Raw genomic sequence first — 144,179 nt, 5'->3', positions numbered from 1 at the left:
CTAGCTGCCCAGGAGCTCATCCAGGCCAAGAGAGGGCATTTTATCAAAGTCACAGGATTCAAACAAGTCGCTAATTCCCTGGTCGTCTCCCAAACCTAACAGGTAGTCATCTTCTTGGTCCAGAAGAGTAGGCCCAAGGTTTAAGAAAGGACCCAGGGATGAGGGGATCTGGTCTTCTGTCTGCTGCAGGAGACTGGTGTAAGGGGATGAGATGGGTGAAAGAGTTGTGACGGAGACAGCTGAGGAAGAGGAGGGAGGTGGAGCCAGAAAGGGGTTAGGGGAAGTGGTTGTGCAGCTGGGATCTGTGGAAGGAGAAAGAGACAATTTGTTATGACACCAACACAGCCAAGAGTACCACTGGTATTCAAAGAAGCTGTACGGCTGTTTTGTTGCACTGGAAGCAAATCTAGTGAGCTCTGGACGTCTCTTCTGGAACCACTTCTAGATCAGCACTGAACACTTAACTCCTGTCTTACCAATCCATTCATACTATTTAAGAACAATGAAACAAAGCATGTTGTTTTCATTCACTTCAGTACAGAAAACTGTTTAAATGATCATGCTATTTTTTCTTTTACTCAGTCTATGGATATATGTATACGCAAAATAAATGGATCAGCTTTTCATTATGAATGACAAAACAAAGTGCTGCGGTACACTACTATCCATCTGAAACCAACCTTGAAGGACTTTGAGGAAAGGAGAGTTCCCATTGATGTCTGTGTTCCCATTTTTTACGGGACTCCTGGGGTCGTTTTCCTCATCCGGGCACAGCAGAACTTCTATGGGACCCTTTGTGCTGGTCAGGTGTATGGATAAACTCTACAGAGAGAGAACAGGTACTCGAATCAGAACAACAATGCACATAAATGTACTACTGATTACCAACATGTGCACACACCAAATGTAGGAGTTTATGCATGTAGCAATGTATCTAAAATATGATCAATTCAGTGCAATGATTTCTCAGACTGACCGAGCCACTCAGAAATCATTATTAAAGGACAAATTAAAACTCTAAAAGGTACCAAATTAAATTAAATTTTTTTTTTTTTTTTTTTAAATTCAAAGTTTACACACCAATTTAAAGGGAAAAAATGTGTCTGTTACATAGGCCATCCCATTTTCCGTTTCTATTAAATGGTTCGAACATACAGTAGAGTATTGAGGTTCACGTGACTGCCAACCTTGTTGCATTAACCTGTGAGTCATTTTGGAGATATGACCATCATAGTGACAACGTAGGATCAAGTTAATAAGGCACCAGTCACATAGGCTTAGAAACCAGATAGGGACCATTTGGCAACCACCCACTGTGTGTGTGTGTGTGTGTGTGTGTGTGTGTGTGTGTGTGTGTGTGTGTGTGTGTGTGTGTGTGTGTATTTGGGCGGGGGTTATTCCCCGACCAGTTACGTGGATGCTGGAGGCTGATGGCAGTCGCTGGAAAATGACACCCATTTTCCCCCCACATGACAATACGGGAAAAAAGATGCATTTTCCCCAACCAGAAAACGGTTGCTAGCATATCCCTTCAGTTGCTTATAATTTCCATGAAAGTGACAGACTTGTCTGTAAACACTGCCCAGCTGCTCTGAGCTGTAATGAAACTGTGACAGTGTGAAACAAAGCGTATATGATGACCACTCGCCTTCAAACTAAAAGTTTACTACTTTTCCAAGATGCTCTACCGCTCAAGACAGTTAGCAAGAGTCTGCAGAGAACCATGGAAAAATACTGGCAGTGGTCAGTAGTACCCTTCAGCCTTCTAATAGGTGCACCTATGGGACGAATTTCAAAATCCTAGGTGACCATCTTCTAAAGTTATCGCATTGACAAAATATTCAGAAAACTTGACCTCCGACCCCTGATCTAGATTCAAACTCGTCTGAGATTTTTACTAGATACACCTATGGTACCAATTTGAAACTCCTACAACGCTTTGTTCTCCTGTTATCCATTTACAAACTTGGGGGTCCACATCACCTGCCTGCCCACCTGCGCTGCAGGGTGCTGACAATGCGCCATCAACCTTTTCCGGTTGAGGCGTAAAAAAAACAACTACTGGCAACCGGGAAATCTGCTACCAACTGGTGCAATATAGGAGGTTTTCATGCAGCACCTACTTTCCAACAGATTTCACCCAGCGAAAACCAGAAACCTCCATGAACCACTCCGAACCAATCAGGCAATACACACATTATTGCCTAGCAACCAGTGGTTGTATAAGGTCCAATATGGTGGACAAATCTTGAGCAAGATGTGCATGACATCACGTTAAAAAACTTCAATATAGTTACATTTAAAACTGACTGACTTATCCGACTAAGGTCAGAAGTGAACCTAACCAATATGAAGTCTTGTCTATAAAAGAACTCAAGTCATATGACAAGTGGTCGAAAAAAAATCAGGTGCGTGTGTTTGTGAGCATGTACACAAACCTCTTCAGGGTCCGGCACTTCTAGTTTGGTGTCTGTGGGCGCTTTGACGACAATAACCGTCTGGTCTCTGAGGCTCCCTTGTTTGATATCTTGGTATGTTACATAAGCATATGTGGAAACAGCTGGGTTAAAGAAATAAAACTGCGTCTGTGTTGATACAGAACATAGACTATATGATTATGTGCTGTTAGAAATGACCTGCATTCTGTGACATGTTAGAAAAGAGATGGTTTGTTCGAGGAGAAGTAAAACACAGCTAGTTGTTCCTGAAGGCAGAGCTCTTAAAGTACTGAAAGCATATTACAGCTTTTTGAAAAGAGACTTTTAGACTAAGAAACAGCCATGTCACCATTCTGTGCCCGTCTAAACCCCCTTTTGGCATTATAAAACAATTAGTGAGACTTAAAGAATTCATAATGACAATTTACAAATGAAAGGCACGAGCACAATTATTTTTGCAACTAGCTGTACTGCATGGTATTTGAAGGAGTTTGAGTGTGCAAAATCTGAGGACACGGGTCCATGAGGAAAAGATCTCAAGCCTCTGCGTCTTTACTGAGCAGTGCACACATGCAAACCATGACTATTAACTTGGATCACAAGGTAATCCATTTTTTCCCTGATGATTCTAATAATTGGCTGCAAGCTAATGTTATGCAGAAAATCTTTTTTATATATATGATCTACAGGAACATTAACTTCTGATGATTGTGTGATCTTTTACGCATCCTATGTGTGAACTTGCATTTGTGCCTCTGCGGTCAGTTCTGGATCTCCTCCAGTTTGTCAGAAGTGTTATCATTAAACTTGATTTTTAATTTTAGGGAAGTGGATAACGTTACAGGGAAGCAACTTTGGTGAGTGGGTTATTGGTGAGTTAACACTGTGCTGGTGTGAGGGGCAAAAAAAGAAGTCTGTTTTGAATACACTCGGAGATGAATCGCCACGATTGATGAAGTCACAGTGCACAGCGCTGAAAAAAACTGAAGAGCGTTTTCCATTAGTACCTACTCAGATCAGCAAGATGTGACTCGAGTCTTGTGGCGATACGACTCGTTTTCCATTACAACCTAGTACCAACTGGATGTGTGTGGGGTCGTTATGGCAATGCGGCTAAGCACTACAAAGGTGGACGTCAAGGCAACGTTACACCTGCTGCTCAGTGTGTAGAGTTTCAGACTCAAAGTTGTTTCTGTCCAGCTGTTTTCCTCATTTCTGGGTTTAATAAATGGCGGTTTTGATTTTCGTGAAGAGACACATGACTCACTGAGTGAACCCACTAACTAGCCAATCGGTAGTATGCATTCTGTTTACATTACATTTTTAGGTCACTTGGAACACCGGCCTGGTACCAGGTCTCATCACCTAATGGAAAATCCTGAAAACTGTGGCGAGCCGCCCTGAGTAGGTACTAATGGAAATGGTGCTCCAGTGCCACTCCTCACCTGACACGCTGCCCTCAGGCTTCCAAACTGAACTCCTACACCTGCTGAAAACTAATCAGCTGCAGCTCAGACTTATGAACAACAATCCTCCACATAAAATTTGAGTTAATTTGAAAATGACCTTGACTTTGTGCGCTCTGCGCAAGTTTAAATGAAATCGCAAATTACACAGTTAAAGGGTTATAGCACTATAGGACCTGCTGCCTGGACGTGACCAAGAAAATCAACTTTACTGAGGAATCTCCCAAACTCAAATCAGCAAAAGCTTCTGATGTTTGGCGTTTTTGATCAGATCGCCTGTGACAAACTTATTTGTAATAAAACAGCCACTCCCTACATGAGCTGCAGCATTTAAGAAGCGAATGGCTTCCCTAGTCAAGAGCGATTTCTAACAGACTTCAATCTCATGTCAGAACGTATCAATACTCCGTCAGCTTCCTCCCACTGATCTGAAGAAGCACACTGCTTACAGAGACATTTAAAAATCTATCATCAGGTTGTTTCTGATTCTCCAATTGTCACTGCTCTTAGTAAAACTGCAGTGGACACTCCTGAAATGAACTTGCTTGGTGTTTGCTCAGAAATCTGCAGTTTTAGTAGATTACAAACAAGACCTTGCAATCCTGTAGTGACTTGCTCTGCATCTTTACGAGATTTATGTTGAACTAAAACTTTAGCCGCAATCTCAACTAACAAAAGGATATTTCTGGTTGCCTGGCAACTCGCTCATGTGTCTCATATCCAGAGAGCATCTCTGGATGAGTTGTTCGAGCCTCTGCTCTTCATCAGCCAGCGCAGAAACTTCAGCTGTCAGTCTCTGTCTCTGGCTCAGCGCCCCCTCAACCTCCAACAGACTACAGCCCCTGTAAATGAAAGAAAAGCCAGTGGAGAGTGAAATACAGCGGTTTAGAGTCACCTCAGGTGCTCAATTGTAGCTATTTGGTGTTTAGTTTCAAATATTTGGCACATCAACTTCAACAGTGCAAAAAAGTTCTGATTTCTGTTCAAGTAAACACAGGATTTATGTTTCGGTACGTATGAGCTACCTCTCACTTAAGCACCTTTCCTTCATTACAAAGAAGGTGTGATTACCAGGCTCCACTGACCGCATATCCTGTAAAGAACAAGTGACTTCAAAACATAAAACTGGGGAAACTACCTTCAAAGTATTCTGACCCAATACATTTCTGTAGTCATTTCCAACTTTAGTGCCTGACAGGGACATGGCCTACATCTTAGGCCGTGAGAGGAAAATCAACAGAGCTTTAAAATAAAACCATAACAGTACATACAGCTCACAAACATGACTCAAAATCTGTTTAAATGAAAAGCCACGCTAAACTGCAAAGCACAGGTGTCTCGTGCCCAGTTATGAACTTATGAGCTCTGAGTGAGCGAACAACTAAAATGATTCAAGTAAAGTGAGTGTCAGCACTTTTGGGTATCCTCATACGACACATCAGCTGAGGTAAAGAAAGAAGCAAAGATGGAGGAGAAAGAAAAATGCAGAGTCCAAACCAAGCACCTGCATGGCAGAGTGAGGGAGAATAACCACTTACATCCACTGAATGTTGTTCTTGGATTTCTTCTTGATGAGGTGAATGCCTTCTAGTACATTGGTGATATCATACAACCGCCTTTTCTGTACCTGCAAGTGAGGAACACACGTACAGATTTAACGGCGTAACTCATCAGTCGCTAAAACGCTGACCGAAAACAAAGCATCTTCCTCAATTTACCTGTAAGGTTTCAGCAGCAAGGTTGAGGTCCAAAACACCATCGGAAGACTGAGCAAGAAGGTCCACGAACTTCTTTGTTAAGAGGCCCAAAGATGTGTCGTACCGCGTCTTCTCTGGTGGAGACTTAGGTGCTATGGTGGACAAAAAGCAGAAAGAAGGGGAAATTAAGTAATTTAAGCAATATGAAGGACAGTTTCTAGCCAAGACATGAAAACTCAGTCATTGCTAGATGCAGTTTTAACATGAGAGCATATGGCTGAGCGAAACGCAGCTTCATCGATATGTCCGAGAGTCAACAGGAGTCCAAGAGCAGCAGGGGTGTCAGAAGAAGCAGACTACCTGCTGGACGGATGGGTGATCATACTCGGTTTTGTGTTGTGACTCATTCACAAAGACGAAGAGCCAACTTTGAAGTCATTGTTGGAAACAAGCGAGGCATTTTCATACTGAACACATTTACAGTACGAATTGCTCATTAACACTCAATATTGGGAAAACCGAAGACAGTTTTTCCAGGGAAATGCTGAAAGGGAAATGACTCAGCGACAATCGCCGGGGTATTTTTGTGAAGACAAGCTACAGGCCAATTTGGGAAAAAAGGATCACTTTTTAATACCCCACAAGACCACGTATTACACTGCCACGATCACTAGATTCATGTAAAAGAACCAGATCTCTCTCCCCACCCCGTTCTTTTTTAAATTTTCTAAGAATACAGGCCAAATAAAACACCAAGCTAACAGGAAGTTACTTACTGTGCTTGAATATAGTCTGGAAGCAATAAGCTTCATAGGAAACACTTCCCTGTGTTTCTTTAATATGTTGAGAGAGTTCCCCATTTCAGCTCCATAGTTTATATACACAATACTACTGTTTATATATTGATGAAACAGATTAATCAACACTACTAATACAGTGATATAACACTGGAGAGATTTTTCTTCATGGAAAGCTGAGTGAACCACTCGGAGAGAACCAAGGACCTTACCTTCATGATGATGTTTAGCTCAGGGGAAAAAATAAAACTCATTTTATTGGAATAACCATTAAAAACAAAAACAGCTGTATCTACACTGTTCCCATCTGTGCTGCTCGGCAGGAGCGTGGACATGATGAAGTTGAAACAATCTGCAGTGAAATGAACAAACAAGATGACAGAGGGCTCTTAAGAGCCACCTTCTTACTTCTGGGTGTCTTCAGCCGTGCCCCATTTGATGCCGCGGCTCCTCCTCTACCTCTTGGAGTTTTGGCTGGTTCTGTCTGGTACTGGTGGTCCGAATCATCGAGCGCCAATCGCCTTTTTGCCTAGGAGAGAGCAGAAGGGATAGTTAAGGGTGGATGTGGTTATTTGGCAGTCACTTCCAAAGCCTTTCCATAAGCCTAGTCTCTCTAAAACACAGCATAGGACCAAAGAAGAGTTTACATAGAGTGACTGCTAGTTTCAGGCTGCTTTTAGTCACCAAATGTGATTGTTCTCCGTCGACTACTTCAGTATTCCTGAGGTTTAGGAATTGAATTGAAAGAAGTTTTGTCAGCCACAGAGATTCCATTTTTTCAAATTTATTGGAAAGGGCAAGCCCAAATAGCTCAAGAGTGAGTCACGTCGACGATTTGAATGTCCCACCACACACCAATCCCAATAAATAATCAACCGTATAACTCCACCCAGCCAAATAATTAATGGAAGCATCAAGTAGTTCTGCTCAGTCCAAAACTTAATTCCCAAATCCAGACAAAAATGTCTGATGTTCAATTACCCACCATGAGTCAGTTTAAGCGTATGATCCAGCAATTTATGGCTCCAACACAAGCTTTTATTTAGCTTCATATGCATCTACATTGTCCCCAGATTCATCTGTACCATTCACCATGTTTAAGCCCATTTATGGCACGTGTTGAACATTGGATTTGGTAATGCAGATGTTAAACTTCTTACCATAAACATACCCGATGTCTTGTTTCTTAAAGCACAAAAAATACAATAATAATTTTTTTTTAAACCAAATAACCCATCTCAATTATAGCCCAATGAACATGAATCTGTGCTTTTGCAAGAATCCATCCTGTTTTAGTGTCTTTGAGCAGGACAGAGTGCCACCAGCTTGCTGGTCTGCATTTCCCTCTAAAATTCATGCACAGCAGAAGCCACTTTCCCCTGAAATGGAAAACATATTATAATTTTTAAACCCATACTTACTACTTCATCTTTTGCATAACCCCAGACTGAGAAAGAAAGAAATATGTCCTCTGTTGACAGTCAAAGTGTCAGCCATTTTATATCAGCAAGCAGCTCCCCTCACCCCAAAGCCTTCTCGTGGCTCACAGCCTGATATGTGCAGACTGGTTGAGTTCATAAAAGATGAATAACCAGGAGGAGAAAGAAATGAAAACAACACCCTGAATGCAGCTTTAACTGTTTTGTGTGGTTTGTGCATGTTGAGAATACAGGAAACGTAGAATCAGCACTAAAGCAACAAACTCGGGTTTCACTTTACTTGACATGAAAGGCACCACAGCGTTACTTCAGTTACAAAAGAGTGGCATGAAACAGTTGTGCCGAATTAAAAGAATAAGGTCAAGCTCGACAACGACTAACGTTGCTCTCTAATAACCAATAGTGCTACTAGCTCTGATAGCTAACGCATATTTTCAAAGCTTTACCCAAGTTGGCTTGCATCTTCACAGACGACTGGGAGAAAATCTATCGAGCAGATCCCAGACTGAATTGTAGCGATATATGCGTATAACATCATGCCTTTATAAGTTCCACTAATCATGTAACGTTAAAACGCTAAAAACAAACATATAGCTTACCAAGAACAGGGCAGGGAAACCATCCCCCAACCCCCCAAATTAAGACACCAACAGCAGCCACTAGGCCAGCGCTAACGTTAGTCATCTCTTACCAATATTTCCATCTGGCTGCAAAGGTGAAGCGGACTCAAAAGCACCATGAAGTCTGCTAACACTCTCTTAGATGACAGGTCTGCATTCCAGTTAACGCTAAACTCACTTAAACTTGTCACTGGCGTCCCCACAGCAAACGAAAACACTTAACCAGCCTACTTGGGTAACTTAGCTAGCGGTAGTTAGTTAGCCACCTCGCTAGGTTGAGTCGTGGGAATGCCCTGGCTAAATAGCTAACATTAGCTGCCCTGAACAACAAGCTCGGCTAGGTTAGCAAGCTAACATTGTGTCGCTGAACGTAGCAAAGCTAAATGTATAAGCAAGCTGTGTGGATTATTACCGGCGGTCTTCCCAGAGCGGGTCGTTGTCCTGCTGCATTTGCTGCAGCTTGTTGTGGAGTTGTGTAAATGTTGTTAATCTGAGGCTCGGATAAACACACATTTGATGTCTGTGTAACGTTGCAAGGCGGTGGTGTGGTTATTATTTGGATATACGTAGCGTTTGATTGACCGGGGTTCAAACGATCCGAGAGAGCTGTTAAAATTATATTATTATCCAGAGAAGAGCCTCCAACCCCTGTTAAAATCACTTTTTCCTGAGCCGAGGAGGTCCCTCTTCTCATCTTGCGTATTCAGGGTAACCCCTTTCTTATCTCGGAACTTTCGAGCTCGTATAGCTGCTAATCCGCCGCAATGGTTACAAAAATAATCAGACCAAAGTAAAGACGAGTGTCTGAACTATCGATTTCTGAAAAGTATTTTTCCCTCAGAAAGTGCATTTAGGCAGATGCAACGGATTAAAAAGTAGCGCAACTCTCGTTTCCCCCGTCTAGAAATGGCTTCAGGAAACGGCCTGATGAATGAAGGGATACGGTTTACGCGCTCAAGAACCCTCCCGCGAAACTCAGATTTCCCGGGAAAATTTCAAACAGAATTTACATGCCAGACCCTATTGGCTCCTAACGGCAGAGTACCCACCCATATCGATGTCGTTTCGACCAATGACGGCTTCAGATTCAGTGCGCCACGTGTTCATTGGCAGTTGTAAACACGTGACGTCACTTGTCACGCCTTGCGAGCTCTCTGATAGGACGTAAGGTGGCGCCAGAGACCAATTTGCTGAAGAGAAAGCATGAAGAACCAAAACATATCTACGGACTTAAATATTCTATTAAATTATATTAAAAATGTAATTATTATCATTAGACCTATTTTTTTTAACATTTGCAAAGCCATGTGTTTGTGCTTCTTATCATTTCTGTATAAGTTTACATTAATCAAGTTTGGATCTTACCTATAACTTTAAAAAAGGCACATACATTGCAAAATGCAGGTCCCAATACACAGTCTTAATGATGCAAGTGAGCTCAACTCTATGTTGCAACAAATGTGATTAGCTTCTTTTTTTTTCCATTAGTTTCCAAAGCACCCAGTGATATCACAGATTTTGTTTTCTTTGTTTGTTATTTCAGTGATTGCTTAAATAGTGCATTGTGTGATGTTCACCTCTTTGGACCATGTTCAAGGAGAAAATTACTGCCCTCAAAACCACACAAAATAGAAATACTGTATTTGCGAAACCACTGTGACAAGAAGGATGATGAATGTAGCCAGCACATTGTTCGGTCAGATGAAAGCATAATAAATTTGTTTGGATTATGGGATCTCACATGTTTGCTATGGAAATGGCTGTTACGAACTGTGAGGCATAGAGGAGCGAGTGTGCTGATGTCATCTGCATAAGTGAAAGAATTATAGGGGAAGATATAGATGGCATGAAGTTGCAGCCAAGTGAAAAAGAACGTTTTCAGAAGTTAAAGTGGAAGTTTGCGCTTCCACTGTAATTGGAATTAGCACTCAGGTACTGCAAATGAAATGTACTTGATTAACTGATCACCAGCAGGTGTGAGCACCTTGATAAAAGCTGAAGTTTGAGCAGTTTGCTAATCTGGAGCATTTACTGTAGGTGTGTGTTGTCAGGACAATGCTGCTATCTTCCTGGGAGTGGACATTCCAGAAAATTCATTCCATCTGACCGTACGATGCCCAGAGAAATGACAAAATCTCACTCTCAGGCCTCAGTTTGTATGTTAAATTTTAACGTTTTTTGGCAGTACAATTAGAAAAAAAATGAACATCTATGGCTTGTTTGGAAAGGTTGCAAGGTGTAAGCCTGAAGAACATGGCAACACAGTTTGGGTTTGCATCTGAACAAACCACAAGAATTCTGGAACAATGTCCTGTGGACAGACCTAAGTAGAGATATTTGTCCATAATGTGCAGCACCATGTCTGGAGAATATCAAACACAACAAATCTGTACAATCACCTAATGCCAACTGTCAAGCACGGTGGTGGAGGGGTGATAATTTGTTTTTGTTTCTTTCCAGCCACAGAACCCGGGTGCCTTGTAGTTACTGAGATGACTGTGAACTCCCCTCTATACCAGAGTATTCCCAAAGTCAAAGTCAAAATCAGCTTTATTGTCCAAACCCATATGTACATATGAAATTCTAGAGAGAAATAAGAGGTCATCTGTTTGCCATCTAAAGCTTGGGTGAAACTGGGTCAGCAGCAAATCAACCACAACAGAATGCCTGAGAAAGAAAAGACCGAAGATGTTGTAATGGCTCAAGTCAAATCCAGATCTCCACCCGATTGAAAATAACCTGAAGAGAGTTGTGCCTAAACAAAGTCCCACAAACCTCAATGCAATGAAACATCACAGCAAAGAAGTCCAAGGCAAAGTTTCTCCACAATGACACGAGATACCGATAAAGTTATACAGAAAACAATTACTTCAATTTGTTGCTGCTAAAGGTGGCTCTACAAGCTACTGAATCATGGGGTGTACTTAGTTTTTCACAAGATTATGTAGAGTAGTGATGGGAATTCCGGCTCTTTTTAGAGAACCGGCTTTCGACTCCCAACCGGCTCTTCAGGTTGTTTTGTTGCTTTAATTAATTTATTACTAACAACAATATAAAATTATGCACAAAATTAATTACTAATGTAAAAAAACGTGGTTTTATTTATATATGTTTATATATAAATATATACGGTGGCCCCTAGAGACAAAGCACGTACAAACTCCAAAAAGCACATACAAATTCCAAAGCACGTACAAACTTCAAAACACATTTCTAGCATTAACTGAACTTCCAAAACAGAGCTACCTAGATCACATAAATTACACAATTGAAAGCATATGTGTTTTGGTTGTGTATTTATACACAAGCACTCATATATATTCAAATAATTAAAAATTATTTGACAATTTAAAAAAAAAAGTTCATTTACCTGTTACTACCACACACCAAATCCAGTCGTTGGTACTTCCTGGCTTGTGTAGCCACTTTGGAGTTTGTATGTGTTTTGGAGTTTGTACGTGCTTTGTCTCTAGGGGCCACCGTAAATAATTTTTTATTTATTCACTCCACATAAAATGTAATAAATAAATCATATAATACAAAAAACAACTATTTACATTTCAACTTTTAACTATTTAAATTTTCAGCTTTTTCCTTTTAAACAAATTTAAAGTGAAACAAAAACAGTCCAAAACACGTAAAAACTCCAAAACACGTAAAAACTCCAAAATGGCTACACAAGCCAGGAAGTACCAACGACCGGATTTGGTGTGTGGAAGCCACATTCAATAACTTGCACAGATTATTTTGAAAAGTGATGGTCAATGGGCATCCTTGAAAGGAGTGATTACGTCATATGCGTTTTTTTAATGGTAATCAATGTATTTATTTAGGCACAGGAGGCAATGATCAATTTTAAAATGTAACTTTTATTTAAATTTCATATTTTATGCTAACAATAATGCCAACAGTGTTCTCTTCACTTGTCCCACAACTCTGACAGTTTTACTCCTCTGCTTCCCTCACAATTGGCTGATTTCCATCTGAGCTGCTACTGTCAGCTGCATCAAACTGATTTTACATTGCCTTGTTATTCTAATCTTTATCTGTGTTTAGGACTTCAAACATTCACATCTGCTGTTAGTAACCAGAGCTCACAAGAGTGTAAGTGGTGTAGCTCAATAAAGTGATCGATGTGTTCACTAGTTGACTTCAATAAACCCGTAACTTGTGAAATCTATATTTTATAGTAAGTACATTACTGATAAAAGAGGTAATAAACTGTTAAATAATAATAGTTAAATAACAATAAGTCTGTTAAATTGATTTTGTGGCTGTTTTCCTACAGCCACATGGGGCCTATCCAGCATAGAATTGAGGCACTTGAAATAATTCCATCCCAACAACACCCACCTTGAAGTATCCCAAATACAGAAGTTTAAAATAAGATCGGGTTTCAAGCCATGGCGGAAGTCGTCCAGGATGCTCTTTATGCGCGTCACAAAGTAAAAGCGGACCAGGTGGTGGGTGGACTGAGGAGTCAACACACATATGTGTGGCCCAAATCGGCCCTCTTTGTAATCTGTGCCATTGTGCATTGGACCCAGACAGCCCCCTTTCATCAGGCAGTCCTGTTCGAAGCTTATCTCACCCTAAAGAAGTAGGTTACAAGTGTGAGAACAACACAAACAAGTAGGTGAACTCGTTTCTATTTGTGCAAAAATATTACACTGATTTTTTTTACATTACAATTTAAATGACACCAGTGGAATGATTATAACATTTCTATTAAATAAGTTAGCTGAGGTTTAATCTGGTAGTTTACACATGATTATACACCCCGCCCTCTTCTTTGTGTCAGTGTATAAAACTGGTAAATTTTAGCCCTTGCCTTGTTCCTTAGTTGATATTTCTCTTTCTGGATCAGCAGAACCAGATCCTTATATACAGAGCGCTGAACTGAGGAAAAAAATAAAACGATAGATTAGAAACAGTCCCCATAGAGTCATACATTACATTATGCAGATTCAACAGTAGTCACTTCATTAGGCACACTTTTCCACTTTCCACTTCCATCACTTGGCAGAAGATTGGAGGAAACTGGGCTGGTTTTAGCATTTTAGAAATTGCTGATAAACTGAACTTAATTGCTACCATCTAATTGAGCCAGAGAATGGTTCAGAAAACAAATAAAATATATACAAGACGTCTGGATAACAATGTCTTGATGACAGCAGTTGACACCAGGGCACATGACACATTGAATAGGGTAAGAATTTAGGGTGTAAGCTGTGTAATTTACTTTTCTTAAATTACTGCCCTCGGGATGAATAAAGTATTATAAATCAATCAATCATTCATGAATCTGCAGGGCATCTCTCCCCATGAATTGACCCAGTGGTGGGCTGGGTGGTAGTGATGGGATCTCCGGCTCTTTTTAGAGAACCAGCTCTTTCGGCTCCCAACCGGCTCTTCAGGTTGTTTTGTTGCTTTAATTAATTTATTATTAACAACAATATAAAATTATGCACAAAAGCACGTACAAATTCCAAAACACATTTCTAGCGTTAACTTCCAAAACAGAGCTACCTAGATCACTTAAATGACACTATTGAAAGCATATGTGTATTGTTTGTGCATTTATACACAAGCACTCATATATATTCAAATAATTAAAAAAAAAAAAAAGTTCATTTACTTGTTACTACCACACACCAAATCCAGTCGTTGGTACTTCCTGGCTTGTGTAGCCACTAGGTAACAAAAGCTCAACACTGCTGTGTTTTGGAGTTTGTAAGTGCTTCGGGGTTAGTACGTTCTTCAGAGTTTGTAAGTGCTTTGGAGTTTTCACGTGTTTTGGAGGTTTTACATGTTTTGGAGGTTTTACATGTTTTGGAGTTTTTACGTGTTTTGGAGTTTGTACGTGCTTTGTCTCTAGGGGCTACCGTAAATATACTTTTATTTATTCACTCCACATAAAATGTAATAAATAAATCATGTAATACAAAAAAACAACTATTTACATTTCAACTTTTAACTATTTAAATTTTCAGCTTTTTCCTTTTAAACAAATTTAAAGTGAAACAACACAAAACACTGCAAACCACAACACAATTAAATATAAATTAAATATGAAAACAAAAAGAAGATGCATATTCTCTGTCATATAGGTCTGCATGAATAAACTTTCTGAATCCTTTATCATTCGCAACTGAAAATAGTTGTGGATGATTACTATACCTTTCTAATGTGACCTTGTTGTCCCTGGCTCTCTTTCTCTCTCTCTTCCTCCCGCTCTGTTCCTGTGCTACTGCAAGTGTAACTACTGCCCCTCCCCCCTCTTCCCAGCACAAAGCACAAGGCTCACGTGAGGAGTGAAGCAGGAAAAAAAGTGTGAGAGAGAGGGTGAGATAAAGAAAAACAAACAAACCCCATGGCTCCCAATAATGAGCCGGCTCGCATTGTTCACTTCAAAGATTAGGCTCTAAGAGCCGTTTCGTTTGCGACCGACACATCACTAATGTAGAGGGTTGTGAAAATTCTCTTTTTTACATGACTCTATACCAGCGGTCCCCAACCTTTTTTGCGCCACGGACCGGTTTATGCCCGACAATATTTTCATGGACCGGCCTTTAAGGTGTCGCGGATAAATACAACAAAATAAAACTAATACCGGTACCGGTACCGAAAAAAATAAAATTTATTCATAACACACGTGAAAAGACCAAGGAAAACCGAGTAAACGATAAAAACGATAACAAAATAACGCTGAAAAACGATAAAAACCCTGAAAACTATACATTTCACACCTGAGCCTCAACTCTCGCGGCCCGGTACCAAATGACTCATGGACCGGTACCGGTCCGAGGCCCGGGAGTTGGGGACCGCTGCTCTATACAACTGAAATACTGTCTTGAAGTCTCAAGATCTACCGTATGGTGCCCTGAGGTGCAAAGCATAACAATACAACTAAAAACACAACAAAATTACCCTTTATTAGTATTATTATTAGAATGATCTACAGTGACAGCCTGATGTTTCTATACTACTGTGAGCAGTGTCCTTGCGCGGAATTTAGAGTTTTCAGAGAGTTAAAAAAATATGGAAAGGGATTTTGGAATAATGAGAGAACAAAGACATTCCTTCCATATTAGGACACTGGAAAGATTCAGACTGAGATCACTGGATAATGTTATGCAGAGTTATGCCTGCTTTTCTTATCCTGAGTTTTGTCTGTCATGTCACCACATGTAGCTAAGCAGAAACATTTTGTTTTTTGTTTTGCACATCAGGGCCACTATACAGGTGTTTGGATGGAGGGGAATTTTCTCACATGACAGTGAGGCCATGACAAAAAGTTATAAGTATAACTGACTTCAGTGATAACTGTCCCCTGACTACAATCCAATTTAGTTGGCCTGATTGCTGAGTGCGGTTCCTTAGACAAGATCCACATGACATTCTGTTTCCCCACATTTCGTTTTTATTTTTACTTTAACATATAATACAATAATAACTATAAAGCGGAAGGTAGAGCAGCTAAAACAGCTGAAAATAACCGTGTGTTGTGTCAGTCTGGAATATAAAAGGGAAAACCATCCATCATGACTTCAGTGATGTTTTACTGTATGACAAGTTAGTAGTTTGACTTAAAGGTCACATTACTCTGCTGTCTTTCTAGCCAACAGTATGTCAGTATGGTTTGTATACCCTGTAAATAGACGGTGAATTGTGGTGACAGGATGACATAAAGGCCAAAGAAACCGTCCTTCATATTAAGAAAGATTCAGAAAGAAACCACCTCAGACTAAAGCATGATGATATGTCCTAACTAACCTTATTCTGGTTTGATTTTGCAGTTGATCTTAACCTCTGTCTTCATCACTGAGGGGAACCAAAAGAAAGAATAATTCTGTTTTAGGGATCAATATCACATTCAGTGTCATATTGATTGTTTATCATTTAGAAAATATGATATTTTTAAGTCCTCCTGTTGCCATGGGGACCACTGTTGCCTTCACCTTCTGCATCCTCTAGCTCAGGGGTGTCCAATCCCAGTCCTCGAGAGCTACCGTCCTGCAGGTTTTAGATGCATCCTTGTTTTGACACACCTGAATCAAATGAATGGCTTGTTATCAGGCCTTTGCCAAACTTGATGGCATGCTGAAGAGGTAATCAAACCATTAGGGATGCATCTAAAAACTGCAGGACAGTAGCTCTCGAGGACTAGGATTGGGCACCCCTGCTCTAGCTCCTCTCTCAGCCCTTCGTATTTCCCCAGTTCTCTACTTTGTGATGCTGCTATAACTTGGTATAGCTAAATCTACTACTACAGCCATCTTCTGTGCTCGTCCACCACTGTGATGTCCGGTTGGTTAGCCACCACCAGTTTGTCCATCTTATCTCCACAGGATCTTAGTTTGGTCATTTGCAACAACCCTTGGGGGTGTATCCCATTTTGACCTTAGAACTCCTAGGCTATACTCAGCACAGATGTTCCCATAAAATCAATAACCTCTTCCAGCTACCATAGGGCTAGAGAAAGGGTACACCCTGGACACGTTGCCAGTCTGTTGCAGGGCTAGCACAGAGAGACTGTCAGGTTTCAGGGAAAACAAGATCCAGACGCAGGACTTCCTGATAGGTGACAGTGAATTTATTTATAATGAAAAAACAAGCAACGGTGTGCAAAAGCAATTCCAAAAACATGGTTTTCTTTGTGACAGTCTCCCAACTACCTCAGCAATATTTACAAAATTCAAGTGAAGAGGGGCAGGACTATGGCACAACAAACAAGTTCAAGTTCAAGTTCAAAGTTTATTCGCCACATGCAGTGGCAGGTTGCCCTGCAGTGGAATGAACCTGCCCCCCGACCTTACACATACAACACAGACATCACATGGGGATACAAGTCAGAGAACAGTTGCATTACAGAAAAAACACTGACATGTACACTACAGCGGGAAAGGTACAAGAGGAAAAAAAGAGACCTCTACTCATGCTGGGCTACAGGAGGACAGCATGAGAACAGGAAACCAAAAAAAACATATGACAGAAACATAATTTTACAAAACAGGGTAACAATCAAAATGCATTGTGGGAGATGTAGTTTATGCTCAACATGCACTTTTAAGCAACATACAGTAAACTTATTTTAATGCAGAAGTTCTCCAGCCACATTTGGCCCACAGGCCTTGATTTTTAGTCTAGTTCCAGGTTCTGGTTCTTCCTGCTGAGCCTCCTTTACCAGTGGCTTGATCTCCCATGTGAGAGATTCGATGATGCAAGCAGCGGGTAATATGTGCTCTTCTTTCTCTGAGGTCTCATTCAGAGTAGAGAATTGGTGTGATCGAGGGTCCGGTTTTATTAAGGGGTATAGGCCTGTAAGTGATAGTGAGATTGAAATGGGCGTAGGCTAAAGCCCACCTGGCCTGACGAGCATTCAGACACTTGGCTGCCTGCACATACGTTAGATACTTGTGGTCCATTCAGATGATCTGTGGATGTTCCATCCCCTCCAGCGATTTCCTCCATTTTTCTAATGCAAGCTTGATGGTTAGAAGCTCCCAGTCGCCCACAAATTGTTTCCTTGTTTGGGGTTGATACCACTCCACCACGGCTTTAATCTTAGCCGGGTCAGCTTGTAGCTTACCTTGTTCCACGATGAACCTGAGGAAGGAAACTGACTGGACGTGAAACTCACATTTTTCTCCTTTTACAAAGAGGTGGTTCTCCAGCAACTGCTGCAGGACTTGGAGGACATGTTTCTTTTTTTCCGACCTGGATTTGGAGAAGATGAGAATGTCATTAACGTAAACAAATACAAAATGATTGATGAAATCTCTTAGGGCATCATTCACTAAGGCCTGAAACACTGCAGGGGCGTTAGTGAGTCGAAATGGCATGACCAGATATTCAAAATGTCCAAGGTGAGTATTGAAGGCTAGTATTGTTTTCCATTCATCTCCCTCCCTTATTCTGATTAGGTGGTGTGCATTTTATAAATTGAGCTCCTTGCAGTAACTAATTAGGGATGGGTATCATTTAGGCTTTATCCGATACTGGTGCCAAACCGGTTCCTTTGAAACGGTGCCGGTGCTTAAACGGTGTACGAACCGGTGCTTAAAGAATGGCGAACACAAACTTTGTCCAAAAACCTCTCATGTTTAGCTGGGGTTTTTTTGTAAAAAGATAACAATGTTAGCCTTTTCTGCAGCTATAGGGCATATATGGTATCACTCTTGGCTGGAAGCAGTGCTTAAACAATGGAAAAAACACAAACTTTGTCCAAAAACCTCTCATGTTTAGCTGTTTTCCACCTTTTCTTTGGTCATTTTAGCCTTTTTGGCCAGGGTGAAGGGAGTATCTGCCATCAAACAAGAAGACAGCCGCATGTAACAACGACGGTGTTTGTTAGTTCACCTTACATGCATTAATGTAATAACGTGGTTAGCCCACTCAACGTAAATTACACACGAACAACATTAAGCTACTCACGCAGAGAAGAACGGCTGCTGCTGCCATCATCATCCGTCATCATTTCTGCTACACTGGCAGGGCTAGGGGCCAGGACTCTCCTCTTCCGGTTCTTGGGGAATGTTGCTAACTCCGGGTCCGATAACAGGCACCACACCCGCAGTAGATGTGCTCGGTGTGAGGTCTTGCAGCAAGCAACAGTTTTCACAGCAACAAAAGGCTCCACCTGGAAATACAGCCTTTAGACCAGTTGATCTGTGGGTTATGAATACTCAGCAATGGATAACCAAGGACTAAGGGAGTGCCATTTGCATGAAAAAGGAACAGATTTCTACATGGTTGATGGGCTGAGTTCGATAGGCGATGTCTGGTGCCATTTAAGGCAGAGACTTGCAACGGTTCAGTCAGAGGAATTAACAGGAGGTTGAGTTTCTTGGCTAAAGACTATTCAATAAAATTTTACTCTGCTCCTGAGTCGATTGAGGCATTATAAAGGTGAATATAAGGATTGAGAATAATTTTGCCAAGTACCTGAGTGGAGGTAGGGAAACACTGTACCCCTACGGTTACTGATGGGCGTGGGCGCGAAGGACAGGCATTGACATAATGCCCTTTCTGACCACAAGAGAAGTACTCACCAGCCAGCAGCCACTTCCTAATGTCTGATGGCGACAGCTGGACTCGGCTGAGCTGCATGGACCGCTCCTCCCCATGGTTCGCTTCCTCCTGGGCTCTGTTCTCCTAAGGAGGCTTCAATGGCCGGCGTGAATCCACCACTAGCTCGCCAAGAGCCAATGGACTGTTTGCCATACTCATGCGTGCAGTCATCCATTCTAATGCACAAGGAAATTAAAGCGTCTAAAGACTTGGGTAATTCCTTTGTAGTTAACTCACGTTTCTGGGCTGGTCCAGACTGGCTTCAGCTGGGAGAGATGAAAGGGGTTATGGATCTTCATATTGTGAGGTAAGTTTAAATGGAAGGTCACAGATTCAGAGATTAGATTCAGTTCATTAAGGTACATTTTTAGTGGATAACCATACTTTCTGACCTGCTTGATATGGTGAGGCAGAGACCCTGTGAAGGTCAGCCAGATGTTTGTTTTGTTCCTCTGACCTGAGGAGGGCTTCCCGGGTGGATGTCAAGAGACGGAGACTGTTGGACAGAGGGAACCTGGGATTTTGGGAAGAAACCGGAGTACTGGAGAGAACCCACACATGCATTGGATAAACTCTACACAAAGGCCCCAGCCAGATGGCTTCTTGCTGTGAGGCAGGAGTGCTGACCACTGTGCCACCACACTGCCCCAATATGTATATATGATGTACATAAGTATTCACAGCCTTTGCTCAATATTTTCTTTTTGTTTTGTTAAATTTGGCAAATTTAATTAAATTCTTTATATGTTATTTTTATAGCGGCAAATCACAACAAGACTTGCTTCAAGGCGCTTTATATTGTAAGGCAGCGGTCCCCAACCTTTTTTGCGCCACGGACCGGTTTATGCCCGACAATATTTTCACGGACCGGCCTTTAAGGTGTCGCGGAAAAATACAACAAAATAAAACTAGTACCGCTACTGAAAAATAGAAGAGTTATTCATAACACACATGGAAAGACCAAGGAAAACCGAGTTAACGATAAAAACGATAACAAAATAATGCTGAAAACCGATAAAAACCCTGAAAACCACACATTTCACACCTGAGCCTCAACTCTCGCAGCCCGGTATCAAACAACTCACGGACCGGTACCGGTCCGATGCCTGGGGGTTGGGGACCGCTGTTGTAAGGTAAAGATGCTAGAATGATACAAAATGTCAACAATTACAGCCTCAGCTCTTTTGAGTATGATGCTGCAAACTTGGCATCCCTATTTAAGGAGAGTTTCTCCCATTCATCTTTGCAAAACCTCTCAGGCTCCATCAGGTTGGATAGGGAGCGTCAGTGCACAGACATTTTCAGATCTCTGTAAAGATGTTTGTAGAGATTAGGTTCATGTTTAGGACAATCAAGGACTTTCACAGAATTTTCTGAAGACACTCCTTTGTTGTGTTGACTGGATGCTTAGGAACGTTATCCTATTGGAAGATGAACCTTCACCCCAGTCCACAGCACTCTGGAGCAGGTTATCATCAAGGATGCCTCTGTACCTTGCTGTATGCATCTTTCCCTTGACCCTAACTAGTTTCCTAGTTCCTGCTGCTGAAAAACATGATTTAGCCAACGGATGGTGACAGGTGCCTAGTTTCTTCCAGACAGGAAGCTTCACCAGATCATTTTGTTTCTCATGGTCTGAGAGTTCTTCGGGTGTCTTTTGGCAACTCCAGATGTCCTGTCATATGCCTTTTACTGGTGGAATGCTACATGCATTGTCAACAATGTGAACTAATGTAGAAAGGTTTCTGCATTTCCAAATAATTTTGGGCTTTGTCATTATGTATTTAAATGTATTGAATCCATTTTAAAATGAGGTAAAATAAGCTTTGTTACTAGCAGCCTGTTGCAAAAACAACATATTTCTTTTACATTTCTTTAGTTGAAACTCATGAAAGATGCCAAAGATAACAACTCGGCAGAAATAACTTTATATAGGTTTTGCACTAATAAAGTAATTACCAAAGAGCTGCTGACCAAAAAATGTGACATATTTCAGCACGCTGTGCAATGTGTTCTTACAAAACTTTGGGGAAACTGGACAAGTGGAGGAAAAGTGGCAGTCTTAAAAAAAACTGTTTACAGGAGATGAACAGTTCCTGAAAAACATTTTTTTTACTAATAGGAAAGAAATCCACCAAAGACTGGACACATTTAAGGCTCTTGTACAGTGAATACAGAAATTTACTGAGAGTTTTTGATCCACCAATACCATCTGGAAAGCACGAAAATGATCACAAACACACTCTCAATGCAGTAAAGGCATAACTGGATAGAAAAACACACAATTAAGCACTATTCATGGACTATTCTCTCCAGAGCCCGGACCTCAATATTATTGAAGCAATGTGAGCAGTTTCATTTTAGGAGAGAACAAAACAAAAGACAGCCAACATCCAAAGACGAGCTTTCATTGTAAAAAAGTCTGGAGAGCTATTCCTGAAGACTACCTGAATGATGAGAAGAAAGCTTGCCTTAGAGAATTCAGGCAAATTATTGACATTGAGATGAGTTTTCCCAAAAACTCTGTTTTTCCCTTATATACTGTATTTCCATGTATGTTTCAATAAAACACTACACCTATTACTCATTTTCCGTGCAAAATATAAATACATAAAGAGTTGCTTAAAGCTTTTGTACAGTACTGTGTTTATAATGGCTCATAAGTAACTTTTGTCCGTAAGTCTGAAAGAAAACGCACGTTCTGAGATGTTAAGTTCGAAAAAACACCGGAAGTTACGTGTAATAACATTGTTATGTTTTTAAAACTGCTTCAACATTATTGTTAAAACTTTTAACATCATAAGTAAAGGTTAAAGTTTAACTAGGATGTTGGCGCTAATGCACACGGGGTTATGGGTTAATTTCGTCTTTCGTGATAAAGCTGATGTTTTCAAAACAAAGGCACACAAGTCAACTTTGCGTTTGCCTGGACACAATACCAATCTGTGGTCTCCATTCATCAATAGTGGACTCTAGGACATTGTATGGTTAAAAGAAGACTTTAGTCTGGAAGAGATTTGTGCGGTTAGTTGAAGTCTGCCGTCTATTCGCGTTGAATTGGCTTTTATTTTGTAAGCCGCAACCGGAAGGGCTATTTATTTTTCGCCTGCCTTTGTCTAACTCGACTGGTACTGACGGGGAGGGAAAGAAGGAGGAGGGAGTGTTCCTGGTCTGTCGACTGGTTTGACTTGTCCCAGGCGCTCAAGGGAAAACGATGAATTTCAGTCACAGAAAATAGTTCGTAGTTAGCTACAAACAAACGTAAACATAACCTGGCAAACCGAGGTGCCGTGACAGAACAGCTGCGTAGGATGGGCGAGCCGGCACAGACTCCGTTTAAAACCACTGGATCCGAGTGGCTGCTGCCTGTCAGTGAATACTTGGGCTTTCCTCTTGATCAGGTAGGACAAGCGTGAGTCACAAGTCAGTGGGGCTATTTCGGAAGAATTAAAATCTTTTGATATATTACTGGGATTTTTTATTAAAAAAAATAAAAAATAATAATAATAATAATTTCATGTCATAAATGATGTTCCGTCAATTAACCTTGTGTCACTTGTGGGACACACGTGCCGTGACTCCTTAAAAGTCGTCCACGTCCACATTATTGTCCTTTTATTGGAGGAAAAAGAAAATTATTAATAATAAAAATAACGATAAAGTCCTGTAACGTGTCATACGCTGCTGTTTTACGTCCCTATAAATTTTTTACACTATCATAGTACACTATGATAATATACCTTAAAGCCCTTAATTGCCTATAAAAGTATAAAACGTGAAATGTTTGTTGATTATCTCTCTTAGCTGTTCACCCCAATCCTCATGTTTATCTCTTCCCACACAGGTGAATTTTCTGGCATGCCAGCTGTTTGCCTTAACTGCTGCCTTCTGCTTTCGTCTCTACCTCAGCCCGGCCCATGTCAGTCCCCTGGTCAGGCACTTTGTTGCCGCTCTCCTCGGTATTGGTTTTCTCGTCTTCTGCTTTGGATGGTAATGTATGGCACTGTCTCACACACCACTCCATTCATTTTTTTTCTCCAGCACGGGAGTCATAGATATTTTATGTGTCCATATTTCAAAAAGTATTTTCTGTCAATGAACAAAAACTTTATATTTTATAATTACAGAACAGTCTAGGCAATGAGCTACCGGAACTTTTTCTGTAATTTCACACACTTATGTTGAACAACTAAGATGTACTGAAACTGCACTTCTTTTTCTTCTACTAAGAAGTCTCAGGGGTTAAATATTCAAATGTCTTTACAATGACAGAAAGGGGAGTTTCACTAGCCTCACTTAATATCAAAGTGGGCTGTATGTGGGCCCACCTGTATAAGATTTAAATAAAATCAGAATGCAGTGATTAATGAATCATTTACATCACACGTTTAATTGGGAAAATACTACAAAGCAATGTGTTAAATGCTGAAAGAAAAAATGGTGTTGTCCTTGGAAAAATATGTGCTTAAAACATGGTAGCAGGTCAACATAAGAAGAAAAAGACCAGCCCACTGGATCAACAGTTCTTTAAGAATATGGTCTCAGGCCCTCAGGCAGTAAGCTGCAGCACTAAAAACAGACCTTCTGTAGGAAAAATTATTGCATGCGCTCAGGAACACTTCTGAAATAATCCATGTGAACCAGATCAAGAAAACACTTCTGCCTCCTGCCACTACAGTATCATCTGTGGTGTCTAGGTCCTTTAAAGCACAAAGCATTGGTATCATCCACCTGTTGTGAAGGCCACATTAATAATAATGTAAGTTTTAGAGCAAAAATAATATAGCCACTCTGACAACATGCATATTGTTTATTTCAGCAAGACAATGCTAAACTACAACATGGAAATAGCCATGGTACTAACTGGCCTGGGTGCACAGTTAGAACATGTTTTTAATGCCCCGGGCTTATAATTGTAGTAGAACACTGAGGGTACGCGGTCATGAGACAAATTGGAAACACATGTATTTGTATGGGAGTGTATTGTAGTGCTTTAGCAGCAGGTATCTGTGGGAAATGTGTTTAAGTTGTATTGGCACATGCTGCCTGTGTCATTGAAAAGACCTACAGAATGTTTTGTGTCACTTCTGCAGGTATTCATCTCACATCCTGGCTGTGGTTGTTGCAAACTACCTGATCATCATCAAAGCTGACCTCAACAGTGTGCACAGGTAAATTCAAGCCTCAAAGGCCAATCAACATAAAAGTCTAGGGAATGGCTATATAATGGATTCTGAAAGACAGAAACAAAAGTCTAAAACACCAGTGGATTCTTACATGGATTGTGCAACTGTTGCTCTTTTGCCCGTAATTCCTGTAACGATGAATTAAGCCTAGTCGGTCTGGTTGTAGTCGTTCTCATCGCACACACACCTTTCCGGTTGCATTGACTGACGTGCCTGCTTCATCAAGCCAGTATGTGATTGTCAGGACTGCATTTACCATGATAGGGCTGCAGAACTAGCTGTTGCTGTTTTCAGGTCAAACTTGCCAGACGAGATCAACCCGGCCCACAAGCCATTCACTTCATAGGTGGGCTAAGTTGCTCAGTTTAAGCAACTGCATTGCTTTTGATATCTGTTGGTAGCGTAGATAAGTTTGGAAACGCTAAACAAACAATTGTTGCCCACGCCCTTGAAGTTTACCACTCATTCACTCCCTGCCGCGCATTCCAAGAAAGACTTCATTCTACTTCACCTCGCCCCCTTTGTCTTCCTGTTCCAATGTGGCCTGAACGAAAGTACCTTTTTAAAGGCATGAAACCTTTGGAGAACACGTCAGGTGACAGGCAGCCAGGTATGCCAGCCTGACCAGTCTACTCATGAAGATAGCTAGCAGGTGTTTATGCGGATGTTGAAACTTTCATGTTTACAGGGTTTCAGTGGAACTCTTAAGAGCACATGCACATTTTTCATTACGTCTGGGTGGATATGGGTGTTGACTTCAGCAAAACACTGTAAACTCAACATGGGCTTCTGGACACACACCTCTGTGTCACTGGGAAACAAAGTAATTGAACATTTTAGGTTAAAGCCAGGACAATCTAGGAAACGATCAGAACAACAGGTGATCATTACTTTAAGATATGCCAATGTTTGTAACTGTTTAAAATTTTTTGACAATGTGAAATGTAAAGCAGAATATCAGGTTTTCAGTCCTGCAGAAATAACACAAGTTCTTACCTGTGCCTGTTCATTCTTTTGTTTTTTGTTTTTCATTTGAGAGTGATGAAATAGTTGCGTCTTGTCAAAGTTAAACTATGCTGGAAGTTTAAGAGGTAGTGTAAATGGCACAAATATTAAAAAAAAGAAACCTAATGCTCACTTTTTTAAAAAAAAATTTGTGAAGTAACCCAGAGAGGCAACAATCACTTCCAGTAATTTCTAATGACTCATAACTTAAGGAAACTTCTTAATCTCCTCAAATGCATTTACTGGTGACTCAACTGTTACCACACCAGCTTGTTCTTTTTCTTTTTTTCTAGGTATTGTATTAAACGAGTGATTGAACTGCCCTTTACTTTATTTACTTTGTGTCATTCTTTTCCACTCAGATATTCCATGGTGATATCTATGGGCTATCTGACTGTGTGCCAAGTGAGCCGAGTCTTCATCTTTAACTATGGAATACTTTCCACTGACTTCTCTGGGTGAGGAAAATCTGAAGCATTTATTTTTCTCTCCTCTTTGCCACACCTTCTTTGTGACAGCACATTATGGAGACATTTGAGGTTTAGATACGTTATCAGTTTCCACCCTTGGTGGTACCAGCTTACACACCGACTCCCCCAGCCTTGTGTACATATAAAACAACTGAAGAAAAAGAAATAGCAGCAGCATTGTTCACAGTTGACGCTGCCCAGCTTAGGCTGCTTTCTGCCTCCCATTTTATTGGAAATGTCTGTTTTTCTATGTGTGGTTATACTTTATAAAGCGACAGCTGACTTTGCTGGCCTCTGTATTCAGCAGCAGCTACTCTGCCTTGTTCCAGTGCGGATGAATTTGTTGGCAGCCTCATTTAGACTCCACGTGACTTTAGAGATGAGCAGCCAGGACTGTGAGTCAGCCTCTGGTGTGATCCCATATTGAATAAGGGATCCAGATTTTATTTTATTTTTTGATACACTTTCATGTTTCGGTATCAATTCAGTACAAAAAAACAAACTACATTCACTACTTAACTTTGTTTCTGAGCAAAAGTTGTGTGAGCAGACTGAACAGCAGTCATTCATGCTGATAGATTTCTGGTTTCCCTCTATATTTCTTGCTCTGTCTTTAGTAGGGTGTTATGCATCTAGCCATTATCTCTAAAGTCTGTTTGCATTTGTTCAAGAGCATTTCCATGAACTGAAATTGACACTTGACATGAAAATCATAGGTACTATGCCCGCTCTATAATGTACAAAATGGAAAATGGAGCCTGTATGCTATAGTAATGGAGTTTTGCACATACTGGCTGAAAACATTACTTCAGAGCCCCCTGCCAGCTCTCACTGAGCTGGCACTGCCAGCCGCATGGCCAGCCTCTCTCTGCCTCAGTTTTCCATGCTGTGCACACAATGCAGCCCTCACACCAACACAAACTAGTGTGTGTGTGCAAGAGAGACGTAGTTTATATGTGGACACACATTCACATGAGTTTTCTAAATGTGTGCTTGATAAGCTGAAAATCTAGCTGTGCTGGTTTAAAAGGGGCCCGATGATCCAATGAAGCTCTGGGGATAGGAAAGTATTGCATTGGATTAATAAGTGACCTGATTTGCCACAACTAGAGAAGAATGAAGTGATTCACAATGGTAAATAAATCCAAGAGTCTCTCAGAGGCTCGGTGAGCTTGGGAAGTGCTGTGCTTAAATTGGTAATGCTTTAAATGACTTAAGTTTTTACTTTCACTTAAAAAACAAAACAAAAACATATATTAGAATTGCTATGCTATCATACTTGCAACATTTATACAATTTAAAATGATTATTAAAGTGAAATCTTTTCAAATTTGCCCACCTACAATCAGGCACAGGTTGTGAGCATCAATTTCTAAACTTCTTAAGATAAATTAAAAACAATAATTTACCATCTTTCTCTGCCCAGACCTTTGATGATAGTAACACAGAAGCTCACCACGTTGGCTTTCCAGCTCCATGACGGTAAGTCAGACAAGTGGATGCACACATACATATGGAAGCTCAGCACATTGGCAAGCCTTTCACTGCATGCTGTCTGAGTAACTTAACAGGGATGACAGGCTTTTACACAGATTTTCACACCTGTTGTAAAACATTTAGCCTAGGCTTTTATTAAAACACGTACTTCTGATTCTCTTCTAATGTAATGTCGAAGTCATAATTGTGAGCCACAAAATGTGCAGTCATTGATGTTGTTAGTAACATTTGTGTTTTTTCCATTGTGAGTTGTTAGTGTTTCGGTGAAAAAGTCTCTTAGAGTCAGAATTAAACATCTGTTAAAGAAGGACAAGAGAAGGGGGGGAGGAGGGGAATTAAAGATATCAACAACTCCATATTTTTTTCAGGTATGTGTAAGAAGACTGAACAGTTGACACAGGAGCAGAAGCTCATGGCTATAAAGTAAGTTTACACAGCAAAGCAAGTTAGTAACTTACAGTGGTAACTGTGTGTGTGTGTGGTTTTTTTAATCAGAGTCTAATTTTAACAGACTAACAGAGTTCTTTGGGATTTTCCTATGTCTCTGATTTTAGCCTTCAAGTCTGCATAGATAAACTTACATATACCAGCCACTTTATTAGGTACACTTGCTAGTATTGGGTTGGCCCCGCTTTTGCATTTCGAACTCTTTTATTTTTCATGGCACTGATTCACCAAGGTGCTGGAAACATTCTTCAAATTTTAGTCTATATCAGGGGTGGGCAACTCCAGGCCTCGAGTGTCGGTGTCCTGCAGGTTTTAGATCTCACCCTGGGTCAACATACCTGAATCAAATAATTAGTTTGTTACCAGGCCTCTGGAGAACTTCAAGACATGCTAAGGAGGTAATTTGGCCATATAAATCAGCTGTGATTGGATCAGGGACACACCTGAAACATGCAGGACACTGGCACTCGAGGCCTGGAGTTGCCTACCCCTGGTCTTTGTCAACATGACTGCATCACAGAGCTGCTGCAGATTTGTCAGCTACACCTTCATTATGCAGAATGATTTCACATTCCTGTACCATCACAACTCAAAGGTGCTCTATTCAACTGTGACTGTGGAGGTCTTTTGAATCCACTACAGTTTGCGATGAGGTGAGCTGTGAGATATGATGCTGGAAGCAATCATTAGACGATGAGTACATTGTGGTCATAAAGAGATGGACATTGTCAGCAACAATACTCAAGTAGGCCGTGCCATTGGACAATGCGCATATGGTGCTAATTGGCCCAAAGTGTGGCACAAAAATAGCCCCCAGACCACTACACCACCACCACCAGTCTAAATTGTTCATACAAACCAGGATGGATCCATACTTTCATGGTGTTTGCACAAAATTCTGACCCCGACCCAAATGTTGCACCAGAAATTAAGACTTATCAGACCAGGTAACCTTTTCTAGTCTTGTGCTGTCCAGTTTTGGTGAGCTTGTGTGAGTTGTAGCCTCAGTGTGGTACCTAGTCCTGCAGCCCATCTGCTTCAAGGGTTGATAAATGTTCTATTCACAGATGCTCGTCTGTAGCTCTTAGTTGTAACAAGTGGTTATTTGAGCTACTATTGCCTTCTTATCAGCTTGAACCAATCTGGCGATTTTCCTCTGAGCTCTGGCATCAGCGATTCTTTTTTGCCTAGAGAAGATTTTCTCTTTTTCTGACCATCTCCAGAGATAATTGTGTGAGAAAATCCCAGTAAAATCAGCTTTTTCTGAACCACCAGTCTGGCAACAAGAACTATACCACATTCAAATCCACTTAATTCAACTTTATTCTATACTGCACTGCTCGGTGAACTTCAGCATTGACCGTGTCTACATGCCTAAATGCATTAAGTGGCTTCCATATCATTGACTGACTACACATTTGGATTAAGGAGCAGTTTAGCAGGTGTACCTAATAACGTAACTGGTGAGTGTAATCCTATAATGTAAAGTTTACATGTGCAGCAAAGATGTGCAGATACTTTAACAGTGCATCTGAACTTGGACCTTATTTAAAGAATAAATAACTGTTTCTTTTCCTTTAGCCACGAAGGACAATGACAAGGACATGAAATCATGGTGAATAGTTTATTTATGGAAAAAAGCATGCTGGGAACTTAGAAAAGAGACATCGTTTTGCATGGAAAAACATTTTTGTGCATGTGAATTCATGAAATCACATTATCAGTGGACTGTACCATGCATGCCGTTTTAAAATGAATTAAAATGTATTTTAAAAGCAGCCATAAAATATAGCCGCCTACCTGTGCAATAACCCAGTAGCTGTAAATCTGGTAATTGATGTGTTTGTCATAATACTTAAATATTCGATTAACTGGACTAATTTTGTTCTTATTTATCAGGGACCAGACATTGTCCTTATTCCAGTTTCGCATACAAGTTCTTCTGTACTGTAAATATTACACATAGTTTGTAACATGGATGGAAGCGCATTTGGTCATGAATTAGGTCAGGTTTTAATACCCATCCTGGTTCGTTTTATTGGTCGGCAGCTGGTATATGTACAGGGTCAGAGAAACCGAGTTAAAGGCGAGCAATGATGCTGACTGATCATGACCTGTTGGATGTTTAATTTAAAACTAGATGGCATGTATTTCTCAGATTACGACTCGCCTTGGAAGAAAATCTAAAGTAGCACCGTCACGTTTCACTCAAAGCGATCTCAGTTAGTGTTTCGAAAAGGTTTGTTTCTTTTCAGTGATTTCTGCCTTGTCTCTTTGTAGTGTGAGGCCTTCTCTCATCGAGTACCTGAGTTACAATCTGAACTTTCTGAGTGTCTTGGTGGGGCCATGCAGTAACTACAAAGAGTACATAGACTTCATAGAGGGCAGACACATCAGCACGAGGCTCAAGCAGCAGCATGCCTCAAGTAATCGGCAGAATGGCTACAATAAGACCCAGGACCCATCACCTCTGGTAAGTTCATGAATACTGGTTACTACTCTTGTAGTCTTTAACTATTTTCATTTTTATATTGATATGTTATTGTTTTATCAGGAGGGGGATTAAATGCTTATCCAGCAATATGTTTCTTCTTCCATTGGTTGGAATCTCTGTAACTTTACTACAGTGGCTTTACTTCTTGTTCTTGTTTTATTGAAAGAGCGTTTGAACCGTCCTTTACTTTACATCATTCACAGTTCAAAAACAATTCTTTTACTGGGATGTGGTGCATGCTTACAGTTGATTCAGTTTCTGAAGTAGGTCATTTTGACTCTCTTCCCCATCTTCTTAGCCAGTTGTCTTCTGATTGGCTGTTCCTTGGAAATAAGTTTACACAAGCTCACAGCAAGAGTTGCGTGTCTGAATTGACATGAGGATCTGGCCTTCTTGATATCCTACAGAAACAAGAGTAGATAAAACTTAGAACAGGTGTTTAGAGGAGTCTAAATTGAATAAAGATGTGCAAAATTTCACCTACGCACAATGAATATTTTTGGAATTACAGGCCCTTAAAGTTTACGTTAGCAGGCCAGGACTTTTAAGGACTAAAGAGCAAAACGACCTTGCTATGATGTAACTTCTTTTGACCTGTTATCTGTCCAACATTGTGAAAACACCCTTGAAGTTCTCTATTGAATTCTCAGAAAACAAATAAAACGTCTAAGCTATAAATGTTTCTTTCTGTTACTCTGTTATAGTAATTGAAATCTGTGCAAAGTTGCTATCAAAATTATGATGCATCCCGTGATGCTAGCGCTGAAAGTTGATTATAGAAAATTAGATTTTTCTTTACATTGTAAAACTTGCAGAGGGTGTAAAATTACATTGGTTGCAGTTTTTAATAGCTGAAATTTGTTTCATTAGATCGCTGTTGTACTTAAGGAGTTATGCTGGAAAAAACAATAAGGTTAACTAAAAAGCACCAAATTTCAACCCAACCTCTTTAACATAAATTACATGGGGGCCTATAACTCAGAAAATACCTTCGGTAGGGAGGTTAAAGTTTTGCGTGGCTTCATTTTCATAAAAAAACAATAGAAAGGTCTTGGCTGATGTGGACTAGATAAAAATCTGCTACAAACATATATTCGCAGAAAGGTCAGATATTACTGAGGTACCCAGGAGGACTTTTTCAGCTTCAAAGAAAATGTGTAACTTCTGTGGTGAACATTTTAAATGTATCCACTAGAGCAGAGCTACAAACTGATAGTTTGTTTCTGGTTTCTCTTGGGTTAAGTTAAGCCTAGGTGCTGATTTCTGCTAGTTTGAGAGTTGCTTAAGATTTAATGGTAATCATAATATTCTCCATTTGTAATGGGTGCTTCTATCAGTGCTCAGAAGTAATTTGCTTTCTCTGCAGAACGCCGTTTGTCATAAGCTGCTAGTCTGCGCCGGCTGTATGCTGTTCTTCCTTACTGTCACTCGGTCCTTGCCCATAAAGTACAACGTTGACCCCGACTTTGTGAGCCAAGCCTCCTTCCTCACCAGGCTCACTTATGCTTTCTTCTCCATACAAGCTGCAAGGCCCAAATTCTACTTTGCCTGGACATTAGGTGGGTATTTAGTGCGTCTGTGTGTTTTACTTGGCCAGTTTTTTGTTTTGTTTTTTATTGCTTCTGGGGACAAATGCCACGGACGTCATGTGATGATCTTCCTCTTCCTCTGTCAGCTGATGCAGTCAACAATGCTGCGGGATATGGTTTCCTTGGGATGGATGAACATGGAAAGCCATCCTGGGACCTCATCAGTAACCTCAACATCATCGGGATTGAGGTGCCGTGTTTCAGATGCTTAAAATCGAGAGCATGATCTTTCAGCACTGTGTCCAATTGTGAGTTAATTAGACACTGGAGCACACTCTTATTGTAGCTACTGATCTTTTTTCTTTTAGACAGCAACCAGCTTCAAGACCTTCATAGACAACTGGAATATTCGAACAGGAATTTGGCTTAAAACGTAAGTGTTGCGAGTGTGAAATCAAATTGTATGCACAGTCGGAAAGGGAAAAAAAAGTGAAATTCCCAACCCGTTCCTTTTTCAGGGTGTGCTATGACCGAGCACCAAAGCACCGTTTGGCGTTGACCTTTATCCTGTCTGCTTTGTGGCATGGTGTTTATCCAGGGTACTATTTTACCTTCCTCACCGCCATCCCCATCACCGTAGCAGCAAGAGCTGTAAGTTGTCTACATTCTCTGCAAAGTAATGCTCTAAAATACAAATGGAAGGTAATCGGACTGTATGGACACAAACTGACCATGAATAGATGGGACAGCTCTTGTTACATTTACAACGGTAGCTTTGTGAAGATTAAGGATATTTCAGTTTCCTCAGTACAACTACAAACAAAAACATATCTTATCAGTATGAAAGTGGCTCTAAAAATGTTTTTAGTGCCTGTTCAAACAAAACCTCTCTGGGAACAGCTTTAACTGACTTTTTATTGCACTTGGCACTTTCTGCTTCTCGCATGTTAATTAAATAGTTCAACAAAAGTTTTCCTTGAATACGCTAATCCTGTCATCTGTTAAACGATAATTGTTGTCCGTCTGCCTCTCCCCACCAGATACGGAGGTCAATTCGTCATTACTTCCTGGGCTCCAGAGTCATGAAGCTGGGTTATGACATCTTAACTTGGGCAGCCACACAGCTGGCCATCTGTTACACTGTCATGCCTTTTCTCCTTCTTGCAGTTAACTACACTATAGTTTATTACAGGTACGTCATACCCCGCTTTAATCAAATTATCCTTTTGCTTCACTCCGTAGCTGTGTGATTCTGCGTTCTGTTAATCTTTCTATGTACTCATACATGTGAAGCTGAGCAGGAACCCCTGTACATACATCCATAAACTTTCAAAGAGGCGTAATCACGCTGACTGTAACCACAGGCATGCCGAGTGGATTGTCAACAGTTCTTATATCATGCATCAATAAACCGTTCTTGGCCACATTTCCTCTCTTTGACAGTTGAGCGAGAGACAGGAAGTAGGCAAGTCCCCGAGACTGCTCTTTGCAGTGCTGTAGATTCTCCTTTAGCTCTAGCATAATAAATCCCCTTTATTTCCTTATTTTCTGCAGTAAATATGTGTGTGTGTACACCTGTAGACCATATAGGAGCACGCAGCTGTGTGTTTATGTAGTATTTAAAAATCCTTTACTATTTAAAAACATAAAACAATTCGGTGACGTTTCATGTTCGTGTGTATTTTGATGGTCTTAGAACCAATTTTTAATCCACACTCACTGGCCATTTTATTAGGTATACCATGCTAATACCAGTATTAGCATGGTATAGTTTTGAAGGCCCTGCTTCAGTTTTTTCACAGCATTGGTTCACCTAGGTTCATTAGTCCATACTGACATGCAAGCATGACAGTTGCTACAGATTTTCTTTGCTGCTCATCCATGATGTGAATTTCCTAAACTACCACATCCCAAAGGTGCTTTTAGATTGAGAGCTGTTGATTGTGGAGGATATTTGAGTACAGTGAGCTCATTGTCATGTTCAAGAAACCAGTTTTGAGGTTAATTTTTTCTGCATTTTGGCATGGTGTGTTATTGTGCTGGTAGCACCATTAAAAACTAGTTACATTGTGGTTACAAAGGGATGAACATGGTCAGCAACGATAGTCAGGTAGGTCAGTTTGAGCTTAATGGGCTCAAAGTGTACCAAGGTGTGGTCCCCCACACCATTGCACCACCAACAGCAGCCTGAACCATTAATACCATGCAGGGCGTGCCTTGTAGAGTCATGCTTTCATGGTGTTTACACCAAACTCTGACCCTAACGTCTGAATCTGGCAGCAGAAATTGTAACTCATCAGCATCTTATCCAAGCAACGTTTTTCCAGTGTCTAGTTTTGGAGAGCCACTTTGAGTTTCCTGTTCTTAGCTGACAGCATGGTGTGGTTTTCTGCTACTATTGTGCATTAAGAGATGGTCTTCTGCGTACCTTGGGTGTAATTATTTGGGTGTAATAATGTGAATCACTGTTACTTTCCTATCAGCTCTAAAGTAGTCTGGCCATTTTGACCTCTGGCACGAACAAGGCATTTTTACCCAGAGAACTGCTTCTTACCGGATATATTTTTATTTTATTTATTTATTTTTAACCATTTGGACCACCAGACTGTTGTGTGGGAAACTGTCAGTAGCTCAGCAGTTTCTGAAATGCTCAGGATACTCCAGCCATCTGGCACCAACAACCATGTCACATCCAAAGTCACTCACTTCACCTTTCTTTCTTTCTCATTCTGTTGCTTAGTTTGAACTTCAGCAGGTCATCTTAACCATACTCAAGTGCCTAAATGCATTATGTTTTTGCCATGTGACTAGTTATGAAACATATGATGACTGCTTGCCCCATTGTAAACACAATGCGCATGGTTTCTTGTCATAAGTTAGTAGTTAAGTTTGAGGAAGTGTCTCTGGTTTCATACAACAAAGTGTGATGTTGTTGCTCGTTTCTAATCTGAATTACTAATGAATCTAGTATAAATCTAGCTGGATCATTTTTGCCCCTACATAATAAAAGTTCCACTCTGTTTTTCCCACCTAGGTCCATGTACTTCCACGTGCACATAATCAGCATTCTGGCTGCAGTCGCCCTGCATCGCAAACATAAACCCAGGGAACCCACCACCACCAAAACCTCCTCTGTCTCCTCCTCCGCTCCGTGCTCAGCCCAGTGCCAGCATGTTCACTCCAACAACAATGACAAAGACTGAAAATCTCACTTTGCGTTCTTTTACCAGGCTTTTAGGACTCGGTCTCCTCTCAAAGACAAATGAGTATCCCTAGGGCATTCAGCCAGCTTGAAATGGGAAAACATTGTGCTATTTATTTTTTGACTATACAGAGTAAAGAAAATTTGTACTTATGGTACTGGATGTGTACGGGGAGAGCCCTCTCCCATGATTGAAGCTCATCAGGCAGACACTGAAGAAAGGCCTCAGCTGAGGAAATGGTTCTGGTACAACCACCGCCACCAGAATGCTGGCCCCCAACCCCCTTTCCCCTTTTACCTACTCCCGCTCTCTGCAGCTTTCCTCCCTCCTTGGCCATCTCACCAGCACCAGCCTGCCTCCTCCAACAACAATACAACAGTGTGAAGAGAGTATTGAGACTCACTTTCGTTCCTGTCCTCAATCTGTGCTGTCCCACTGACTGGTGGGATCTCAGCCAGCACAGCGGGTCAGCAGCTCATAAACGGGCCACAAATACCAGGACACATGCACACGCAAACTCATGCATAAATAGACACTAGGAAACAAAAACGCACATATAGTCGCTCTTAGACATGCTTGTACTCGGTCGCATTCGGGCGGCACACAAAGGCTGCCCTTGTGAGGCTGCAGAGGAGCATGCCAAGAGGAGAGGGAGCTGCACCCGCTGCACTCGCTCTGCCCAGAAGATTTTGTAGATCTGTGTGGGTGATGGTTCGCCCCACTGTTATATCCCAACAGCCACTGTCAGTGACCCCCGAGTGTGTGGACCTAATCATGAAAAACTATGGACTGTCACAATACTTCCACTGTTAACTGGCTTGGATTAAAACCACATGAAAAACTAATCAGACCATGGAGCTCTTAAGCTTTTTAGTGGAAGCCTTAATATTACTGTTAACCATTACTAATGTTTTTAATGAGTATGGCAGCTCCTTCAGGTGAGGAGACTAGTATTTTATAGTTTCTATATTTCTTGGCTTCCCTCCCTGTGAACAAAAAGGAAAAGGTAAGAAATAAAATGAAATCTTTTGCCCCTGTTGGTTGAAAGCCAAAGTACACTTCCCATAGTTAAATTAGTAAAGTTGATCTATTCCTCTACTGAAAATCCCCTTTTCTCTAACAGTGACAAAAGTGAAGGTAGTTAATGTGCACAGTGCTCAGTCCCTGTTGGCAAAATGTCAAGAAAACTGAGAAAAGGCTCATAATGGAAATTATGATCTGAAAAAGTGATGGTTCTGTGATTCTTTGTAGCAGCGGAGGTTTGATTTAACAGAGACATCTGGTGGTTGTGTGAACTGAGCTGAGCCAAGTCATGAAGAAAAGTCATCTGACTGACATAAACAGCCATTTTTCCACGTGACATGATGACGTTGCATCAGAATTCATTTTCTTCCCCGCACAAGCGTTTCCCTTTGCACAGATGATGCTGAAAAACTAGAAGTTAATGTGCAGATTACAGACTGTAAACACGAGACACCTTTGCCTTTTTAATTTATTTTGCAGTACTTTTTTTTTAATTTTAGGACTGATTATAGATTTTGGAGCATTAGTAGTTTTAAAGGTGGCACAGTCGGATTGTTCTTTAATGGTGCTATCTGCAAGCTATGTGATAGCTTTTCAATACGTTTGTTATAACACGAGTTGCAGTGCAAGATGTTATTTTGTAAAGAAAATGCGCATCACATTTGAAAATGTCTTACAATGCATTATACAAGTTGCCTAGTGCATCACGTTTAATCACGTTGGAAGAACAATCTTAATGATTTTTTATTATCCGCTTTGGAATTTAATCTAAACTTGATAATGACAGAAAATGTTTGCCTGTTTGCCTCAGTTTTTACATACTGACTAAACCCTTAAATTTATTAAGGCTCTGCTTTGAGGCTTGCCTTTTTGACATATCAGGTGATGTTACAGCTGCTTCACAAACCTTGGGATGAGGAGAAAGCATGAATTTAACACTTAAAAAATAGACATACCAGGGTATTTTAAAGGAAGTTAAAATGCTATTAAATTTTTTTAAATATGGTAATCTTTGAACGTACATGAGTACATTTGGGTCTAAAAAGTGTGAGTGTATTACACTTGGTACCCACAGGCCTCATTAACCCGGCAACATATTTGTGGCTCCACGGGTTTCTGTGTCGGCGATGTGATTTTAGAGCAGGAAGATGAGCAGAGGGGCAGATTTACAGTATGAATATGTTGACGAGCAGCTATTTAAATGATTTAATACCGATACTGAAGATATTTTTGTATTTGCTTTGATGTTTGCTGTCTAATTGTACTGACTGTGAGAATGTGAGATTTTCTAATTACACCAGTGCTACATTTTAGTGTTTTGTGTGGAGGAAAGTCTGAGTAACAAATAAAGGTCGAATGAAACTGTTGCAGGTTTATTATAAACTATAATGAAGACGCTTTTTGTTTTTGTGCTCTGAAGATGTGAATGTAAAACCTCTTTTAGGAACAAACAATTTCTGATGTCAGAAGAAAACATTTGCTGTGTTCGTTCTTACAGTTGGCTCTCCTTCTCCATGCGACGCCTCTCCCCTCAGCAATTTAACCTCGGATGATATTCTCAAAGGGGCTCCGTCTTCGTCCCTCGTGTCACGTCTTTTCCCATGTGACACAGACGTGTGTGTGCGTGCGTGCAGTGATTCTGCCTGAATTCAGTCACGTAATGACAATTGTGAGGCAAGATGAGAGGAAAACAAACATGTATAAAATGAAGTGAACAATCACTACACTGCCTGACTGTTTTCATTTTAGAGAGACTCAAATACCTCAGCTGTTATTAAAACAACAACAGCTGATCAGAAAAGTATGGATGCTTGCATAGCTAGTTTTTGCAAATATACCCAATCATCTGGAGGGATTAGAAAAGGTGAGAGTATGCACCTTTTTTTAGTCAGCTGTAGTGTTTGCATATTTCTTACAAATCCTCAACCTGTCACCTAAAAATGTAGAAACAAGTTGGATACGTTTTCCACACAAGCTACAAAAATGTACAGGATGAAAGGAAAAAATGACTAATCTATGAAGTTTGATCAAATTACAGAATTAAAAAAAGAAAAGATTATCATACATTTCATCATCAAAACAAATAACAAAACAAAAATTTAACTGTCCTTAATGAACAATATAAAACAAGAAAAAGCCTCCACTTATTGTTCAGGCTCAGTCCTTCTCTTTCATTTGTTCATGCATTCTGTGCTAGTCCTCCTAAATCTTTGCTACTATTTGATCCAAACGCTTGCACAGGAGTAGGAAGAGATATTAAAAAAGGAGAAGAGGCTGGAAGTTCCTGGATCAGATAAAGAAAAGCACAGCTTCACTTTCCCAAGCTGACAGAATGTTAATGATCCAAAGGCAAAGTTTTGAAATGACTTTCAAAATGCTTGTAATTCCTAAACAGTGAAGGAAATACTTTTGCTAAACCCTGAGAATTAAACCTGGACGTCTGCACTTCAATTCCATCTTGATACTTTGATTTAACATCCACTGCGTTGGTGTGAAGAGACAAAATTAATCATCATTTGCAGATAGCCTGATGGCTGAAGAGCTGCAGGCCATGCATTTAATGCGAACCTTACAGATACATTTAAAAACAGCGTCCTCATGCAGAACATTCTGGCAAAGTCCACACTAGGGAAGATGTTTGCAGCCAGGTCGCAACTTTAATCAAAGCAGATCAATTCTGAAACAAAACACAGCAACACACTCCTATAATCTACACCAGTTTTGTCCGTCTACATTATATTTAAGGATTATTTTAATGGTTCTATTCTTTATACAGTTGCACAGAGCACATATTCAGTGTTTGCTTACAAACAACAGAAATCTTTACCTTCACAGAGAGCAAAACATGAATTTTTCAGCACCTTGGACTCCATCACGACACAGGAGCAACTGGGCAAACTGATTATTCTCGGCTAAAATGAAGTTTCTTGGAAAAATGAAGCTGATCTCAACTCCTGCTTGTACCAGTGCAATGAATTTAAACAACTTACCAATTCACAGCATTCGAGGAACACCAGAACGTCAAACAAAAAAGATCCTCAATGCATACATTTGACTGCAGCATGCTGGATTCAAACATTTCTTTTTTCCACCTTATTTTCAAAAAACAACAACAACAAAAAGAGATCGCAGCTCAAAAGGACGCATCAGCTCAAAATTTCTGTGAACTGGAGATCTTGTTGGCTCTCAATAGCACAATAACTTCAGTCGTGTATTTTAAATGGTATCCAGGAAAAGGCAGTAACCGTCATATTACCATACTTTAACTGAGATTATATGTTTTTACTGCGGCTGGCACACTGAAGAGAGCCTTAAAGCCTGGGACAGGCCATTTAACGGCGCGGTTCAAAGAGGCAAATTGCTGTTATTACTGCAAACCTTTCCCATCCTTCATAAAATCCTTTTTGCTTTGAACAGACAATCCAATTTTAAGCAACTGAAGTTTATCGCTAGCCATCTTAAATTGAAGCACATGATGTGGCCACAAAATAGTTTTTATTTATGTTAAATAACTTGTGCATCTTATTCCAGCCGGAGTACTTTACCTCTCCTTTATCCTCCACCAGTGAGTCACATCCTGCTGTGATGCACAACCTTACAACATATTGGTTTTTTAAATTAAGGTTTCTTTTTATTAACAGTGCATGCAAGGTGGATATCAAGCAATCAAGATAAAAAACTCAAAAATCCTAGCTACATATATGTACGCGTTCATTTTCTTCATTATTATCATTCTCCAGGATCACTCTTACCCACGCAGTAAATATTGAAAACAGTCATATACAGGGTATACAGGGTCTCCTTAGTCTTTTTAGAACAAGCGTAGTGAGTTCAGACTGTAACATAAAGCGGTCAGCCGCTGGGTCCTTCATGGCATAGAAAGCTGCTAAAATATACTCACTCAGGTATATTTTGTGCTGATAAATATTTTCACGGCCCTTTGAGATGGAGAAGAAACACAATACAAACGTACATGAATACCAGTCTGAATATTATAACAAAATAAATACATTTGCTGTGACGCAGAGCTGCCTCTCGTATATTTCTAAACACTTCTTCAGTGCAGCTCCTGAAGGAGAATCATTCAGAAAAATAATTACAGGGTGATGAGCGATGTGAGGAAAGTTGGAAATTATAACCGGGGGAGACTAGCAGCTAAGGTTTGTGGGAGCTGTGGTGAATTAAAGCCTGTGTAGGGGGGGAGGGGGGGGTCGTAGCAGGTCCACCAAGTTGAAAGAAAACAACTAGATCTCTGTCTATCGGCCAGCGGAGGGCAGTAACACACAATAGAAGTGAGGGACAGGAAGAAATGCAGCCCGTCTGCACACACCGTAACAGTTAATCTCACAAAATGAAAACACTACAGCAGTCACGTTATGCAAAATAACATTCATCTGTCCCCAAACCTCCACCTCTACGTGTGGCTGTTTTCAGAAGAGGTTGAATATCATCTCACCTCTGAGGGGGATATATTGTATTTCGTCCAGTGGGTGCAAATACGGACATATGAACCAGAGGATCAGTGCAAATGAGGAAAGAGGATCCAGGTGATCCACAGTTTATACTTCATATCGTTGTTCACTGCCTCTTCCTCCCTCTGCCTCTTCTTTAAAATATTTTGTAGGACTTTTAAATACATTTAACTTCTTCAGTGATTTGTGTGAACCCTTTGGCAGAGCTTAGGTGCGCGTATGCAGTGCATCACTGAGGAGAAGAAGAAGCTTTCAGGTGTTACAGATTTAACCACCTGCAGCGGACTAGTTGTCAAGGTCTGTGGATGAGGCAGGACTTGCTCAAATCCAGAAGCTTACATGCTTTAGGAACTGAAGACACTGTGTTCTTGGTTTATAACCACCAAAACCTGACAAGGAAACACGGAAAAGGTGTTTAAACATTGGCTGATCTGGAACACTAAACTGACTTCGTTCCGTCTTCCCTGTAAGGTTTTCAAGATTTTTGACAGAAAACAAGAACTTTATAACACGACTGAGCTCTAACTGGGTTTTCTCCTATAATATTTCAGGGGGTGCATGAAGCTGTCAGTTAACCTATATGCGATCTAGCCATCTATAGTCAGAGGTTAGAGGAGGTGTCTTAGACAAATGACCGTGTCGATCAGTCGAGACGAAGTGAGGTTACGGGATCAGGTAGCAGCAGTCGTTTCTTCGAGAGATGACGAGCCTCCTGTGCTTAAGTTCAGAGTTTGTGATCGAATATTATCTAAAATCCTCTTCAGAATACCTCAGATAGTTCGACTGAGCCATGCGATTGGACCGTATGGAGTTCACTGATATTTCCATACGCTCCAGCGCACAAGGCGAGAGCAGTCGGCGTCAGATTAAGTCAAGCATTCAAACGGATTCTGAATAGTATTTATCTCTAGCCTCGCCTCAGTTTTTGCTGCTCTCTGTTGGAGCAGGTGGCGACTGCGTTTGCTCCTTCACCTCCGTCTGGGCTTCTTTCTTCTCATCCTCGTCCTTGAAGAAGAGGAGGGGAAACATACCGAGGATGCAGCCGATGCCCACGCCGATGGCTTTACCCTGCGGGTGGGAAGAAGACAACAAAGATTTTAGCAAAGATGGAGGGATTTCTGCACATTGTTACCGTGGGATTATTCTTCATTTATTTCAGGATTGCATATTGTTCTCTAGGTGTGATCTTTGCAGGTTGGCAAATCCTTGACAGACCCTCAAATTTCTTTTTCTTTTATTTGCAGAAAGCCCGCCTTATTGCTGTCTGATGAACACCCTCAGCTTTCTTAGCCTCTGTGCATCCCTATACTCCTTTATTTACTGAAAAAAGCTGATTTCTGTCTGAAAAACAGACACAGTGGCCTTAATTTATACGAACTGACATATCCACAACCCACATCTCCAATCTGGTCTGCTTAACTGGAGCAGCTGAATCCATGAACCCTGTGGAGAAGTCATTTACACAGAGGTGGACAGGTTTCTCCAGCCTGCAGCGCGAGTTAAAATTCACTAGGTTCAATAGAGGCACAAATGTAAAACCAATTGTCTTTTTATAACTGTGACTTGGAGCATTAAAAGTTGTTTATGTAACTGTAAATTGGTCTTTATTGTCTTTTTTTATTGAGCTCGGTGCTTTTCATGCCACACCTTCCCTCTTTACTGTAACGCTAACAAAGGGTTGAAGGCAAACACTTAAAATCTCCAAAGACCGATATGTTATTTTTGGCTTGTATTTATTAAAAACTATTTCTTCACAAGCCACAGCAGCCTTTAGCAACCAGCCAGGTGCCAGACTAATCACTGTAGCTTATTATATTTCATGCTTCAGCACTTATAGCATATTAAAGATCGCCAGGTCATTTGAAAGCTTGGCCCCGTCACACAGACTTGTGTTACTCGCATTTGAGTTGTCAGCGTGCAAAGGCCTGTCCTGGTTTGATGTGCATTTTGCACAGAAATGCAACAGAAACACTTTTTTTTGCAGTGGTTTCACTCGCACATCAGGAGCCGCTCAGTGGGGGAGCAAACCAGAGCAAATTCTGTAACTGTTTCTATACCCACCGTGTGAGAGCTGACTCTTGTCTGCCACATATCAGCCTGTTTTGGGCTCAGGTCAGGAATCTGCATCCCCAACCGAGACGCCAACGCTTCTACATAACCTGCCAGCCTGAGGAGAGACCAATGGATAGAAAAAGAATTAAATAGGAGGGGACTTAACACAGTTCAGCAAACTGCAGCGACAGCATTATTCTATTGATAGAACGCTCTATATACAGCAGGGGTGGGCAATTCCAGGCCCCGAGGGCCGGTGTCCCTGCAGGTTTTAGATCTCACCTTGGGTCAACACACCTGAATCACATGATTAGTTCGTTACCAGGCCTCTGGAGAACTTCAGGACATGGTGAGGAGCTAATTTAGCCATTTAAATCAGCTGTGATTGGATCAGGGACACACCTGACATGCAGGACACTGGCACTCGAGGCCTGGAGTTGCCCACCCCTGATATACAGTGTACTGTGCAAAAGTCCTGAGCAACCCCTCTTTTATTTAATATTTTGCTATGGAAATGGGAAATAGGTGCAGTGACTTCTTGAAAAGCACAGACATAAATGGAAAAACGAAATATGGGCAAAAACGTTTTGTGATTTTTCTCATTGAAAGCAAAAATACAAAGAAATGAGGAGTGGCTCAAGATATTTGCACAGTGCTGTATATCACACATGCACACACACAAACATCATCCATCAAAACTTTCTAATCAAATGAAGTCTGAATACCAAAGTCTTGTGATTTTGTTGAAATGTTATTGTGACAAAAAGAAAATCAAAGAAACATAATGTGAAATAAAAAGTCTCACTCTGTAAAATGTGGCATGCACAAACCAATACTGCATCAAAGCTGGTTTTGTTAAAAGATTCCGGCTATTTCTGTAACAGATTGAATTCGCCGCTGCCTATTTGTGTTTGCATCGTTTCTGTTTATATAATAATCCCCCCGTTGATAATTTTCTCCATTACATATCAGAATTCAATGAACCCATGCTAACATGATACTTCCCTACCAAGGCAAACAACAACCAGAGTCGGTGCTAATAACGACAAAATAAATCAACAGATTAATGCTCCGGTCTGCTTTCTGTCGCTGATGTTCATAAACCCAGCAGGATGCCAAATCTCAGCTCTAACAACAGATGGAGTAAAAGGGGAAGCTTCCAACAGTGTATAAATTAATTCAATCCCAGGGCTTTGCGTGGATTTACACAGATCACGGACCAATGACGGATTGCAGCAGATAAAGAGTGCTCCACGGAAATCACCACGATGTAGAAAAATGAGTAAGATTGTATTAAGAATTCTGTGCAACTAGAAACAAGAATATTCTGCTGGATCTCTATTCTGATATGGACTGGGTAATGCCATATCGTCCTTTCATTCCTTTTCTATCATTTGACAGAAATGAAAATGATTAACCTACAGGGGGCCTCAGCTGTGGCACTCCTGATTGTGCTCAGGTGCCTCCTGCTTCAGTTGTGTGTCCACAACCTGACAGGTTTCCGCTCGTGTGTTTGGGAAAAAGTGTTCATTGTTTCCAAAGAGACACTTGGCTTAATAGTCCTGAAATAAAAGACTCTTGGAAACAGTGGGAATATTTCTACAGTTGGCCATCCTGGAAACAGAGCAAGAAGGTCATTGCTACGTTCCAGTGAGCAGTTAGAGCCACTTTGGTGTAAAATGGACATGAAGCGACAGCCAGCCTGCCAAATGTCATTAAAAAGGAAAATTATCTGGCTGAAGCTAGAGAGGAGGAAGTGGACTCTAATATGCAAACGAAGGGAACTGACATAAACACTGTCATGTGACCCTACATGTGCCAAGGCACGTAAACATGGTGCAGGTGAGGCGGTTTTGAATGTGAGGGAAGAAATATGGGTTGACATTTGGACGCAGGTCGGCTTCACTCACTGGCACTAATGGATCCTCAGTCGGCTGCACATACAAATAAGCCGCAGCTGGAGCTGTTAGGGGAGCGATAAGCTGCACACAGCATATCTGAGAAAAAGGCAAGTCTGCCTGTGCATTTGTGTCCAGGGGGGTGTGCTTTCGAGCCCACTGCCTTTCAGGATGGGGCAGCAGAAGTAGTGGAAATAGGACTGATTCTTATCATAACAGATGATGAGCTATTAAGTCCTTATGAGGAGAATAAGTAGATTCATTAGACAATATTCTTTCTTACAGCATCTCAAGTGGATACACTGTAGCCATTAAGTCTATACTTTATGTTTTCTTTTTCTATTTTGCATTTAAAATGATGGTTAAATTTAAGTAATTGAGACCACAGCTTTGAAGCTCAGTAAGCTGCAGTGAGGGTGGCATTTGGTTTTTCTCTCCGCTTCTTTGAAATTCAGTCTCACCGCCGAGCCCCAATCCTAATTTCTTTCACATTCATCCACGGCTTTAGATCAAATTCATTCCAAATTACCCGTGCTCTTGTAACAGCGGAGAGCAAAATAAATAAGCTCTGCATTTTAAAAAAAAGAAAGCCAAAACAAAATACTGCAGCAATCACAATGCTGGCATGATGAAATTTACTGAAAGGCCCGAGCTCATCCCCCAAAAAACATAAAACAAGACAGACAGGCTGTTCACTGTGTGAGAAGCAGGCTGAAACACGAGCTGGGTGCATCGCAAGCCCCAGAAAACACAGTTATACATTTTATCATTTGGAAAATTACATCTGGAGGAACTAAAAGCCATCACGTTGAGTTACTCAGCTTGTGTTTGGAAAAAAAACACAGAATTTTGTGCATTGACGAAATGTCACTATTGTTAATCTGTAAAGTTCAAAAGGCATCAGTCACACAGGCATTCGGCCACTTTTTTAAAAGAAAGGTAATGGAATATAATCCAGATTATTCCAGGATTCAGAAGGAGAAAGGTAGAAAATGCAGGCATGATACGGAGGGTGATGAGTCTCCACTTCTGTATTCCCTAAAGATCCCTAATGTGCATTTCCTTGTCTGCCCCAGAAAGCCACCGATGCATTGCATTTGTAAGAAATTCCTAAAACAGCTGAGGCTAAACTCGACAGAAGCATTAGTAATAACCAGCAGAATGGTCAGAATGACTCATGAGCTCAATTATGGAGTTCAGCAAGATTCAGATGGTTTCCTAGGTTTGCCGAAATACTTAAAAGACTCAGACGGAGTGAAATATTACAAACGTGGCCTAACATGAACTCCTACATGATAAAATATGTATGCACTGGCACATATGTGGAAACGGTTGTGCATGTTGTTCAGCACAGTCACACACGGAAGATTCTCTACAAGTGAGTCAGTATCTTTTAAATGAGCAGATTTCCTCTTAATTATGAGGACTAAAAAGCATCATTGCACGACTGGCCAAGGGACGTGCTGCAGTGACAGCTACGTCTGTGCACTTTGATTATATAATAGTCAAAATTTAGTAACTGGGAGTTACTAAACTCAGAGGTCAGCAGGTTTGAGGCTCTTTTGATGCAATGTCCAGAGTGTTTATGAGTCGTGTTACAGCACTCATTAGCCTGCATAGAGTATGTCCTTAACTTTTTAGTGAAGATCAACTCCTGCACATCAAATATCACGCTGAAAGTGTACGTGGATATCAACCAAACAACTTTATACTGGTAAAAGGTACAGTATATAATTTTCTGTGTGTATATGATCTAAAAGCATATAATATTTATTTTACCCAGAGATAAGCATTCATTGGCTGCAGTGGGTTTCTGCATACCAACGCGATGACCAAATCAGGATCTTCTGTACATACAAGCACATTAACCAGCAGAATTCAGCTAAGAAAGAAAACTTTCTTAGCTTTCTTAGAACTCAGTAGTTCACTTCTTGATTAAATAAAACTTAAAGGCACTTTAACAAACGAAAGGAAGCTGCAGTTCACAGTAAGTTCGTTAGAGGCATTTTAATCAGTCTCCAGAGTCTTTCATTTGGCTCATCTATGCAGGTGGAAAGTGAGTTCAGTTGCGGCTGAACATCATCACATCTATGCTGCTTGGGAATGGGAAGCCTGATCTTGTTCCAGGTGAACTAAATGTCTGAAAGTGTGGCTGTAATCCAACTCACCAACAGAAAGCCACATGCATATTTTCGAGTACATGCACAGGATTTTTTTTATTTAGGAATTTTGCCAACTTCTGTTAACCAAACAGTTTGAAATCCAGCAGTAATATTTGCAGTAATTAGTCATCTGGGATCTCAGAGTCAGAGTCTACCTACAACCTCAGCAAGAAGTCTCTCTGCAGCCACTAAAGTGCCGCCGACTCCCAGTGTAATTTATAAGACGAGCGTTATGTGGACACTAAAGCGTTTCCTGTTAGAACAAAATCTGTATCGCAAACGTTGCTGTGAAAATCTCTTGTTGCAGCTCCACTGAGACTCTGAGGCAGACAAATGGCCTTCACACGCCTTGTCTCACCTTGATAAAGCGTCCACGGGGGCTCCACTTTCCTCTTTTGATTGAGCGGCAATCACACACTCGCTCACGGACGCGTGTGTGTGCCTACTGAGAGTGTTTACATGGACCACAAGAACTAGACTAATACATCACAGGGAAAACAGAAGGAAACAGCATATTCCACTTCTGTCATCCATGTTCCCATATCCTTTACACTGAAAAGGAGGAGAATAAATACACGCCATCATTGCATTCACCCTGGTGTTCCATTATATTAAGTAATGGGACTGGTTGAGCTCATGAAGCAGCTCAGGAAGCTGGTTATGATCTCTGTGGCCACAAGGAGGCGCTTAAACAGTCATGCATGAGCTGATGGAAGGATCGGAGAAACATGACCATCAAGCTTTCCTATATCATTACGCTGTTATTGAGGAAATCACATTAAATTACTCTGTACAAATTCATCAGTCCTTACAGTCAGCGTTTTAATCCATTTTAACTTAATTTCATTCTTTTAATTTTGATTATGCAGGAAAGGGAAAAAACATCTGATGGGGTTTTTGTTGCTGGGTTTCTGGGAAAGGAAACAGAATAAAAATGAAGAAATTGGAGGAAAATGAATGAAAGGATTTTTCAGGGATTTAAAAAACCAAACATTTAAATCATTTTAAAGTCAGTGTCCAAAACAAATTTTACATTTCATGTTTTAATACGGGGTTGTTCGCATGCTTTCAGCATCTTTATTGACTCTCCCGGTTGCTGTACGCTCCAACACTCCAACAACAGCAACGACAACAGTCAGAGCACAGACTTTAAGACGGCGAGGCGTGATTGCGGACGCCGCTCAGGTGTGTCCGGCTCCCCTGCAGCACCACCGCAGACCACGCCTCGCCACAGGAGTATAATGCCATGTAGAACTATTATATTATGTGCACACTTCCACATTAAAAAAGAACTCCCTTTTCTACAGGACAAACTGTCCTTTTAAATACACAATCATTTCTACTTAATCTATATAGACCTAGTTCAGTGCCATTTTAATCAAACCACACCTCTAGGCCTACATCCAGTAACTGGTTAAAAGTGAGCAATTTATTGAATTAGCCCCACGAACAACAGGGGTAACATGATGGTAAACCTTTACCTTCTCAAAGTGATGTGAAAAGGACCTTTGTTTATAAATATTATTATTATTATTATCTGTGTATATTTGTGTGGAAAACGTGTTGCTGTACAATCAGATTAATGGCTCTTCCTTTCCTTGACTGATTCTAAATTTCAACTGAACTGTTTGAATTTACCAAACGTGTGTGTGTGTGTGTGTGTGTCAAGTCTTACCCCAGTCCTGCCAGATCTGATACCAGGTTGCCCAGCGCAGCAGCTGTAGATAATGGGAGAAGCAGAGGCATGGGTTACAGAGGCATTTTTCCATAGGGCATGATGGATATCCCAAGTGCATTATGGGCTCATCAAAGAAGCAGAGGCACAACACACTGAAGAAGAAGGCCACACTGCTGCCGTTTTGCTTCTTACATGCTGTGGTGCAAGTAAAAGAGGACGAGGGAACGCTGAAATAACTTCACTGTCACCTGTTTATGCTTTGAATGTGCCGTATGGTACTGTAGCAGCTGTGCCTAAGGACAGAAAATAAAGCCTGTGCTTTACTCCTGTTCTCTCAGCTGTCCCTGACCCTGAGTGCAGAGCATTGCTGCTGCAGCATTACAGAAATACTCCAGAGGAAACACACAACGCAACCGTGTCATCACTGCTGAGGCACAGTCATCATCTCCGGCTGGTCTCGAGCACTTTCATCTGATCTTTGAGCTACTGTAGCAATAAATATTATACACATTACTCAGAGACAAACACTCTACTAACAAAGCGAGCAGAGACACATGCATCCTGTGGCAAAGCATCTTTAAGCTTCTGGTTTATAAAAGTTTAAAAGCAAGCAGCTTGTTTTTCTGTGACAAGATCAACGAGCGACTTAACTAGAGCCTCTGAATGAGAGGCGAGAGCTGTTGCAACAGCTAGGAAAGTAAAGGAAAGTGTGCAACTCTTGGCCCAAGAGTCGGTGCCAAAACACACAGAGCATATTTGGACTAAATAAGGTACTTTCAGCAGAAATCTTTGCACTGTGCACCATTAAATCTGACTGTAAATCAGCAAATGCCACAAAGGAAAAGGGGCTTGTTGCTTCAGCTGATTTAGGTCAGATGAAGATTTCGTGTGGTTATTTAAACAGTTTTAGTCAATTTCTAAATATAACGTTACTCTCTGGCAGCGCATAAATTAAACATTTTTCAGTGTGTTTCACCTCATGTTGGCACTTAAACAGAGAGAGCTGCCATTAGCCCCATGCTTTGTCTTGAATTGTGTACCAGTACTTTATACGGTCACAAAGCTGAATTCTTGGCTATGCAGCAGAGGTAGACGCTCACAATGTTCAGTCAGCTGAAGGAAGACACACGTGCAGGGGCATGTTTGGAAACTACCCAGCTTTGCATGGTTGCTTTGAGGCAATATGGCCACGTTAGGCAAATTAATCTACACTCTGAAGATGATTAAAACAGATGTAACACAATATCTTGCTGACGTTAAACACTGCACCTCTGTACAGCCACTGAAGAGACAGCAGTGATGGCGAGGCCAGCTTGAGACTTTATTATGTGGTCAACCTGCTCAGATGTAATTACGAGACAAGGTTGGCTGTGCCTTTAATTTGCTGCTTTCTCTCCCTCTTCGGGGCCTTGGCATTGGATCTGATGCACATCAACAGACTGATGAGGGGGCGGGCAAATGCATCACAATTCAAGTCATTCTTAAGCAGCTACAAACACGGAAATCACAGCGTAACTGATATTCTGACAAACTTTATCAAGTAGAAAAAGGGAAGTCAATTAAAGAGACAAAGAGTAACAAAAAAAAAAAAAAAAAGATTTCCTGTTTGTAATCTCTGATTTCTGGATGGACTCTAAATATAAGTATTACATGTGAACTATGTGGAAAGCAACAAGCTGTGAGAGGTTTGGGGATTTTCCCTCATTTATCAGAGTTAATCGCTGTATCATCACAAACAGACTGCATGTAATTACCAGCTTAATCCCATTCAATCACAACCTTGCAGTGTTTGAAGCGACAAGCCTGTAAATTCATTGCAAACGCCAAGCAGCACACTCTTTTCTTTAGTTTACTTTCATTTCTTAACCTTTCTGTTATCACATGCTTCCTTCACACTGTATTTCTTGGGAACTTTCTAAAACTTTTTTGCCTAATAGTTGACAGTACTGTCAATCTAATGGAGCGAACAGATTCAAGTGCCTGGAAGCAGCAAAAAAAGGAGCTTTTTACATCTGAAGCAAAACTAGAGAGCCTGTCTGCATGTGAACTATTCACTGACGGCTGCTGTGGGATAAATGTGGCATGAAACAATGTGAAGTTACAAATGGGAGACAGCGGGAACATTTTACACTAGCTGTATTGCTCCTGTACAAGCGGTCATAATTTATAGGCGTGCATGAACAGCACTCTCTACAGTGACAAAAACAGGAGTATACCTGCACTCAGCAGTATGTGGCCTTACATGCTTCTGTTCTCACTCAAAGCTGAAAATTTGTTTGCGTGAGGCAGCTGGAGCTGTACAAAGGCTTCAAGTATGCAAACTGAAGCCTGGAAGCACCAATTCTGTCAAGAAAGAAATTTACACTTCTATTTCTTCCAGCTTGCTCCCCTTAAGGGTTGCCACAATGGATCTCCAGCTCACCCCGTCCCTAACATCCTGTTCTGTTGCACCAACCCTCTACATGTCCTCCTGTACTGCATCTGTGAATATTCTCTGAGGTCTTCCTCTTTTTCCTCCCCCTGGGAGCGCCGTATTCACCATCCTTTGTCTAGTATTTCTCAACATTGTCTCTCTAACTTTGTCAGCAAACCTTCTTTTTTAAAATTTTCCCTAATTTCGCCCCCCCAAAAAGCCCAAAACAAAGAAAAACCTTAAAAACCCCTTAGTTTCACCTCATATTTATCACCATTGTTGCACGCTCAACCACTTGGTTTGTTTGCGCGCCACCAGTTTGACCAGTCTCATCAATCAAATGTTCTAAACTGTGCACTGGGAGGAAAATTCACTCTCACTAAACATGAGTAACAATTTGAATAAAATCAAACTGAAATAGATAAAATTAATTATTGAAAAACCTAAAGGAAAAATGTGCTTGGTACAAATTGAATGCATGCGAACCAAAATGACCTCTTTAATGCAATACATTACATTATACTTATTTAACAGAATTACACTGAAAATTTACCTGTAATTAAATTAGTTAGAGTTAGAATTTTGGCCAAATAAATCATTTTTGAGTGTAATTGTTTGATCTCATATTCCTTTTGAGCTGTAGTCTTTTCACATCATTAAGGTTGTTTAACTGAAGTAATTAGGAAAGTCAGCAATAGACGATTCATGCAGCTTCCACGCTCATCAAGCGAGCAGAGACATTTTTGCCTCCTAGAAGGTGATTTGTCGTCTTCACTAGAGACTTGACATGAGTGCTAAATCACTCTGGACCGGGTTAGATAACTGCAGCATTTTAGTTTGCAGACCCCTGAATGACCTCAATCTAGTGCGAATGACTAAATGGGGTCTGAGTGATAGAAAGTGTCTTAAGGCTGTGCTTAAGGAAATAACAGAAGTCCTGTGTGCTTCTTGTCTCCGAGTGGCTCTGCAGTAGATTTAGATTTTTTTTAAACTGCTAGTTTAATGAGGGTGTCTGTTACAGCTCACTGTCAAATCCGGGTTAGAAAACCTCTCCACACAAAGGTAACAAGCACTCCCGTCAAACTTCAGAGTGGCCAGAGTGCACATTCTGCCTGATAACCTTCTCTCTAGAGTCCTACCATGCCTGAAATTGCTTCAAACAAAATTCCAATCATCCATTCAATCAATTCACTGGGAATGAACTGAACAAATGGAGATTTTTCTTTTTTTTTAACTGAAACTTGGCTGAATAGAAATATATGGAGAAGGGTTTGAAGTGAAAATTCAAATGAGTCTTGTCTACAGTGTAGGGCTGTTCGATATAACGATATATATCAGATGACGATATAAAAACGTCTATTGTTTCATTTTACGCTATCGTTTGTTTCGTGGTGTCGCAAAATAAACTGTTTACGGCAATATTTTTTCATCGTTTTGATGGTCACTGTAGTGGCTATATTAATTTCTTAAAGTTCTCTCTTTCTCTTATATTTAATATAACCACACTAGGGATGGACAAGCGCCTGTTTGTGGTTAGCAACAACGACGGTAACAGCACCGCGTGTCCGCTTGTTTATGTTCCACATAAACCTTTCACAATAAAGCTCAAGATCCTGTTGAGACTTTTCAAAATAAACTGAATCACGTGAAAGAGCAGATTATTTACGGATGAGAAGTAAAACAGAGCCGCCAGGTGCTAATAAATAAACCTTAGACTCAAACGTTAGAACAGGCTTTTCCCCGCAGCACGCTGTGTAATAAATACTCACAAAGAAAACGGCGGCCGTTACAACTTATGTCTAAAAATGTATCGTTTCATGCATCGGTTCAAACACTCGACTCCAGCTACATGACGCGCAGCTGGAAACACTTCCTGCAAATCGAGCTGCCCGAGATTCACAGAATTTACAGAAAATGTTACATTTTTGTGATTTATATCGTTATCGGGATGATAGAATTCTTATATCGGGATATGAGATTTTGGTCATATCGCACAGCCCTACTACAGTGTATCCCTTATAGATCCATTTAACTGGAAAAGGTCAAGTCTTCTTTTTCCAGTCCCTCCAGGTGAAGTGGAATTTAAAAAGCCTTTGGCTTCTACCTCCTAGGCTCTTGGACAAAAGATCAGTTTACCCAAACTGCTGCATGTTTAAAAGCTTGAGCTAAAGACAAAGAACTGCCGTCACCACCAACAGCAACAGAATCAGAAGCACTGAAAGGGAGGGAAATGCCCCCTGCTCTTTAGCTCTGCTTCGATTAATGACAATCTAAAGGACGCTCGCTTTGTTTGAGTTGGACAAAAAGTAAAACACTAAATTTGAAGCACTGAGTGATACGGTCATCCCAAAGCTAATGTGTGTTCATTCTCACTTAGGGTAAAGTAGGGGGCTCTTTTAGACACGGCAAACAGGGGCGGGCGATAACAAAAATTCTGATGTGCGTCGTCAAGGGGATATTACAATACCCATTCAATGTGCTTGTGAACAGCATTAACATATTCATGAAGTTTTCCTTATCGTAGCCAGCCGCTCTTGCTCCTCTCTTTCTTTAATCTGACCTCGCTTCATAATTATTTTTAAATAGTGTCACAGTTCCATGATTAAGGTTTAAGTTGCAACACAGCGCACTCTGTCAACACGTCATCTAAAAGTGCCTTTTCTTCTATTTGGAGACTTGGCAGTCAGCTATGATTTAGCGTGCTGCAACATGAATGTGAATTACTCTCAAATATATTTTCCTAAATCGAATAAAATGCAATAAATAAATTGATTTGACTGTTTTACAAGCAGATATTCTTGAATCTGAATGTGACACATATACAATACATATGTAACACACGTTTATAGAATTGACCAAGTGCAGCACTGTGGGTGATCCTCCTTTTGCTGTTCAAAGTCTTCTATATAACTCATATAATCAATACTTTAAAAGGACAATACAGGAAATGAAAACGTGTTTTCAAAAATAAAACAGATTCAAATACATTACGAGATTCTCTGACCTGCCATAGTTGAAATGCCGAGAACCACGCCGATTGATAACTCAATCTGTGTGCCCTGGAAAAAACAAGAGAACAGAAGCTCATTTGTACAAAGAGGAAAGCTCAGTGCAAGCTGTTGTCTGCATCTCTTTGCAATAGGGGACTCAAGCCAGGATGCCAAGCACCTGCGTAATTTTGAAGTTAAATCACTTTCCTTTAGCATCCATGTCACTATTTCTGCTTCAAACGTGTGAGGTTCTGGCTGGACCGGAATTTCAATTTTCATCAATTTATCACAGTTAATAACCGTGTCGTCACAAAAAGGGTCACACATAATTGCCAACTTGACTCCATTCAATCATAAACTGATAGCAGAATGACTACGATTACATTTTTAATGCACAAAAGCTGCTTTGCATGCAGCAACTGACAGCGAGTGGTTGCAGACCTGGTTCCTCGTCTTCGAAGCAGCCATGTCAAAGGCAACGAGACGACCTTTAATCACTCACAAAGCTCCTAATCTCAACAAAGTACTATTTGTAAAATTTAATCTATACTTAGTACAACCTTTAAATGCATTTTTTGCAGTCTTTCAGGTTGCATTAGCTACCTCCAGAGACTGAGAGAATAAAGTGCTAGTGGCTACCTTTATTCCCCGCCCTGACTAAGCAGATGGGAGTGCATGCCCCATGAAGCAGACACTTACAGCAACAATCATGATGCAGTTGTCCAGGAATCCAAATCCAACGAATGGGAGTGCATTGTGCAGCAGAACTGTAAAGCAAGCAAACACAACAAATCACTGTCAGACACATTATAATGTGATTCAGCATGGATAGACAACAACGCATCACACATTTAGAAGAGAAATGAGAACATTAGACACAAAACGCCTCTGAAGCCATAAGAAGCTGTAAATCAGTATCAGGCAGTGATACATTAGTGCATGCTCATTAATGTGGTACGGGGGTAAGTCGTTCCGTCTTATTTCTTTAGCACTGCCACTGGTAAAATGCAGACAGCTACGAAGCCAGCGGGTGAACACTAGACTCTTGGTGAGGTGGAATGGATTTTTAAAACAGGAAAGAGTAAATAGCATCATAAATATCAAGAAAATCCACTTGCAGCAGGGGTGCGTGGATACTATAGACAGTCTGATGTACCGATGGTGCTATCAAAGTGAACTTTAAAATGTCATCCACCGCCCCGGCAAAGTATATTCAAGCTTAAGTTCAAGTGAAGTTCAGTTTAGTTTAAGTGACAAATCTGCAGGAACGTTTGAAGCGTAATCGCCACGATGCGACTGTGTTCTCTACGGATCTCGTAGCGCTGCAGCTCTCCTTCAGGACGCTGTGAGAACTTTCAATCCTGCTGTGAGCGCCTGAGCTCAACGTGATCAACAGCTACACACTCAACACTTAAACACAGACTGACACCAGAGGCAATCCTGCCTTTAAACGTATGCTGAAACGGAACAAAGAGAGCACTCAGAGAATTCTCGGTGTTGGGTTTGACTGATTCCCTACGGAAACAAACTGGAACTCGAGTGTGAAATTTAACAGCAGTTAGTGAGGTCAGTCGGGAAATCTCAACATTTGGTAAATGATTCGCCTCTTTATTTCTCAAATGTGCTTTCAGATCCTTGATGCGTCACATTTTTATTCTTAACTCAGAAAAATGATTTAAGAGTGAAGCTGTCTTTAGAGATTTAAAAGCAGTGAACGCCACGATGCTCTGAATTTGAATTTCACAGCAAGGGCCTGTTATCTTAACTGGACTCGGCTGTCTCAGGATCCCATTCTGCACACTTTGAGTTTAACCCAATATTAAAAAATGACTCCTCTGGCCATGTTAGCTCTAATTATAACAGCCATCTGGGGACATTTTTCCCTGTTGGTGGGGAAATTTCAATTAGGAAATTTGAGGAAATCACGACTGCTCATCCTTAGTTTTCCTTTTTGTGACTTGATATGAACTTAAGACTTTCCTCTAGTATCAGCTCAAAGTTTGCTTCCCACAGGCAAAGGTCTGGACTGTTTTATCTGGGCTCCTCTAATGTTTTCCTGGGCACATCACAGCTGGCCTACAAGAAAGAAAAACTCTGAACTCGCCAAAGTGAATATTTGAGATGTCGCAGGCATTTTTTTTGAAACTTCATTCCTCAGGTGGACTCCCATCCATCGCAGCTTTCACAAGTTTTCATCCCTGAGATGGATGCAGTGGGTTTTTTTCATAATCTCGTAACTCCCAGTAGGAAAAAAAATAGGCAACAACAAGAAGATTGAAATTATCATCACAAATGTGTGCGACACCACAGTGACAACAGGCTGAGTCAGTGTTTCACTTGAAGTTTGTCTCTTCTGTGTCAGCTCAAAAAGACAAATGCTCGACTCCAGAGGAGACTAAATATTTCCCACACAAAGCGGCTGTTGCGACAAAGATCTGTTTTTGTTAAATATAAGACAGACGAGGAGGAGAAGCTTCCAAACCTTTAAAGTGAAGAGAGAAAGCTGAGCTCATGAGATCACCAACAGAGTGAAAAATGCCCACACAGCCTTTGCAGTTGGATTACATCCTTTCTTTGTGAGCACAATGAGAAAAACCCCACTCAGCTTTATGCTGAAGCTTTTCTGGCTGGTCCCTTTTAATCTTGCAGTTTTATATACCAATTCAGGTTTATTTCATTTCATTTTTCTTCAATTTCTCTGTGTTTTACATTATTTTGACTTCAAAAGAAATGCATGCTTCAAATGTTTTCTAATACAAACCCTCATGTTGGGAAGTGCTGACTGGTTTACACAAGATGATCCAGGATGTAATAACGGACAACTGTACAAACAGAAAACATGTCTCCTTATACAAATTCACCATCCACCCACACATCCATCCGCTTAACCCCCGGTATCTTTTCCAGCTGTTACTGGAGGCCAGGTAGATATGAAACCAGGACTTCCTTGTTGTGAAGTAAAATGGCAAATGGCCTGTATTTGTATAGCGCTTTACTTAGTCAATCATTCAATTATCCACCCATTCACACACTGGTGATGGCAAGCTACATTGTAGCCACAGCCACCCTGGGGCGCACTGACAGAGGCGAGGCTGCCAGACACTGGCGCCACCAAGCCCTCTGACAACCACCAGTAGGCATCGGGTGAAGTGTCTTGCCCAAGGACACAACGACCGAGACTGTCCAAGCCAGGGCTCGAACCGGCAACCTTCCGATCACAAGACAAACTGCCAACTCTTGAGCCACGATCGCCCCGTGAAGTAACAGTGCTAACCACCGCACACGTACATAATAAAATAACACCTTTAAAATCTACTTTTAGCTGCATACATAATTTAATGGGTTGTCACAGGCTACTAATATTAAGTGTGCTTTCTTAAGCACATTAGTAGAAAGAAGCACTGATAAAGGGTAGATGTCAGATAATGGATGAAATAGCTCATCCATTTTTACCCCTACCCTTCATTTTTCCAAAAACATGTTCTATACAAGTCAGAAATCCTGTTATATTTTCTATTATCATATATTAGGGAAAGTTTGAATTAAAAAATGCTTCAAAGAAATTGAACAAGGCACAAATGGACTTAGGACTACATGCAACAAGTATTGTTCTCCATGTTTAAGCAGATTGTCGTTCCGGATATTTTTTTCAGAGTATAATATTATGATGCATAACTTCACACATTTGCTGTGGCAATGTTTATTATAGTGAGCCATTACATTAGTAAGAACTAAAGTAGATTTAAATATCAGTAATGTTGTATATGATGGAACAGCTACATATTAAAGTTACAGTGTGCAAAAATTTACCACTAGAGGTCAGTAGATTCCAAATTGCATTCAAATTTGATTTGATTTTTTTGTTTTTTTACCACTCCCAATTCAAGCCATAATCCTAGCTATGGTAGCAAATGTAGGACAAACAACCGTTGTTCATCTCTTGTGAGTGTAGGCCAGGGGTGTCCAACTCCGGGCCTCGAGGGCCGGTGTCCTGCAGGTTATAGATGTGTCCTTGATCCAACACAGCTGATTTAAATGGGTAAGTTACCTCCTCAACATGTCTTGAAGTTCTCCAGAGGCCTGGTAATGAACTAATCATTTGATTCAGTTGTGTTGACCCAGAGTGAGATCTAAAACCTGCAGGACACGGCCCTTGAGGCCTGGAGTTGGGCACCCCTGGTGCAGGCTGTCAGTCCACTGTTTACCTCAGCTGGTCTCCATGACTGTTTACTTCAGAGGCTGCAAAACTTGTCAAAGGAGTCAGATACAAACTGAAGAGAAGCTCACTTCTAAACGTTGACAGTGATCCTGAGGTGAGTTGTTTAGGAAATCCTGAACCTTTCTGTCAGTAAAGGCTGCTGTTTTTGCTGCTGTTAGCTGGCATTAATGAAGCTTTCTTTAAAGTGGATCGAACATTGTTGGACTCTGAGACTTATTGAATAAACTCTCATATGATATGAGAATGCAATCAAACTGTTTATCACAGCCTAATATTAGCTGACATAATGTTAGCTCATAACCAGCTGTTGTTGGTGCATGTTAATGCACGTCCTCGTGTGTTAGAGCTCAGACATCAGTTCAGCAGGTGACACTTGAGGTGAGAAGGAAGAAGATATAGTTTTATCGAGTCGCGTTGTCTCTTTCCTTCTTGTTTTCACTACTTTGGTGAAGAGGACCCGTTCTCAGATAATATGCATAGATACTCATATCCTGAGTCTGACACTCTGCACGGGAATGCCTACAAGTTTTCTTCTTCTCCACCTCTGGTATACTATGAATGTGGCCGCTCTGCAGCCACATTCATAAAACACTATTACGCGGAACGACGATGTCCATCTCATCTGTACTCAAGATGATAGGACAACATGGTGGCTTCCATGAATCGCAAACCTGCTCCTATCTAATTTTATTTATTAATTCTAAGTTTACACATAAATTCAATCCATCAATTTGTTGTTTTTTCTCTTAAATAACCTCAAAAAAACACTGATTTTACATTTAAGTCATTATGACCTCAGACTCAGAGACTTTTTTACTGCTTATTAGATTCAATTTGGATCCATTAGGTCCATACACAGGGGTTTTTCCTTTCCTTTGGACAATTCACGGAAACAACACATTCACAATGAGCCGTTAATTAAACTGGTCCTCATTAACTTTCCTAAACTGACTGACTGTTAAATGAGGCATGTCCTAAAAGATTAATGAGCAATTTTCTATGAGTACTCATCTTGTAAAATGAAAAGGATAAAATATATAGAGACACATTGAGGAGTTAATATATCTGCCAAGAACAAAAGGACCTCTTACCATATCTTAACTGTGCTGCAGTAGGTGGTGCAATTTCCAGCTGCCCTGGAAAAAGAAGAAAACAAATATTAAAGAAAAACATTTCTATTGAGGAGAACAGTCAGCATAATTGAGAGACACTTCATAGATGGCAAAACATAAAAGCAGAGAAAAAGAAGAAGGAAGGCATGCAAGAAATATGACATGAGAGGAGCGAAGAGAAAAGAAACCACACCTCCCTCGACTGAACAAATATATATGGATTTGTGGATATAGACTCACAAGTAAAACACAGTCTTACAGTCCTAAATGCCTGCATACACATATTAAATGGACAAAAATGATGGGAGACAGATTAAAGAAAAAGCTAACCTATTAAAATTAGTTTTTAGCAGTTATAACAAACCACAGATAGGCTGATGAAGGTCACTTCAAAGTTTAGAAGCTACAACCTCAAAACTGTGATCACCTCTAGTTTCAAAATAAGAGCACAAAAGGGTTAAAAGACTCAGATAACATGATCGGAGACGCCAATGATTAGAATAAGGTCTCTATATAACTCTGCTATATGTAGGCCATGCAGGACTTCATATGTTATTTATAACATTTAAAGTGGATTATGAATTTCTCTGGAAGCTTGTGAAGGGAAGTGAGAAAACAGGTGATGTGTGAGCACCAGCTGGTTTTCTTAGTAGCCTGGCTGCTTCCAAAATAAGGGTTAAAGTGATGTCGACATATAATAACTGTTGCCAAACAAGCTTATCGGGAGACTCGCCATCATACTGATTAGCGTGAATGCATGTGGTGCCAAACAATTAGAGCCGAGAACCAAAGATTCAAATATCGGACACACACAACATACAAATACAAAGTTTACTGAGATTTCATTAAACTTTAATACTGCGACAGCACAGCTGAACTGAAACTGAAGTTAATGGGATGCAACCTTTATCTGTGAGCCTGGATTGCAGAGTAAAATTACTGTCAGACTATATGCCACATTTACTCAACAGCCACTGAACTGTGATGCAGCACAATGACCTGCTGTAGAGAAATAGATAATTAAATTGGTTTTAAGGCTAAAGACACAAGACAAGAGGACTTCTTCTGCAGGTCCAGTGAAATTGGATTTATTGCCATGAGGTCTGTGGAAATGTTAGTCCACATAATGAAGTCTGCTCTGTCATTTCCAGGTGTTATTGCACCACTGCAGGGTAAACCAGGCTGGAAAGGTTTGGATTATTAGTAGTGAAGGTGATTAAACTCCAAACAAACATACTCCTTCATTCCCTCCTTGGACCTTGGAGAAAACTATTAACTTTTGTTTTTACTTAATTAGAACAAAAAAAAAAAAGCTTGAGCACAATTTAATAATTTTCAATCACTTAATGGATTTATTTATGTTACAGTTAAGTTTAGAAGTTTAAAAACTGAACCTGGTCGATCACAGAATGAATGGGAAACTAAAGATAGCTTTCTGCCTTCTTTCCTCCACCCTGTGTGCCTCCCCCCACCCACTGCCACCCATGTTCAGTGTGACATTATGAGCTCTACAGTCTTCAGTTCAACTCCCGGCTCATGCAGCTCACAACAGATGTTCATCAGCAAAGTGCATACACAGACACACACTGACCTGTCAATGCTTCCAGTTTGTGTATAAAGAAATATTATTATCCCATTTTCCAAGTTTCCGGACAATTATGTTGCTTCCACAGGCATCAACCATCCAACTACAAGAGATGGAGATCTTATCCACAGAGGATGGTTTACTTCCCTCCAGAAACCATTTGTTTCCATTTATTGCTCATCCAGGGGCTGCTTCAGGATTTAATTGAAGACCTTTCAGTGATCATCAACATCAGTGAGGCAGTAACCATTAAACCTTCTTGGTACGCAGTTATCCTCACCTGCCTTACAACACTAGCATTTGTTAGAAAATGGAACTTTTCAGTAAAGAAAGATGCATCAGCGTTTTAACGATATTCCCCCACTTTTTCATATTTCAAAGCAGTGTTTAACACCACCCTAAAACTATCTGCTCCCTGGTGAATACCCACTAGCGTCAGATGGATGAATTGCACATAAATCAAAGTTGTGAAGGTCAGCTGAATCAGTCCTCAGCTGACGCCGGTGCAGCAGTGTCAGGTCATGTGCTGTGAAGGGCTCAGACTGCGTTCAGCATGGCTCTGTCTCAGTCTTCCTTCCGTTGGCTGCTTTATTTGTAACATCTCAAAACTTAAAAATAAAAAAAATCGAATGAATCGGTTTACTTCCACGCAGAGACTGATCTTCAGGATATTTGGATAAAGACTTGAAACATTTATTATCTCTCTTTTTTTGTAAAGTTTGTGCATGTAGAATTATTTAATAGCTTTACATATTATACCCAAGCAAAAAGAGGGACTGATTCAAGGATTTTTCTTATATTCAGAAATGGGGGCAACGGATCAGAAACTGATACAGCATTAAATCTGCATTAGAAAACACTGGGCATGACTTTTAGGCTCATCACCTCTCTATTAAATAAGATGCAGTGGTTCCAACATAAAAAATTTTTGTATTGGGGAACTTTTTGTACTTTGTTAAGTATTTTGTTAAATGAAGCCAAAGAAGCAAAATATTGTAAAATAATGTTACAAATCATGCACTGCAAGTTAATTTGTGTCACGTATTAGCATCAAAATATATATTAAAATATACTTAAAATATAAAGGAATAATAAAAACATAATGGAAAAAAAAAACTTAATTTATTAATTAGAAAAGTATTATTATATAGCATAGTCTATAAATAGATTTTATATTTTATGTTCATTATCTAAATCAGCAGAAATAATTAATATAAAACCATTCTTTTATTGCAATGTCCTATTTACAGTATCCCAGATTAATATCATTGGGGGTAGTGGGGTGGTAATTAAATTTCGAAAGCTGGGGCATGTCTGGCCCCCGGTGCCCCCCTTTTAGATGCACCCCTAGAAAAAATGCTGACTCTCTTGGTGTGTTCAATTTGAAGTTGGAAATCAGAATTTCTGAGTTGCCAGACGAGATATTAAAGCGAAACACCCCCTCAAGTCAGAACTACAACTTGAATCAGCACCACCAACCCCACTTAACAATCCAAGATGGTGGTGGTACAAAAAACTTAGTAAGAATTAAAAAAGAACAAACAGCTTTTACAAAGTGTAGCGATTTTGTGTGTAGACTGCATTTCCTTAGAGAATAACACATAGTTAAATTATTTATTTAATGTAAAGCCCATTAACTTCAGTTATCAGGTATCAATAATCCCCGAATCCACAAAATTAAAACATTATCAGATTTTGAGATGTCTGGCCCCCGGTGCCCCCCTTTTAGATGCGCCCCTGGAAAAAGTGCTGACTCTCCCGGTGGGTTCAATTTGAAGCTGGAAATCAGAATTACTGAGTTACCAATGCCGATTTTAAACCAAAACGCCTGCCTCAAGTCAGACTGAAAAGTTGAATCAGCACCACCAACCCCAGCTTAACAAACAAGATGGTGGTAGTACAAAACAGTAGTAAGAAGCCGCTTTTACTTATTATTTATTTAATGTAAAGCCCAACTTCAGTTATCAGGTATCAATAATCCCTGAATCCACAAAATTAAAATATTATCAGCTTTTGAGGTGTCTGGCTCAGTTCTGCACCAGTAGGCATGAAGTTCTCATGCGCACAGCGCAGGCCGTGATCGTGCCGATGGAAGAAATAGTGTAATAAACATCATTTCAGCTCCAACCAGCAGTCCGTACCTGCTGCATTTTCTCATCACTTTAAAAACAATGAGAGAAAATGAAAGCACAGCTGAGTCACTACACATCAGCACTCAAATAAAAAAAAAAGAAATAAATATTAAAGAGTGACAGATTCCCGCAATGATTTTGCACATAGCCATTTATTATGCCCTGATAGCTGACATGGCTCTCTGTTGCACCCAGAACTCTCCTATATTGATCGAATGGAGCCTCAAATCCCCCTGAGCTGCTGAGAGACTTAAATTTCAAAAGATAAGAGTGGTGGGAACGTTGAATGGGTCGTAATAAGTCGCTAACTATGACTATGAAGCAGAATCAGCTCCATCTGATAAAGACTGTGTTTACACATAAACAGACTACACATTTCAGCATTCTGGTCACAGATGATGCTGTTTGCAAGATCAGGTATAACACCTGTGTGAATTTGGTAAACTGTAAAACTCTGTCACTTGTTCACATGAATTTCCAGTAAATCCTAAATCTAAAAAAAGCTACTACTTTGAATTTGCTCTATATTTCAAAAGTCATTGCATAAGTGGTAGCTGGTTTGGCTCAACCCACAGATTATTTGCTTTGTTTTGCTGCTTTATTCCTCCCTCTATGAGAGTGTTGCTGTGATCTCAGAAGAAGGCGAGAGGAGCTCGCAGTGTGTTGTCTTTGTTTTGCTTTGACAAATGGCCACACTCTCTCGGTGCTGGTACAGTATGAAACCAACGTGTGAAGAGCTTAGTTTTGTAAATGGGAGATAAGTATGAAGAAAGGAAAAAGGCAAACAGCCTCAGCCACAGGAAAAAATAAGTTGAATAAATGTCTGTCAGTCCATTCTGCATTTCGTTTTTGTGCGTAGAAATGACAAATACAGACACTGTGAATTTCAGCTTTACTCTGAGAGGGTAAAGCAACAACTACTGCAAGGACATTTCTGCATACGGCAGTTCAATGCAGTGTTGTGTGTGTGTGTGTGTGTACCTGTTTCTGTTAGTGTGCATGTCTCGCATGTTATGTACTAAAACATTATTGGAGAGAGTCTCGATTCTAGAGGGACGTGTTTCTGTATGAATCTATGTCATTGTATTGTGTGTGTGTGTGTGTGTGTGTGTGTGTGTGTGTGTGTCTGGGAGAGAAAGAATAAAGGTTCAGCAGAAGAGGAACAATTGAAGGCTGGAGCCATTCATCAGCTGCACAGCACCTTGCTATTCCCCTATGATATATGAGACAGGAGAGAGAAAATTACACAGCACAAAGAATGTGGACCTGGTGGACAGGACAGTCATTAGCAAACACAAAATGGGAACAATTTTTTCTTCCTTGGGGGAGGGGGGCACTTTTTAAAGGTGCAAACAAAGCTGAAATTAGTCTACAGAAGAATGAAGATTAGGTATCATAAAAAGTAAAAGACAATGAATTAAATACTCAAAGAAATCTCAATAATAATAGTGCCCTGCAATATGCTTCTGAATGTTAGAATTCATCCACTGAATGTCGGAGAAGGTATCATGAAATGGACGGATTCCTGTATAGTGCTTTTCTGCTCTCCCAGAGTACTCAAAGCACTGTATACAACACGCCTCATTCACCCCTGCACTTCTAAACTCAAGTGCAACTAATAAACATTCTCACACAATCACACTCTGATGAATGCATCGGAGAGCAATTTGGGGTTAGTATCTTACCCAAGGATATTTGGCATGCAGACTGGGGGAGCCCAGAATCGAACCACCACCTTCCAATCAGTAGCTGATCTGCTCTACCACCTGAGCCACAGCCACCCCAAAGCTGTTTACTTGCCATTGGGAGCCAGTCTGCCAGCTACTTAGGCCAAAAGAATTCTGAGTGACCCAATGCAGTCCAGAAAAAAAAAGAGTCTTCAGCTTTTGTTTTCAGCATGATCTGTGAGAGACTATTTCAGTTTTGTCCAATTTGAGGACGACAGTATTGGCCTTTAGCAACCCCTACTATGTGCTCGGGGGAGGAACTTCTAAATGTCATATCACAACACGAATGTCTGCTGAGAGAAAACAATGAGTAGTTTCTCATTAAACGCAGAATTACCCTGTCAGTTTACTTCTGCGAGAAGAAAACACAAAGCACTGGAGCATGAACCTACACAAGCAGATGCATAATCCAGGACTTATATTTCAGAAGAGTATTTTTTTCCCTCTGAGCTCATTGAACTCTAAATGGCAGGTAGAAAAAGAAATACAGCTTTCTGTTTCCTCAGTGACGATTTAGGGAGCTGGGAAAGCCCTGAAAGAAAACTCAGAAACAGACAAAACCACCACCAATCCCTGCAAAGATCCCCCTGACAAATGGAAAACCACTGGAGAAGAGAAGGAAAGCAGGAAGTGCAGTTTCAATTTTGCCTTTGATCGCCCAAAAGTTCACATTGGAAGCAGTGTACAACGGCTTTACCTGTACTTAACATTAAGTGGCAACTTCGTCAGGTTCAACCGCCCTTATCTCCAGTATCTTATCAGCCAATCGCAAAGCAGCAACTCAGTGCATTTAGGCATGCAGACTTGGACAAAACGACCTGCTGAAGTTAAAACCAAGCATCACAATGGGGAAGAAAGGTGACTTTGAACATGGTGTGATTGTTGGTTCCAGACAGAGTAATTTAGAAACTGCTGAACTGCTGGGATTTTCCAGTGGAACTCTCTCTAGTGTTTATAGAGAACGGTCTGAACAAGAGGAAATATCCAGTGAGTGGCAACAACTGCCTCAAAGTGATAGGAAGACAAAAGTAACTCAAATAACCTCTTGTTACAACCCAGGTATACCTTAAAGAGATGGGCTACAGCAGCAAAAAACACTCCTGGTGCCACTCCTGTTGGGAGAGAACAGTTCACATGGGCTCAAGCAAAATGCAATAACAGAAGATTGGAAAAATACTGAGTCTCAATTTCTGCGGACATCCAGATACTAAGGTCACACTTTGGAGTGAACGACATGTAAACGCCACAGCCAAACCAAGTAGTGTTGATGAACATGTCCATCCCTTTATGACCACATTGTACCATGTGGCAAAGCTCAGATCAGCTCAAACTGAGTCTTGAACATGGCACTGAGTGATTGTACTCAAATGGCCTCCATAGTCACCAGATCTCAATCCAGTGGAGCACCTTACAGATGTGATGGATCAGAAGATTAACATCATGGACGTGCAGCTGTCAAGTCAATATGGACCAAAATCCTGAGGAATGTTTCCAGCAACTTGTTGAATCTGTGCCGTGAAGTGTGGTTTGTCTGTGCAGGTGCACAGCAGTTCAACTGCAGTGTTAGTTTTAGCTTTTTAGCCAGTAAGGTCATATTTTTACTTGGTGTCAGTCATATGAAATATATTTCCACTATGCAACAAATTGGTCTTAAATATTTAAAGCATGTGACATAAACCATCAAACACATTTGTAATAAATCAAAATTTTAATCTGAAAAATGTCAAAAAGTGCTAGCTGACGTAATCAGTACTGTTCTCAAATAACTGTAGAATTTTAAAGTCTTAGCTACATATTCTCCTGCTCCCTTCCAGCTCATAAAGAGCATTTTACCATCTTTCAGCTCATTGTTCGGTTTTTGTTTGGCCTGCTTTCACTGCTTGTCTTTTAACCACTGATTCCAGACACAGCAGGCAACCAAAAAGACGCCTGCACACTAAAAAAAAACCAACAAAAAGCACAGATGCACCAAGTTCATAGTTATCTTGTAAAAACGGTGAAATATTTAGCATCTAAATGGCCATTTAAATTCTATTTCACAGAGGAAAACCAAGGTTAGCGAGTTGCTTAAAGCAGTGAAGCCAAAGCAGCAAACCAGCAAATACAGGGCTGGAGAGAAATTAACCTTGATAAGCAAGTGCTGACTTGAGCATTATGGGGGAATCGGCAGCCATATATATCTCTAAGGGGCCAGGTAGAAACCAAGGAGACATTCTCATCCGAGTACAAAAGTAAAGCATGGAATGACAAAAGCAAAGAGAAAAGCTGCTTGGAGAAGACAAATGGTAAATATGCGGTGTCTTGAGAGGTTGTGATACCTTGTGAAAAAGACATTTTTTCCATCCTTGTCTTTTAAGCTTTTGACCTCGTGATGAAATGGACAGGCTGGCCACAACAAACACCACCTTGAATGTCAAACACATCCCGCTGTGCATAATATTACCTGAGCTTCTGTGATGCTGTATAATTTGACTCATGGCTCGATCCATCTGCCTAGACTTCACAAAAAAGAGCAACCATATGCAGTGATTTTCTGCCCCGCTTTTGTCCTCCCCGTATAAATTATAAAAGTTCCAGATTGGCACCAGGCTGAAAGACAACATCACAGTCTTTTATTTTTTAACTTTATTCCCCTTTTTTAGACTAACCCTCGACTTTCTCCTTTACAAGGACTTGCAAGAGGAAGCAACTTCATGTAGTACAAGGGTCACAGCAGTGGAAAAAAAACTACTACGTTGTTTTTGCTATTTGCCTCCAGCAAACAGCAAATGTATTTGAGCCTTTAGGCAGGTAAAGTAACTGACAGGAAGGGAAGCAGGAAAAAGGGTGCCATCAACAATCTGTGACGTACTGAGCATGAATGACAAGAAAATCTGGCACTAAACAAGTCCAACTGCCAGGTTTAGAATCTATGAGTAGACAGGTGAGAACAGGTGTGTGTGAGTGGGCGGGAAGGACAGGTGCCTGGGATTGGTACAGTCTGAGGACATCTAGTGGCTGTGTGGAGATTTTACACAGCAAACAGCCACTAGATGGCTCAGTAACATCATCTTAAATCCAAACAGGATGATTAGCCTTAATTCAAAGACCAAGGCGCATGTCATTAACCAACCACAGTTCGTCGGTAAAAAGCTGCAGGAGTGCTTGCCCAGTTCCAATCCTGGATGCTATTACTGTTCAGCAGCTTTTGTCTCCTTTGAGCAATTAAGCTTCAACAACCTGAGCCAGGTTCACTGTCTGTGTGCTGCTGTTGGTTGGATAAAGAGCTTGAAGTGCTCAACACAGCATGCATTAGCCATCAAACACATGTATAAAACCCTCTAGACTAGGCTTCCAACCCACTTGTGGAGGCTAAAGTGGTTTAATTAGCTAACTGCAGTTAATTAGATCCATCAGTAAGAGTGAGCAAAATCAATAGTCTCATTATGGAAATGGAAAGCCTGTTGTGGTAAACAACAGTAAACTGGTTTAGTATAATTAACCAATAAAAAGACCTGATTCAAAGGTAATACTGACTCCAGTATTGCTTAATGTTTGGGACGCATGCTATGAATCATGGCAGTTGATTGGAAACGTTTCCAAAAACCACTTACTTTGTCTTACTGGTGTGTTGAGACCGATTAGTTATTAATGGCTGCACCTCTGTTGTTGGCAGCAAAAACCAATTACTCCATAAACACAGTACTGGAGTATCTGTGTGATGTATGGTGTGTTTTCAGTACATAAATTATCTGTCACAGTGACAACTTCCACAGGACGGTTACGGGCCTCCCTCTGTGATGTGTCCGTAACCAAAATAATTCATCAGTGCTGCTTTCGACTGACGAGTATCAGCAGGACGGCAGCGTCGCACCACTGATGTGGTAATCTGCGATCATGCTTCGTTGCAGTAGGTTAAACGCCCCCTGGGAGCGCCATGTCCCAGCAGCACGTTTGAATTTGCATCACAATAATACTGTGTGAGAAATTCAAAGGTGCTCTCCTCTGTGTTAACCCAGGTAAGATGGACACAATGTAAAAAAAAAAAAAAAGGAAGGAAGTGAGAGGGCACGGCTTCTCCTTTCAACATGAAAGGTGAAGTGAAATATCACCGTGCTGTCTGACGGCAAAAGATATTGAGCATAAAAAATAGTAGGTATATAGATGCCCCATTGAAATGTAGTAACCTGTGGAAAGAGGATAAAAGCTTTGATCATCTATTTGTTATTCAATCTGCTTCAGTCGTACCTTGGAAAGAGCTGCTAAAGAAAAAGAACCAGTTTTTGAAAGGAAGCTTAATTCGATGGCACTCAGACTTGAGGGGACAAACAAAGCAAAGTCATAAAGATCATCGAGCCGTCTCCCATCCTCTTGCCACTTGCTTGCCTCTTTTGCATCTCCAATTAAGTCTCCCTCCTTTGCGCCATAGAGGCAATTTCCCCTCTATCTCATCTCCTCTCGTGTTATCTCTTCACCAGCAGCCCTGTGGGCAAGCTAGGCGTATAGTAGACATCACAAAGTGGCTGAACAGTGAGGATGACAGAAGTCCAGAGGAGCTCCAGAACGATTCTGTTTTTCTCTTTTCCTCCTCATCTTTGCATGCATCCGCTGTACTCCTGACATTTTTGGTGAACAAAAAACTTTATATGTGAATCTATGCTCCCAGTGGGAGAGGCGATAGAAACAAGGTTTTCTTTAAACCCCCCAAAATGTGTAGAGATGAGCATGGAGATACGGATTCAACTATTAATTAATGTAAAGAAGGTTTCAGCTGTAACTAAATCTGCCTTTTTTTTAGCAATGTTGTTGGAAAAGCCACCAGGCAATTTCAGTCACAGGCTTACTATAATAGACAGTGTGTGTGTGTGTGTGTGTGTGTGTGTGTGTGTGTTCGTTCAAATATTTATGTAGATCCTATAAAAACATCCTATGTTTGTAACTTGATCTATATCCACAGCATATAGATCATATATGACATCATCATGTTGCCTAGGAACTACCAATGGGCTAAAATGACAATTTTTTTTTTTAGAATATGAACAGCATCTCCTGTATCGATTTTGTTTTTTTTTAAATAATAATCTATCACTCCTAACCAGTCATGATGGATGGCTGCCCCTTCCTGAATGTTATTCCTCCACTTAAAAGGGAGTTTTTCTTTCCCACTGTTGCCAAGTGCTTGCTCATAGGGGCCTGTCTGATTACTGGGATCATTGTAGGGTCTTTACTGGACAATATAAATTGACTGTAACTTGGTGCTATATAAATGAAATTGAAGTGAGTTGAAATTACTTTCCTGGAACAGCTTGATATTTAATTTCTCCATCAAGTATCAGTTTACGAACATTATGATCAGGCCAAACAACACTGCTGCATGGGGATGTACTATTGATTTAATAATAAATAATCTTTTAATGACAATAACAGTGAACTCAACTATGCTTACTGAATGAGACAGTGAAAAAAAATGATTACAGTACATCAGACTTTCATTTTTCATAACCGAATATCCCCGTGTAGTTGTTCTTTTAATATTTCTAATATTTAAATTTGCAAACACCATTTAGAAACAACTCTAAAATCTATGTGCAATCTGATCAATACAATGCTCCTGCTACAACACAACGCTACAATGCTCTTTAAAAAAAATCTTTATTTGAGGTGAATGGTTGTCAGAAAGGTTATAACTCAAAGGCTAATTCACTATTTTAATTTCTTTTGATGTCATGAGCTCAGTTTGCGGTTCTCTCTTTCTCTTTTATTTCAAAGTTTTCTTAAAATGATGAAATTATTATTGATGTTCCTGTTTGATAAACTGGAGTCACAATGCACCAGATTATTACTAGTAGAGTGTAGCGCTTCTCTCCATCCTTTTAACCATCATCTAAACAACTCAGCCTTTAACACAGTGTCTGCATTCCTCCGCTTTCTCCGTTTGTTCTTGTTCCAAACTGATTTTCTATCAGAAACCTCTGGAATAGACCTTAAATGCCCCTCATGAGTAAGACCTTAACTACAAATTGCTCCTTCTTAAATTTTTCTCTCGAGAGTTGTGGAGATGTTAATTCACTATTTTCCATTAAAACACCTGGTAAACTTTTCTCAGGAGAATTTTATAACAGTAAAAAGAAAATAGTGATAATTTTGGACAGAAAAAAAGGGAATAACACCAAAACAACGAACTTTTAACCGTGATCAAACTTGAGTTTGCTGATTTTCCATATAAGCCCATTAGTATATCAAAAGTATAAAAGGAGAGCGGATATAATTTATTATAACAACCGCATTTGAAATAAATGCTAATGTTGCATTTATTATCAGAATCAGAGAAACTTTATTAATCCCAGAGCCAATTGAGTTGTCATAGCAGCAAATATACAACAAACAACAAGCACTCATATAAAATGAGTGTAGAAACAGAATTATGATAGATAAATATGTAGTAGGAAACTATTTTATTATTATTATTAATCTTATTTATCCAGATAAAAGTCTCACTGAGTTTAAAATCTCTTTTTCAAGCGAGAGCTGGCCAAGCTGAAGTTACAACAAATGCAACAAAACCATAAAACAAATAGAGAAACGGACACAAACATGTGAATCATATGCAGTAACAGATCATTGAAAGCAGTCACGCAGACCAAAAGAGCTATTCTGCTGTTCATTTAAAATCGACTTGCACTCCCTCACTATAGTTGCAGCAATTTCCGGAAATAGGGACAGTGTATTTTAAATTCTTTGCATTATATTATGAGAGCGTGGGCTTTTCTGGTTGTGAGAGCGTGGGCTTTTCTGGTTGTGGTTTCAACCCTGGACACACAAACAAGAAGGAACCAGCCCAAGCAGAGATTTAGAGATAAAAACCAACCAATGGGCAAGTCTGCAGATATACAGATGTAACCAGACAGTCATGTGTTTAAATGTTCACTATATGAATTAAAAAAAAATGTTGCTTGATATGCTCTAAAAATCAATGAATGCATGTTTAAATCAAAAACTACAGTTCCCTTCAATTTCCTAATTGTCTTTCCTCACATCATTATTATTATTATTTTTTTTAATTAAGACACATTATACACGCAAGTGGAAAAAAAGTAGTTGCAGACAGACAAATGTAATATTTTAAACTGTTCCAGTAAAAACAGTGAATACAGTTTGTTTTTTTTTTTTTTTGTTTTTTTTTTAGCTTGTTTCATGTCTAGGCAGCAAAGTATTTTACATCAAATTTTTCCAAGTTCAGTGTGAAACCAACGAAAAGCTGATGTTAAAATGTCCCGCGACCTGACAAGGTAAGTGCTGTGTTTAAATTCAATCAAGGAACGGAGGTCAGCAGGCAATCTCTGCAGCAGAGCCTTGTAAATAAAAATACAATGCTGCTGCTTTAGATTTGTTCAGTCCAAATTTTTCATATATGATACAGTGGGGTGTAAGAAAAGAGCCGTCTGTGATGAGTCGTCATCCACCGTGATACCGAGAAACAAGAGGCCTTTAAGGTGGCAACAGAAGCATGCATGTAAACAATGTCATCAGAATCAAGCGCAAACAAAATTGTGGATTGAACATTGAGAAACAAGATTTGTTTGCATATAAAAATCCAATTTTCATTTTTAATTTTCTTGACTTGCTCCCAACTCCAAGATCCAGCTGAATGAGTTATAGAAAAATTCACTCCACTTGGAGTTTATATAGTGGGGGAAAATATCAAAAGAGGCCAAAACTGCATTGTATGATGGTAATATACTTTTTGATTAGGTAAAGTTGGACATTTTAGGACTATGTGGGGACTAAATCCCTTTCACTCTGAATACCTACTTTACATTGTATCTCCCTTTGTATACAAATGTGAAGACTCATTCAATCTACTCTGCAATGCAGCAGAGCACTTACATTTACACGTAACATGAGAGGAAAAAACTTACAAAAACCATAGTTACAGCAACAAAAACGGAAAATTTTCACAGAACAAAACAGGAGAGAATGTAAACACTTACAGAACCACAGAGAGACGCTGTGTAATGGTACATTACAGCAACAAAACAGTGCTGGGATTCAGCGGGCATACAGTCGCTCCTCACTGCTTCGGCCCAGATTCTCATCGACCTCACACCTAATGCTCTCCCTGGCACTCTTTTATATCTTAGCGCATACTGTTGTCTTCACCCTGCTTTACTTCACATGCGCAAACACACATCCTTATTCCACTTCTTTAATGAGCACACTGTAAAATGTTTATTTGAGCATCATGCATGTATTGAACATATTTTTGGAGAGCAAAATTACTCATCATAAACTTTGCCTCTTTAGTTCACAATGACATAAGTAACAGGATGTTTAAGACTCATACTGATATCGATATATTTAAAACTGTGATATATCAATTGATAAATGAAAATAATTTCCTGGTGCTGATATATTGGCTAACAGCTAACAAAATCACTCTCAGCTGCTCTCTTACTCACGTGGGTTGCCACAGCAACCAGCACTTTTCCTGAACAACAACCCTAATGGACTTGTGTCTCCTCTCAGCATCAAACCAAGGATCGTTAGTTTGTTAGTTGCATGTGTAAACCACTACACTATGGAGCCATTACAGGCAAACACCTAATACCAGCTGGCTGATATATTGGTTTGGGCTCTAGCTGTTTTAGCAAAATGTTTTAGCAAAAACCTGAGCGTAATTATCTACAAAGAAAAGAGAGACTTCTTGCTCTGTTTCATAAAAACTAAACTGAAAGATTTGACATATTTTTTTGATAACTTTTACTGTCATTCAAGAAGGAAAGCTGCTGTGAAAGACTGAGAGGCTTTTGTTTTGCACATTTTTTGGATGGGCCTTGTTAACAAGCAGCTCAGTGGTGTAGTGGTTAACACATTTACCTTATTTACCAGAACATCCCTGGTTTGAGACCAGAAAGAAACACAAACCCAACTTCAGCGTGTCACAAGCTAGTGCACTTATTGTAATGAAGCTTATGCGTAAGTTCAGTAGGGAAGATCTATGACCTCAGGTGCTGCCGGCTAAATCTAAGCTTTATCACTTCCACTTTCCCACGCTGTCAAGGTGTTCTCCAGGTCTACTCCAATCACCTTCTCAGTATCCATGTCGCGTACTTTAAATCTCACTGCGCATCTGTCATTATCCTTTACGCAACCAACCTTCTCCCAATCTCCACCTCTCATCACTCAAGCTCCATTCACGCCACCTTCATATCCACCACTAGCGGACTAGGCTCCGGGGGGGCCTTGCTCGGATCCCTTTCACAGCTGGGGTTCAGTTCTGCTGAGACGGCCCATTGGAGTCTGACCGCCAGACACCGATCTATATTCTGTTTATCAATAAATCATGTTCATTTTTTCAGATTATCTGTCCTTATTGAATTCGTCTCAAACCTGGATGAAGGGGATCTGGCATAAAATCTGTGCCAAATCAAACATGCAGATCCACTGGAGAAAATAAGGAAGTGGCCAAAAGTATCTACTCAAGCTAGCTGGGTTGGTTAGCAGCTACCCAGCTTTACCCTTAAGATAATGGCTGAAAGGCTTAAAGCATTCTAAACAGCATCCTCATCTTTTTAATACAATCTGTTTAAAACTGAGATGAGGAGAAATTTTACAGCTTTATTGTCTATAGGACATTACAGCATCTCTGTAGAGGTTTTGACCTAAGCGTTGATAAATACCACTGATATAAAGCTTGGGATGACATTTCTTGCTTTCAAGCCTCAATATGTAAGCAAACTGTGCATGCAGTATGAATCTGTTGTTCTTGAGGCAAGCATTTTCAAATATAAAATATAAACTGAATTTAATATAACGATCCATCTCAGCGGAAAACGCATCCAGTCGATATGGCCGCAACCACCATGAATCTACCGCAGCACACTCCATTAACCCAGAGGACTGGCCGGTCCTAAGATAAGCCAGCAAGTGCGAATCACAGGCAGACACCCAGCACCCTTACCAGTCAACCAGCCGTATGTGAGTGTCAGGAAAATGGAAAATAAGGGTTTGGCATCAAATGTCCCACAGACTGGAAGTGGCATAATGATGGATGCTCATAAGCCTGTCAAAAAACTCAACCTACCTGCCAGCAAAGCAGTCAGGGAGACCGTCGACCAGTCCAAGCAATTACAGATTCAGCTAGACTGCAGCCTGCATCCACAGTATGTAAGAGAATCCCTCAGGGTTTTTATAGAGCGAAGGTGAGGATGTCAGCAGGCTCCAGTCAGGCAGGCCCCACAAACACTGGCTTCTGTCTTCTCACCTCATTCTAGTTTATTTTGAGATGATTTGGAACTCTAGGATATGTGCCATTTAAATGAAAGCTGAAGATTATCTGCAAGTATCATAATCGTTCAAGAGAAACATGAATCGGTATTACCTTTAAGATTTGATGAATGGCGAAATAGGTGATTTTCTTCATCTGCAGGCGTATAGATAATAATGTACTTTTGGAGAACAGTAATATCTATCTCTGCAACATTCTCCCTCTTTGAATTTTTATGTATATTTACAGCATATTTTTGTAATGATTTATTTTTTCTTTTATTTCCTCTTTTAAAAAGACAACAACAGTCCAACGGCTGGTTATTTGCTCCTCCGAAGATGCCAGAGCGAGAAGATGTGGTACAGATGTGACACTAACAAACATTTTTGGTTTATTCTGACTTTTTCCTCTAAAGGTTAAACAACTCTGGAGCTGCCCGCAGTGTGTGCATTATCATGGAAATCATTTCTTCATCACCAGCCAGGAGAGTAAACGTAGCTTCCCTGAAAATACGTACATGGCACATACTTTCTTCCACAGTCCTGAGGCTAGTGCAGCATTTCTGATTTTTAAAACCGATATTAATAACAGAGACAAAAAGCAAGGAGCCTCAACCGAGTTTCTGATATCTAGCTGAAGTTTTGTGACACTATAATTGTAACTGGCAAAGATTAAAACACGAAGCTATTAAATAAAACAAAGAATATTTATTTTAAGAACTGACTCTGCACTTTATTCCCGAGAGGAATATGATGGGTGACAGCAGGGTGCTCCCAGAGAGCTTCGTATACTGTAAAACCTCATCACCATCGCTCATGTTTTTCCTCATTCCCAACCTCTCTTCTCCTGTATTGATCGACCCATTTCTTTCTGTCTCCACTCGTTGCAGATCATCAGCACACCGCCTCCTTCTCATATAAACTTATAATGTCATTGCTACGTTTCACGAAACCCAAGTCATGCCTCAGCGCTACACTTCTGGAGTACAATGGACTAAAAAACAACCATGGTAACCTTCTAACATGGGGAGACATGTTGAGAGATAGGAGACATTACAAACTGTGTATGGTAAACCAGAGGCACCAAAAAGTCCCAGTTTTGATTAAATTCGTAACAATTTGAGAAACTGAAGTCTGCCAATGATTAGTTATTATCAAGCAGAACCAGAAGACTTTAGCTTAAAAATGGGAAAAATCTATCAAGGTTACACGGTATAATGTGTTGGACATTGACAAAACAATTTTGAATCTAACAAGCAACATTTGACACTTTAATTCAAACAGTTTCTACAAAAATGTTGCATGAAATCTTTAGGAATTACAGCTATTTTTATACAGAGTCCCTCATTTTCACAGTATAATGAAACTAACATAATTTTAAATATAAAGACTGCTGCTAATACTTGGATAAAAAAAAACTTGCAGTCAATAGCGCCTTAAGTCTAGAACCCGTGGACATCACTAAATGTCGTTTCCTTCCTTGAGATGTTCTGGCAGGCCTTTACTGCAACCAGCTTCATTTGCTGCTTGTTTGTGGGTCTTTCTGCATAAAGCTTAGATCTTCAGTAACTAGAAAGCATCCTCTGTTGGATTGAGATCAGGTGACTGACTTAGCCACTGAAGAATACCTCATTTCATTGCCTTGACAAACTCAATGGTTGCTTTTACAGTATGCTCTGGCTCATTACCCATTTATAATGTGAAATGCAGTCTGATTGGTTTCACAGCATTTGGATGAATCTGAGCAGAGACTACAGCCCTGTACACGTCACAATTTATCCTGCTGCTCCTACTAAAAGTGAAATCAAAAATCAAAACTACTGACCTGGTTACACTGTAAGCAATATGCCCATGTCATACCACTGCTTCCACAAGGTTTGACAGATGATCCAAAGACATTTTTCAGAACTGTGCAGGCTTGTTTAGATATTTTTTGACAAAGTCTAGTCTGGTCTTCTTTTTCTTGAGTGTAACCAGTGGTTTGCACTTTGTTCGCCTCTGTACTCACATTGATGAAAGACTCACTTCCTTGTAAACCTTGACAAGATGAACCTAACTCTTTGAGAGTATTCTTGACTTGGTTAGATGCCGTTGTTTTCATTTACCATGGAAATAATTCTGTGATCATGCACTTTAGTTGTCTTCTGTAGTCTTTCAGGCATTTGTATTGCTAAGCTAGTTAATGGCTCAGTGGGGCGATTGTGGCTCAAGAGTTGGCAGTTCGTCTTGTTGCCGGTTCGAGCCCCGGTTCGGACAGTCTTGGTCGTTGTGTCCTTGGGCAAGACACTTCACCTACTGCCTACTGGTGATGGCCAGAGGGGCCGATGGCGCGATATGGCAGCCTCACTTCTGTCAGTCTGCCCCAGGGCAGCTGTGGCTACAACTGTAGCTGCCTCCACCAGTGTGTGAATGAATTGTGAAGTGCTTTAGGTGCCTAGAAAAGTGCTATATAAATGCAATCCATTATCATTATTAATGCATTCATTCTTTTCAAGTATGAACAACATTGTGATTTAGAAACTTCAGAAGTTATTGCTATCTCTGATAGATGTATTTTGGGTTTTCAGTCCAATGATGGCTTCCCTCACATGCATCAACACTCTTTGGGCCTCATGTCTAAAATTTCTGCAAAAAGCTATAAAATACAAATTCAACACTTTGAATCAACTTCATATATTAGACTACAATGGCAGATATTATTCTGCCTCATTTTTCATAACACCGACAGGGAACCGGCCTGACCTGGCTGTGAAACTACTTGTTATTCAGTTGTCCAATTACTTTTGACCCTCTAAAAATAGGCGACAGTTTATAAAAAGTTGATGCAAAATTACTGTTAAACCCCTTAAATTAAAGCTAATAGTCTGCAGTTTAATTTCTGTTGTTTGACTTTAGATTCACAAAAACTACAAATATGTGTCTTTGTCCAACAAATTGTTGACCTCACTGTATAAGACTGAGAAAAAAAAAACATGTTCTCCGACTCAGTCCTCTTTGCTTGGCTGAACATATCAAGCCACTTTTTTTCTCCAACACTTTTTTTGGCAGAAGCACCGTCTCACCCATGAGAGAAGACAAATCACCAGTCCACCAGAGGACCCAAGAGGAAAGTCACTCACACTCATATTCACACTCAAAAGCGCTTTGGACTTTCCAGTACAACAAACTTACGTGTCTTTGAACTGAGAAGACACGTGTAGCAGTTGTGTGACTCAAACACATTGTGGCCTAACTACTAATCGTGGACCATAGAGACTGCAGACAAATGAAATGGGGGTGCCTGTAAAAATGCATTGTGTTTTATTAAAGTGTTGGAAAAACAAAGTCAAGGAACACTGAAGTGGCTCTGGCGTATTGTCGTGGCCCAAATGCCAAACCTCTGGTCTAAAAGATACACCTACTGCTGTATTTTGATAGTGGTAGTGCAGACCGATGCACACTCTGCTATGGCTATTTGATTAGTTCGAGATCTGGAGACTGATGAAAACTGCTGCATCTGACTGAGACTATTTTTATATTCTCTGGATCCTGGAAGAGATCACTACCATTATCACATAAGAAAGATAATCAATCAGGAAAAAGTCTCAATGCCAACAAGGTTCGTTACATTATAAGAGAGCTTCTTTTTTGGGGGGTCAAGGTGAAAATGCCAAAGTGGGAATTTAGAGATCAGAGGTCAGGGAAGAGTTAGGCCATTTCCTCGAGATTAACAGCTCTTCGTAAGGAAGTTATGAAGGATTTATTAGAAGCTGCCAATCTGCCACCATGCCTCAGAAGCGTTAAAATGGGAGTACTGCTTTAAGAACAGCACACTCCTAACTCTACAGGTGACTTCATCCTTTAAGCCAGATGTCAATGGTAATAAAGCTGAAGGCTGAATATTTGTAACCCCAGAGGTAACCCTTGTCATCACACACTGTATCCAGGGATACAGCGATGAATAATAGATGCAACCAAGGCACACCTCCTTTGATCATTACAACCAAAAACAACTGATATCAAGCAAAACTTCAAAAGAAAGAAGGACTTTAAAAAAAAAAAATAAATTAGCTGTTACATATGAATAGCATAAACTGTTTCACATAAAGATTCATGCTAAAGCACAGCTTAGGGGGTGGGCGGGTGTCACAATGGACACATATATAAAAGCACATGTAATGAATCACATACCTTGAGCAATAGCTATGGACTCGAACCTGTGCAGCTCTCTGAGCAGACAGGTGCGCTCAGACGGATGAAGGCTATAAATAAACTCCTTGGCTCCTCGGGGTGAGTTGAGGGGCTCCATCGGCTCCTTCAGGGGGTGTGTGCCCAGGTGACACCGCTGCACCACCACGGAGAGCGGGGTCTCCGAGGCGAGCTGCACCGGGGATGCTAGGGCGGGCGTTTGGTGGGTTTTGAGCGCGGCTCCGGTCAGACCAGTCCCGGCTCTGAGAGAGAAGGCAGGCCGCAGGACTCTCCGCAAGCAGGGCAGCATCTCTGAGATGGGGAAGTAGAGCGAAGAGCCGGAAACCTGATGGAGCAGAGCAGGCGACACCAGGCCTGGTTATCACCACTTTAAACGCGCACTCACCTAAAACCACATGGCGTAAAGATTTATATATTTATTTATCTCCAGTGTGGAACAATCGCGGCAACAGCCATCGCACGATAACATCCTGTACCCTCCACAGACAGCCAGGCTTACTTAACGGGAGCAAGCACCGGCCTGGCAATGATCACCACACTGACCGTGTCGACGAAAAAATATTGATTGGAGCGGATTGAAGGCATTTGCTTGGAAACCCAAAGGTGAAAAAACAGATTCGCCAGTTTTCCAACTTGACTTATCGGACTCACCTCAGTCGATGCTCCGCTGTCCCGTCCAACAACCTCCACAGGAAACCTTGAAAACAGTGAGGTCGCTCCGGCTCATACGCGTTCCTCCTTTAAATCCGGTGAGATTTTGCGAAGCCCAAAACCTTTATAACTAGCTGGGTGTTTATACTTAATCGCATTTTTGCGAGCCTGGAGCCCTGTCGGTGTAACCTCTGGCTGACAGGATAATGTGTGAAGCGGATGGGAGGGCACTTAAGCGGCCAGCAGCCCTGGAAATATTTTCCAATGGCAGCGCCGCTTTCCTCCGTGCGTAGCTGTGACGGCACCGCCACACGCACGTACAGTCAGGACTACACTGACGGTCGGTGTATTCATTTTATGCCACATCATCTCATAAATTATCTTTATTTGCTTTATTATTATTGTTAATATTTTTAAAAAATGTTGGTAACCTTTCAGAAGTCAGTGTTGTGCGTATTCTCGTGAGGATACATTCTTACTGTGATTTATATCGCGTATCTTCTGTGGTGTTTATAGCGATAAAGGTCTGTGTTTGTCTCCTGGGTGCGTGCCCATCACTCCCTCTGCTGTTATGCACGTGGAGCATTTGAATTATTCAGCCAGATAAGACAAAACTACCACGACGAAACATGACATCATGTGGAAGTTATTCGTTTTAGAAGGAGAAGCCCGCACCTCAAGGAAAACTAGTGTATGTTCCTCATGCGGTTTCTTTTGCTTCCTTTTTTTTTGACTGTTTAAATCAGTTGTCCACTGACTATTTCATTGATAAGTATTTCCAGGCCTCTAAGGATGGGTGGAGTAATAAAAAAAATCCAAGTCGAAGCCTTGAATCAGGTTTGGATGTTTAAACTTGGATAAGGGCGGCCCCTGGTGGCCAAAATCAGGGATAACATTTCTATATTATTAATTAGAAAATAACTTCTCGTGTTTAGGCACATTTTAATTAGTGCTTTGTGATCCTGCAAAGGTTGGTATTGATCCGACAGCAAGTAAATACAGGATCAGTATTGCCGACACCAATACTTTCAGCCTATAAGTGTACCTTATATAGGGGAGAGCAGATTTATAAGATGAATCATCATCAGTAAAACACTTTTACTTTCCATAAAAACTAGTGAACAAAACAAAGAAATCTTTTAACATTTCATGTTTTTTTTTTTTTAAAAAACTGGGCTTTTTGGACACCTGGGACGTACTTGTGCCGATCCTACCCACTAGTATCAATTCGATAGTAATACCTGCTTTGGTATTGATGCCATTTATTTTCGGATTGATCCACCCACCTAATTTTAATCAGTATGTGTTTATAAGGGCAGCACTGTGATTAACACCGTTGCCTCACAGCAAGAAGTTTTGAATCCACCTTCTGGGTAGGGCCTTTCTGTGTGGAGTCTGCATGTTCTCCGTGGGTTCTCACTGCCATGCCTTCCTCCTACAGTTCACAGACAGTTTGTCGGGTTAGGTTAACTGGTGATTCTGAATTAACCATAAGCGGTGAACCATGTTAACCTTACGACAGATTTCTCTCTCTCTCACACACACACACGCTTACATATTCGAGAAGACACAAAGCCAAAACAAAATTAATATTCTTTATTATATTGCTAAAGCTGTCATAACACAAAAATAACAACATTTTTACCTCCTTAAACAAAATGCATTAAAGCCTGAACTCTACAGGGACAGACTGAGAGGTCAACTCTCTGTGGGGAAGGAAAACAGCTAAAAACTAAACTGGAAAACAGACTTAACTATACTTTAAAACTTTCACAAACTATAAACTTCTTATAGGATATACTGACATTTGGCAAATATAATATTTATATATATTTATGCTAGTAATTTAAATATGGGAGTTACAGGTTAATGATACAAGTTTTAAATGAGTGGACGGAGGTTTGCAAGGCGCAATCTGTTTAGCAAACTCTTAGCATGGTTGTTGTCATTCCACTTTCAGTTCAGTCTCCAGGGGGAAAAAATCATCACTTTAAACAATAATTTACAAAAAAAAGAAAAGGTTTTGTCGTTCCCACTCAGATGAAAATGCGCCGTTTGGACTGAACTGAAGTGGGTGCAGCTCTGCACAAGACCTGGGCTCATAATACTGATGAGACTCAAAACCACACCTGCTTGGCATTTTTCTTACAAAAAACAAAACAAAACAGTGTGCTTTCAAACCATCTTATCTGAATTCATGATGCAAAATACACAGATGTGTGAAATGAGGGACTGACAGTCGTGAACATTTGACTGAAAACTTTAGATGGCACTGATCGAGGGAACAGCTCTGCCACTCTGATATTTTATAGTAAGTATAAAAATAGAGACGAGTTGAGGAGGAAGACATTTAAAGAATGAGAAGTGAAATAAATTAAAATCGTGTGAGATCCTGGACTAACTAAATAATATTTACAATTTCAAACATCCTGTAGTAGCCATGGTCTCACAGTGCTTGAACTGAAATGCAAATCAAATACAGACTGAGTGACACTAACAAGCCTGTTTAGCCTCTGGTCTAAGGACGGGCCTAGTATCTCATCTTATATGATGGTTTTTATGCGATTTCCTTGTCAATAACATAATCACCTTTGTAAAAACAACCAAAAACAACAAAAAAAACTAATTTAAAGTGGCAGTTGTAAAAACGTGGTCTGAAGTCTGAAGGACAGAAACATCATGGCGTTAACAAAAATATCATTTAACTCTGAAATAATGCTTCAGGTTCAATAAAATGCTTAGTTCTCTCACTCTTTTTAAACAGAGACAGTATATACTTTGAGATTTATTACTGCCGCTGTGAGCAATCAACGCCAAGCAGCTCATACTGTGGTCAATAAATGACAAACAAAGGAAAGAGGTCGTATATTAACACGAGAACATCTGACAAGGTTTAATCTGCAACCCATGAACGTGTAGAGATTGCAGATTAAATGAGTCATAAACTAAGGAGAAGCAAACCCAATCCACTTGGAGGCAGTGCGGTATGATGATCCTTATGTCCTGTTAAAAGATGTGGAACTGATTGATTTTGAACGATTGAACGAGCGATGCCGACACTCCCCGGTAACACAGACGTGCAAAATTATTTACAAACCGTGTCAATATGAACCCTTATAAAGAAGAACAGGACACAACTTTAGTCTCTCTTAATGTCACAGCGTCAAACATGTGACACTTTAGTCACACTGTAGCCTCCTACGACTCCGAATGCAACACAGTCATTTCCTTTGCTTTTGTTTTGTTTTCTTTAGGAGTTTCCTGTGCTCATGGCGTCTCTGAGTATCGATGCATACTGCATTTAAGTCTTTGAACTGTGACTGGAAGCTCAGCACCTATGAACAGCCATCAGGGCGTGCCTCCAAATAAGCACTGATGCAGGTCAGGAGTTGCCAAAAATGGAGCCATCAAAGGCCAGCCGCTGAAGCAGTTACTGTAATAGAGCACTTTAATATCGCTCTCTCGAGGGCGTGTCGTACCTGCAGAGGTTATTGCCAAGTCATCAACAGTAAGAATGCTGATCCCACTGCAACAGTACAGTGCACTCCCAAAACACTGAGTCTGTGTACACATAATATACAGTACTTTTTTTTTTCCACTCAGAGGAGACGTAAGTATTGTGTGAATGTGTGAAAATAATGAGTGATCAGTGTGGTGCTACTTATTAACAAAAACATGCTGTGTTTTATGCTGCTCTTTTACATCTGTGGGCCTGGAATTACAGCTTATACAAGGATTAGCACAAATGGCCTCATCCAGAGTGAGTTATTAACCTGGCTTTATATCATTTCTGAGGCAACGTAAGCCCAATAAGACAACTGCTATTGTCTTTTTTTTTGAGTGATTGTAAATGGGGGCTGTAGTAGGAGGTTCTCACAGGTGACGAAAGCCAGCAGATGCAACTGATATTGCAATGTGTTATAAGAAGCCTTTTAAATTTACACATTGCACTTCTTATCTGCAACGTTCCTTTTTCCTAAAGCTTTTGACCTAATTTACAAATGAGGTCACACGTCTCCTGCGACTTTTGCCGAATCACGCGATGCGTGGTGCAGAGCGATCGTTGGTGAAGGTTCTCTTAAGCTTGACCCCCTTGCGGATGGCCATCAGCATGTCTCCTTCTTCTTGCTCTCCTGAATCATCTCCTCCTCCCTCCTGTCTCATCTCACTCTGAAGGTGCTGCTGGCTCACATAGTTGGGTAGATTGGGAGGGTTGGTTGTGGCCTGACCGCTCCAGGACGCCATGGGTAGCGTGCCGGGATCCTCCTCTCCTCCAAATGTTGGAGAACTGGGGGATTCTTCTCTGCCTACCATCTCCTCGCCTCTGTTCCCATTAACAGCTCCTGGCATATCAGGCACCGTGGGGATCTTTACAGGAACGACAGGAGTGCGAATGGGAATTGGGCCTGTACCTGTAACGGAGCCCGAACGGCGTCCAGAAGGTTTCGATGAAGGCGTGCGGCGGATTGTGGCAACTCCAGGGGTCACAATAACTGGACCGTGGCCTGTAGAAATGGGAAGAGAGGCATTTTGGGAACTGATGGTCACTATATTTTATCACCAACATTAAGAAAGTGGCCAAAACAGTTACCTGTAGGCGTAGGGGGATACTGTGCAGTAGGAGTAGATGCATAAGCGCCTGTGTGGATTGGTGTGGAGGGATAAGGCCCCGTGTGGTAGGCCCCCGGGCCAGGATAAGGTACCTGACTGCTGGGTAGCCCCGCTGTGGAGGCTGGGCGTTTGGCCTGGAACATACGTCTGTAGGACTGAGTGATATCACTGTTTCTGGGGATGGTGGAGGACTTATCAAAGTCAGACTGCTGCTGCTCAGACTCTGGGTCTCCAGCCATTGAGAAGTAGTCATAGTCTGATACTGGAACAAAACAAATAAAGAAATAAGCAGTGTATGCACCCAGCCACGTGACGTTTGATATGATGCTAGCAAGTTAAAAAGAAGCAGAGAACTGGTGAGTGTGCTACCTTGTGACGGTATAGTATCCTCAGAGCAGCAGGGTGTGTTGGTCTGTGTGCTGTAGCCACTGGAGCACTGGATAGAGTCTCTACTAGACCTCTGGGTGTCCAGTTCCAGACCTCTGGATAAGGCCAGAGCCAGATCATCCTGGGCCTCGATATCCCCGGCCTGGAGAAAAACAGATGCAATCAACCAACAAAAAGAAAGAAAAAACAAAACAAGAAAAAAAACCAGCATTAACAATCTGAATGTTTGCCTGGAACCAGTCAGGTACAATTCATTAAAGTCATTAGATTCAACCCATTAAAGTCATTAAATGGGGACATTAGTGGTGGGAGGCTATTCATATCATCGAAATTCCAGGACAAAAACATTGGCCTGCAAGTAGTTTAACGTGGGTTCACCTGAAAGTCAAGTATCACAGTTGGCAATACACATGGACTGATCTCCGTTTACAGACTTCATGAGTTAGTAGCAGTAAGATAGAAATGAATCACAGAGGCATTTTTATTTGGCTAGCAAATGACCACAGCTTTTAAGCATTAGGGAGGGATCTAAGCAGAAATCATGTGGTGCTTCTCGGCATAAAAAGCCATGAAAAATTGAGAAGAAGTTAATTGAAGTTAATCAACAATTTATGGAGAGCATTCATGTAAAGTAGACCAGTAAATTTCTCACCAGTTGCTATTATTAACAGTATATTTGTCCAACACAAGAAGAGATAAAAAACAGGCTAAACAGTAAGAAGTGCAAATGAGATTCCTTAATTAGGAAAAACGTGTTACAGAGAGACCAAAAAAACCAAAAGAACATTTGGCTGAAGCCTCACTGGCTAACTAACAGCATGCTTGTTTAATCAGTTAACAAAAAGAGGGAGACAGAGACAAAAAACTGACCCTGACAGCCGCAGGTGTGTTCCTGTTCTTGTCTTGCACTAATGCTGATTGGCTTGGTGTTTGCAATGCAGCTGGAGCTGCGGTCTGGGCAGAGGGCGGGCTATTATCACAGTTCATACTCCCATTACTGTCCACCACAGCTGGACTCTCCTTGTCTTTCTTTCTCCGTAACGTGTTGACCATAGGCTGGTCATAAGGCCCAGGCTTCGCCCAGTCCTGTTAAAAAACGAGATGCAAATGTCAGTGTTTGTTGTTCATACTACATTTTTGGACTCAACTAAAGTAAGTAAACAAAATAAAGAAAACCCAAATAATTCACTGAATGTGTGTTCAAACTGTAGACAAGGAGGATGGAAATATGTCGATCGTCAACTCAGAGGAGATGGACAAACCTTCCAGCTGGGGACTCGTGATGAAGGCATCATGGGGGAACCCAATGTGCAGTAGGGAGGGTAGTCTGGCAGCAAGGCCGATGCAGGACGTGACCATGAACGAGTGGGGCAGGAGGTGGAGGTGGAGGTTGAGGAGGAGGGAGGGAAGAAGGGGAAGGCAGTGTTTGACACTGAGCCCAAACTGCCCCCGTTGCTATGCAGGTAGGGGGAACTGGCTGGGCTGTAGTGGTCGAAACCATTGGACAACTGTTTGTGTGCATGTCGATCAGGAGGAGGGATGAGAACAGAAAGAAGACAAGCAAACAAATGTGTAATGGGATAAATCGTTTAAATGATAAAACAGTGGAAAATAAAAACAAAACATAACTGAGGATAACTCAAGTACAGGAAACACAAAAAATATACTAATCAAATCAACACAGAAGAAAGGAACTGCTCACGAATGCTGAAATGAATGAGAACTGGAGATGCACATACAGAGGACCTTTGCATCACACTGAATCGATGGCATACACACCCGGGTTTAGAGTTTAGTATGAGGAAAGCATGTTGCGTGTGTAACGCTTATAAGATTCATTGTGGATGAGTGTTTATCACCTTGTCAGTAGAGGGCTGAGGTGCAGTAGTATCTGCTAGTGAAGAAGGGGTGCTGCAGTCACTATGCAGCAGCCCTGTCTCTGACATCTCAGAGGGGCTGGAAGTGGGACAAGCCTGGGACAGCGAGGGCAGCGGCAAACAGGCAGTGACACGAGACCAGAAGGAGAGAGGAGCGGTAAAAGGAGGAGGGAGACATCACAGACGGACGTGTAAAAGGAAAGAATCAAAAGATAGACATGTCAGCAGGTAGCGAGATAGAAGCAGTTTGTTAAGAAAGCAGAGGCAACTTTTTCACTGTTCTCAGCAGTTAGTGCAGTGCACAGCCGAATGACTGCAGAAGAGGTGCACTGGGAGTCAAACCAGCATTAAATGTATGGACATCAGCAGTGCGAGGGTGAGTGCTGGAGGCTGGAAACACAAAGTTCCTTGTGATGTGTAAAGTGCGAGCTGTGAGGCCGTTCTCTTTCAAACTGTTTCAGCTACTGTAACTACACCAAGAAAGAGGCAACGAGGAGGCCGATTCCCAGGACTGTACTGTAAATGGGTCAGAGTTAGACTTGCCAAACCACATTCAGTGCATCATAAAAACTTGGAGCCTAACTCTACCAATGTGTTCTGGACAGGGGAACTCTGGTTGCTGGCATGCCAAGACAACATCAACTAGTGCAGCTGCTCTCAGTGCTGATCTCCAACCGCGGAGCCCGCACAGACGATCCCTTAGACTACCTCGCAGACAATTAGATAAAAGTGACAGACTCAGACCTGCTGATAGAGACATGCTCTTAGCGACTGTAAAACATAATGTTGATGCTCTAACATGCAATTTTGCTGTAATTCATTTAATGAAAATACAATACACACCGCAGTCTGTCACAGCGGTTGACTTTTTAATAGCAGGATGGGCCTGACCCGTTTTGCCCTGGGCTAGAATGGAGGCAGACTAATTTCCTTCACATTTATGCTATAATAATAGCAGTGAAATGACTTCACCATGATCACACACACACACACACACACACACACACACACACACACACACACACACACACACACTAACTGCTGCCAGCTAACTGTCTCATCGTCTTGAGAGAGTTGGATCCAAAATTATAGTCAAGTGTGGGTATCTGAGGCCTTTTTCTTACCTTTTTTTCAGCTGGCAGTGGCGAGGACGACTTGGATAATGTGTACTGGTCTTGTGATGAAGAAATGAAGCCCGAGTCGTGGGAGGAGATGCTAGGAAGCCGAGCTGGGGTCTGCTGGGGTAGCGTGGAGCTGCGGTATCGATGGCGAGGGTGATGGTGGTGGAAGAGGTGGTGTGAGGAAGAGGAGGAAGAAGAGGAGGAAGGAGAATGAGAGTGAGAGCCACTGGATCCCCTGGAGTCACTACTGTTAACGCTGTTCAGACTACTGTGAAAGGGGAAGGAGCAAGCGATGAGGGTAAAGAGAATCAAGTGCACCCAAAGGCAGATTGGGTTGAAGGAGGGGGGATGATTGGGTAAGGAGGAGATAAAAGGAGTAGACATAAAGGCAAAGGTTTGGGGGTGGGGGAGTGGAAAAGACATGGTGGGAAACAATTAAAACACCACACCAAGATGCAGCAGGCAGTGAATTAGGCCAATCCCCTCAAAAACAACAACACAAACCAACTCAAGGCGACTGAAATCATAGATGGCAATAATTGCAGGCAGGATTTGTGCAAGCTTTTTGTAAATATTCACAGGAAAAAATCATGAAAAACAAAAACAGCATAAACAGTGGGTCTTAATTACTCTGTGACTTCTAAATTAAAAGATCTGTCCTACTATAAATGCAGCGTGAAGCAAATTATGACAATAAAACAACTATATGCAAATCAAATCTATAACCAGCTCAAGCTGCTAGTGCTGTACTATGATGCACCATCTCATAAAATGTGTATGCATTAACCAAGTCGCCAAAATCTCAGATGAAAATGATATATTTGCAAAAGCCTTAAGAAACAGGAGGAAAAGCAGCAATTTTTGTTTTTGGCCTCAAAGTCTTGCATTGTTACCGTATAGCAGTCAATCATAATCTAACATGTAATTTAAAGTTTTGGTCCAATCATCACACCCACAACCCTGAAATAGATTTTAGCACATTTAAAAGGAAAAAGACGGAAAGCAATACACAACCCAGGCATTAGACTTATTTCCTTTAACCAGAACAGCTCTGGAAAACGAATCATTGGAAGATACACAAAAGCAGTGAGGACAGAGTAAAGAAGACAAGATCTGAACAGCTAAAAATCATTAGCTGCTTCCTTTTGTCAATTCTCCTTCATCTTTCTTAACACTTTTCACCAAATACAGTTATACCAAAACATACCTTTAGCATATCTTCTGCAAAGTATTGCAGATAATTTTGGCCACTAGGTGGCAGACAAAGTTTAAGCAAAGCCAGTAAATCATTTACTCCTACTTTAAAATCTCTTTAAATTGATATCAGCTATCTTCCAAGTAGATTCACAAGCACTGATATGATTAAAATGACAGTTTTGCATATTTTAGTAGATCTTGCAAAGTATATGCGGGACACTGTTATAAAACTGTGGAATTCTAACTTGACGAAACACTGTAATGCAGTTCCATTTCTCTTATCACTTTATGGACACTGGTGGCAAAAATGGCATAATTAAATTTTACTTTAATTTAATTTTAAGTAAAGTGAATTTCAAAAGTTTTTATGGGTGTAGATTCATGTGTGCTTATAAAACTATGCCCCTCTTTCACTTATTTGAGCCTACCTGCACATGCTAGACTTCCTGGACATGGTGGTGCTGGGGGATGAGGGCGGAGTTTGATATGACCAACCATAGTCTGAGCCCTTCAAGTCCAAGATCACCTGAAATGGACAAAATTATTAGCTGTTTTTTTTCAGAGTTGAGAAAAAAAGGTAGTAAACAGAATTTTTTTAAAAAGCACAAATATATGACGCACATAATGAACAAGTACTTTATCTTTTTAATGTTTTTCCTCACCTGTTCACTCGCAGGGGGAAGCTTGTGTGGGTCTGAGGTCAAGGCTTTGAGGTCCTCGGAGATGGTCTGGAGATGGGTAACCTCTCCCAACATAGAAATCTCCTCATCCTACAAGGACAGGACATGTAGACAAGATGATTACGCCTAATCAGGTTACACACCAGTAAAAAGAGTCATTACATTTTAGTGTTTAAAGTAAAAAAAAGTGTGTGGGATGTAAAAAGCACAGAGCCTGTGGAGTTAATGCATTTTTCTGTTGCTTTCTCTGAGTGGTTACCCAAGGCCCATTTCTCTTTCCTCTCCCCCGCTGCACTCACCACTATAGGCCGCAGCATGGCTACAAAACAGCAAAATCTCTGTCTCTCCTCTATAAGAGCCTTCCTCAGGGCCTGCTTCTCCGTCTCTTCCAGCAGAATGTATTTGTCACTGACATCCTGCATGGCGCTGTCCAGCTGTGGCTGGATATCACCACGACCTTGGAGGGGAAGAAAAAAGAAAAACAGGGGAAAAAGAAGAATCTACGTCAGTAGAGGAATATAAAAATGAGATCAGATATGTGATCAAATTGACAGGTCAAGTATGAAAACAATACTTTTTACCTTTGTAATTCCTTCACAGCACAGATATTAAACAGAATAGTTACCCTAGTGTGAGACACATGAATAATCACTACTTCTCTTTGGTGTTAGCTTGGTACTAGCAACTTGTACTGCTCTGCATGTTGTTTATTGAGGTGGACATTGCTGTTGTAAAAGCTACTGTTTGAATTTCTTAACTACTCCACAAAAGAGCCACTCTTGTCCCTGGAGCTTCCCATCTTTTGCTCAGAAGTGGAAAAACAAGTTATCAACCTTAGGCTAAGCTTTCGCACGTCTTGGAAAGCTTCCCATATGTTATGATAAGATAGTCAAAATGGCACTCGCTTCCATCTATCTTTCCACTACCGTTTGTCGAGTCCTATGAATTCCTGGAATGTGTTAAGAGAGAGAGAGAGAGAGAGACACTGTGTGCATCAGCTTTCATAATCACAAGAGTCCGGGGTATTGACACAACCATCTGGTCCTTGTGCTGCGTTTTAATATGCATGTATAAATCCAGGAATGTCTGAGGACTTTTGCAGTCCCAAAGGTTATAGTGTCATTCAGCACTTTCTGTTCTGTGTTTAGAAATTGCATTTAGGTGTATGATTTTAAGAGAGGATACCCTGAAGTCAAATCAAATCCTCCTGAATTCCCTGAGGCAGCAGGAAAGCTGACGACTACCCGACACTGTGCTTCAAAGGCACTTAAATTACACTTACACGCAAACGTATATACACACACGCACAGAGTTTTAACTTTGATAATCAAGCTTAAGCATACACTTGCAAAGTGAACAAGGTCTGTGGTCTCTTTGTCTACTCTTGTGTCTGGGCAAAGATCTTTTGTTGACGTTTCATGTGAGGCCCTTTGTCATGCAAATAGATACCAGAGAAAACACAGAGATGGAGTTACGCAGGTAAATCATCCTCATCTCAAATGTAAAACACACTGTAAGCATGCGCATGTCATCCTGAGGACAAACAAGCTTGTTCCTCGTGGACGTGTCCATGTGTGGTCTATGCATTTTTAACAGGATAAAGCAGCAGGAAGATACATTTTTATAATTAACAGTGACTTGCAGAACACACACAAATACCAGCACATGAACACTACAAATCTAAATATCACGGGGCAGTCTGGGTCTGTAATGACTGTGTACAAAAAACAAGAGACGAGACAAAAGAAGCTTCAATATGAAGGGAATCCAGTTTAGCGGGTGAGTTTGACACTGGACTCTGAGGAATGTGAGCTGTGTGTGTCTTTATGGCAGCTAAAAAGTAAATTGACTGTAAAAGCTGGACTGGAAAGTCCAGATTGAAGTATACATTTTCAGTTTCACATAGATCCAAATGCAACTTCTGAGGCAACCCAGGGTACAATTATAACATGCAAGGGTTTGTGGAGAGCAGGCTATGTGAGCAAACTTTAGAGGGCTAAGACAGACCTCACTCATTAGTCTGGTTTCCATTGCAGGACTGAACTCATTATAGGGAAAATCGTATCCCTCCTTTAAGGCAAAAGATAAGGAGGGATGTAATCAGTGCCGTGTGTCTGTCACTTAGGTATAATATGCAAAAACTACAAAACCAAATTTCATGAATTGTAGTGGAGTGATGGAGCGCAGGCACAGGAAGACCCCCTTACAGTCTGGTATGAATCCAAACAGCTATTTGAAAACAATGTCGAGCTCTCTTAAATAAAAGTTTAAGTTATTATGATGTTTTATGTAAAATCGTGCATCTGTAAGGTTTTAAGTACTGGCAATATTTGAATCTAAAAAATGTAAACTCTAATGGGAAAAATTCCTTTACATGCCATGATCGCAAAAGATGCTCTGAGCGAATGTACGCTCTCTTATTAATACTCATTTATATGCAGTATGTCAGACAAAGTTAAAAAATGCTCTTATCATATTGTATCAATGTTTTCCTTCACTCGGTTTTGGGACTAAGTCCACGCTAGGTCTCAGTTGGCCTCGGCGTAGAAGAATAGCATTTCAACCCCCAAAGCCTGTGGTGTCTCCTCAGCACGCTGAATTCTGGTTTTCTTTACTTTAAGCATTGGCAGACGCTTTTCTCAACAAAACCGATGTGGTTTTGGAAAGACGCTACTGTAAGTTGACGTACTTTGTCTGAAACAGATGGAAAGCCAAATATTTTCTTTGTTGCTGTTCTTTAGTGCTCGTGAGTAGCTCGAGTAGTGCTTCTAATTCTGCTTCTGTTAACGGTTGAGGCTCTTAAAAGGCAGCTGATCCTTTTACTCGCTCGATTACATGAACAGTGTAAAAGTTGCAATGTACTAATTGGTTTATGAGTTTAGCCTCTTTAAAGTCAAGTATGAGGCTTATTTACAATAGCGTGTACTGACTAAACCCCCAAACAGGTACTTGTTAATAACCTGCTTATAATATTAAACCAGAGGCCATATCTGTTACTTAACAACATCAGAGACTTAATAAAGATACTACAATTGACATAAATGACCTAAAGACTCACACACAGGGACTCAAGTGTATGAACAAAACTCTGGAGCATACGGCCATGAAATGACAGTTGTGGTAAGAAGAGGTGGTGTTAGTGTTGGTTACACATTGGGTTTGTCTGCATTCCTAGTCTCTGAGCAGCTATGTGGATGACAAGGTTTTGATAGCTACCTTCTATTTCCCTTCAACTGCAGAAAACCACCAAGGTATAATAAAGATCTGTGGTCACTGACCGCACATTACAATCTACTTCACCACCATTTTTAATGTTCAATCAGACAATTGGTGCTGTAAGAGAAAAGGAGGCATGGTCAAATAATGTGACTGTACAGAATTCATAGGATATATGAACAAATAGCAATTGTAGCATTAGGTACACTGGTTATGTTTAAGTGCTTATTAATGCAAAAATCTATTCAGCCAATCACATGGCAGCAACTCAATGCGTTTAAGCATGAGGACATGGTTAAGATGACTTGCTGAAGTTCAAACGGAGCATCAGATTGGAGAAGAAAGGTGATTTAAGTGACTCTGACATGACATGATTGTTGGTGCCTGAAAGGCTGGTCTAGGTATTTCAGAAACAGAATTTGGGGTAAATAATATAAGCATGGATCCATCTTGCCTAATATCAGCGGTTTAGACTGGTGGTGGTATAATGGTGTGGCACACTTTGGGCCTTTTTGTACAAACTGAGCATGAAACTGACTGTTCTTGCCGACCATGTCGATCCCTTTATGACCACAGTGTACCCATCTCCTGATGGCTGCTTCCAGCAGGATAACACACCATGCCACAAAGCTCAAATGATCTCAAACGGATTTCTTGAACATGACAACGAGTTCACAGTACTCAAACAGCACAGTCACCAGATCTAAATCTAATAGAGCACCTTAGGATTGTGGTGAAATGGGATGTTCTCATCATGGATGTGCAACTAACAAATGTGTGTGATGTTATCAAGTATGAATGCCATGAGGAATCAGAGGAATTGGCCAGTGTTCCTTTTGTTAGCAAGGCTAGGTTGTGCAAATGACTGCAGAGAGCTTTTTTAGGTTAAAAGTAAACCTAAATCATCCTAAAGATTCAAGAATTCAGCTTTTTTCTTTTCAGTTGTTTTGAGCTGTTTGAATCAGGTGGTTGAAGTAGCCCCCATTCGATTCACATGTAGATACATGTGCACACCCAAATGAGATTAACTGCTTCAGCTTTCACGAGGGCAATGATTACATTAGGTTGCAGTCACAGGCTGTTTCTTAGAACGGCCAGGGTCTCAGGTCAGAAAAACACCCTCACAAGACACATATCAAACATCAGATATCGACTGACCAACACAAGCAGACAGATGGTGTCTTACATCTGATAGCAAATGGAGCAGTCTTCTTTCAGTGTAGCATATTAGAATCTACTAACCTACTGCTTTGCATTTTATTTAAAGATCTGTTTGTGCTGCTATCAGTCAGGTTTAAAGAAGCAAAGCTAGTTACGATTGTCTTTGCTCACATCAGTGTGGAAGTCTCCAAAATGCCTAAATAGAAGATGTCTATATACAAATAGCAATCAATCTGGAATTAGTATGAAATATTAAAAGTTGGTTAGATTCATTTCTTTCTTTCAAACAAGAGCTGTTTATAAAAAACATCACTTCGGCTGTTTCTGTAGTTATGCTATGACAAACAACAAGTTAAACCGCCTATAAATGTGGTTAAAGTTAAGGTGATTATCAACACAGGCCCTCAAATCAGGAACTACAGACCATGAATATATAAACAAATAAAGAGAAGGTAAATGAAGCATCTACATGAAGTGGGAATCCTGGTTTCTCCACCCCTGAGGAAAAAACAACAACAACATGCCAATATGTTGTGGCAACCATCGAGTGTAAACAAGAGTTGCCTCACCTGTAGAAAAAAAAATGAGCATGCAAATAACTGGAAGCATTTACACACATTAAAATTTGCATACAAAGATCCATGGTACCTATTTCACAAGACAACCAAGATGCTCGGTTAAGCACAATGGCGTGAGCAACAGTGTGGACAGTGTGTCTATTCTATAAGCTGACTTACCGAAATTATCAGCTGCAGTGCAGCGTAAGGTGAGGGATGGTATCAGAACCACATGGGGACAAGGAAAGGAAAAAGATCCAAGTCAAGTGAAGGAGCGCCAGCGCTAAACACTAATCATCACATGATTTTGGAGCATTGTGTGTGCGAATGGACCCTGTAGCATTTTAGGAATATGAGAAAAAACTAAAACAGTACTTCAATGTGCTTCAATATGTTGTTTCCTCTCAGAAATAGATTACATATACAGTAAGTTTTTATGTATATTTGAGTGAGGAATTATTGACTGGCCATGTCTTTGTTTCTTATGTTTAAGCGAACTTAAAGTCCTTTTAAAACATTATTTTGCTGGATATGTTTCACAGATTCAAATGTATATTCCTGAGTTAAATCTAGTGCTGAGCTGAGACTTTTTTTTTGGCTTAAGTGGTTTGTACGAGTTATCCACTGATTTAAAAACGAACCCGCAATATCCCTGAAGATACTGAAGGGATATCGGACTAACTCCTTTTTTGTGTATCGAATTTTTTTTCTAGGTAGGTGAATGTGTCTGTAGAACCTGAGCCAGGAAAACGGCAGAGGGAAACAAGCCCTACCCTCCGAGGGAGTGTTTACCAAGTAAGGTAATGTTTAGCCTCAGTGGAGCTGCACAACTAAATCAGTGGGGACAAACGTCTACACACATCGCTGGTGTCTAATGAAAAACTCACATATATAGTTTGAGCATTTTCCTATTACAAGAAGATTCGTCAGCTTAAGACACTTAAAAGTTTGTCTTACATTTAAAATAATCAGGTTTTTAATTTAGTCCTGAATGTAAATTTACAGTAGATGGTTCTCTTAAATATTGTAAATATTGTAGCAGAGCCAAATATGTCTTGTCTGTTTTTCCTTCTACCCTCATGTGTCTTTATTTTTAATTGTTTTTTTTTAGCGTGAATTAGTTTATGTTGTGTCATGTGTAATCCATTTACTGTTACCAGCATTTAGCAGGTAAAATTATTGCAAAAGTTAATTAAAAAGTACCTTTTTTTGCTTTCTTTTGAAGTTTCAGCGTGTCCGATGACTTCTTCTTAATTTCCTGCCGAGCTCTTTTGTACTCTGGTTCACATGGACAAGATTAATAAGGTCAACTAACAGTTTTAAAGTACAGTTTTCCACAAACGTATTATGTGAGATGGGAAGAAAAAAATAGAAAAAAATGACAAAATAATTATGTATTTAAAGCTTTGGTAACATCTAATACAGTATGGATAGAGCTAACAGATTACCAATACTGCTTTTCCCACAATGATTGGAAGTTTTTTTTGTTCATCCCACCTTTTGCATGGTCCTTGTCCAAAGTGTTGACTCCTCTTTTCCACTCCTCCATCTGTTCTTGTAGAGGGTTGATCAGACCCTCAAGGAAGCCCCTGTAAAAACAGCACATACCTCACCCCTGATCTAAGGTCAACCTGATCAGTTAACCACATTTCACCATATACAGCAAGTATTTGGACAGGGACCTTTTTAGTCTTCAGGGTGTGTGCTTCAGCAGATTCAATTTGAAACTGAATTGTACAGAGTTTGAGATTTAACTGGAGTAGTTTTAGATTAATATAGAAATAATTGTGTGAAAGATACAGCAATTTGAACACATAGCACAAGGTTATACCTGCCCTCCAATTAAAACTTCAGACAGACTGTCAGACTTAAAACTCATTTGTTTAGTTTTCCTTTCTGTTTATATGGTATATGATTTTGTGTCAATCATTGACAGGCAGAGAGAGAAAAACACTGTGAAAAAAGTACAGTTATATCTGTCAATCATTACAGACATATCTGTGAGTGTGAGAGGTGGACAGCTGCAGTCTTAGTGCATGCAACTAAAATTAGACTATTCCCACTTGCAGACATTTCTACAAAGTCCCTGTGTGTGTGAGTGAGTTTGTGTGTGTGTGTGCATGCATTTGGGGGGTTGGTGACCCCAGCCCCCTTGTGTACAACTACCACTATGGAGCTCCAAGTGGAATCTCCACTGAAATGCCAGCTGAAATTAGAGAGCCCCTTGTCTGTGTAGTGTGTGTGTGTGTGTGTGTGTGTGTGTGTGTGTGTGTGTGTGTGTGTGTGTGTGTGTGTGTGTGTGTGTGTGTGTGTGTAGGTACAGAAGAGAGACCTGGTGTGTACGTCTTTACAGAGACATTATAGATGCACATACTGCCAGACGAATAGTCTCTTTCCCAGCATTCCCCGACACGGCAATTTCACCCACACACACATGAAATGTCAAAACATGGCGGGCACGGTGTGGAAACAACTGAATTACAAACAGTTTTATTAGAGCTGCACAGGATGGAGGGCAGCGTGGGTCATTAACTGTGAGTTAATAATATAAGAACTAGTGCAAGAGGAAAAAACTGAAAAAACAATCTACCTTTGCAAGTTTTGAATCTAATCTCAAAGCAGCAATTGAGAGTGGCTCACACAACTGAATAGCACTATGGTTAAAAATAAGTAAGGAAGGGTGAAGTAGCACAGTAATATACAGTACTATAATGTTCCTTACGTGGAGAACTGTTTGAGTTTAGCCTCTATGCTGCGATGTCTCATACACATCCTGGTCAATGCTGATCCAATGTCTCTTGTGCCACCTGAAAGATAGCAAAGAAGAAAAAAAAAACCACGTTATTTTGTTAATAAATCATGCTAATTGTGAAAAATGTTCCTGCCAGTGAACAAACCTGAGACATTTACCTAATGATACTAATGCACAACTGCATGAGCAGTGTTCTAACCCCCTCTTCCTCCCACCAGTTTAATTTTACGAGAGCTGACAAATGAGTGGGACTGAAGCAAGAAAATGAAGAAAGGGAATGAAGCTTGCTGATATTTGAATTCTTATTAGTAACAAACATTTTTTTCCAGTTTAGACTTAGTCACACTAATGCCTGTGAAACAGAAAAAAAAAAAAATCCATCTGTGTCTTATTTCCGTTAGCCAACAAGACTGTTTTTGATATTAACCATCTCACACGAACTGCCATCCAAAAGTTATATTTGCAATAATTTGCTTGAGATTGAGTCATATTATAATTATATCAGAGCTGCAGCTGGACCATTTAGCAGGACCTCCAATTATATGAGTAACAGCAGAAAACGTTTAGCACAGAGCAAAAACAAAAAAAAGGAAAAATGCAGTCATGGTTCTTTAAAACAGATAAATTCTAATGTCCTAATTATTGTGAAAAGATGCAAATGAACTCCACTGACTGCAGCTCACTGGCCTTCCTGACCTACTCTCTATCTACACTTCCCCATAAAACTGTCAAAACTGAGCTACCAAATGCACATACTGTGTGTGTGTGTGTGTGTATATATATATATATATATATATATATATATATACACACACACACACGTATTCAGGGGTAAATGTGCTCACGGCTAATATAAGATTCCTTTAGGGCTGTCCACCAGAAGTCTTCAGGCTGGACAGCTAAGCAGGCCCCTGACGCTGATTGACAGAGCTATTGTCTGGCTGCTTGGTATGACTAGCCGCTTTCTCCGTGGGACTACTGCGAGTATGTCTATGTCGGTGTGTGCGTGACAGAGGGAAGTAGAGGGCAGAAAGATCCTGTATGAAATCGAGCAAAGATATCGTGATACTGTCTATGTGAGCACGGGTTTTGTGTGCGAGACTGTGATAATCTGATGTGAAGTGTGAATCCCCTCCAACAGAGCAAGCCATTCTGCTGTCAGCGCGGTCCTTACCGCGTGCAGAGACGCACGCAGAGCTGTCACTCACTCACACATTTACAGAATTGTCTTTGACTCTTAAACCCTGCACAAAACACGAGCTCTCCGACACTAACACAAAATAGCAAGAAAGAAATCCTACAGCAATAATCTGATAAAGACAGTTTGGAAATTTTACCAAGTGCATTTCAGGCTTGTCAGCATCTTGTGCTATCTGGTGTGAAGTGTGTACCTCAGATTAAGCCAGGGTGGCAAAATGCTGGGCCCAAAATGATTCTCCTGTGGAATTACTGATTAATTTAGTGTCTAAATTCAATTATTAATAATGCTGAACAATAAAGCAGCACGAAAAGTGTTTGAATCAGCAGCTTAAAGGAGTGTGGGATGGTATCAGCACTATCAGCAAAGTTCTTTCGTTCACTAAGCAACAAATGTTTTTGTAAGTGCACTAGAGTGACAAAACATCTCAGTGCCACCATCACACGTGTGGTTTGTGGGGGGTTTGAAGCCACAGTCAGACAATCTGCCTTTTGTCACACACTTCTACAAAGACATGTTTTCACGCTGTTATGTTTTTGACTGCAGAAAGCTGGACAGAAATACTAGGTCATTATTATTAGGCTACTCTGGATTGTAAATCATCATCTAACCTTTCGACTTAACTCACTGTCCCACTGAACTCAGTCCTAACCAAATTTTACCCTCTTTCCATTCATTTATTCATCTTCTTTTTCCATGTGCTTGTTATTGCAGAGGGTGTGGCTTTTACGTGCCATGAAAGACCTTTTTGTCATCTAATATCATAATGCTCATTCATTCCTGCGTTGACTTGTTTAGTCATCATATCTATCAATCTGCCCAGCGCTCCCTTACTATGTGTGCTTGTTATTCTAGAGGGTGTGGCTGATAGATGCCACAGTTCCACAGAGAGGCCACAGCCAAAAACTGGGTGGTTAGTTTCTCATTATCAAAGGTACCTTTGTGTAGTTGCAGCCCATTCTGACGAATGAAGAGTTTGGTTTCAGTTGATTAGTCCTTTGCCACAACCTCACCCACTGTTATTGGATTCAATGAGGCAAATAAGACAACCAAAATCAGCTCATGTCTCGCAACTAAAGATGAACAGACCGCTGCCGTTAGAGCCTGATATTAACTACTGGTATCAGCATTTATGATTAAAAGGTAAAGAAGAGACGGGATAAACACCTTCAACCGGGCTATGAGTGTTGATGTTGCATAGTTTACAGCCAGAAGGCATTCTACGACTTGCTGGCGACGCCACAAGAACAACAAGTCGCGCAGAGCCTCAATGAGTAATCCTCAACTTGGTGTGACACTAAAACAATTATTTTATTATTTTAAACAGCGTTGTCATATTATCTTAGTAAGGGCTCACTAAACACTGCACATAACAAAATTAAAACATTAAAATCTGAAATAAACAAAAGAATATTTTTAATCACCAACTATTGGTATCAGTAAGGTATTGGTCTTAAAAATCCTATATTGGTCAGAGTAGTTGTAATCATGCCAACAGCATGAGGTTAACCCCAAAAATCTGCAATACTAGGGGAGAAACTTCTCTTCCTACCACTATCACAGCAGGTAGCCAGTCAGTGTGGCCCCTGCCTTGCCTCCTAGTTACCAAGGAAACTGTATACAATATGCATCTGTATTATCGGCGCCTACAACAATTTGATTTGGTGCCCCAGTAGAATAATAGGGGTTTCTAACATATGACACATATGCACATTAGCATTAATCACTCATGCATTTACACGGAGAAGTGTCAGGCTGATTTTCCCTGCATGCTCTCAGGATAAAATGGCTGCTTACACACTACATATAGTCTGCTCTTTCTAGCAATGATTGACCCCTGGATAGAAATAGCTGCATTGGCAGCTCCAGTTGTCTGCGACAGACGCACACAAAAAAAAACAAACTTCAACTGCGTCAATACCATACCACTTCTGTGTGTCTCTGTGTGTGTGTATAGTGGCATAGCTGGCTGTCAGTAGAAATAGCTGCTCTCTGACAAGCTTGTTTTCAGAGGCTTGTAATTATCCCTGCACCACCAACTTAACCAGTCAGAGAAACTATAGGGTTCATTCTTTGGTGAGAAAAAAGGAGCAAATTTAGCCGCAGAATGTTTCAGTATATTATTTCACAATATTTTGGTTGTGCATGGTTTGGTTAGCCATTAAAAAAAAAAAACAACTTCCCAATCAACAAAAGAAACCAAACAGTATGGAGCGAATGAAACATCTTCATGCTGCACTTTATTAAAATGAACTTAAAAACAAAAATATTTTTCCCCTCAATGAGTAATTTTCTTATTTTAAGAATCTCAACGTTTTGTCTCATGGTTTCTGATATTTCAGCTTTTGTGTGAGCCAGCCCGCAGAGAGTCTGCGAGGACATTTGTGACAGTTTTCTCTCCGAGTGAGAGAGAGAGAGATAGTGTGGCAATTAGATGCCGAGTTGCCAAGTCTGTGTCTGTCCTCAACCCCCTTCCAGACTGTTCCTTGGAATGTCACACTGTGCTGACACAGGGAGAGTGTGTGCATGTGTGTTTTTGCACTTTGTCAGACTGCATTAGAAGGACAAGACTTCAAAGCGCTGGAGCACTCAAGGGTTCGTGTCTAAATGGACTGGAAACATACTGTAAAAGACACCCATCGGTTTAAAGTGTTTTTAGTTGTTATAACATCGTGGAGTGAGCGTCGACTGTTTGTTTTTGATTGGCTAATCTTTGAATAAACCGACCTGTTAGATAAACCTACTAGGCAACTGTCTGAAAGGCAACAGGCTGTGTAAAGACGGAGGGCAAACATTCCTCTTTCTCTGTAGTTATACAACAAACTCTCAGGTTGCTCGTGGATTATGAAACAACCTGATGCAATCTGAAATCATCGATCGCCAAGGTATCAATAATGCAGGAACCAAGATGATACTGAATGCTTCTCGGCTATAAGCCTGCAGTTTGCACCTGCAGAATAATACAGTACATACTAAATATAAACTTATATGTTAAGCAATAGGTTTCTAGTTTATAATGACAACATACAGGCACACAGGGAATGCCATCTCGAGATTCTAAATAGCCCTTTTAGCCCTGTGTCAGACTGGGGACCTGTCCAGGTGTACCCCTGGTATCTAGGATAGGCTCAGCACACCTGCAACCTTGAACGGGATAAGCAAAGGAAAACGGATGGATGTTAAGCATGTGTTTAAAACATGTGTGTGGTGGATAAACGGTGTATATAATAGTTACAATAACTACAACATACAAAATAATAATAATAATAGTCCTATTTTTAAACTTATACCAGCTTTTCTTTAGACATGATGAGAAAATTATGAGGGAGGAAGAGAAATGGAGGGGGTGAGGGAAAATTCAATGAAGTAAATGTTAAAAAAAGCCTCTATTTATTCATTTAAAACATGAGGGATAAAAAGAGCGGTGAACCGAAAAAGGAAAGGGGAAAGTGAGGAAGGAGAGAGCATGTAGTACTGACATGTGGATGAGAGAGGTTGGTTAGCTAAAACCAACTCTGTGCATGGGCACCAGATGGCTGCTGTTAACTACGGGGCAGTGGTTACGCTGATAAGAGACTGGAGACTGTACAGCTGGTTATACACACACACACACACACACTTCCAGCTGGACAGAGGTAGGGTGATCTGTTCACGAGGCAATTAAAGAACCGGAGAATAAACATCCACACCGAGTCACCTAAATCTCACATAGCTGGTGTTTTTTACACCACAAAATGAGTGATGTCATTTATTTCAGAATCATTATGGAACACCAGCTTATTCAGAAGTTTATACAACACTACTGAAACTAACCTATATTTATATGTTTCATTCGTGACTTTTTAAACTGCTCTGACAACCTTAATTTAAAGTAGGCCACATTTACAGGGGACATTTAGTCAAATCACCATTTTCTACTCATTTACGATAGCAGAAACAGAACTACCATGTTCTCATTACCATAGAGAACAACTCATTTTAGTATTTACCTAAAGAGGAAAACAGTGTCACAAAGTGTCAGTGATTTAGTTTAAAGCTACTACTTTAACATTACTGTACAGGCTAAGAAAGAAATGAATCCGTAGACACACGCACACACAGCCCTAGATGAGCAGTTGGCAAGCCCAGATGGAGCGACCCACACAGTACAGATAGAAGCTAGGATTTCATTCACTGATTTAACTACTCTGTCAGTCTGGTACCATACTATTAGTGCCCAATTACACATTTCTGTAAATGTAAAACTAAGTGCCTAGTTCTGATGGGCTTCAATAAATGTAGGAAATAAGGGAGGTCTAAAAAAAGGTGATTTAATTAATTTAATTAACAGATTCATCTAAAGATTATCTCAATAAATCTAAGTATAGCAATTAATTAAGGTGTGCTGCATGGATATAAATCAGAGTTAAGCTTGAGGGCTTATAATAGCATTTTCTCTTAGTTAGCCTGCCCTGCTTGGCTCAACTCTTCATTCATCAAAAGCTGCTGACAGACAGCCTACCCACGCACCCACGTACACGCACAAACACACCCTATACCGTCAGCAAGTCTAACCTCAATGGGCACCAACACATGCAACGTGCGGGCGAGCAAACGCACGCACCTGCTTCAGTGTGACCCGTGCTGACACAGAAAAAACCCGGGACTTTCTGATTACATCTCCAAACAGCTGTCATGCAAAGACAGGATAAGGAAAAAGGCAGAAGAGGAAGAAAAGAAAATGGGGAGAAATTATGGCAATTTTCAGACACAGTTAAATATAGTGAATGCATTATCAATGTACTCATTTCCTGGACTGGACTGTAGAGCTGTGTCACCCTTTGTAAATGTTTTGTAAAGGTCTCAGAAATATAATTATGAATGCCAATTCACTTTGGATAGACAGTCAGCCAAGTGATGGATTTCTGGATTATTTAATGATATAAATATTGTTGCTTCTAGCATTAAAAAGAGATTAAAACATTCACAGTAAAATATGCTGACAGGCAGAGGTGAAAAGTAACGAATTACATTTACTTGCGTTACTGTAATTGAGTAGTTTTTTTTGTGTATTTGTACTTTTTCAAGTCATTTTTCAAGTCTGTCATTTTACTTTTACTTAAGTATATTTTTTAAAAAGTATTGTAGTTCGCTACGTTTTCAATCACACCCGTTACTGAGTAAATTAAAAATAAAAAAAAAACATTGCGCTTCGGAAATACTGCAGGGAATGATGGGTAGTAGAACAAATTGGCGCTAAGGTCACGTTAAAGATGGAGTCTGACATCGGTGTTACGGATCCAGTGAAAAAAGAAGCCCCGTCGAATTCTGCTGACCCTGAACTCGAAGAAACGGATGTGAACCCCTGGCCGTATTTAAGGGACCATTTCGGCTTCAAGTGCAAGAAAGGCAACAGCTTTATTATGCAGTGTAAGCTGTGTTTGCCCAGAGAGACCGAGTTAGCAGCTTTTAAAAATTCCACATCAAACCTGCGCAAGCATGTAGAGGTAAGTTAAATACAACTCGTACCGTTATGGTAGCAAAAAGGCTGTGTTCAAATTAATCACATTAAGTTAAGACATCTGTGAAGAACACAGATAACGTTGGTTGGTACTAGCAACTTGCTGTAATCGGGCACGTTGTTGTCCACGCAACTTACATTTTTTTTACTGGGTTGGTAAATTGCCAAAAGAAAATGTGTTTACCTACGTTTTTCCTGTTTGTTAATAATAATAATTTATTTTAAAAAATAGTTAAATTAAAGACAGAAGCGGCTACTTTCTTACTTAACCCACATATGTTCACACTGCAGGCAAAAGAATAACAGAGCGCTCACTTGCCTTAGATTAGTCAAAGACAGCTGACTTCTGTTACTTGTTAATTAGCACTTGCAACCTCCCGTTAACTAGCCTGTTACTGTCCAATAAAACAAAACACGAGGTATATTGGTATAATTTACCAGCGGTAGCTATGTAATGCATTGATGTCTTATTAGGGACGTCAAAAAACTTTCTCTCAAACTTAACACTGCCTGCCTGCCTCAGCTGCCTTCGAGCGTCTCTTTAGCTGTGCTGGACTACTGTTCACTGCAAAGTGAGCAAGGATGAACTCTACTAACTTTGAAAATCAACTGCTCCTCAAAATTAACAGGAGGTTCAGAGAGTAACACTCTAGGATGGATACAAAGGAACTTTATTCTAGAGGTACAGTAGGGCAGGGCCATGTTTAAAAAAATTAAAAAACATTTTTAAAGCAGCTGCCGTTCAGTTCAGTACTTGTTCTCTTATTTGACAGTTTAGAACACATTCTCATGTGAAAGAATGATATGGTTTTGTATTGAAAACACTGTGATACCTGACAGTTTGGTTGATTGGTTTGGTGACCATTATCCATTTTCATGTATAGACTTGCAGTTTAACTGCCACTGCATTTTAATTTGTAAAGTTTTTCTTTTCACTAAAAAAGAACTACTTTGAGATTTATATCCCACTGTCTTTTTTTGCACTACTCAGAAGCGGCTGTCCTCCTGCTGACAGAAAAGTAACTATGTAACTTTTACTCGGAGTACATTTTAAATGAGCTACTTTTTACTTTTACTTGAGTACATTTTTAGACAGGTAATTTTACTTGTACTTGAGTAAAATTTCAGCAAAGTAATAGTACTTTTACTTGAGTAAAATATTTTAGTACTCTTTCCACCTCTGCTGACAGGGAAGGGCAGTAATTGGCTCAGTACTGCGTTTGCACCATCAACACTGGTACATGTATAACAAGTTTTCCACTCTTAATCCCTGAACCCATTACCACGACCTTACAGTTGACTATTAAAGGATTTACCCAGCAACAAAGAGTTTGAACTACCAGCACAATGTTCATGGAAAAAAAAGAATAAATAAGCTGACAGGAGGGGATTAGGGAAAAAAGGAGCGTAATTCAGCACATATTATTAACTAGAGAAAAACTAACAACGCCATTGTTTAATGCACTTTAGTGAAATGAGGCAGAAAAACATCTGGAGCTTGACCTCTATGTCTACAAAGCTATTCAGGATATTAAGTATCCTTTAGAATAAACTGAATGTGTGTCAGTCCACCACTGCAATGCAGTGAAATGCTTTCTGAATAGTAATGCATTATCTTTCTCTCCTTTACGTTGCTCTTCTCTCCTGAAGGCTATATTTTGTTAATCTCCTTACGTGGTTCTCTTTTTCTCTTCTTTCTGCCCAGATCATGTTTTCCCCACCTTCCTTTCTCCCCACTCATTTGTCCTCTTTTTCCCTTTTCATCACCTTTCTGCCTGCATTCCTTCTATTCTGCCACATCATTGTCAGCAACGAAATTTAAACCAAAGATAGCAAAATGTTTTGGCACTGGGTGATGTATTTGGACTTTTAAAATTTTGTATACTAAACAGAACCGAGGCTAATATGAGTGAGTGTTTTAGTATGTCACTGTAGTGCTGCAGCCTTACTACTACTACATCTTGTTTAAAATTTGAGTAGAAAAAGAAATCATTTTCCAGAGGAGAGCTGAAAGGGAAACAGGTGATAGGATAGGGATATATCTAGAGTTTTCAGTATCACACCCTTGAATGTGAAGAGGTGAAGACAGCCCAGGTTAAAGATAAGACAAAAGCAGCGTACAGATGACAAAGAAAAGTGATGTGAGTGTGACGGTATTCCACCTTATTGCAGTTCTGCTAATGAGGTCTTGAAGCTGTAGCTAAACACGATGAGACAGCTGACAAATTCAGTGTCTCTTTTCGTTTGAATACCACAAAGCTACTCCCCACCTTCCTCCCCTGTTAGTCTCCCCTTTCACTGTTTCCGCCTCACAGTGCTGCTTTATGAATGGATGCTAAAGCAATGGATGGGAACCAATTAAGATAACAAGAAAGCATAGCTCTTGCCAACACCATCCCTTCTCCTTTCACTTTTCCGACTGCGGCGTGCTACGTGGATTATTTCTAATCCTCAACAATTGTTGCAAATCCAGTCCTTATTTGTGCATGAAACAACGCTCCTACCCATTGTCAGATACATGTTCGGTGAGTTTATAAAAATACATTATTAGCCCTATTAATAGTTTTTAAAGTATTTCAGTTTGTGCTGTTTACTTTCAAAGTATACAGAACAGAAAACTACTTATTTTTAGGACCTAAACATACAAGTATAGCTAAGTGCTTTGTGCCCAAGCAGTGGAATGTTTAAGGGTGGATGACCCAGCTAACTGACCTCAATCCAGATGAGCAGATGTTTCACTTGACACCACAAAGAAGCAAACCAGCGCCCCAAACAAGAACTTAATGAGAATGGCTTTAGTACATGCCTAACAGAGCACTGCCGTAAAGATTTCAATTTGATCAAAAAAGGAAAAAAAAGGAGGACAGTGGTCGTAGTTGTAGTACAAAGATCCAAAAACTCTCTGCTGTCTTTAGACTTGACATGCAGATAATATATCAACTTGTAAGCTGTACTCTTACAGCAAGAGATGACATAACGTCACATTTCGGTTTCAGCTGCAGATTGCAATGGAAACATCGGCTATTTATTCCACTGCATTCCATGTTTAATCTTTTATCTCAATGATCTTGTTGTTCACAGTTCACTCCAATCTCTCTGTGCCGTGTTTGTTTCTCTATACAGTCTAAGGCCTTGACTCCCACTCGTCTCTGATGTCTCTGTGATAGCAGTACAATAATGTTAACGCTGAGCCCGAGTTAATCCAGTCAGTAAGCAGCTGGCTAGTTCAACGAGTGGTCAGAGTTAAGACCAAAACAAACACTCAAAGAGAACGAGAGACTATCCCATGAGAAAGTACAATAAGATGAGAAGGCAGTTTGTGTATTATTGCATATGTCTTGACTCTCTTGAGGGGGAGATTAAATGATTTCTGTGGAACATTTTGTTTTGCAATGTTGCCCTTATTTTGCCTTCTGTTACACTACTCCACAGAGTAGTGTGCTTTTACTTATCTTTGAAGCCTAAACGTCACCAATCATTGGGCCACTCGCACAATAGCAGCAAGTATTACATGTTGTTAGTGTGTTCAATTAAAGTGTTGCTGCAGTAGGACTTCTGCTCAGGCACCGTGGGTTGAAAAGCCAATGCAAGTTGGTGCAAGGCAACCAAACTGTTTGATGGGACTGGCGTGAGCCTGGATGGAGGTCCTTGGATGGCCTCTATGTAGAAAACCTTTTATTGCTTTTATTTAACTTTTATCTTGAAATCATATTTAGAATTTAAAAGGAAACCACTGAAGTAGATAATTTCTAGTTTTTAAATTGAATGATGCATGAGGTTTCCAAAAATCAAAGGGTAATTGCATTAAATATTTATGCCACTTTAGCTAAAAATGAATCTACAGTCCCATGCCAAACACTGGGTAATTGCTTAGTGTGCCTGAATAGCAAAAATCAACACAATTAATACATTTCTGCCCCATTAGCAATCATCAAATGTTGTGTGAATATCTAACATTTAAAAAGGCACAAAAAAAGACGTATGTAACAGCTCAACAGCAGCAACACCCCTGCTGCAGTTTAAGCCACCATTGAGTGGGTTTAAGCATGGAATAGCCCCAGAGAGAGAAAACGAGAGAAACAAATAGAAACAGACAGAGAGACAGTGAGAATAGATTACCCTAGAGCCCACTCTGGCGCTTTTCTGGGCTTTGGTGCCCCACTTTTTTCTCTAATCTTCCTTTCTGGTCTGACACACATTCCACAGACAGATAGACAGACAGGATTTACCAGGATCGACCAATGAACTAAATTCACTGGTTGTTTTGGGTGAACGGTTGGCTCTGTATTCATGTATGCAGCACTGAGAAGCAATAGCAACTTAAGCTAGAAAAAAAACAAAAAAACGAAACAATATATGACTCAATGAAAGGCAACGTTAAAACACACATGCGCTGCAGGGCGCCTGCGTCCATTTGGAATGTGCAAAAAGTCTGATGCCACAGTTAATCATTTACAACAAACAGTTTCATATTTCCACATCAGTTTCTCAATAAACTCATGACTCGTCTGAGTCATATTTGTCTTGCGCTTAAGACAAACAAAGTCAAAAGTTCAGATCGCAGTGTGGAGAATGCGTATTTGTACCAGTTATAAGTCAAACTATTATCAATGCAAATGATCATCATCATCATCATCATCATCATCATCATCATCATCATCATCATCTTGTATCACAACAATAAAATAAATAAATAATTACACCCTAAAAGTGATTAGGAGAAAACTTTGTTACAACATGTATGTGTATAAATCATAGAGAGAAAACAGGTAATTCAACTAAGAGGGTGGAGAAGGTTTACGACAGTAATTAAGACTTTGTAGACACATGTTTGAAAAAAAAAAATCCTACAAGCAAAGGTATACATTAAGTATGTGTGTAAGAAAAGAGACTTTTATCTTCAACAATGGAAAGACCTTCACTGATTGTAACCTACAAACATGGTGAAACTTTCTGATGAGCACCACCCTAAAACGGTTTTCATTAACAAAGTTGCTAACAAGACAGCGACTTCACAAAGTAAAGAAGTAAACTTCCTTCTCACTTAAAACCAAACAGGAAACACAACATATGAAAAATATCTGCAATGTTTGGTTTTTCACTGTCTGCACTCAGTATGTGAATGTGCCACTGACCTCTTGTTTCCCTGTAGGGGGAGAAGCTGAGAGGCCGCTAGTCTGTGCGATACTTGTGATAATTTAAACCAGAGACGCACCAGAGAGAGTGTACTGTTTGGCAGTGCAACACAACACTGCCTTGTTTGCAGTAATGACCACCAGATTACATCTGCCATGTGTGTGAGCCTCTGCATGTACATGTGTGTGTAAGAGACCCCCATAAAGTCAAAGAGTTAGTGAGGGGACTTTGTCCTCCCCAGTGCCACTCCACATATCCCTCCACCCGCACAAGTAGCCACACTTCACACAAGTGCATCATTCATTCAGTCTTTTATGAAGAATCTAAGAGGGAACAAGTCAAAGAGATTACTGAATCTGGCTGCTTACTGAGTAACTTGAATGGACTGAACTTAAGCAGAATATGTCCCTCAGTCGACAAGTACAGTAGAAATATTCTCTCACACATGCAGCTTTACACATAAGAACTGTTGCTAGCACAGGAACTACCTCTGTTCAAGCTTTAAATGGCCCTGAAGAATCACTGGTCTGGACTCTGATTGGATTACAAATAAATGGCATTTAAGTAAGAAGAAAACCAGCAAGCACCAGAAAAATCTGCTATATGAGCTGACACAAAAGCATCAAAATAACCAAAGTGACATTGTTCCTGTCATTTTTGACAGGAACAATGAATCGTAAATGGTCATTTTTTGAGTTTGGTGGACAGAGCAATGGAAACAGAAAACAGAGGCCTGTTTAAGGGGCTACCTGGTGTAGGCAGGTCCTGCTAGGGAAAGGTTAACCTCACAATTGTTTATCACATCAAACGAATGCTGTATGACAAGCTTGTTTTGAAGAGTTTACAGCAGAAAAACCATAGTGTTAAATGACTATATATAGAAAATGTCTTATTTAAATCAAATACACCTAAAGAAAAAAAGTACTTTCAGTGACTTGGGAGAGCTGAATGAGCTGACACTTTGTTCAAGTTCACCTTTAATGTTAATGCTGCAACAGATGGCCCAGCTGCCCTCACACAGCAACAAGCTGACACGGTATCCCACTGTGCGTGTGCGTCATTTTATGCAAATATGCAGCACTTCATTCTCAAGTATGATACATTCAAAACTGTAAAGTCTTAACACACAAGCACATTTTTCCCATTACATTGTAGATTTCTCTGTGCTGCCTCTGCACTCCTGCATCCTTCTCTCTGTCCTTGAAGGAAGGATCACTGGCAGATAAAGCCACTAAAGCCACACCGTAAGTGTTGCTGTCAAAGATCAGTGTGGGTACACTTTCCCTTGACAGCCTGAACATAGTCAGGGGTGAGGTTAGAGATTTAAAAAAGAGAAAATGAGAGTTAATCTTCCTGAATGATATTTGGGTTAACTGAGACCACAGAGGGAAATTCTCTCAGTCGCAACTTCCCCACCAATATGAACGAGTGTATTTATGTGTGCGCTGCAGGGAAGAAAGGTCAACTTTGTTGGGCCCAAGCTTGGCTGCTGGGACGTGGGCTTGTGTTAAAAAGTGCATTAAGAAGAGAAACCTAAAATTAGCAGCCACAGCCACAACACATCTCTGCAATTGTGAGCTTGTCACAAAACTACAGATGTACATAGTTTCCTAGAAGTAAACAAATTAGTATGCACAGCACACACACACGCTCACACATACAGAGTGTATGCAAATAAAACACACTTGAGTTTGACAGAAACTGACACTCATACACAGAGCATAAACAGACCAAGATCAGATCAATGTTTTCCTCAAAAACGAGGTGAAGTATCACTTTAACCAACAATAAGACAAAGAAACAGCCAAGTTTAAGACAAACTGAGTCCTAATCTATTTGAGCCGATATCTGCAGATAGAAATGTGTAATCTGTAGGCAAGGAAGAATACTTTTGCTACTGGAAACCTTCTAGTTCCCATTGGCAGGGCAATTGATTAACTACTGACCAATCACGTTTGATCACACCTTGGTTGCATCCAGATTAACAGTCCATGTGGTGAACAGAAGAGGGAATGCAAATGCTGCTGAAATATAATCTAGAAACAATCGGCTATTGTCTGACAATGATTTGCAAAGTCTTGTACTGGATATCAGCTGGGTACAGTGCACCCCCAAAACACTGGCTTCTGTCCACAGAGGCTATGTCATCAGAAAATAGCCAGCAGCTTCCCAAATTGATTAATTGACTCCATTTTTGTTTCCACAGAAATTTATATTACAGTTCGCTGTATTTATTTTTCTCCCTGTGTTTACCCCATGACATCTGCTGTATGACGTAAGATTAGAGAGAAAGACGGGAAAAAACAAACATAGGATAACTCCTGCAGTGTATCTTTTCCATCGGTAGAAAAATATCAATTTGACAACTAACTTAGTAAAAAATGATTTCAGCACTTCGGAGATAAACAGCACTGCGGTGCATATGCCAGAGAAGTATGTTTTGAATTTGGCTTTGCATGCATGTCAGATGTTTTAAATCCGAAGCTCACTGGTCTAACCGGGTTTATGTTTAAACAAAAACAGAGAGCAAACAGCGCTAACACCCACAAACACTTGTGTGGACACACACTGTATGCGTGCATAGGCAAGTGCACAGATGATTCTATGGTACTCTATTTGCTTCTCTACAACATACCTATTCTTTCTCATGTGACTTTCACGTTCCTGGTCCCTTAACTGTATGACAAGGGCAACTGGACAACTCTGAATTTGTAATGTTGACGTATATATACTCTATGCAAAGCAGAAGGCTGTAACTAAATATTTTAGAAAACTTTTCTTGCATTTTTCTAAGCTTGCAGCACAAAGCTTGTCCAAGTGATGAGATATTGGTCTGCACTGGACAGAAGACAGGAAACGTACATAGCCGGAGCCAGCCTGAGAACAGAACCCTCTCAGAGAGGACATTGAGACAGTGGGTTAGTTCGGGATCTAAGGCTGCTCTGTTATGGAGGCCAAGGCATGAACAGAAAAGGGGCAAAGAGGAAAGGCCCCGATATTTTTTTTTTTTTTTTTTTTTAAATAGTTGTATGAACGCCTGTCCACAGCAGCACACAGAGTGTGCTTAGAGAAATGAGCAAAATACATTGAGAATTACATGAAGTCTTGTATGCAGAGCATTCCAATGTGGGTTTAGAAATCAGTGAGTCTTTGAGAAGTTAAAGCAAAAATGTTTATGTCAACTTTTTGCTTTGATTAAAAGAAGCTGGGTGTAAGTCAGTTCCCAGTAATTACATGGTCCAGTGTCACTCACAGTAAAAAAAAAAAAAAAAAAAAAAAGACTGAAAAATGCAGAACAGAAGCATCATTGAGAAACAACTGGAGCATGCATATGCATCTACACTGACTCACAAAGACTTAAGAGCACAAATGTCTTGCATGCAAATGCCTACATGAACATACACAACTATAATCACTACTACTACTGTGTTATTGTGGAGGTCATTAATTACTCCCCTCTAAAACTTGTGATACAATATTGAATTCATTATTAACTTTTTGATGGCAAGACCTGCAACACCTGAGGTAGAGCGGGGCTCTCAGGATGTTTGTGTGCGGCACCTTTTATCATTCAAACATAGTGCTGCCTCTCATTTTGGACTGATGAGTACTAAGGTCTGTAGAAATGCCTCTGAAGCCTTTCACACAAACATCATTTGCCTTTAATTACAGGGAGGAGCACCTCTACAAGCCACACCTCCAATATCTTCTCTTTAATTGGAACACCTGCCTCAAGGTAGCTTTTTGGGGAAGATGTTAGGACACAGGCTTCCATCCAGCCTGTGTTCAGATTGTGCATGTTAAGAGTAACTACTTGTGCTTTATTTATTAGGACCTGGATAAAAATCCAATTGCATTTTATGAGTAAATGGTGCAGAAACTTGAGATCCTGAGACTGTACATGTATTTATTGTGCTTCACTTGAACCTCTCATCCAGTGTAAAAGCCCACACTTACTGGTGACAGGGCTAAAAAGCAGCAGATGTGACAGCTTCTGCCTCAAATTAGCAGAAGTGCCAAGTACAACAATTTATATAATATCTGCTGATTTGGGGTGTGTCAGTTGTGTGTTCTTTTTTAAAGTTTCAGTTTCACAGCTTTATTATTTAAAAACAAAAGGAGTGATCACTGATAGTTATCATGGAAGAAAATACACTACCTCTAGGCTAGGAGTTATTTTGGGATGCTGAACTCATTGTTGGCACACAAAGGTCTCAGTGGAGCTAAGCTATTCCATAAGGAGGGGCAGAGCTGCTGTTAATGGGAGAGGTTATACAAGGCAGTGTAAAGAGGTCAGAAAGATGTAGCACAGCCGCTCTGTGACAACCAGAAGCAAGCTGTCAAATACACACAGATCGGCCACAACATTAACGCCACGACTGATGTGTATTTTGAAGGTCCCCTTTGTTCTGCCGAAACAGCTCTTGTCCGTGGGGACGCAGACACAGAACCTCTGGGGATGGGTTTTGGTTGGTGGCTGTAGATTCTTTGGGTTTTGAGGGTTTTAGGTGGGGTCTGGGCTAATTCCAGCACATCCTGCGAACAATCAGTTGGATTCAGATTTAGGGAGCTCTTTGTCTTAGTCGTATTCCTGGAGCTGCTATCTAGCAGTTTTTACTAGCAGTGGCGCATTGTCCTGGATAAGAAGGCTTTTGCAATTAGAGAGGGTGAGGAGTTAGGAACAGCCACACAAATACCTAGACCTGACGTTTCCCTGCAAAACACTGCAATCTATGTAGATGATCAGTGTCAGTCATCTCGCCATTAGTGGTCTTAATGTTGTAGAATTAAAAGCACTGGTATTATTGTTGGTAAAACTCCTGAAACTTAAGTGTTGACAACAATATTCATACTATACACTTTTATTCTCTGAATACTTTAGACTTCTATGTCTAAGGAGAGTCCAAGAATCACAGAAGCTTTGTAAAGCTGGGAGGCTTCCAGTCAGTCTACTGGTGTTTGTGTTCAGTTGATGTTTTGTTTTTCCTCCACTGCATGCCTGTAATTACTGCAAGTGGCAGCTAAGATGGATGTCAACAGACAGGATGTGCATGAGATTTATCCTTTTAATAACAGCTAACTAATATTACACCATGGGAGTACAATAAAATATCTGGCCTTTAGGGTTAGAGCCTTAAAAAATGTTTTCATGGAACATTTATTTTGATTATGTATTTGATATAGATCACAGGAGGATTAAAGTAATTATAAGCTCTACAAAAAAGTTGCTAACTAATCTTTTTAGGTTATAACAGATCCAACAGGAGTCTACAAGTAAGCTTTGTGGCAGGTGTCTATTTCATCTCCACGGACTCAAACGTGTCCAAACAGACTCAACATCAGAGCTGCTGACAGAGTCACGGGGATTAACATACTGTATGTGCACAGGCTCACATCCACATGCAGACACACACTTAAAGAGCACACTGGGTATGTACACACTCTACAAGTAGAGACAGAATCCTAACACCTGCCAACCTGCTTGTGAAACTGAATGAATTATTTTTATTGCTGTGAACTCTTCTGGGGAAATTAGGTGTGAGAGACAAGTGCACTGTTTCCCACACAGACCTTATTTGGACAAACTGCTAATATGGGCTAAATAACAGATATAATAAAAGACAGAAAACATGTATAGACCTCAGTAAATACTTTCCTGGAAACTTAATGGGCTTAATCACTAGTTTCATTGAATAAAACATTAACTTTATTTTGTAATCGATGGGCATTGCACAAGTCAGAAAGGAGGACTATCTAGCGTGTGCTCATTGGATAATAAGTTGTCAATGAACTTGTGGAGTCCTCGGTTTCACAGTCATATCCACTCCTTGTTTGGCACATCTGATGGCAATGAGAGCACCAAGATGGCGATGAGAGAAAACCCCCCCAAAAAAACAGCTTGAGGCTTCACTAACTAATCAGTGATGTCATGGTGGCTACATCCATCTTTTATACTACCTATTATTATCTTTACCGTTTTTGCCCAAAAGAAAAGGACTACCTCTCATCACTTTACTCGTGGACAAATATCGTTGCTCATCTTATTTTGAAAATTTTGTGATTGCTAACAAGTCAGCCTCCTTCCTGTCTGGCCAGTTTGCTGTCCTTGATGTCACTGGGCTGTCTCTCCAGAGAATGCCTCACCCCACAGACCGACACTCCATCGTATTGAACTTGAGTCATGCCAAACTTACTGAGGCTGCACGCTTGTACAAGGACTGCTGTCGCCATATGCAGTCCAACACAGTGACGCTTGAGACAGCTGCGAGACAAGAGGTTCATCGAAGAGACCGCTTCATTCCAACAATATGCAGTTCTTATAAAGTGTAAACATCTCTATATTATTAATTGTAACTTTAGCTTTTGGTGTCTCAATTGTTGCATACAGTGAGATCATCTCTCTGTGCAGACCAGATGCCGTCAGCTGTTTCACTGCGGCTGCCTTGAGAAAGGTAACACAGATATACATGTACACACAAACAAGCTAAAAAAAGACCACAGGCACACAGAAACAGATACAGACACACAAGATCTTTCTGTAAAAGAGGAAACAATGATGCATCTATAATTTGATACTAAACAGAGGGAAAGAAGATCTACATGGAAAATGGACTGTCGCTTGATGAAACAAGAGAAAGGATTATTCTCCAGAAAAGCTGTTTTTGTCTGTTCTCGTGTCCCTGTTATCGCTCTCTCTCTCTTCAGGGATTCAATAAGGCTTTGTCTCCTTCTTCACCAATGACCGCTACTGTTTCAAGTTTTTGCAGTCAGGAAATAGACACTCCAGACTGCCTTGTGTTGTCTCCATGGAAAGCGAAAGTTGTGCAAAACACTACGTCAGCTTGTTTTTCATCTACCACCCGGCACCTTGTTCAGAAATATATTTTTTTTTAAAAAGAGAGAGAGAAACATCATAAGGTTAACTCTAAATCTTGAAAAAAATCAATACGAAAATCCCAATTCCAAAACGGACACAATTTGCAAATAAATGACCTTGTTTGTATTGTAATAATGGTAAAGTTCCTCAATTTAGAATGTTTTTATGTTGTATTGTGAACATATTACAGATTTATGAGGTTTGCAAATCACTGCGTTCTGTTTTTATTTACATTTTTTGTGCCAGCTCTTTTTGGAATTAGGATTGTATATAGTTTCCATTTTCGAAGCAAACAAGCCTGTGAGTATCCGTGGAATCAAATCATAGCACTGTCAACTGGAATCTAATTTAACAACTAACTAAAAGAAGGTCACTCTTTTTCCTTCAGTAAATTCACAGACACCTCTTAGTGTCAGCTTGTTTGCCAGTCTCTAGGGCACAGGAGGACATGTTCAAAACATGTTTAATCATTAACGTTTTCACATGAGTTTAAATCAAATAGAACCATTATACCTATTAGCACAAACACTGTCACACTGCTTCAAGGCCAGAACGGCTCTGTAGATGCGTGCATGGATGCGTGAAGGATAAATGAAAGAGTGAAGTCAACAGTGAAGAAAAAAGCTTACTAAAGAGCAATGCCTGAGCATAACTAGCATCACTTGATGAATCCTGTTTAAATACAATCGAGCCTGAAACCAATGCAATCCAGGGTAGCTACAGATTTAAGTTTTCTGTCTTCTACCTTTATTTGTTTCTTATGTCTCACTGATTATGTGTTTGTATCACCACACAGATGAATGCTTTAATGCAGATAAGTAGGTTTAACAATCAGAGACAAAATAAATCCAACAACCTTATCTGTCCTGGCATATGTTGAATCTTTCAGCTGATGGTTTGGTCTGGTCTGCAGTGCTGATGTTGGTTTTTCCAACAGCACAGAAAATGTCCAGAAGCTTAAGGAGTAATTTATTGTCTACCTTAGGATAAGAAATGCTTTGCCCTGAAACTAAAGTCAATCTTTGTTACTTTTATTAAACTTTATCCACTTGACATTCGAGTTCCTTGATTGTATTCAACTAATAAACCAGTAAGCTTAGACCTTTACAACTGTAGACAATAAACTTTTGAGTTTATTTTGGTAATACATGCGTGTCTTTAGCTTGGTCCATGTATTACAGAAACTGGCGTAATGCTCGAGGTTCACATGCTTTTTCTCTTCTGCTAATCTTTATCAATACATCTGGTCCTCATCACTGAATTCAAACACTATAAATCACATTTCTACAGAAACATCTAGCAACAGCTAATAATTATATTGCTACAGACTTTCGCTGGACTACATCCAAAACTTGGCTGAAGAGTTTTATTAACCCACAATGATTAGCTCATGCAATGACTATTTACTAATGTTAACACCGGGGGGTTGTTTTAAAAGACCAGTGTGTTTTGCTTGAAACAATTACAGTATGGCTACAAAGCACTACTGAGATTTTATACAATTTCTTCAATCTAAAGGTTGCCTCAGTGGGCTTAATGCACTTCAATATCAATAAGAGCTCAGGGGAATAAGTGTAAAATAGTGTCTGAATGTAATTTGTAGCAAACATTTTATTTATATAGCCACTAAACAGGCCTGAGAGAGCTACTCCAAAACCCTGTCAGCAGTAATCAAGAAACCATATGGCTACATTCTAATCTGATAAAGCAACTGACTTATCGCATGAGGAATAAAAATATACGAGAGAAGCCAGAGTCGGTAAAAAAAAATCTACTTTCCAAAGAAAATATTAGAAAAGGGTTAGATTCTGTGAAAAAGGTGCTTTCATTTTAGTGCTGGAACTCAGAGAGCTGTCAAAGGCGACCACTGTTTTACAGCTTTTTATTGCCAGCAACCCTGATCTCCACAATAACTCAGTGCGACGTTTACTGCATGTTCATCTTCAGCTCTTTAGTGAAGATGCTCCTTCAGTCGAAGAATCGTTGAGGTTTTTGATAAGCAGATAGTCTATGAAGAGCATATTTCTAACAACAACAATAATACTGGTCAATCATACAAACAGATAACTTAAGAGACACTTTATACAACCTAATTATTATTCCCAATGGGACAGTAAACTTCTATTTTAAGGTCTACAAAGACCATCAAGTATCTAACTCTGATTATAGAAGAGAAACAATATAATTAAAACCTAATACCAGTGTAAGACACTACTGTAGTCTGTGGCATGCTATCCTTTTGTTTCCCCAACACTCCACTCACAGGGTTTAGTCCCTACCCCACAACGTCCTTCTGGGTAACATCCCCGACCTAGACAAAGCCAACCAGCACAGCAAAATTAATCTAGACAGTCTTGATTGAAAAATGCAAATTTGATCTTCTTTAAGTCACCACTTGTTTCCGTGCTTGCTCCCCAGAGAAGGATGGCAGTCTCAGTGTGTTTTTATTGGCAAAGAAATTACCACTGGTGGTGCTGAAATCTCTTTCTAGCTCAACATTTCTCCTTTAAAACACAGGAGCATTTTTGGTTGCATCTCACACCTGCTGCTGCACATGAAAGCCATCCAGTGCTAAAAATAAGTTTAAGTGGAGTCAAAAAACCCCTAACTTCATACTAGAGGACTAAGAGGATATGAAAGGATTTTATGTGCAGGGATGTGTAATGATTTGTAGGGTAATACGCAGCAAACATATCTCCATGAATGCTGTACACAGGCTGGTGGGTGTACATTTAAATGCATTATTTACAACTAAATCTTGGATGGGGTGCTGCCATGGCTTACCTGGATCAGCACGTGACAGGTTAGGTTCAAATCTGCCCCCAGCCACCCCCCCACCCCCCAAACACACACACACACACCTACTGTCCTGTTCCATAAAAACTGAAAGCACCAAAGATAAAATTTGGAATGCACTTCTCACATGTCGCAATTTTTATAAAACACCACACAGCAAAGTCGAACCTCATGCTGCTTCTATAATCTGACTGATAAAGCAGTCCTTTCATGTTAACGCCAATAAAAGTACCTGCTGTCAGATATCAAAGTCTGCCGGTTTTATAGATCACCCCTTAAATCTTTAAATACTATAATCCTCCCAATATATAAAAAGCAATACAACACATTAACTACCCAAAAGGGCAATTGAAACCTCTCTTATTATGATTAAGACGTTAATTGACCTTTAATATGTGCACATGTGAGGACAAGAAGATTGGAGTAGATAAAAAGAAATGAATAAAAGAAGTCACAATGTACTGCATAAACGTGTGGCCTCAGAAGCACCTGAAGACGCACACACAGACTATGACATTTAAAAAAAAATATTTACTGCATTTCAACACAAGCATCAGTAAGATCTTGAATGAGACGAAGTGAGATGTTGAAAGATTTGTTTCCCAAAAAGACCTAAAAATCTAGCCAATTTTAGCCCCTCTGAAGTCTGTATACATAAAAAAAATCTACTAAATGAAATTAAAACAAGTTTAATGGATACAAATCTGATGGTTAATGTAATCTTTGAGTCCCACTGAAAGCTAAGTTTAGCTGTTAAAACTGCACACGGTATCACGACCTTTCTTTTTCTCAACACTGAAGACTCGTCTGTGACACCTGACTTTTTTCCTGCCCACTACAGTTTTATTTAATCCATGACTAAAAGCAAGTTCAAAGTCTCCTAACGTTCTCCTGCAGTTAAACTGAGCTAACCGAACACTTTCAGTGCCAACTGTCTCTGAATAATAATTACTTCAACTGTTTTAAAACGGACTGTTATCCTGAGAAATCTGAGGCAAGAAATAAGACTTGCCTAATCTCTCCTTTATCGACCATATATTACTGATAATCTGACAGCCTCCACATTTATTTGGGGCAATACAGTATCATTGTTTTTCAGAGCAGTTCCTTTCAGAAGTAAGGAAAACTGTGTAGATTTCAGGTTAACTCTGCTAAGGTGCAATAGCTGATGGGTAACAACTGGTGCACCACTAAAACACTTCAGTTGGAGCATGTGCTCTTGGATTCCGACATAAATAGACATTTGACAGTTTGGCTCAAAGGGCATACCAAACTGTTTCAAAATATCAAAAGAACACATCTTTACTCAATGTTCTTCTCTCCCCATTATCTCTCCAACACATGTTGTCATTACAGCAGCTCTCTGAGCTCACTAGTGCATAGCCAATTCAGTAAAGTCTTTAATCACCATGGAAAATCAAACAACCTTGTCTTGCAGGAATACCGCCATTAGGTAGACAAAGAGTGCATGTGTGCCCATGTAGGTTTGATCGTATTATAGTTCGATCTCAATTAGTTTAAAGCATTTTTATACAAGCATTTTAGAGGATAATGCAGTGATAAGCAGACTAAAATCCCTTTGCTATAAGATACTGTCAAAGCTTTTGTAAGCTACTGACAATAATTCACACAAAAGGTTAAATGTGTAACTTCGGTATAATGGACAATTTTAAATTCGATCTGTAAATCTAGGATTTGAGACTCATTATAATATCTTAGTAAAGTTCTTATGGACAGGTTATCTACGTGTCTCAGACATGCAGCTGTGTATTATAACTCATTATCCATGTTTGCCTCTATTCTGAATCGCTCTGTGTTTAGTAAAGTCTGAAAAACAGAGCAACAAAAAAATGAGGGGTGGTATATGATACCCCTACCATATAATACTATATATAAAGATAACAAAAATGGAAAGTGATGAAAGAGCACAAAGAAAATGACGCAATGCTCTTAAGCTAACTGAATATGACTCCTTCAAAGCCAACAGATCTACTGTATGAGTTCAACACCAGAGAGCGAAGAGAGCAAAGACTCCCTGCACTCCCCCGACTCTCTCTTTAGCTCCGTACACTCTTCTCTCGTTCTCTTTGCTGTGAGTGAGGTGATGAATGTGTATGTCTATCTCAGTTTCTATTAATAGTTTGGTGCAGGGCTGGAGGTGTCAAGGCTGGGGAGGGATGAGATCTTTCACCCTCTCCCTTACGCTCTCATAAACATACAGAATTAAAGCATGCTACCACAGAGTCCAGATGTGGCCGAAGTGGGGTGTAGGTGGGGGTCTGTTGAACGAAGCAGAGAAGAGGGGGGTAGAGGTGCAGGACAAAAGCCTGCAGCAGAGCTTCAAACAGGGTACTGAGTGATTTACTACCCATATGACAGAAGCACAGCAGAGCTACACAAACACAGTGACGCACGAGTAATAAGACACATAGACTGTCAAACAATGACGCAACAGTTTTAGCCCTGTGAGCAGTGCGGTCTGTCGTGTAAGAGACGAACAGTAGGTTTGATGGAGAATACTACTACCAGCTACACACTGAAACTTCCTACCTCTTGAGTTGGTAGCCAAGTCGGCCACTTTCTGAAATGCATCTAGGAAGGCAGCCACGGCAACCACTGTCGCCCTAGAAGAAATGAGAAAGACAAAGGTTGATTTAAAATAAAATGACAAAAAATTTACCAAAAAAAAAATGAACTGCAGCATACAAGTGATGGTAGTCAAAGACACAAACAAATCTGATCATTTTAAGATGAAAAGAGCCACCCAACAGGGAGACGTTAGTGCAGTCCAGCATAACCGATAACTCTCTGCTACATTCACCATTAAAACAGTGGACATCACGTGTGCTGCCTCCTACATGCTCTACCCAGGCAGCTCTCTCGCCTAAACCGCGATCACTTCCTTTAGCGGACCCTTTCCTGCTGTGTGCTACATATGAGAAAGGACAACTGTGGAAAAATACCCCAAAATTCATGTGTGAAAATGGCATAAATGTGCTAGAGTATACTGAACATATTGTTTAGTGTGTATTTAGGTTAAAACTTGAATGTGCCCTGCTGTGTGAGGAATGTCTATGCAATTACTTAAGAGACCACTGGAATCTGTCTGGCTCAGCAGAGCGGCTCTCGAGTTTGCCACACTTACAGGTCAATGAAAGGATCAATGGGATCTACCCTGTTCGGCTGTGAAATGGAAGAGCGAGTATGCAACTTAAACCGGCGTTCCTGTCATCTTGCATCACTTAGCAAAGTGCAAGTGCAGTATAAATTACTTTTTAATCGTGGCAGATTACAGAAAGGGCAAAATCCAGTGCATCATAAAAATGAATGGAAGTCTTGTGTTGATTACTTTCTGTTTTACTCATTACAGAAACCGTCTTCCTAGTACACCAACTTGACTGCCGACCTGGCTGTCTGGCAGACCAGCTGTTGTGCGTGCTCGCAGCAGGCGGCTTAACTGTCGAACCCACTGACAAGTTAACGTACTTCAGATCTCCCATTGATTAAGATCACAGGTATAAATAGATGAAAGGCTCTTGTGTGGGCACGTGCATGTATGTGATATCAGATCTACCAAACAGAGACTAGACAACCGCAATCAGTCATGCGTGCCAGACAAAGAAAGACAATTGATGAGAAATTTTCCACAGCACTCCCAGCCACAATAGATTGTTTGTTCTAACACAGGGGATGTTAATTTGTCAAATACTTGTTAACTTCCATGGGTAAAGAGAAAACCTTCATAACACAACCTGGGAGTTTCCCACTAGGAACTACGTTTCACAACTGGAAAATACAAAACAAAACACATAACTGATTACAGGACAGAACTGCAAAGGGAACAAAGGTATTAATATTCCAAGAAAAATGTACAACAGAAATAGCAATAACACATCAGTGTTATTGTATAGTCAGGTTCCAGCCATGTTTTTTCTGTTCATAAAGGCTTCTTCTTCTTTTGGATAGTCCCTCTAAGGGTCATCTGCCACCATCTCATCCTATTCCTAGCATCCTTCTTTGTCATATGAACCCTCTGCAAGTCACTACATCCATGAACCGTCTCCGTGGTCTTCCTCCTCTGTTCACCATCCCTCCTTTGTACATGTCCAAACCATCTCAACCTTGCCTTCTTTAACTTTTTCTCCAGCAATAATAGGCGATACCTTCAAATAAGGTTTTAGTGTCACTAATTAGACATCTGCACAAATATGAACTGTTGTCACAATGTCCCCCTACTTTTATTCTTTATCAATTTTTCCTATTAAACATTTTTACTTTACTTAACTTTGCTCCAGGAATTCTTTGGATATTACATTTCTGCATGGATGATGGTGACTGAAAGCATAATGCCTCAGGCTACGAATGGGCTGTCGCCAGCATGGAGGCATGAAAATAGATGTTTATTCAAAGACACATACAAGGAAATGCAAAAGGTTTTTGCACAACACACCTAAACCTCAATCAATCTGTCAGCAGTTGTGTTGCAGTGTGGGTAGTGCTGGATCCTGGATACAACAGGAAGAAACAATGAAGGAATAAGCTAATTAGAAAATCAACCCTGGTTCTACAGCATTGACTTGACACCGTTTGCTTTATGTCTCACAGTATTATCAGGAGCGCAATAATAAATCGTTTTCTATTAATACATATCTTTTGGGATAGAAGGAAACTGGGTTTCAACCAAGAACAAGTGCTGGAAATAAATTCTGCTTCACATACATTCCTAATGCTGACTTACATATAGTGTGCATTTGTATCTCACTGTTTCAATAAAGTTGTTTGGAGATATCTCAGAGGGGCCTTATGCAAGGCTGACAGAAAGGAAAAGCAGACCAGATGATAAACAACCCTGATTCAAAGATTAGTCAGAGCAGGGCTGTTAGGTGCTAGCATCCTTCAAAGGACAAAACTTTTTCTTTATCACTGCAAAAAACCTAATGCAATATTGCCTAACAAGTGTTGTGTTGTTTCAGAGCTGACCAGAAGATCCTGGGGTGTGTCCTGCGAATGGAAAAAGAAACATACGCGCAGGCAGACATAGATTCCTTTCTATTTAAAGCCCAGTGCGGGCACCAGAACAACCTCTAACTGATATCTGCCCCCACTAATTTATAACATGCACACATTGGTCTATGGATCTTATTTTACATGCATTTGCAGCAAAGTCAAGTTTAACTCATTAATTCAAAGCAGACTTGTGCAAACACTGCTTTCAGCAACCCTGGCTCCAGACAACTTAAGTACAACATGTGGTAGTTAACCGTTACTTGTGATGATTATCTGCTTTTATCTGCTACATACCTTTGCAAGAAAATGCTATTAGTCTAGTTTTACCATTAATTCCAGCTCTGTGACCTTTTTGTGTTACAACACAAAGAAAATTGGTAACCCTAACCCAACTGGGAGGAGAACCTAGGGCCGATCCAGGACATGCTGGAGAGATTATGTCTTTTGGATACCTTGGGAATGCCTTAGTGAATGCCTAGAAGAGCTGGATGAGGTGGCTGAGGAGAGAGAGGTCTGACTATCACTACTCAGAGTGCTGGTCCTGTGACACAGTCCCACATAAGGACTAGAAAATGGATAAAATGGATGGACAGATAGCTAAAAAGTCTCAACATGCCAAAAACAAGACAGAAAAAAGAAAAAAGAATCGGCTCTCGACAGCAGTACAATAGTGACCTGACTTCTACCGATGGTCTTAAAATCTGCACACACCCCTGTTCTTGATTTAGCAAAAATGACTTTAACATAACTATTCCAGAAGGCTTTGGTCAAGCCAATTCAAACTCCCTATACAGATTGACACAGTCCAGCAAAGTGCACTTTCTGACAATGATACATTCAGCACCACTGCCCTCACAGCCCTATTCTTAGTGCAGCAGAAACGGGAAAGAAACTGGAGCAAGTTTGAGTAGGAAGAGGGTCTGTTCAACTCAAATTGATAGCTCTTTATCAATAAATGAATCTATATACATATCCTACTGCTTATTTGAGCCAAGTAAGTTTTTCTAAAGATACAAAAATAGTTCAAATCCAACACGAGCTGTCTTTTTAAGGTTTATGTTGGTCTCTTTCAACAGAAAATGAACTTAAAAGCAGAAGGGTGGGGGACCGTATCAAAGCCCAGCTTGGACACAGCTGTGTCAACCTCGGTACACCAAACAGACCAAACACTGACAAGTTAAAGGAGGACTGTCATTAGAAATCAGTTAGCCTATATTCCACCCTGCCTTCCTTCTTCAAAGCTCTGTTCTATACGCAATCACATGTGTATATATTTGTGCGTGTGTGTGTGTGTGTGCGCGCACAATGGCTCTTTAGAACCACAAAGAGCAGTGGGAAAAAAAATGACAGAACTACCCGAACACTGTAATTGGTTGATTTCCTAGTTACTTCGTAGGGGAGAGGGGGGCAGAGGGGCTAAATTACAGAGTAGTCTGCCTTAGGGCATCATTACACACACAGACATATGCCGCTAACACTGCTGGCTAGTCACTTATCCAGGCCAAGGAGGGAAGGTGGGTGTGTTTGTGTCGTACTCTGCGTATGTGTTTGTGTGTATGTGTATGTGTGCCCCTCTATGTAGTCCACTCCCCAAACAGATTACAGAGGACTGTGGGTTGGGGGTTGTGATGTAGTCAAAAGGGCTATTTTTGCATTTGTAATGGCTTGAGAGAGGCTTTAAAGGCAAAAGAATTAGTCTTATTTGTAGGTCACCATGAGCAATCCTGCACTTATTAGTGATCCAGCAGCAAGGGCATCATTAAAGGCACCCATATGCAACAACCACTGCAGACTGTAGCAGGGTGTAGGCCAAGATTAATCAGGAACATTAAGTCTAAAATGATCCTGTGAAGGATGAAATGTTTTCTGAGAGCATCAACTGGCTCATCCTCACAGAGCTGTCCAACTGACACAATGACTATACATTACATGCCACGAAAAAGGAAAACACAATCATCCAGCTACCACTAGTGTACTGAGACTAAATAAAAAGATGCTAGTGTAAACTCACTAGTGTAAACTGCCCCCCCAGTCAAAATCAGCAGGTTTGTACTTTTACCAATGTTCGGAGACCCAGACACACAAACACTGTTCTGCTAAACAACCAGTCATTAGCAAAGAGGTCACAAATACTCCCCTGAGCCTTAGCATGCCAGGGTCACATATTTAACCCCTGAATGATGGAGATGCTTGAATAACATATCACCATTAATCAGCCCTAATAGTGAGAAAATGGACAAAGAGGACATGGAATTCCTCTTGGAAAGAATTGTTAAGTCACTGCGCCTTTATACAGCTGTCCCTGTTAGTCTGTTTGAGGACACGTGGACACTTAAATGGAAAGAAAAATGCCATGCACTGTTAATCAAAGAATAATTGAAACCACAGGACACTTGTGTTTGCAGAACCCAATGGACAATGAGCTTTTATTTCAGCTGTCATAAGTTATTGGACTGGTGACACGTGCCCACTTAAAAACAACTAGGAGAGGTGGCTGGGATTGGCATCCATTGTTAGAGGACGACTTGGAATAATAACGGCAAAAGGTGTGTAACTGTACAACAGAGGAATGTCCTAAAGACGGTAAAATGATGAAGAGGGAAATGTAAAAGAAACCTGTGCAGTATTGCTAATGGATGAGACGTTTGTGTAAATTCCATTGCTCATTATGTCCATGTGGCTCCTTGAAACTTCTTGAGAATGAAATCGTACTGACATCTTTCCAGAATTTGCACCCTTAGTGCTAAAGAGGATCTTCGTGAGGTACCATAGAAGTTACGCAATAGTGACTTGGGAGTCTATCCCATGACACATACATGTTAGAGAATCCTATTGCTATAGAGCAATTCTTCAATACCCCATATTTTGCAAGCGAATCATCAGCTGTGTAAGTGATGAAGGCAAAAACCAGGATATATGTATTTATTCACTTCATTGTGCCATTGGCATGCATGAGATATTATTATTAATAGACTAAATAATGTGTTGTTTTAGTTAATCAGCCCTGTGTTTATTATCCCACCTATCTGAATTTGCTCAAACGTCATCACAAATGCAACGATTAGTAACGTACTTGTCGTTAAAAAAAGATTGTAAACCCCGAATCTTTAGATTTTCGTATATATTATGTTTATTTCATCATCCCCTTGTGAATACGATGTTATTCTCCGTTTGTTTGTCACATTCAACACACAGATGAAAATATGCACCTGTTAAACCTCACAATTTTGAAAAAGAAAAGGCTACAGTCTTATCATTAACCTGCACATGTCACGTTTTCATGTGTTGGTGATTAAGCTTGTGACATGGAAGCTTCAGAGAATGACACAGACAGGTAACAAATTTGAGGAAAAACCCAAACCCTTAGACCACCATAACAAGGGGATCCAGTGGGTCTGCTGTGCTAGTTTTCTGGCATGGTTTGGGTCCTCTTGTCCATTTAGAGGAAATGGTCACAGCAATACAAAGATGTTCATGTGCAAGTAATCTCCTCTAGCCTGTAAAAGTTTATAACCTGTTGTGATTAGTCTCGAGAATGATAATGCCCCCATCTATTAGGTTACGCAATATCTACCTCTATGAGTAAAAGACATAAAAACACACATACACATGCACAAAAACATGCTCTCACCTGAGCTGCGACTGCAGTTTGCCTGCCTTGGTGATAAAGTCCTCCCAAATAGGGTAGCTGCTCTGTGGAAGTAAAAAAAGAAAAAAGACTCAATCATGACTGACTGACCAGATTTCACTTTTCCCACAGTTGCATAAGAATTAAACCGATAAAGGTCATACTGATGCCTCACCTCACCTGCAGGGCTAAACAAATCTAAACCAAGGTTTAGGCTTCCCTATGCAACCAAACCCCAAAATAACATGTTTTTCCACCTTATCAACAGCAGACCTGAGGGTTTCTGGAAATTAAAGCTAAAAATGAATCAATCAGTTGTATGCAAATGAAAATCATTGGCTCTCCCAAGAATCTGGCTTTCATTTCACCCATGTTTTGTTCAATATTTCCTGCACAGACACATTTAACTGAAAAACAGGAATGGGCTCAACGACGTCCTGCGCGTGTTAGATTTCAAAATGGGTCAGAGATGTCTTTTAGCTCTAATACTATGGTATAATGAGCCTGGTTCCCAATAGGGGGGCTTTAAATGTTTCCTAATTCAGGTCCCGGGCTGAAAATAGCTGAAGAGTCTTTTATCAAAACCATTAAAGAGACCAAGTGGCCTAATCCGTCGTCAAGAGGTGCTAGTAAGGGAGCACAAGATAAAATGATGACTATAGCATGAGCACATGTTTGCCATTAATGTGTTACTACTGTCAGAGGCCTGAGGAATGTTATGTTATGCTGTCAAACTTTACACCCAAACACCATCCCTAGTCTCTACTACTCCTGGTAGTAGAGACTAGGGATGGTCTCTATCATTCTTTGAATAATGCAGTCACCCTTACATCACCTCTGCCCATCTTCTCTCATCCTGTCATCCTGGTCCCCTCTGCAAACCTCCTGTTGACTCTCTCTCTCTAAACATCACCAAGACGAATGGGCTTCCCCTGCATCTACCCTATCCTGCCATCACTCCTCAACAGATTAGGCTTACATACTGTGAAAGGTTACAGTAGGCAGGCATATCTTCATCAGCTGTGCCATAAAAGACAATGGGAATTTGAATCTTTTTTGTTTAGATTACTACGTGCATTTGCACATTTTTTATTGGCACTACCTTGAGAGCAGAGTGGCCTGACAACTAAAAAAAAAATTCAGTGGAGCAGGGAGTGAGGCGTGAAGAAGGTCTCATAATAAACTTTCTGACTCCATCAGGCAGGCCATGTCAGAGCCTTCAGACCCTGTGGGTAGGTTTCTACACTGACAGCTAGGTCCCCGGGCATTCCATTAGGCAAACACAACAGCTGGGGAATCAGCTAATTGTCTCATCAGCCAAGCTCTGTCAAAAAATAACATCAAAACAAGACGCCCTAGTTTTGGGACTGCCCCAGTTAGCCTTTAATGTTGGTCACTACATCTGCTTCAAACTGGAGCAAATAAGAAGACTGCATTGAAACGTAACAAAACACTTACCGCAAAAAAGCAAAACAAAAGAAGCAGGGCAATTTACATTATGGCCACACAAGCTGATAACCATCACGTGAAAATCATTTTTCTATTCGTATAAATGCATACAAGAGGTTAGGGTTGATTTTAAGCTGAGATCAAAAGCCTGGCTCTAAGTGTAAGTTTAAACTTAGCTAACCAACCACGGCTCTCGTTTACCAGTTACCAGGCTGCTGTTAGGGGAGTCAAGTAGCTAGTTATGTTTTGGATGTGGCTCTTTGATAAATTAAGTGATAGTGTAGAGTTTAAAAGGCTTACTTTCATGTCTGCGATAACAGTTTGAAAGAGTCCTCCGAGCGCGCTGCATTCCTTCCCGATAACAGCCTCCATTTTTCAGGACCAACTCCAGCGGTCAGTCCCGACTCCGAGAGCCGTTTTCACTTCACCTCCTCCGCTGTCCACGAAAAACACAAACTCTACACAACCCTAAAACTGATTCGTAAAAAAAAAAATCAAGAAAACCCGCGAGAAATAACGTCGACTGCTCTAGTAACTTTTATCGCGAGGGAACACCGGCCGTTTTTTTTCTGCTGAGGTGCACCGTAACTACTTCAAATCAAAAGAAGCTGTCGGGACGAAAAGAAATTTAAATCCCCCTCTCCCCTCCACGCCGCCCCGCTCATATCCATAACTGAAGCGCCAATATACTGTTTGGAAGTCTGCTAATCGAAACGCATATAATCCACGATGTTCAGCTGGTAACGTTATTCCGCAGCTTGACAGGTAGCTTTAATATCGACACCCGAGGTTTGCCCTTACTTCACAACACTGAGAGGGAGAAAAAGCAGTAACGAGCCGTCAAGCCTAGCCGAAAGATACAAAAAGTGCACTTCCGATCGCCTGTTTGTCATCAAAATAAAACATCAATTTACTGGAGGATTTAAGGTCATAGCTCGTTCAGCGTTGTAATTATATCATTAATAGACACAAATAACCAATCGAACATAATTTAAAATTGAATACTACGGCCTGGTGGTAGCTCAAGGTTTTTATTTTTGGTTTTTATTGTGAAGTACCTACGAAGGAGTCTTGTTACTTCCGGTTTAGGCTGCCGCAGATGTGCAGGTGAAGTAACGCACGTTTACAAGTGACTTCTAGCGTATCCTTAAGCAAGTCTGATTTTGTTTGTTTGTTTGTTTAATTTTTAGTTCAAATAGCACAGAAACAACGACTGAACATGTTATTTCAATGAATCAGAAACGTGTTTCAAAAATGTTTTATTTCCTATAAATGTAGTTTGACTTCGAAAATATTGAGACCGCAGTGATAAAGCAAATTATTTCAAAAATACATCATCATACATTCTTGTTGGTGCAAATGTTTTGCTATTTAAACTGAACATAGTTTAGGATATGTTAATTTGGAAAAGTGACGCAACAAATCACAACAGTTTTATTAGCAAAGCACGACATCTAGTGGTCGAAATAAAAATCACAAGATAAAATCACCGCAAGGGACTTTATTAATCCAGGAGGGAAATATGCCGAATATGCTGTATTTCCATGCAGAAATTGCAGTTTACTCGCACTCATACTTTTTATTCAATACAGCTTGAAAAGTTCATAATCATTCTCAACACAAAAGCTGATACATTTTGAAACATAGAGGACTTATATATGCATACTATAGTAGTAGATTAACAGTGAAATCAAATATGTATAACTATGTATTTATAAAAAATATACTATAGCAACACTTTGTAAGATCCAGTAAGCCCTGTGAAATAATTAATCTCAAACAGATACAGGACAATGACTTGCAAAGGAAAGTACACCCTTTCAGTTATAATGTTTTGCATATCAGGTCATAATAAAAGTCATCTGATCCGTACCAGATCTTAAAATTAGGCAAATGCAGCCTCTGATGAACAAAAACACATATTACAACATATTACAGTGTGTCATTATTTATTCAGCTAAAACTAAGCTAAAAATGCAGAAGCATTGTGTAGAAAAATTTTGTTACTGCTTCCATAGGAATTAATAGGCAACTAACAGCCAAGTGCTGCAAGTGTGGGAACCTCTGTAAAAGCAAAGGTTATGTCAGTTTACTGGTCTGGATGTGTGTTAACGTGATGCCACAATGTTCCCAAGAGTGGATATGCCAGCAATTTCAGAGTGGGTCAAATTGCTCTACAACAATGTGAGAGACTGATAAAGTCATACAGAAACCTATTAGGTGAACAGTAATAGCTATTGGATGAAGGGAGCTTTTTTTCTCTACAAATTGCTTTTGTATTTTGACTTAGTTTTTGTTAAATAATTAATGGAACACTGTGACATGTCATGTTTTGTTCATCTGAGGTTGTATTTACCCAACGTTAACACCTGTAAGGCTAAATGACTTTTAATGTTCTATTATGTAAAACTTTAGAATTGAATGTCTTTTTAAATATACTTGTATCTAAGGTAACTGGAACTGGAAATGTAATATTACGAAATAAAATAAAAATATCCGCTAATAATCACATCACAATTAGCTCTACTGATTAGGATTTTACACAAGCAGGGACATTTTTGTGTAGGTTGTAAATACAATAAAGCCTCGTTATTTTAGACTGAGGTTTGTCCCAGTCAGAAACATTTTGCTAAAATATATAGATGGAAAATATGGAGACAGAACTTCAACTGTCAGAGTGAGGACTTGGAGGGTTTCATAAAGTTGAAAAGAGTCAAAACCAGCTTATACATCATAATTGAAACTCCCAGCAACAAGACTCGTGCGTTCATAAAACCCTGTACTGTAATTTAAAATGTTCTGACTTTGGCAACTCTTAATTACAATATTAAAAACCCCAAAAACAAACAAACTGTTGACTGTGACAGACAAGTTAGTTTTATTTTTTTTAATTTACGACTTTTATTTGTTGCTCTAAAATGCATTTAAAATATCAAACAATCAAAAACATATTAATTTAACACTATTTTAAATTAACAATATGTTCCAGTTACCTAACACAAACAAAAGCATGCAGCAAAAACAAATCATAAATCACGTACCGAGTAAGATAGTTATTCATTTAAGCGGTTTAATAAGGCATCAACACAATTAAGTATTAAGGTCAAATATTAAAACATTCTATTTAAAATATACTTTTTAACAAAAATTAATGAACAGGTTAAATTATTGATTTTATTTATCTGTAAGTCACTGAAGTCAGCTACAGGAGAGCACTAACAGATGTTTTACATTACCAGTAATGACTAAGTCTGCAGTAGGTTACAATATTTTGAAAAACATTCAATCAAAAATATTAAAACATTCAAACACCAGATCCACCTTTATTTTAAGCCACATGAACATTTCATGACAGCAGTGTTAAAATCAGAGTTCACGACGCCTTAGCACCAAGTTATGTCAGCGACACTGGGATTAAGAATATGCCTGCTGTTTGTAGTCTGTGAAGCATATTGTGCCATCAAAGTAATCTAATCTAATATTTGTAATGGAACTAAAAATGGGAATTGTTTCTTCCAGTGAAGCAGTGATTTAGAAACTGGGACATTATCTGTTTGCTTAACGTAGCAGGGAGGAAAACAAAACTCGAGCATCATTTGAATTATTTTAATGACCCTCACTAGTTTCACAGTCCTGTGCAATATAACCACTCACAGCTTTCCTTCTCTTACCATATCAATTTTGAGTGATTAGCATCAAAAGTTGCAAAACTCTCGGTTAATAAATCAAATCTATACGCTGATAACGAGCCCTATAAGTACTGTTCTCTAACCCTGTCCTCAAAATACCTTTATCAGCCCTGTGTGAATTTACGTGAATCTCATGATTTCGATATCTCAAAATAAATTACTGCAGGAGCATTAACATGCAGACATCTTGCCAGATGTTTTGTCTGAGGCTGAGAATTTCATCATCTATATTTTTCCACCGTAGCTTTGATGTGGTGATCACTTTCTGACAAGAGCGTCGTAATAGGAAATAACAGTGTGGGCTTTGTTGAACTCAGTAGCAGAGCTCTCTAAGGAGCACTGCACAATGTGGCTCATGTTTTAATACACGTCGAAGTTACGAAGCAGGAAGTTGGAAATCAAGTCGTGTCCATTTTCGCGGTTACTTCCTCCACCTCTTGAAGCCCATCACCATACTGCAGCCATAGCATAGTGTCACCACAAAGGCAAATATCTGGGACAGAGAAGAAAGGGGGTTAACCAACATTATGGCCATTATGGAACTGCCAGGCCAAATATTATAGCCTGGCAGTTCCAGCTGATAGCTGGGCACAACAGATACTCTTTTCTCTTTATAAAACATGACACATGCTTTCATGTTACCAAGAGCTGTATGCAAAAATTTAAATGCAAACCACAGGCTGTATGTAAAAGGTGGACATAGTCTCCATGACAGCACTCACTGGTTAGTGAAGAAGTGTTGAGAAGCCTCAAACTGGGCATTTTCTCTGTTGTTGTACTGAGGTTTTGAACCCAGACATGGTGAGCAAGGAAACACGGCATGATGATAGGCTAGTGTCTTTATCCTGCTTTTCAAGCCTAATGGGACCACAAGGTCATAAGGTGGCAGATCAAAGGGGCTGAGGACCACTTCCTACAGACTTCTATACAGACAGGCATCTTTGTGAAACCAGAGGAATTCCCCCCTGCTGGCCATTAGAAAGCGACTGACTTAAGAATGTTCATCTTTTATATACAGTCTATGTCCAAAACCAAAGCAGCAGGGGGTAATTATAATGAATGGACCTTCTGTAAAACCACATGTACTGTTGCTGGCAGTCGTGCAACTATATTATAACTAGTGCTGTCAAAATTACCACATTAACACAAATTAATCCGCCATCACGGTCAACACGATTAAAATTTTTATCACAATTAACGCATCTGGAGTGCAGGATGACTCAAAATCCCTTAAGTGTTTCTGTCAACGCATTTGTCGGGCAGTTTGTCCAAGTAGAGTTACCTTCGCACATGCGCAAATGGGCAGTTGATCTGGTAGTGACGGGCAGCTGAAGATGATAAACGCACACTGGCCCTCTCGATGGGAAAGTTGAGTATTAAAAAATAACAAGACGGAACAGTCGACCGACACAAAGTATTATGCACATTGTGCAGGAAGGAATTTTCTTTTCACCGAAGCACTTCCAGCTTAAAATATCACATTGACGCGAAGCAGGGGCGGATCTAGAAGGGTGGCATGGGGTGGCAAGTGCCACCCTAAAATGATCCCTTGCCACCCCAAGTGCCACCCCAGTTTTGCATATGACAGTGTTGTTTATTAAAATAAGATAGCATTAACAGTTTGAGCGTAGTTACAGTCAACAGTGAATATAAATGCTAAAAACTGAATATATTGCATAGTGTTCCCCCCCCTCCACCATTAACAAATGGTTCAGCCCATAGCAGGACCGGCTTTTTTCTTGTTTTCAGTAGAAAGCGATGGTTATGATTGTGCCAGAGCACATTTTGAACAACACCATGGGAATTTCGCTTTTTACACAGGTGGTTGGATGTTACACTGTGGAAATGGAAGGAAGGTTCAAAGGTTTTTACATTTTAATTACAGGCCAGTAAATCCAGAGTTATGATAATATATATAAGCCATGCTTTTTTCTAAATACTGTCGTCACGTTTGTGTGTGTGTGTGTGTGTGTGTGTGTGTGTGTGTTTTAAGCGTTTTCTAAGGACAGCACGAAAACAGTAAAGAAATAAATAAAGCCACCTCTTTCCTATCAGTGGAAAAATGTACCATGTCGACCAATTAAAAAAAAAAAGTCAACACGTGGGATTTGGTTGTTTAGGAAGAGGGGAGAGTTTTGGGAGTGACGATTACGGCAGTGAGACAGAGCGAGTGAGAGAGTTTTTAGATGTGGGAGATTTGTGACGTTTAGTGTGTTGTGTTGTCTTGTGTAGTTGTTCTGTTGTGTAGTCGTTTTGTTTTGTGTGTCAGTGAGGGCACTAATGAATGTCACTAACGCACATTTGCAACGTAAACACTGTCACTAAGTAGAAAACCAGTGGAGTGATACACCTCCTGTTGTCAGGCCTGCAGGTTTATCCCTGTGCTGTTCTGTCTTTTGGTTGACAAACTTTTTTTTTTTTTTTTACTGGCACACGTCATTTGTGGGGCATCTTATTGCCACACCTAATTGTTCTCTCATTTTAGTTTTAGTAATATTTTTAAATGGTTGTACAAAATGAAAAAAAAACCAAAAACGGCAGATGTATTGGCCGCATTTTTAGATAAATTGTTGTTTATGTTTACAAAATGTACATTTTATATTTGCATTTCAAGTTATAAAAATTTACTCAACATGTCTGTTTTTTTTTTTTTTACAGTAAAAAAATACTACTAGGATTTTAAGTTCTTTGTGTGATTTCAGATCAGTAACACTAATGCAGTATGTCAGTGAAAAAAAACCCAACTAAATTCAGTTGAGCTGAAAAGAATGATACCAAACAAGGCAAGGGGGAAAAAATAAAATGAAACAATTTGAGGGTGAAATACAAACGTAAACTCAAAAGGAGTCAAAAACGGCCAGTTGTATTTCAGACCTCAGTGGGTTAATCCAACAAATCATGAAAAATTAGGATAAAATTTTTGTTCATGACAGTGCAGATTTCTGACATTTTGTGTAATTTAAGCTGTAACAATGTGATTGTTTTCTAACAAAAAACAGTGTGAAACTTAAGTTAGACTTGTGTTTGCAAATGAACCGCCCCATGTTGTGTAGCTTTCTGGATTTTATACTTATTGGGCTACATATTATTTATTATACAGGCTATACAGTACATAAGATCAAAACTCGCATGTTTTATGTAACTAAAGTGTGTAATTATGTGGGCTACAGACAATAATTAAGTTATAGACTATATTTATATGAAAAACGTGTATACTTACTGCATTTGAATTATTTTAACCATATGTAACCACCTGCATATGCGTTTGAAAAAAAAAAAAGGCTTTGATTTTGCCACCCCATTTGATTTCTTTGCCCCCATGAGAAAATTTATCTAGATCCGCCCCTGACGTGAAGCATATGTTAGTCGGGGATGCTGCTAGCACTTTGGCTAATGCGTCACCCAGCTGCGACAAACCACTCACGGAGCATCGGGGACTCAGTAAGTCTACCTCGGACATATTGACTGACACAATTGCCAAGTGGATTGCAACAAACCTCAGACCTATTAAAATCGTTGAGAACACACGCTTTACATAGCTTTGGTTCCTCGTTTCAAGGACTTGAAGTGCCTCCCCAAAAGTGAACATTCAAAGATTCTTTGTGTTTATTCTGCATTTACTTCATTATGTTGCATAAATGTCAGTTACAAGCTTAAATATAAAGTTAAGTAATTGCAATTAGGCTATTGATCAGGTAATTGCGATTAATTACAGAAAATTGTGCGATTAATTAGTTAATTTTTTTTAATCTATTGACAGCACTAATTATAACATTACATTTTTTTTAAATCTTTCAACAACACTTGCAATATCAGAGACTGAATGTGACAACATATACAGGACTTACCGTGGCTACCACATTAATACTGTACTGCCTGCCATCCAGGAATGTCAAAATATTGCCGCGAGGTTTCAATATGCATGCGGTTTGGTTTGGTAGAATCTTGATGACAGCTGCTGTACTTGCTGCTGTTGTTGCTGCCTCCAACACAAAGGCGGCAAAGTAGAAGAGGAGAGCTATGAAATGGTAAAAAAGATCCTGAGAAAAAGAAGAGGAAACACATTATGCACTTTTAGCTTTCAGGGATAAACAACTACAGGCAAGAGTTTTCTTTTTTTCTTCTTTTTTTTTGATAAAATTGTTGAACAGCTTAGATTTCATTACTCGGTCCTTATGCCAGTACATGGGAATAAATAAAAGCCCAACTTGCACAACAGTGTTCTAGTCACTGTGGCCTCTTGCACTTTGGAATATATATCAAATGATATTAACAAAGAGATGCATACAAGACGGCGCAAGAAGTGATTTAAACTAGTGCAGTGTAAAGAAGGTTAATGAGAGTTTGTGCTGCCGACTCGGTGAGCCTCGTGGGTCTACAGGCAGGTCTTTGTTGTGTTTTAGTGTGAGCTCATCATCCATGTCACTCATTGTTCAGATGAAAACAAACAACACCACAAGCCGCTTTTGGGGCGGGGCTCAGAGCCTCAGGCCAGTGTGGCTCTGTTTGAGAGCCCAGACTGGACACAGACATGGGTCCTTTATAATGACAACACAAGAACAAGGCACAACTTCTGGCATTTTTCTTTATATTTATTTATACAAATGCAGGCCATATTTAAACATCATAACATAGTTATTGCACTAATTAAACTTTTTTTGGCTTCCTTTGCTGTGATCTATATGTTTTACTTCAATTTGAATGCTCAATGCTTTGATCCAGTCCTGGGTAGCATCTTCAGTCACATGTCTTGAAACTTTGCTCATTTCACTTTAAAGCGATTGAGTGATGGTAAAATGAAGAAGTTATCTTATCTCAGTGGATCTCAGTGGGCCATATAAAGTGATGCATAACCCAACAAGGGAATCCATAAATCCTGCGAGAGTCAGGGTAAATAAACGATACATTTGAGAACATTGCATTTGCCTTTTGTCACTGATTCAAAGCCCTATAATGTCTTGTGTCATTTTCCAAGTTCTCTAGTGTGTTAAAAATGTAAAAGATTTGAACAGTTCACAGATGTGACCGAATATCTACAACAAAAACAAACGAATGAACATTACACAGTTTACCTGCAGTCACACTGACAAAGCCTATTAATTTAGATGCAATACAGGAGACTGTACTCAACAGCTAGCTCAACCAGCTAAACAGAAAACCGACAACAGCTGTGATACTGTATATTAGTCTATTGTAATACAAAAATGTGCAATGGTCTAAACAGGTTTACTGACTCAACTTTAAGAGGGGAGTCTTTGTTTGATATGTAGAAACTTCAATGCACCAGTTTGCTAAAATACCGTCTATGCAGTAAAACTGACTGGATTGCATTTTTCCCACTTAAACAGATCTCCAGTGCGCATGCCTCAAACACACATTAACCAGTGGTTAAATTTAACCCACTGGCTTGCCTTTCTTTTTAAACTAAATTATTCCATTTACAGGTTCTTTCAGATCACTGTCTGCTATCTCATAGCAGTTTATGATATGTGACTTTGCTGCTTTTCCAGATCCAGTCAGAGCCTCTCTGATTTACTTATTGCACACCAAACCTTGGTAAATATTTAAATATGTCATTTGAGTTCATTATAGAGGGGGCTCAAAATGAATGTGCAAGTTGGCATGTTTAAATGAGGATGCTAGGAATTGGGTGATGCGGAGGCAGGTGATCTTTTGTGGCGACCCCAAAAGGGACCAACCGAAAGAAAAAGAGGAAGATAAAGAAAAGGTATGTCTGTATGTATAGATGGGAAGATGACAGACAGGAAGCTTGACAACCTAATCTATCAACAGTTTACCAAGAAGTTCCAGTCAGTATTGATGCGGTCAGCCAAACCAGTGATGAGGAGAGCGAGGTAGGCGGAGGAGAAAATGAAGGTGGTTACAGACACAAACATCACCCAGCCCTGCAGCAGGGGCACCGGCACATTGGACGAAGCCACCAGGATCCATACTAGACCACCAAATAACTGGGGACACACACAAAAACCTGCATTAGTGACGGACGCAGTTATTCCTATGTTTTTTCACTGCATTAGCAAGGCTGCTTTGAATGAGCCTGCTTCTATCTACTATCTCATCTACTTGCATCACAGTGTGCAAATTCCTTAGACCATTTTCTTTTAGAGGTAACATGAGGGCAGCGAGTCAGCAAAACATTATTTTATACTACTGCATCAGCCTGTGCATTCTGTGCATACAGTCAGTTTTGTTTCTTGACAAAAGCAATCTGTTTTATTGTTTTAAAGGTACAGCAAGTTTTAAAGCAGACTATTAGGATGCAAATGTTGTTGCTGCTTGGAGCATTTGGATACCGATCAGCAACAGAATGTAAGTCAAACTGCCATAGCTACAATGACTCATTCTGGAGAAAGACTAGCGTTGATAATGACAAGTTTTATTCAGCGGAAACACCTTTAGCATTAGCAAAGTTTGATATCAGTCACAAGAAAACATTTGGCAGACTGAAGGAGCGTTTAATAAGGCTGTATCTGCGACAGACAATTAGTAAAATAACCACCAAGATTAGAGGACGCATGTAAAGGTGGAGTTGAGGTCACCTTGCCGAGTTATAGGATGCATTTCACTGCTGGCACTGCAGATGCAAACAAGAAGTTATCTGCTCACTTATTAAAGTCCTAAAGTCATAAATAGTTCGTAAGGAGATGACGCTCGTAGACCAGCAGGGTTACAGAGCTGCTGGTAAGGAAACACCGTGACGAAGAGTCACAGTGCGTAGAGCTGACAACGACACTGAGAAAGAAAAAAGGGAGAGAAATGGGAGGAAAAAAATTCTACAAGTAAATGTCTAACTGGACTTTAACTGCAAGAATCATCAATTATTAATAAAGACAAAGTGACTATACACACACATACATTGAGGTCACTGATAAATGTACGAATAAAACCAACAGGTGCACCTTTTGTTCGCTCTCTCCTTTTTAAATACAAAAACAACACTTACTATTTCTAAACAGAGGAGGGCTCCGGAATAAGTCCTCAACACGCCCGGTCCCAAAGGTAAAGTAATAGTTGCCGTTGGAAACGAGGTGGCAGCGGGGTTGACAGCGGGGTTGGCGGCTGGTTCCGACATCTCTCCTGTTTCTGTCTGCCCCCTTTCTCTTTCCCCCCCCTCTCTCTCTCTCTCGCCCTCTCGTCTCCCACTAAAAAGAGCCTGTTAAACAAAGGACCGTGACAGCGAGAGAAATTCCTCAGGCGTCATATATCCCCAGAACAGGTCGGACAGGTGCTGGGGCCACTCCCTGGAAGACCGCGCTGCGTTCAAGGACATCACGGAAGCTTGTGAGCCCAGAGCCAATCTTTCACTGGAACGCCTGAACTCCAAAACTATTTGATTTATTTTGAAAACAAGATTTGGGTTATACATGCAGTGGTTCAAGCTGAACAAAATAAATAAATAAATAAAAATAATAATGAAAAAATTTACAAGAAATGCTACTTTTACTACTATCACAACTACTACTACTAATAATAAAAATAATAACAGTGAATTAATCTCACAGTCCGGGCAACAAATCACTTATTTTAAAGGGAAGTGTAAAGTTCTAACCGATATGTATACGCTATGAATAGCTATATTAAGAACAGAAGATAGAACACAAATAATCGTGTGATCCAGCTTTGAATTATTACTTTGTGAGGCACGGGATACACAGTAGCTGTTGCCCAGAACAAGTAAATGTATTTATTCATATACAAAAGACTGACAAGTGGGTTTGACTCAATAATAAAAGAGCTACTGTTATGTCCGATTTCTAGTTGCATTTAAGTTAGTACTGACTTTCAGAAAGGTCATAAAATGCTCAAGGGTGTGTAGCCTGATGATGATACAACCATAGATAGGTCACTCCTTTATTTCTTTAGTTTGTTCATCTGGCTTTTAAGCTCTCCACACCCTCATTGTCAATTTCACATATCTCTGCTGTTATTAACGAAGGTAAAGGTTAACGCTCTTATTGCGATTTAGATAAATCTAACGCAAAGTGAAGGCAGCAATTTAACACAACGCTGAATCGCTCTGTTGGAGCGCTTTACCCCCTCTGTGTGAACGGCCACAGGCAGGCAGACACCACAGCTATTAGAGTATTAGGGAGAGGCAAAAATCTGATAGCTGGAGTCATGACTAGACACTCACTGATCCGTGTTACAAAAGAAATATGGGCTAAGAAGCAGTAGTGCAGGTACTGGTTAACCTTCATAGTGCAGGAGGAAAGAAGCTTTAAAAGTAAATATTAGTTTAAGCAATGACGTAAGAACCGAAGACATAAAAGCACTGATTTCTAAACCGACACACACTTGCTTGTAGTAAGTGTGTCTGAAAAGATGAGTGTTGAGGAGTAATTTGTTGAAATTGGTGGATCACAAGGTTGTTATAATCAACTGTGGATGAAAAGAGAAGGTTCTTTTGAAAAGCCACTGTTAATGATTAGCCAGGGTTTGTGTTATGTGAGCCAGCGCTGATATGACCTCTAAAAAGGCACTATTCACTTCAGCTTGACTCACAGAAGCAGTATGGCCCGAATAAAATTTAGTAATCGAATATGAAAAGTAGGGAAGGCATTTAAAAACGAATCATCTGTAAAGGTTTACTTAGTTATGTAATGTGTAATTAATGAGACATAAAAATAAATCTACCATTTGCCGGTGCTATTGTTTGCTTTAGAAGTAGTGGAAGAAGATATAAAGGGTGTTCTTTAAATCACAAATGACAAAAAAAAAGCAGGGACAGTTAATTTAAATATTGTTTTTTGTTGTTGTTGTTTTTTTTTTTTACTACATAAATCCCCTTTACACAGTTAAAATAGATGCACCACACAATATTATAAAAATGCCATGACATCATACAGTCACATATTAAGTAATTATTAATTTTTTTTTATGGCATTGGTTTACAGTTTATAAGCGGTTGCTTAAGTTCAATATTAGGGTGACATCATCAGGAATGATTTCTGAAATGATGACGATGATAGACGTGTACAGATTATTGTCACGGATCTGGGTCATTTTGACCCAGCATTTTCACTTTCTTGTATTTTGGTATTTTTCTGTATTATTGTTTATGTTCTGATTCTTTAGTTATCCTGTTTTGAATATTATAAATCTATCTTTCAGTTTTTTCTGGTTAAGGGCTTATTTCTTAGGTTTGCTTTTGTGCCCTCGTATTTAGTGTAGGTTTAGTTCAGTGTCAAGTCTGCGTCTTTGTGAATTTTTTCTTGATTCCTGTTTTATGTTGAAGGTCCATGTCTTATGTCAGTGTAGGGGAGACTGGGGAAAATTGTGACATTTTTGACATTTCTGTCTGTAGCTTGGAGCTCTTTTAAGGTAGTGGATTCAAAATGTAATGCAAAGTATTTACATGTCTCTGCTATTAAATAGTACAGCTATTTTCTCTGAAAATAAATATTTATGTAGCTATGTGTGTGTGACAGAATGCAGAAATCGAGCTTTTGAACATATTCCAACAAGACAAATTATGGAATTTTCAACAACTGAATATTTCATTAATTTTGGTTGGCCTTCTTTGAGTTTGGCCTCATTGACTCAGTGGGCATTGTAACCTATAACTCCTGCACCAACTTTTGAACATAACAATGAAGCTGAAAAAATGTAGTTGTGCACCAGATTCATCAATTGAACTATGCGTGTTTGTGTCAAGTTTCTAATCTTCTAATCAGAATCACAGTGGTGACAGACGTATGGCACTCCTGGAGTGCAGTCCTCATGAGCCCACAGTGTACAGGTCAGGCACTTAACCCAAGCTTCTTTTGGGTTATTTAAGTTTTCCATGCACACAATACAGAAATTCTCATCAGCGTCTGAGGAATTTCTGTTGTCCTGTTCAGTGTTTTTCATTTTCAGATTTTTCTTTTGCGATGTTAAAAGCTTGGATTGTTTTAAGTTTGTCAGAGTGGATTTGCCTTGTTTCTGGCACAGCCCCTTCTTTGGGAAACGTATTTTCCTCCTTCTGTGGCCTGCTTCAAGGGCCACCTTGACTGGTGTATCAGTGAGTCTTGCTATTTGTTTCCTTTTTCTTCCCGCTAAAAGGGTTTTTCTTGGTCCAGCTTTTGCATATCTTCAGTTAGAAGACTGGAGATGTGAGGATCTGGAGGAACGGTCACGTCATCAGCTGTAGGACTGGTGAGATGAGCCGCAAGAGGAGTGGATTGTTGGTCAGCTGGAGAAATGTCTGTATGGAGAGTTGGAGAAGGACGATCTGTGACCTGTGATGGAGCAAAGTCACTTTGCTCAAGTATGTTTGGATTGTATAGCCAAATTCCATAGCACTGGAATTCAGCTTGTATAGTCTTTGGTGTAGCTGCTGCTGGAAGTGCAGTTCTGACAAGACCTGGTATTTCATATACTGTCATGGTCTTTCCTGGATTCATTCTCATCCAGCAATTACTTGCACTGTTCATCATCTTTTTCAGTGGGCCATAAACACTCCTGTCAAGTGGTTGGAGTTTGTGACTGCAGTGAGGGGGAAATGTGAGCATCGCAATTCCATTGCGATGTCCATGAGAAGAATTACTTTTTTTAAATGGCTGACCTGGGTGTGGTTTGCAAAGTGCTTCAGAAAGATGAGGAAATGTTTCTTGCATCCTGATTTATTTCCACTACCATTACTTCCTACACAGCAAATCCAGCATGTCCAAATTAAAAGTCAGATTTGATTTCAACACTATTAAAGTGTCTATATGGGTCCACACCAGAGAGTGTTAATTTAACTCTTTTTGGAGAGTTGGTATTAGGGCTGCCACAAACGATTATTTTGATAGTCGACTAGTCACCGATTATTTTTGCGATTAGTCGACTAATCAGATCATCATCCATTAGACGTAAAACGTACAGCTTATTGCACCAGCAGCTTCTGCTCTTATATAACTATCATTAGCTTACAGCTTTAAGTGTTTAAGGTATGTGCTAACTAAAAATAAAGACAAGATGATAGTTTATTAAATTTTAATGAAATCTGCAGATTGTTTCGGTGAAGTTTAATAAACTCCTTGCTATCTAAAATATAACAGGACACCGGAGTATATTCTCGACCATCTCATACTTCTGATAATCAGTTTTCTGCTTGAGGTTTATTCAGCTGTGTAAAAACTATAACTTTAATCTCAGCCAAACCGATTTACTCAGGAACAAATAAAATACAAAAAAAAAAGCCAAACAATAACATTTTGAAGTTATCTAAGTCAGCGGTCCCCAACCTTTTTTGCGCCACGGACCGGTTTATGCCCGACAATATTTTCACGGACCGGCCTTTAATGTGTTGCGGATAAATACAACAAAATAAAACTAGTACCGGTAACGAAAAAAAAGAAGATTTATTCATAACACACGTGAAAAGACCCAGGAAAACCGAGTAAACGATAAAAACGATAACAAAATAACGCTGAAAACCGATAAAA

The 144,179-nt window shown here is 40.2% G+C and overlaps 5 protein-coding genes across 20 annotated transcripts in view; 1 reads left to right on the top strand and 4 right to left on the bottom strand.

The window, feature by feature from the left end:
- LOC146377282 (transcription factor E2F3-like) overlaps window positions 1-9,420 on the bottom strand; it is a 13,065-nt gene extending 3,645 nt beyond the window's left edge. The window contains exons 1-8 of one of the 2 annotated variants that reach the window (XM_084944547.1): window positions 8,870-9,420; window positions 6,807-6,927; window positions 5,623-5,753; window positions 5,443-5,531; window positions 4,588-4,746; window positions 2,439-2,550; window positions 681-822; window positions 1-302 (exon numbers count right to left, since the gene is read on the bottom strand). The exon at window positions 1-302 is cut by the window's left edge and continues 3,645 nt beyond it. In XM_084944547.1, the coding sequence (XP_084800673.1) occupies window positions 1-302; window positions 681-822; window positions 2,439-2,550; window positions 4,588-4,746; window positions 5,443-5,531; window positions 5,623-5,753; window positions 6,807-6,927; window positions 8,870-9,151 (1,338 nt within the window). In that variant the 5' untranslated portion in view covers window positions 9,152-9,420. Of the gene's footprint in view, window positions 303-680; window positions 823-2,438; window positions 2,551-4,587; window positions 4,747-5,442; window positions 5,532-5,622; window positions 5,754-6,806; window positions 6,928-8,528; window positions 8,843-8,869 lie in introns of those variants that run through there. The other variant, XM_084944548.1, reaches the window with a different exon arrangement.
- Window positions 9,421-22,649: 13,229 nt separating this feature from the next.
- On the top strand, window positions 22,650-37,751 carry mboat1 (membrane bound O-acyltransferase domain containing 1). Its single transcript, XM_084943995.1, has 13 exons — window positions 22,650-22,931; window positions 23,375-23,520; window positions 24,624-24,701; window positions 26,084-26,179; window positions 27,618-27,673; window positions 28,057-28,111; window positions 30,416-30,608; window positions 31,996-32,188; window positions 32,305-32,408; window positions 32,527-32,591; window positions 32,677-32,809; window positions 33,199-33,350; window positions 35,193-37,751. Exons 1-13 carry the CDS (start codon window positions 22,842-22,844, stop codon window positions 35,359-35,361), a joined length of 1,530 nt encoding a protein of 509 aa, XP_084800121.1. The 5' UTR covers window positions 22,650-22,841; the 3' UTR covers window positions 35,362-37,751.
- A 1,266-nt stretch (window positions 37,752-39,017) lies between these two features.
- LOC146377280 (transmembrane protein 65-like) lies at window positions 39,018-80,187 on the bottom strand. The gene is made up of 8 exons (XM_084943996.1): window positions 79,909-80,187; window positions 79,240-79,582; window positions 59,360-59,404; window positions 54,749-54,816; window positions 54,064-54,118; window positions 48,644-48,686; window positions 42,918-43,023; window positions 39,018-41,924 (listed from the first exon to the last, which is right to left on the bottom strand). The coding sequence occupies exons 2-8, from the start codon at window positions 79,544-79,546 to the stop codon at window positions 41,775-41,777; spliced, it is 774 nt and encodes a 257-aa protein (XP_084800122.1). The 5' UTR covers window positions 79,547-79,582; window positions 79,909-80,187; the 3' UTR covers window positions 39,018-41,774.
- Window positions 80,188-81,489: 1,302 nt separating this feature from the next.
- Window positions 81,490-129,908, bottom strand: LOC146377279 (protein MTSS 1-like). Of its 15 annotated transcripts, XM_084943994.1 has the most exons (17): window positions 129,359-129,908; window positions 127,613-127,674; window positions 121,525-121,598; window positions 97,438-97,522; window positions 96,213-96,304; window positions 95,919-95,993; window positions 94,896-94,907; window positions 90,081-90,238; window positions 89,764-89,871; window positions 89,530-89,627; window positions 87,908-88,172; window positions 86,766-86,879; window positions 86,169-86,414; window positions 85,777-85,992; window positions 84,889-85,048; window positions 84,500-84,781; window positions 81,490-84,413 (listed from the first exon to the last, which is right to left on the bottom strand). In XM_084943994.1, the coding sequence occupies exons 1-17, from the start codon at window positions 129,428-129,430 to the stop codon at window positions 83,944-83,946; spliced, it is 2,589 nt and encodes an 862-aa protein (XP_084800120.1). In that variant the 5' UTR covers window positions 129,431-129,908; the 3' UTR covers window positions 81,490-83,943. The 15 variants fall into 15 exon arrangements, with proteins under 15 accessions (XP_084800120.1, XP_084800114.1, XP_084800108.1 ...); XM_084943988.1 differs by lacking the exon at window positions 86,169-86,414; XM_084943982.1 differs by lacking the exon at window positions 86,766-86,879.
- A 631-nt stretch (window positions 129,909-130,539) lies between these two features.
- Window positions 130,540-140,024, bottom strand: mal2 (mal, T cell differentiation protein 2). The gene is made up of 4 exons (XM_084944340.1): window positions 139,712-140,024; window positions 138,546-138,716; window positions 136,596-136,787; window positions 130,540-133,240 (listed from the first exon to the last, which is right to left on the bottom strand). The coding sequence occupies exons 1-4, from the start codon at window positions 139,838-139,840 to the stop codon at window positions 133,169-133,171; spliced, it is 564 nt and encodes a 187-aa protein (XP_084800466.1). The 5' UTR covers window positions 139,841-140,024; the 3' UTR covers window positions 130,540-133,168.
- Between the last annotated feature and the right edge of the window lie 4,155 nt (window positions 140,025-144,179).

Source organism: Perissodus microlepis, chromosome 11 (assembly GCF_051167445.1).
Source record: "Perissodus microlepis isolate ML-2025 ecotype Zambia chromosome 11, ASM5116744v1, whole genome shotgun sequence".
NCBI classification, from domain to species: domain Eukaryota; kingdom Metazoa; phylum Chordata; class Actinopteri; order Cichliformes; family Cichlidae; genus Perissodus; species Perissodus microlepis.
This window is presented reverse-complemented; position numbering and strand designations above follow the sequence as displayed.

Coding starts and splice junctions, on each gene's coding strand:
- LOC146377280 (XM_084943996.1), bottom strand. CDS start 79,546: ATGCTGCCCTGCTTGCGGAGAGTCCTGCGGCCTGCCTTCTCTCTCAGA. Junction 48,687..54,063: donor CGGCATTTCAACTATGGCAG/GTCAGAGAATCT, acceptor CATTATCTACAG/CTGCTGCGCTGGGCAACCTG. Junction 41,925..42,917: donor CAAGAGTCAGCTCTCACACG/GTGGGTATAGAA, acceptor TCCCACCCGCAG/GGTAAAGCCATCGGCGTGGG.
- LOC146377279 (XM_084943994.1), bottom strand. CDS start 129,430: ATGGAGGCTGTTATCGGGAAGGAATGCAGCGCGCTCGGAGGACTCTTT. Junction 96,305..97,437: donor AAACTCAAACAGTTCTCCAC/GTAAGGAACATT, acceptor CTGTTTTTACAG/GGGCTTCCTTGAGGGTCTGA. Junction 84,782..84,888: donor GGATACTATACCGTCACAAG/GTAGCACACTCA, acceptor GTTTTGTTCCAG/TATCAGACTATGACTACTTC.
- mal2 (XM_084944340.1), bottom strand. CDS start 139,840: ATGTCGGAACCAGCCGCCAACCCCGCTGTCAACCCCGCTGCCACCTCG. Junction 138,717..139,711: donor CCCTCCTCTGTTTAGAAATA/GTAAGTGTTGTT, acceptor GTGTGTCCCCAG/TTATTTGGTGGTCTAGTATG. Junction 133,241..136,595: donor GTATTAATGTGGTAGCCACG/GTAAGTCCTGTA, acceptor TCTCTGTCCCAG/ATATTTGCCTTTGTGGTGAC.
- mboat1 (XM_084943995.1), top strand. CDS start 22,842: ATGGGCGAGCCGGCACAGACTCCGTTTAAAACCACTGGATCCGAGTGG. Junction 22,932..23,374: donor TGGGCTTTCCTCTTGATCAG/GTAGGACAAGCG, acceptor CTTCCCACACAG/GTGAATTTTCTGGCATGCCA. Junction 33,351..35,192: donor TACACTATAGTTTATTACAG/GTACGTCATACC, acceptor TTTCCCACCTAG/GTCCATGTACTTCCACGTGC.